General features: G+C 46.3%; 2 protein-coding genes and 1 pseudogene across 3 annotated transcripts; all 3 read right to left on the reverse strand.

Annotated features, from left to right (window-relative positions):
* Window positions 1–30,784: 30,784 nt before the first annotated feature.
* On the reverse strand, window positions 30,785–32,296 carry LOC146203442 (uncharacterized; annotated as a pseudogene).
* Window positions 32,297–34,377: 2,081 nt separating this feature from the next.
* Window positions 34,378–97,019, reverse strand: LOC146203443 (uncharacterized). 2 transcript variants are annotated; one of them, XM_084585562.1, is made up of 6 exons: window positions 96,708–97,019; window positions 94,709–94,794; window positions 91,047–91,308; window positions 90,470–90,765; window positions 89,854–90,188; window positions 34,378–34,513 (listed from the first exon to the last, which is right to left on the reverse strand). In XM_084585562.1, exons 3-5 carry the CDS (start codon window positions 91,139–91,141, stop codon window positions 90,127–90,129), a joined length of 453 nt encoding a protein of 150 aa, XP_084441688.1. In that variant the 5' UTR covers window positions 91,142–91,308; window positions 94,709–94,794; window positions 96,708–97,019; the 3' UTR covers window positions 34,378–34,513; window positions 89,854–90,126. The 2 variants fall into 2 exon arrangements, 1 of the variants encoding a protein (XP_084441688.1); XR_014702351.1 differs by lacking the exon at window positions 91,047–91,308.
* Window positions 97,020–140,960: 43,941 nt separating this feature from the next.
* LOC146203444 (THAP domain-containing protein 1-like) lies at window positions 140,961–142,660 on the reverse strand. The gene is made up of 3 exons (XM_084585582.1): window positions 142,474–142,660; window positions 142,166–142,364; window positions 140,961–141,718 (listed from the first exon to the last, which is right to left on the reverse strand). The coding sequence occupies exons 1-3, from the start codon at window positions 142,542–142,544 to the stop codon at window positions 141,440–141,442; spliced, it is 549 nt and encodes a 182-aa protein (XP_084441708.1). The 5' UTR covers window positions 142,545–142,660; the 3' UTR covers window positions 140,961–141,439.
* Between the last annotated feature and the right edge of the window lie 1,519 nt (window positions 142,661–144,179).

Consider the following 144,179-nt stretch of genomic DNA (forward strand, 5'->3'; position numbering starts at 1 on the left):
ACGTAAAGAAGCACAAACAATGCGAGAGCCACACGACACAAGGCGAAGAGACAGGGACGAGCCCTGGCCGCCCACTGGGCGTTTATTTCTAGGCTGGAAACACGCGAAACGGAAGACGTCAGGAGAAGCACGCGCAGTTGGAAAAGGCCGAGCAAAAAGCAGGTGGAAGGGTGGGGGGCGTAAAAAACACGGTAAAAATGTAGAAAATGCAGAAAACATTTGTGGCGAACGCCCCTCCTCCCAGGTGTGGTAGAGCTTCACAAAGGCCAGCTCGAACGCCCCAAGCTGGAGTGGTTGAGAAAAAAAAAAAAAAAGAAAGAAAGCTGCGGGGAATCGAGCGGCCGAGAAGGATGGAACGAGTGTGGGAGAAAAATAGGAATAGATGTAGTCGAAAAAGAGAAAAAAGCCTAAAAAGAAGCGAGAAGCCTGAAAACTTGAGAACACGATTGCCGCGGGGCCTGTAAATGCCGCAGTCACATTACGCAGACAGAATTTGAAGAGCTTTAGCTGTTTTCTGGTGAGGCGGTTGCCACTTTTCTCGACGATAAAGGAAAAGATGGCAGATGGCACGCGGTCGCTGATACAGCGACACAGCTATGAGAATGGAAACTCCCTTATAGTACTGCTCAAGCGATCTACACTTTAATACACATGCATGTCTTCTCTCTGTCACATGTCAGAATTGTAACATGCTTAATTTTTTTTGCGCTGAAAGAACGTCCTGCCTCATCCGGACTAGAATGCTAGTTTTCTTTCGTTTTTTTTTTTTTTTAACGATCCTTAATGCCTTTTTAACGGTACTTTCAAGTCCTCTGCCACAAAGTTAAGTTTTGACAGGGGAAGGTAACAGCTAGGTGGCAGCCAGCCGCTCGACAAATTTTTTGGAGCAGGATGGCATGTATTGAATGCAAGATCTGTTCAGAGCGTCCACGAATAAGTAAAAAAAGAAAATAACATTGATTTCTTTTGCTTATTTTTTACTATAGTCTCAATTGAGCAGTATCGCATGAGAAACAGCTTAATTATCATTTGAGGTTCAATAGCTCAGTAGACATCGAAATGTCACTAGCACAACTAAATAAATAAGGCGTATGGAATGGCAGACAGGGGCTTTATGAATCACATCTACAGAGGAGGGCGAAGCGGACAGAGAAGGATGGCGAGGAAAAAAAAATAACGTCAGGCTGGCGGACGGACAAAGGAAGCCGCCCAAGCGGAGAAGGAATGTAGCGGCATAAGCGTGGAAGGAAAGTGTGGAAAGGAAAAAAGGAACGAGCTGAGAGGAAGGAAAAAAAATAATGAAAGCAAGCAAGCAAGCAAAAGAAAAGTTGCCAAGGTAATTTCGCGAAACTAATGCGCAAAACATAGTAAATGCGCCATTAAAACGCTCCATTCCTGTTGATTACTGTCTGCATTGTACTAGTGCTTATGCAAGCTATCGTAGACAGGGAAATATAGACCACAGGACATCATAAATAAAAATTATGCAATGAACAACTGCATCCACGAGCGCGGCCCACTGGGCGCGCACGGCGGTCCTAGGAGCGCTGATGCCAATAAGTTGCCCAATTTCTTTAAATTTCTTTTTTTTTTTTTTTGCGGGTTGAGAAAGGATGCTAATGCAGGTAAAGGTACAGTGTGCCCTCTTTCAAGAAAAATGCTTTGCGGTAGATCTGGACGCGGCAATACCCGGGCATGATTACCAGCTCACTGCTCGGTGGAAGGCGGCGATTCGCACTTAGCGTCGCTTCGCTTCGTAAAGCTTATTCGGTGACGCGAAAAATATTTTATCAGGCCAGTGAAAATGTGTGCAACAGCAGCAATTCAAGGACTGCAACCTAGCAATTAATTTGTGACCATAGAATGCCGCGAATCGAAAGAACGAACGGCGAATGCGCCCCACGCACAGCAGATCCGCCGCGTCTCCGCTGCACGGCCGGGCGCACGTCTCCCTACCAAACTGTTCTTCCCGCCGCGAGGGGCGCGCGCGTCGCACCCCGGGTTACTCCTGCACGGTGCCTATACACGCCAACCTTTCTAGCATTAAAGCTGTCACATGCATGGCAGATATTCATGTTCAGCTTTGGACTTACAAGTTTAAAAGTGTACTATTTGTATTTGTTTAGCATGAAAAACAAAGGAAAATAAGGAAAAACGAAAAAAAAAGAACATATGTTGAAAAAGCACTAGTCATTAACACATAAAGCATATTCGTTCCTTTATTAATGATAAAGTGGCCTTCAACAATAGTACAAAGCCTGAACATTTAGGAAGGTGCTGTTCCAGGCAGCTATTTTACAGAAACCTGAACCATTTCACCTGCAGTAATGCGCATCCCGGCGGTGTGGGCTGGGCACTTATTTTTCGGTCCACTCCAACATGCGAAAACTGCATCATGTGCATTCCAATTTTCCGAGTTTTGAGCTCTGTAGTGCAGGCTAACAAATTGTCGATGACTTATTTTCGTCTGATTGTTGCACAGCGCGTGTAAATAAATTACCACTGCACCTAATAAACACTGACATGCACGTGCAACATCGCCGATCATAAACGGACACACTGATGTCCGTCCGGACATCGGCGCACTCATCACAGCACTCTTCGTAGTCTCACACAGCACTCTAGTAGGACGTAATCCGTACATCACAGCATCTCACGGTAAGCACAAACCACACTTCCAACAAACACGAATGACGCGATGCTTGGGTTAGAGACACGCTGGCGGCACCCAGCTTTTTCAGCGCCGCTACGTAGAACTTGCAGCACCAAACCGCAATGCGAGCAGAAAGCGGTGAGTTACGTGACGCATCTCATCACAGATGGAAGTGAGGAAACTTTGAAGAATCACAACTACATAACGACCGTCGTAGACGTTAATCCACATGATAACGAGAACCAAATGAGCGGGCGTGTGGGCCGCGGGCTGGCCGTCAACACCGCGATTACATGCGCTTGCGCTCTGGTCATGCTTGCCACCCTGCCGCGGTCCAACTCACGTAAACCTATCATCATGCCATCACGTAGTATATCACACATTCTAGGAACTATTCTTGCCACTGTACTATTCTTTGTAATTTCACATTTCACGCATGCAGTATGTAGTACATACTTCTTGCACCTCGCACGTACACCTCATACCAATTTCGATTTGGCTACATATGGCTACCATGTTGTTGCTACAACCACATCTGGGGATCTCGGATCCGTCCGGCTTTCCCGGCGGATCCTATAAAGCCCATATCGGAGAAAAATGCGTTGGGTCCGTCGGAAGAACCCTACCGATCGGGTCCGTCCGCCGTACCTCTGAAAAATATTTCCCAGATCCGTCCGTCGTATCCCGAAGAAAAACGCACCAGGTCCGTCCGACGTACCTTTAGCCACAGCCTAATTAAAATGCAAGCTGAGCTAGCAATACCAAAACTATCTACTTCTTTTCGCATCAGTTGCACCTTTATTTGTTCGCAAACTACAACTGCGCTGCAAGAAGCGCCGTGGATGCTACGTCCCCTGCTTGCGCCGGGTATACACGCATGCGGCGCCGGCAGCTGCCGGCTGCGCTCGCTAACAGGGTCACATATATCGACGCTTCCCGCTCAATGTGTACTCGCTTTGTGATGCAAGCAGTCGTCGATTTGGAATCGCTACTGCCAGAACTACACTCGATAACCGCATGCGACCGTTAAAGCTTGCGAATACGCGCTCCGTAATCGCCGAAACTTTAGACCCGAACGCGCATACTCGAGCTAGGCCTACTCGTCGCTGAACGAGCCGGCAGTTCGGCGCCGACGAACATTTCTGGCCAAGGTCATTGCTGATGACAAGGGAGAACATTTAACTTGTAGCTTCTTGTTTTCCTTTTTCTAACTCGCCTACAGACAAGCGCAGCTGTTCAGGCCATTCACTCGAGTATCGGGTGTCAAGTTCTCGCTCGGCCTCCGATCCGACCAAAACAGATCGGACGACCGTCCGTAGATCAGTTCCGTCGGATTCGCGGGGCCGAAAACCTCACACTACGGTGATAGGCGACCGTTGGCCATGCTGGTGTCATTGCCGGGTAAGAGGTCAGTGCACCGATAAGCTAAAGGAACCTAACCACGACTGTGAGCGTGCCTTATGCTGAAGAAAACATGCCTTAATTATTCTATATATCGCTTTCGTGCAGTAACATCTTCATCTAACACGTCTGCATGAGGGACGACCACTGTGTCAATTGTCACAAGAAAAAAAAATTCTTGTCCTTTGATATTGCAGCCTGCATTGCAGACGACACTCCACCGTGTGTACTTTGTGACGTCACACCACATTTCAAAATGGCGGTCGCTCTCTGTGGGAGGAGCTTCCGAATCCCTATTTCGATCGCGTTTTTTTTTTTTTTTTTGTAATATGCGCCGCGAGCTAGGCACTACAACTTTGCGAGTAGAATCCCAGATCTGTATATTATTCACAGAAGTATAAAACCTTAATTTGGCCCTCAGTGTTCATACCATGTCTTTTCTCCCTTCTGGAAGAAGAATCTCCTTCTTCCAGTAATGCATCCATTACTTAGGCATCACCTTTGTTGTGATATGATAAGGAAAGGGGCCCAGGACTTCGTCGCATGACGATGAGGTACGCAGATGAAGGGCGGGTTTTAGGAGAAGCACCAAGCTTGAAGGATTATGTTACACATTTACAAAGGCATAGGGAATATGCTCGTGCGTGTAAGAGAACAAGAAGACTAAAATTAAAAAAAAAATACGAAGCGCGCTCAAGCCTGTCAGTTTGCGGTTAGCAGTTGATGGTTCCCGATACCTATAGCTAGGGAGCTAAACTGCTTGACTAGTGCACAGTTAGCCTCAAGCCTCTTTATTGTCTCCTCCCACCACACGTGACCCAATAAACACACATGAAAACACACAAGAAAAAGTATTGGCGCTTTACATTCGCGACAGCCCCATCGCTGTTGTTTTTGTACAGGTGCTATCTGGGCCTATAAGGGCTCTCGTTGAGGCGAATTCCATGCGGCGAACGTCTCACCAGTCAATTCTTCAGTTTGAAAAGAAGATATATTTTTGCCTACCCTTGCCTTGTCCAGCCGATCAAAGGCAAATAGCCGATGTTTTCCCCGTTGCCGCCGCCGCTCGGGTGACCTAGCCGCTTACTGTCTGGAGAGCATAGGTTAGCGTAATAAATGAATAGTGGCTAGATGGTTGTAAAGGCTCGTCTTCTGCTGTCCATCTTGTTTCAGAACGGCTTGGAGCTGAGTGAACGTGTGGAATGCGCGCCATGCTCCTGCGTCGATCGGGTTGAACGGACTGAGCCTCGTAATTAACAGTCCCGTGTTACTGATGGGCGCGCATGTGCGTTTGTGTAGTTAATTCATTTGTGCCATTTCCACGGCTTTTTGCTGCTCAGGGAAAAATTAATAAGTGCAGGTGTCGCATCCTTGGTTCGCGTGCAGTGACCAACACGTTGACATTATGCTGTCCCAGAAAAAATAATAATACAGCGCATTTCTATAGGGTATGCTGTTTACCCATTGAATTACGAGATGGCGTACCTTGAAACGTGGTTAACAAAGATTTATTAAGATTTATTAATGCGGGTATAGTTGTAAATGGTGAAACAAGATAAAGCGAGCACTTATACCCTTCAATAAATTTAGCGCTTTGTAAAGCTATGCATTTCAGCACAAACTCAAAAATATTTAGATACTATGACTCTCAACAAGCACTGCATACACAGACAGCACCGAACATTAAAAAAAGCGTTATGCAATTTGCCTCAGTGTTGCCTAATATTGATGTGACATAAAAAATATAGTACAACACTAAAAAGAAACAATAATATAATGTTGACTTTTGGGTGTGTTATATAATGTTTATGTTGTATATTAAATATTATTTTAATGTTACAAAGAAATGTTTTAATATAATCGTTTATATGTTGAAATAACGTTCCAGTCATAACTATAAAACAACATAGCAAATTTATATTTTAATGTTTATGTTGTATACTGAATATTATTTTAATGTCACAAAGAAATGTTTTAATATAAACTTTTATATGTTGAAATAACGTTCCAGTCATAACTATAAAACAACATAGCAAATTTATATTTCAAGCACTGAGGCCCAGCCGTTTCAACTTTTTCTTCTGTAAATAAATTTTTTTTAATAATGCTACTTTGCTACTAAATCTTTAAGATCATGCCTGCCATAAAGTGCATGCATAGCCTTTGTTAGGGAGCTTTGCTTATTACTCACCCCTGTTACAACCAAGCATCCGCAATTGCGCGCTCTATTGTTCGCCTGTGGGCATGGATAAGTTTTGTGAATATGTGGTGATGGTCCAATGGCTCTAAGTGAGCCTGTTTCCAGGAATCCTGTTTTGTAAGCATGTTTTGCTTTGTGGACAACCTGCAAATGCCAAATTGACCCTGTCAAGAGAACGTCTGGAAAAACACAAAGAAACGTCCCCCTGAGGGAAATAGCAGGAAGTGCTTTCTTTCTTTTGTTCACCCTTCCAGTCGAGAAGTGCTATCCTCCAGTGATGAATGCCTCCTATCCAAAGGAGACGACAGAGTGACTTGTCCGCTGACGTGCAGGACAAGAAAGGAGCATGACTCATACGGCCATTAAGTGATTTCCCGGGAATGCAGGAAAGATTTGCAATTGTCGAAAAGGGACCATGTTGGGAGCCCTATGCGGCGCCACGTGCACTCGGGTTTCTGAGAAGTAAAACCCCTTGTCAGAACCAGCCTGTGGTTTCTTTGCTGAAGAATAGAAATGTACCTCCTCTCCTCGCCGTTCCCAAGCTTTTCCCGCCAACAAGTGATCACGCCCAACGAATGAATGCCGGACCAGTCAGTGCTTCAGACCATCAGTGCAGTGATGTGTTCGATTGGATGCCGATACCTGAGGGGCGTGCCCTGGATTTGGTTGGTCAGCATCTTCAGAGAGGGGCTGGACATAGGGGGTTTTTAAGGACGCTGCAGAGCACGAAATGTCGCTCTGGGCCCTGGGTAAACGGCTCATCCAGTCGCTTCTCGCTATGAACTCTTAACGCTTGCCATTTTGCTGATGTACCCTTCTTTTTCGTGTAAATATTGTAAATAAGTTTTCTCAAAGTGCCAGTAAACCTGCTTGTACATATTTCGCCAACTTCGAAGATTCAATCCTACTTCAACCCCGAGTCTCTGCACGCTACCAAGTGAAGGCCGGGTCGACATAGCCCCAGCGTCACGACAACTGGTGATCAGCGGTGGGATCTGAATCTACAAGCACGACAACTGGTGACCAGCGTTGGGATCTGAATCTACAAGCCACAACACCTTGTGATCGGAGGTGGCATCTCAAGCAACAAGCAGGCGCAGCAATCGGCCAACAAGAAAGCAGCTCGGAACATCGATCGCATGTGTGGGTGAGTGCTTGGCTTTTCTTCTGATGTGGACCAGGTTCTAGAACAGGGTTAGATTTTAGAACTGGTAAAAAGTGTTGAAACGCCTTTAGGTTTGGTAGTTTGCACTGTTGTTTTGGAAGTAGCCGACACTCGGAGCGATCATGGACCTACAAAAGCTGCAGAAACCGGAACTGTTGCAATTGTGTGAGGAATTGGGAATTGATACAAGTGGTTTGGCACGAAAACCCTTGATTATAAAGGCAATCACTGATCTGGGAACCGATGATGAGGAGCTCAGTGAAGCATGGAACCTCATCGGTCAAAAAAAGGAGCAGCTCAGACAGCAGAAAGAGCGGGAAAAAGAGGAAAAGAGGCGTGAGCGTGAACTTGAGAGGGAAAAAGAGGAAAGGGAGCGCGAACGTGAGTGGGAAAAAGAGGAAAAGAAGCGTGAAAGAGAAGAAAAAAAGCTGGACCAAGAAATTGAGCTCCGGAAATTAGAACTAGAGTTGAGCAAGAGGTCGGGCAATTGTCCCCAGCTAGCGGTACCTCTTCTCAACAAGGAGGCAGATTTCAAGATGTCAAAGTACATGCAGCCATATGTGATATCAGGGGATATCGGTCTGTATCTGGCTAACTTTGAGCGAACCTGCGAAAAACTGTCCTTCCAGCGAGACACTTGGTCTCAGAGATTATTGACGGTTCTGCCCTGCGAGGCAGCGGAGGTTGTCGCGCGGCTGAGCAAGGAGGACGCGGACAACTACGAGAAGGTCAAAACTTGCCTTCTGAGAAAGTATAGGCTTAGCGCCGAGGCGTTCAGACAACGTTTTCGGAACGCTACTAAGTCCAGGGACGAGAGTTACCCTGAATTCCTGTACAATTTAAGAGTTAATTTGGGCGAGTGGCTAAAGAGCACTGATTCCTACAGTGATAGGGACGCTGTAGTCGAGCGAATTCTTTTGGAGCAGTTTTATAACTGCCTCCCAGAAAAAGAAAGAAATTGGTTACAGGACCGAGGCGAAATTAAGTCGGCAACTGAAGCTGCCGAACTTATTGAGGAGTATGCTTCGCGCCGACAATTCAGCAACCCAGCAGTGGATAGGCCCCGCAATCCCAAGTTCAGTATGAAAAACCGTCAGGAAAGGCACTTTGCTAGAGTTGGAAACGAAGAAATGAAGGTTTCTTCAGGCAGAGTCCCTAGAAAGGACGGCAGTGAGAAAAGTGGGGAAGTGACCAACGCGCAGAACACAAAGAACAAGCTTGAGGCTAGGAAGCCGCTCACATGCTTTAGGTGTAATGAGCAGGGTCACATTGCCGTCAACTGCCGGAAAGAAAAGATTGCTTTCTCGTATGTCAGGGACTGCGATGAAAATATGCAGCTTTTAGAACCCTACCTGCATGACCTAGTAGTCAACGGGAAGCCTTGCAAGGTACTGCGCGATTCGGCCGCAACGATGGATGTTGTCCATCCGGCGTATGTATCGCCTTCCGACTATACAGGACAGTGTGCATGGATCCGACAGGTAGTTGAGGAACAGAGTGTGTGCTTGCCGATCGCGAACGTGGTCATCGAGGGCCCTTTCGGCGAATTAACAACCGAGGCTGCCGTTTCAGGAAAGCTTCCTAAGTGCTATCCGTATTTGTTCTCCAACAAATCGGACATGCTGCTGCGAAAGAGGGGCATCCTTTTCGGAGACAGAGTTGTGCAAGCCTTAACACGTTCAAAGGCGCGAGAACTAGCTACACTGCTCATTCCAGAAAAATCCACAGCGGAGGAAACGGCAGTTAAAACAGTGGTAAATGCGGAAGATAGCAGGTCAGAAAACTTTGAGAGCGAGGCATCTCAGATATGTCAACTTGAAAGTGAGCTTGATGAGACGCGGAATGAGGACGTTCTTGAGAGTAACCTCTTGCCGCCAGTGTCTAGTAATCTCACGAGACTTTTAATTGGAACTCGAGAGGACTTAGCTATGGAGCAAGCCAATGATCCCAAGATACAGGAGATAAGAGAGCGCCACCGCGCCACTAAGACAGCAAAGAACATTTCTTTTGAGATGAGAAAGGGAGTGCTGTATCGCTTATTCAAGGATAAGCGCGGAGTAGAGCGGGACCAATTAGTCGTTCCCCAAAAGTACCGCGGAGACTTACTGCGACTTTCCCATGGCAGCTCGTGGTCATGTCACCTTGGAATAAGGAAAACAAAGCAGAGGCTGTTGCAAGAATACTATTGGCCTGGATGTTTTAAGGACACGGAAAATTTTGTACGATCAGGCGACACGTGCCAGCGGGTTGGAAAGGCGCAAGATAAGTGGAAAGCTCCGATGGTGTTAGTACCAATCATTACCGAGCCGTTTCACCGGTTAGTAATAGATGTAGTTGGGCCACTTCCTGTGACAGAGTCAGGGTACCGTTATATCCTCACTATGTTATGCCCAGCCACAAAGTTTCCAGAGGCTGTTCCGCTGCGCGAGGTGACGTCCGAGAGTGTAGTGGATTCGCTGCTGTCAGTGTTTGCACGAGTTGGATTCCCTTCCGAGGTCCAAAGTGATCAGGGTAGCGTTTTCACGAGTGTCCTCACCACCTCATTTCTCGAGCGATGCGGCATTAAGGTAGTGCATAGCTCGATCCATCATCCGCAGAGCAACAGCGTAGAAAGATGGCACTCTGTTCTCAAACGAGTCCTGAGGGGACTGTGCTATGAAAACAAGCGCGAATGGGATACCTGCCTGCCTGCAGCGCTTTTCGCTTTGCGGTCAGTGCCGCACGAATCCACTGGATTTAGCCCAGCCGAGTTGGTGTACGGAAGGTCACTGCGCTCACCTTTGCGAATGGTGCGCGAAGCCTGGGAGGGGCGCGGAGAAGACCCAACAGTAGTGGAATTCATTCTGAACCTCTTGAATCGCTTACATAACACTAAGGAACTCGTTGAGGCCAGCATGAAGTCAGCCCAGGCTCGTTCCAAGGTGTACTATGATAAGACAGCCCGTCAAAGGACGTTTTGTATCGGGGACCAGGTGATGTTGCTGAGAAGTTCAAGGCAGAATAAGCTCGAAGTACAGTGGGAAGGACCGGCTGAAGTCGTTGCAAAGCTTTCTAACACTAACTACGCAGTGAAAATTCCCGGTAGGCGTAAAGAAGTGCGCATTTATCATTGCAATCTTATGAAGCCTTATGTGCAGAGGGAAGCCGTGGTAAATCTAACTTTAAACCTTCCCGAGGAGATGGGGGACAACTTGATTTGCCTCAGCGGAAAAGGAAGCAACGCTCAGGAGCTTCTCAAAAAGACGGAGCAGAGAGGAGAACTAAAGGAATCCCAGCTGTCCGATCTGGGCGAGATAATAACAGAGTTTGAGGCCTGCTTCGTGGACAGGCCAGGCAGAACTGATTTGACTGAGCACGATATTGAGCTGACTTCAGACGTGCCAGTGCGATCAAGGTGCTACCGATTTTCTCCAAGGCAAAGAGAAATTCTGGATAGGGAAGTAACTCGCATGCTGGAATTAGGAGTAATAAAACCCTCGGAAAGCGATTATGCTTCGCCTATGATCTTAGTAGAAGCTCCAGGTAAAGACCCTAGGCCTGTGGTAGACTACCGAAAGCTAAATTCTCTCACCAGGGATCAAGTGTATCCTATTCCGAATATTGAGGAGAGAGTAGAACAGGTCAGTAGAGCGGCATATGTGACTACGCTGGACCTTACTCGAGGATACTGGCAAGTACCGCTCACTGAACGCGCCAGCAGATACGCGGCTTTCGTCACTCCGACGGGCAGCTACCAGCCAACAATGATGAGTTTCGGGCTCAAAAATGCTCCATTTTGTTTTTCCCGACTCATGGATAGGGTTTTAAATGGGTGTGAAACATTCGCGGTGCCTTATTTAGATGACATTGCGGTTTTTTCCGACTCATGGGCGGACCATATGGTACATCTAAGAGCTGTACTGAGCCTTTTGCGTCAAGCTGGACTAACCGTAAAGGCCGAGAAATGTTGCCTGGCAAGGGCGACCGTGGACTACTTGGGTCACAATGTAGGTCAAGGTTTCAGGAAACCCAGCGAGATTAAGATTTCTGCGGTAGCAGACTACCCGCGGCCGAGCACGAAGACGGAAATTCGAGCATTCCTGGGTCTGACTGGGTACTACAATCACTACATCCCTAACTATTCAGCTTTGGCCAGCCCTCTGACCGACGCTCTCCGCAAGACAGAACCGACAAATGTAGTCTGGGACGAACAAAAGGAAGCCTCCTTCGTAAACCTGAAGGCTGTGCTGATTAGCCGTCCGGTATTGCGAGCTCCAGACTATGACCGAGAATTCACGGTCCAGTGTGATGCCAGTGATCGAGGGCTAGGTGCTGTTCTCTGCCAGAGAGATGACGACGGTAATGAGCACCCCGTGCTCTACTTGAGCAGAAAACTGAGTTCTAGAGAGAGGGCTTATTGCGCGTCAGAGAAAGAATGCGCTTGCATTGTATGGGCCATTCAAAAATTGCAGTGCTATCTTGGAGGGGCCAAATTCACCGTAGAGACGGACCATTGTCCCCTGGCTTGGCTGCAAACTGCGACATCGAAGAACAGTCGCCTTCTTAGGTGGAGCTTGATTTTACAGCAGTACAATTTTGAAATAAGATACAAAAAGGGGAAGTTAAATGGGAATGCGGACGCGCTTAGCCGCTCTTTCTAAGCGGTCCGAGATGTTCCTCACCATGTATCCAAATTGATAATCAGGTTTTTTTTTTTTCGTGCGCTTGTATATGTGTGACTATGTAAAGCAGCACGTTTGGTTTTCTAGGAATACGTGGGTCCTGAACGTCTTGAGAGTGGGCTTTTCTCGAACAACAATGGCAGTTTTCTTTTGACCTGGTCTCTTCAGACGGGAGCCGAGTGCTTGCTTCGACATGTGGTTGAGTTTCAGACAGCTCGAGCAATTTGGCCTACAACAATCAAGACAACGCGACAAGCAACAGCGAGCTTCAAGCGTTCACGTGCAGGCCATTAAGTCGTCTCTTCATGCAGCAGCTGGGACTGCTGCCCTCCGAGACTCTTCTGGCGGGGGAGGAGGCTGTTACGACCAAGCATCCGCAATTGCGCGCTCTATTGTTCGCCTGTGGGCATGGATAAGTTTTGTGAATATGTGGTGATGGTCCAATGGCTCTAAGTGAGCATGTTTCCAGGAATCCTGTTTTGTAAGCATGTTTTGCTTTGTGGACAACCTGCAAATGCCAAATTGACCCTGTCAAGAGAACGTCTGGAAAAACACAAAGAAACGTCCCCCTGAGGGAAATAGCAGGAAGTGCTTTCTTTCTTTTGTTCACCCTTCCAGTCGAGAAGTGCTATCCTCCAGTGATGAATGCCTCCTATCCAAAGGAGACGACAGAGTGACATGTCCGCTGACGTGCAGGACAAGAAAGGAGCATGACTCATACGGCCATTAAGTGATTTCCCGGGAATGCAGGAAAGATTTGCAATTGTCGAAAAGGGACCATGTTGGGAGCCCTATGCGGCGCCACGTGCACTCGGGTTTCTGAGAAGTAAAACCCCTTGTCAGAACCAGCCTGTGGTTTCTTTGCTGAAGAATAGAAATGTACCTCCTCTCCTCGCCGTTCCCAAGCTTTTCCCGCCAACAAGTGATCACGCCCAACGAATGAATGCCGGACCAGTCAGTGCTTCAGACCATCAGTGCAGTGATGTGTTCGATTGGATGCCGATACCTGAGGGGCGTGCCCTGGATTTGGTTGGTCAGCATCTTCAGAGAGGGGCTGGACATAGGGGGTTTTTAAGGACGCTGCAGAGCACGAAATGTCGCTCTGGGCCCTGGGTAAACGGCTCATCCAGTCGCTTCTCGCTATGAACTCTTAACGCTTGCCATTTTGCTGATGTACCCTTCTTTTTCGTGTAAATATTGTAAATAAGTTTTCTCAAAGTGCCAGTAAACCTGCTTGTACATATTTCGCCAACTTCGAAGATTCAATCCTACTTCAACCCCGAGTCTCTGCACGCTACCAAGTGAAGGCCGGGTCGACATAGCCCCAGCGTCACGACAACTGGTGATCAGCGGTGGGATCTGAATCTACAAGCACGACACCCCTATCACTCATGGGACACCCCTTGGCTATTGATATAAAAGCTTGTCTATTGCTATTTGTTCAGAGGTGAGTGTAGGAGTTGTGCTGCACCTTAGAGGTGTGCCATATTACGTGGTCTGTGAAAAGCGTGGTGCAAGTTGTGTACCATCATGAATGGTGGGCCTATATGCTCATGCAAGGTTGCTTTATTATTTTCAAGAATGTTAATTTAGGCTGCTTAAGCATTTACAGAAACATTATATTAACCTCTATTTGTAACACTGCTAAAACATTAGAAAAAAAAGGACATTAACAACATCAAAAAACAAAACTAACATTGCTGAAATTATTTGGTGCTACCTGGGTATAAGCTAATAAATGTGTGTATACTGTCACGTAGTGCTGACAAGGCCGTTGACACCAAAAGAAGACACAGGCTTAATGGTACTGAAATAACTCTTTTTTGGGCTGACTTGCGCCCGCAAAAGAACTAAGCAACTCGGCGGCGATAGCAACAAATGTACTCGTCGATCGTCGAACAAAGAATGCCCGTCACACTCGTCAACGCTCAATTTAAAGGCTGCTAAGAACAATCTAGATAACGTCGTAAACAGCTACCAGGACAAGCTGGAGCATTATAGAAAGACACACGAGTGGCTGGAATCTTCGAGGCAGATCTCGGTGCATCTTACGCTACAACGAAACCGATACAGGTGCGACTCGCGACATCGAGCATTAACAAAGAATGCAGAACTGATACGCGATCCAGAATCAAAGTGATAAGGCCGTACGCCGGCGGCTGTTAAAAAACAACAAATACAGTTTTGGACGTTTCGCGGCAATACCATGCCCTTGGACCACTGTGTTTCCATCATTAAATCTTGCATTCATGCACTCATCATATCCACCATAGCACTCAAGGCCCATGAAATGACTTGAAAAATTAAGCAGCACAAAAAAATCCAGCATTGCACTAAACAGCTACGTGAAATATTACAGGAAAAGGCAGTAATCAAAATATCTTCTTGCCTTTACCTAAACACAAATTGTAGAGAACATAAAAAGTTCATGATGACGTGCCAATATTTCAAATATTTTCATATCGAAATTTCATGAGCTCAAACAGACTGCTCTTGGTCGTGTTGCTCGCCAAGCTAGGATGAATAAATACAATATCTAGCGTGTTTCTTTTTACCGTTCAAACATTTAGGCACAAAAAGAACTATTAGATGCCCTTAAGTTTATGTTAGAGTGCATTGGAGCAGATGCTATTTATGTAACAGTGGAAACCCCATAAGAAAACGAATTCATGACGACGACTGTACATGAGCACACAGTGAGCCGATGATTTGTCTGGCTACGCCCCCAGATGTACTTATCAACTCAGTCACCAACGGCATGGCCGTTGTTTTGCACGCCGCCTGAAACATCGCTTCGCTACATGTCAAAGGACTGCAGAAGGAAAAGAGTTCACAATGAAGTTGGTGCAATATACAGATCATACACCTGCCCTTCATACCAAAAAATTGGCAGCAAGCCAGAAATTCAGCTTTTTTTCTTGCGTGACTGCCACTTTGAGCAGGTACAGGCAGTGCATATATACCATGCAATGCTTGCAAATGTAAGCTCGGCGGTTGATTTTATGTGAAAGTTGAATGAGTGCTATATACTTAGTGGTAAAAAATTTGGGTCCAGACCAACAAAAAAACAATAAAAGCATGCTTAATTCCTTTTCTCAATTTCTGTTCTAATCAAAAAAGTATATATTAATTTTGGCATGCTCTGTGGTAACGTTGAATTAAATCCCAAAAAAGTTACAGGAACTGGTTTCCAGCCAGCAAGCACAATTGGCTCTATTGAGGACTGTGGTCAATCCGTGGAATTCCAATTTAGAACCTGTTTAACAAATTATGGAATGTAAAAGACAAGACTGATCAGCTTGTAACCAAGCTATAAAGCTACAGGAGTACAAATATGTACGACCGGCAACAATCCTGCATATATAGAAGCCATTACATGTTATTTAAAAAAGCTTAATGACCAAGATGACCAAAACAATTCACAATTATTTTTATCTAGTGAAAAGAAAAAAGACCACGTTCTACAGTATTTCCCGCTCAATTTAATCCAAACGCCAGACTATTTATTCATAGCGCCATGGAATTTAATCCAGGCGCCACAGAAAATAATCCAAGCGCCAAAACATTTAATCCTGCCGCCACTGATTTTAATCTGGTCGCACTTAAACAGTTCCTGGACAGCCAAGACCATTAAATCTATTTCATCAACCCTATAATCATGCGCATCAAAAAATTGGGCTTTCTGAGCGTATTAATATGAATAATGTTGTCAAGCGATTTTGGTGGGTCATGTGACAGTGTAATGTGATTTGGTGTGACATGTGCGATAATGCGCCCATTTTTCAACTGTATCATCATGGGTGTCAAATGAAAGGGCTTTTCGAGCTTAATAAGGCGAATATAGCAGTAAAACGATTTTGCTGAGTTACATGACAGTGTAACATGATTTCTCTTGACATGCGCGATAATTTGCTTTTTCTTTAACCTTCCAATCATGGGTATCAAATGATCGGGCTTTCCTAGCGTATTAAGATTAATAAGGTTGTAAAGCACTTTCGATGAGTCATGTGACGGTGTAACGTGATTTGGTGTGACATGCGCGATAATGTGCCCATTTTTCAACAATATCATCACGGGTATCAAATGAAAGGGCTTTTCGAGCTTAATAACGCTATTATTGCAGTAAAACGATTTTGCTGAGTTACATGAGAGTGTAACATGATTTCTTTGGACATGCGCCATAATGTGCTTTTTCTTTAACCTTATAATCATGGGTATCAAATGATCGGGCTTTCTCAGCATATTAATATGAATAAGGTTGTAAAGCGATTTTGATGAGTCATGTGACAGTGTAACGTGATTTGGTGTGACATGCGCGATAATCCGTCCCTTTTTCAACAGTATCATCACGGGTATCAAATGAAAGGGCTTTTCGAGCTTAATAACGCTATTATTGCAGTAAAACGATTTTGCTGAGTTACATGACAGTGTAACATGATTTCTCTGGACATGCGCGATAATTTCTTTTTTTCCAACCCTATAATCATGGGTACCAAATGATCGGGCTTTCTGAGCGTATTAAGATGAATAAGGTTGTAAGGCGATTTTGATGAGTCACGTGACAGTGTAACGTGATTTGGTTTGACATGCGCGATAATGCGTCCCTATTTTCAACAGTATCATCACGGGTATTAAATGAAAGCGATTTTCGAGCTTAATAACTTGAAGATTGCAGTAAAACCATTTTGCTGAGTTACATGACACTGTAACACGATTTCTTTGGACATGCGTGATAATTTGCTTTTTCTTTAACCTTATAACCATGGGTATCAAATGATCGAGCTCTCTGAGCATATTAAGATGAATAAGGTTGTAAAGCGATTTCGATGAGTCATGTGACAGTGTAACGTGATTTGGTGTGACATGCGCGATAATCCGTCCCTTTTTCAACAGTATCATCACGGGTATCAATTGAAAGCGATTTTCGAGCTTAATAACGCGAATATTGCAGTAAAACCATTTTGCTGAGTTACATGACAGTGTAACATGATTTCTCTTGACATGCGCGATAATTTGCTTCTTCTTTAACCTTATAATCATGGTTATCAAATGATCGGGCTTTCTCAGCGTATTAATATGAATAAGGTTGTAAAGCGATTTTGATGAGTCATGTGACAGTGTAACGTGATTTGGTGTGACATGCGCGATAATGTGCCAATTTTTCAACAATATCATCACGGGTATCAAATGAAAGGGCTTTTCAAGCTTAATAACGCTATTATTGCAGTAAAACGATTTTGCTGAGTTACATGACAGTGTAAAATTATTTCTCTGGACACGCGCGATAATTTCTTTTTTTCCAACCCTATAATCATGGGTATCAAATGATCGGGCTTTCTGAGCGTATTAAGATGAATAAGGTTGTAAGGCGATTTTGATGAGTCATGTGACAGTGTAACGTGATTTGGTTTGACATGCGCGGTAATGCGTCCCTTTTTCAACAGTATCATCACGGGTATCAAATGAAAGCGCTTTTCGAGCTTTATAAGGCGATTATTGCAGTAACAGGATTTTGCTGAGTTACATGACAGTGTAACATGATTTCTCCGGACATGTGCGATAATTTGCTTTTTCTGTAACCTTATAATCATGGGTATCAAATGATCGGGCTTTCTGAGCGTATTAAGATGAATAAGGTAGTAAAGCAATTTTGATGAATCACATGACAGTGTAACGTGATACGTGATATTTTTAGCTTTTGGCACCCTATAGTCATGTGTTCCTAACGATTCAGATTTTTGAGAGTAATGGAGCGAATGTTTCAGTAATATAGATTTGCTGAATTACGAGGTCATGTAGCGTGATATGGTGTGACATCCGCGATTGTTTCCCTCATTTTGAACCGTACAATCACAGGTATCAAGTGAGTCGGTGCTTTGAGAGCAGAAAAATGAGTACTGGGGCCATATTACGCACCGCTCTCAAACGGATCGCTCTCAAAGGCCTATGTCCTATTGGTCAGTTCTGACCGGTCAGTTCTGCGTCACCGGTGGACGTCATCAGACGTCATGAACACGAAAGAAATGATGACGTTGAGCACCTAAATATGGCCGCCAATTAAGAGCGTTTTTTTGAGACCGACAGAAGCAGTTTCAAACGCTTGAGAGTGAAAATGGCGGCGGCGTAAATTGCGATGCGCCGCTTTGAGGCACTGTATCGGCGATCCACAGCGAAGAATGAAGCACGAGGACGCGTTTGACTTGCCGGACAAGTTGCTCCGGCTCTGTTCAACTCGGGAACAAGCAGAAAGTGTAGTGACTGCGCGACGATTGCCGACGAACATCGATGAACGGCGGCTTGCGGGCGAGTGCGTCGTCACCGCGGCGGCAAGCGCACCGCATTTTTTTTTGCTACCGGAGGCTTCCAACCACGATTATACCGTGCTTCCAACGTACGTAGGGAATGCAAGTCTTGTGCTTGTCTGCCAGCGCTGCGACACCATAATGTTTGATAGCGGTACTCCTGTGCACCGAAAGGTGATTGAAGGTCTGCTGAACACCTGCGTCTTTTTCCTGATTAAGCTCTAAAAACCCGTGTTGGTCATCGAACGATCTTGATTATATGCATTGATGTGTGCAATACCACTTGTAAGTCGGCTTCTCTGCAAGGCTTTTTTCCCAACCAAAAGGTCTCGTTCCCACTCGTGCGTTGTTTTTTAACAGTTGTCTTCAAAATGACCTAGCGAGAGATGTCGAAAGGGTTCTGTATACCTGCCCTTTATATGTAAAGCACAGGATGAAGGGACTATTGATTGTCCAGCGCGCCTTGCTCCTCGATGACTGGTTACGGGCCATTTGTCACGCTCCCTGCCTGCGACACATTCGCGGCTTGAAAGTAAATACGCCGTAAAAAACGCCTGCTTCTTTTCATTTCTGCAAAGACCGGGAGTCTTTTCTGAGGACAAGACTGTTTTTTTTTAAACAAGCCTTGCAGGGAGAGACTGACTTAGATTTCGGCTTCGGCAAGAGATACATTTCCTGAATATGCTGAGACGGGCTATATGCCAAAGAATGCATGTTGCAGTGAAATTTTGTTCATGGCAAAAGCAATAGGAGACAAATATCTTCTGTTATGCAGGTAATCATCACTACCAAGTTACAAGGCTGTCCTTACAATGATGCTTGCCTAAACAGCATTGGCACACGTTGTAAGCATTCCTGCGAATGTTTACGATTCTGGCTGTGGGCTACTTAGTATGGATCTTCAGTTGAGTGCTAAAGCATGGTCAAAAGCTGTTGAGATTAGCAAAAGATGGGCCTAAGTGGATGTCATATTTTGGTTACCCATGAGACGGCAACTACCCACTGAAGTCATGGCTGATTACACCAGCGCCAAGCCATCCCAGTCCCAGCTCGCTGTCTCTTCTCTGCTACCGTCTTGCAGCCTGGTACAGTTGGCTGTGGTCACTGTGGTGTAAACATGCTTAAACTGAAAAGTGCAGTATTACAGCAAGGCAGTAAATGTTCACGATGCTGATTGTAATCAGAAGATACTACCAACAAAGATCTTTTTTTTTTTACTGCCACTTATATTCAGTAGAAACACTTATTTCTTGGCAGCAGCATTTCATTTGAGTGTTTTTACTGCAAACGAGGCAGCATATAGAGAAGCTTATGTACCTTGATATACATTGACCATACCACATTGACATGTACATTCGAGAATAAATTACTAGGCGCAAAGAAGCCATTCCATTGCATATTGAAGCTACCTATACAAATAGGTACTGTATGCATGGTGCAGTATACAAAATGCTTATATATCAGATATAACAAAGCTGTAGCTGCTGCTCTGCTGTAGCATCTGCTAGGAGAATAGTGCATTTTACTTGGCTTCAGTGCCCAGAATGACTGCTGAATGACAAAAATCTTAGTGACAATAAAATAACTGCAATCATAACAAATGCATTGCTGGGGCTATGTGTGAATAAAGGTTATTTTACACTAATAAAACGTGCAACACTGTCAAGAAGAATGCTAAACAGCTTGAAGACAGTAGAGGAAGCTGAACTATAAGCATCCAATAAATGACTACGCCATAAATGTGTGATATACACATTTTGCACAGCTACTTTTGTCATTGGCATTTATTTTCTGTCTTTTCAACAAATAACAAAAAAAAATTCATCTTCTGTTCAAACTGATATTTTAATAGAAAAGGCTTGTACATAATTCACACAATATTGAAAGAGAATGCGTAATGTGTGTAAAATGAACATATTTTGAAACACTAAAGACTCTTTGATGGATATAAAGGCACTTGAAAGCTAGTTGTCATAGTGCGATCGCAGAAATTGAGACGATTTCGAGCTCGCTCGCGGCATCACATGCATGATACGCTTGCTTTTCCTGCTGACAGAGTGGACACCGTCTCGCACGAACAGAAACTATGACACCGTCAGAGAGGCCTTGCAACAATGTGCGACCAACACCATCACTCTTACCGCTGCGCGAAATGCAACATACTAGACATCCCTACTCAGGCCTACCTTTATCGCCTCTAGACTGAGGTCTGGTAGAACAAACTCGTTCTCGCCTCGGCGACAATTAAAAAAAAAAGAGTGCTTTCTTTCTCTTGAACAAACCAAAACGGAGCGTAAACGTCGGTTTCTGTGCCTCACACAGAACATCAGCTACTGAACATGAACGGAATGGAGCAGCAGTAGCCTCAATCGCAATATGAAGAACCGATTTTTGCCTTGCTTGTCTTTCTCTCCTTTTCCAGCTCTCGTTGCTAGGTTCAAGCTGGAATGTCATCAGATATTATACTAATAACGGCTGCAGAACCATTGACATCATTTATAAATAACAATAACCGATTAATTTGGCAATATCGTCGAAGTCCTAAAACGCATTCCATTGGTAGCATTCTTACGCCGATAAAGTCGATCTACTTTAACATCATGAGAAGGCAATAACAGGGTCATTTACCGCATGTCAAGCAAAAGTAGGCAAATTGAGAAAAATCTGAAATTATTTCACTGCATTCGGCTAAACGCTCAAGAAGCCGAGTAAACTTATGCCGCTAACAAATATATGAAAAATTAGCATATTATCGGCTATGTCCAAGCGAATGACGTAGCTTCGTACAATAATTTAGCAAAATTATTTTGCTGCAGTTTTAGCCTTTTACACCGATTTATTCACATCGTCTCATGACTCAGCAGAAAAGCTTTACTGCAAAATAGTTTGTCTGCACTCAGTGGATGATTCTGGCAAATATCATGATAACATTGAGAATGTGATGTATTACCGCGTATCTAAAAACAAACCGCGTAACTGTGCCAAATCACTCAGAAAAAAAGGTATTACTGCAGTATTTGCCTTGGCGTGCTATAAAAGACTATTCATCACTTGATACCGGTGCTGATAGGGTTGAAAAAAGTGTTTATTTAATGAAATATTAACTGTGTCAAGTCAAAATGTCTCATATTTCACCAATATTTATTCATTCCAGTACTCATCTTTCTGCTCTCAAAGCACCGACTCATTTGATACCTGTGATTGTACGGTTCAAAATGAGGGAAACAATCGCGGATGTCACACCATATCACGCTACATGACCTCGTAATTCAGCAAATCTATATTACTGAAACATTCGCTCCATTACTCTCAAAAATCTGAATCATTAGGAACACATGACTATAGGGTGCCAAAAGCTAAAAATATCACGTATCACGTTACACTGTCATGTGATTCATCAAAATTGCTTTACTACCTTATTCATCTTAATACGCTCAGAAAGCCCGATCATTTGATACCCATGATTATAAGGTTACAGAAAAAGCAAATTATCGCGCATGTCCGGAGAAATCATGTTACACTGTCATGTAACTCAGCAAAATCCTGTTACTGCAATCATCGCCTTATAAAACTCGAAAAGCGCTTTCATTTGATACCCGTGATGATACTGTTGAAAAAGGGACGCATTATCGTGCATGTCAAACCAAATCACGTTACACTGTCACATGACTCATCAAAATCGCCTTACAACCTTATTCATCTTAATACGCTCAGAAAGCCCGATCATTTGATACCCATGATTATAGGGTTGGAAAAAAACAAATTATCGCGCATGTCCAGATAAATCATGTTACACTGTCATGTAACTCAGCAAAATCGTTTTACTGCAATAATAGCGTTATTAAGCTCGAAAAGCCCTTTCATTTGATACCCGTGATGATATTGTTGAAAAATGGGCACATTATCGCGCATGTCACACCAAATCACGTTACACTGTCACATGACTCATCAAAATTGCTTTACAACCTTATTCATATTAATACGCTGAGAAAGCCCGATCATTTGATACCCATGATTATAAGGTTAAAGAAAAAGCACATTATCGCGCATGTCCAAAGAAATCATGTTACACTGTCATGTAACTCAGCAAAATGGTTTTACTGCAATAATAGCGTTATTAAGCTCGAAAAGCCCTTTCATTTGATACCCGTGATGATACTGTTGAAAAAGGGACGGATTATCGCGCATGTCACACCAAATCACGTTACACTGTCACATGACTCATCGAAATCGCTTTACAACCTTATTCATCTTAATATGCTCAGAGAGCTCGATCATTTGATGCCCATGGTTATAAGGTTAAAGAAAAAGCAAATTATCGCGCATGTCCAAAGAAATCATGTTACACTGTCATGTAACTCAGCAAAATGGTTTTACTGCAATATTCGCGTTATTAAGCTCGAAAATCGCTTTCATTTGATACCCGTGATGATACTGTTGAAAAAGGGACGGATTATCGCGCATGTCACACCAAATCACGTTACACTGTCACATGACTCATCGAAAGTGCTTTACAACGTTATTAATCTTAATACGCTAGGAAAGCCCGATCATTTGATACCCATGATTGGAAGGTTAAAGAAAAAGCAAATTATCGCCCATGTCAAGAGAAATCATGTTACACTGTCATGTAACTCAGCAAAATCGTTTTGCTGCTATGTTCACCTTATTAAGCTCGAAAAGCCCTTTCATTTGACACCCATGATGATACAGTTGAAAAATGGGCGCATTATCACACATGTCACACCAATCACATTACACTGTCACATGACCCACCAAAATCGCTTGACAACATTATTCATATTAATACGCTCAGAAAGCCCAATTATTTGATGCGCATGATTATAGGGTTGATGAAATAGATTTAATGGACTTGGCTGTCCAGGAACTGTTGAAGTGCGACCAGATTAAAACCAGTGGCGGCAGGATTAAATGTTTTGGCGCTTGGATTATTTTCTGTGGCGCCCAGATTAAATTCTATGGCGCTATGATTAAATAGTCTGGCGTTTGGATTAAATTGAGCGGGAAATACTGTAGTACTACCCCATTTACCTCATCATTCCTGCCTCAATTGGCTCTGGACTGGAACAGCCTTCCACATGACATTGCCGCAATCACTTACCCATCCACATATTTCGACTGTGTAGCTGCCGTCCATAACGCTGATAATTTTTACCATTTTCTACTTATGTAAATATTTTTGTTGATGTTTTATATGTTCCCCACTCCTTATGTAATAGTACCCCTAATCTTGGGGGGCTTTTAAACTAATAAAATGAAAGTGAAAGGAACCAGCTGATGACAATGAAAAAGTTCATCTGTGTTGTGCCGAGCTTGGAATTTAAAATGTGAATAGCGTAAGGATAAAGACGTTTGACAAGCCTTCAGCTGAACGTGATCATCTAGTAATCTCAAATTTTCTCATCACCAAATATAAGATGGCGGTGTTGTCTAATCATCTAATGCTGGGAAATTTAGACTAAAATGTGTGCATCTCTAAACACTTTCCAGTATGTGTTCACCATAAATACAGATTTAAAGCTAATGTGACTCTGAATGAGCTTGAGACGTATTTTATTATTATATAGCTTACGCGTGCCTCTGTCAATTAACTCTTAGCCAGATATTATTTCTGAATCTATTTTCTCCTTCTCGTTTGTTATTCTTGTAATTAAATGTATCATAATTGTTTGGATTCGTAACTATAGTATACTCCCAACATCTTTTGATATTTTGATCATGCTGTTTTTTTTTGTACTCTTCATTTAATCTAGTTCACGTGTATGCTGTAGCTGATTACCAGTTCAGAGATTATTGGGTCCCTGTTAAGCTGTTTGCAGCAGCTTTTAGCCCTAGAATCTCTTCAGATGTAGATTTCTGTCCGGGAAGTACGTAAAGTTAAAATATAATTCCTGATATACTGCAGGAACTAACATGACCTGGGATGAAAACAGAGCACAAGTTATTAAGGATTTACTGCCTAAGGCACACAACATTCTTTAATATTTATGTTTACAAACTGCAGGAGTATAAAAACAAGGCTGACAATTTTCACCTGATGGCAGGCTGCACGTGGTAGTTGAAACAGAACCACGCCTTTATGCAGACATTTTGGATTATGAAGTATTTCGATGGCAGGCTGCACGTGGTAGTTGAAACAGAACCACGCCTTTATGCAGACATTTTGGATTATGAAGTATTTCCTGTAGACTTACTCGAACATGTTGCAGGAAAGACAAACTTCCCATGCTTACAAACTGCAGTGACTTTACTCTCATTCATTCTAGTATCATTTCTCCAAGAATTCTGGTCTAAACAGGCAATTTCAAAAGTGCCAGGTATGAATTCTTGGAAATGATAAATAATTCAGTCAGTGTTTTTTACAGGCTGCTGGAAGCGCTTTCAAACGTGCATGCTGCCCTCACTTAGAAATACTAGTCTGAAAGCACTAATCCAGCCATTCCACCCCCAAATATTGTGTGATTCTTGCACAGAAGATTGTGCTATTTTTCTACTACTTTTGCGTCAGACCTATGTATAGTACACCCATCAAAAGCCATGCTTTTGATCGACTTGGTCATGCCTTCCAGCATATTCAACTTGGTTAATCAAAGCATTTTTGAACATATCGGCATCTTTAACGAAACAGTGGCTGTACTTTGGCAGAAAAGGGACACTTACGGAACGGGTGTGGTCGATCACAGTTATTTTTAACTTCGTGGTCGATGATCACTATCCTCACCATTGTCAACGACGTATAAATTAGCTATAACCATATAAAAAATGGTTAAATGTGCACCGCATATTAATTCTTGAAAATTCTAGTTGCAGGGAGGGCAAAGGAAAAAATGATTTTTAAGCTTTACATACGCATGGTGGAATGGTTTCACAACTCAAAATTTTTCTGTTTTGCTAACTGCCAAGCTTGAAATTGGGGCACCTTGTGCTTCACCTCCATAGAAACAAAGTCGATGCGCCTGGGACTGAACCTGGGTCACTCAGCTAGCTTAGCAACTTAGGCAAAAAACAAACAAACAATTGATTTCAAATGCTGTTACCAATAGAAATTACATGAAATCAATTGGAACCAGTTGAAAAACTCAATTCGATTTGGTTATGAATGAATGAGAGGAGAACTAATAGAGTTCAATTGTAGTTGCCAGCGGGAATGAACTGAGAGTTGGGAGCAGTCAGGAAATCATTTGACTTCAGTTGGTTATGACTGAGTCATGATTGAATCAAATTGAGTTCAACTGGACTTGCAAATTAAAATAAATTTGGAAAAACAGTTGGTTTTACCAATAGGTCCAACTGGTCTGAGCCCAAAATATTCATGCAAACATTTGCATATTTGAACAACATGGCAAAATTATTATCGTTTCTATATTAAGCGATTTCAAGATCATAATCTGCTAAATTGTATATATCATTTGTGCTTTTTCTACAGTTGACATTAAATGAAATAACTGCACTGAACTGACCAGCATAACTACACCCAGCATGAGTCAAATATGTAGGATATATAAGTGGGAGCAAATGTGTTCTATTAATATGTGCTCAGATTATGTTAGGAGTGCCTTACTAATGCCCTTGAGTGTAAGTCTCGATTGTTTGCTTGGCTTCATTGCTATGAAAGTATGCAGCTGTCATAATTTGCACTTTGTGAAAATGTTGGCACATTAAGGTAGAGCGCCGTCCACATATGTATGCCAATCAAGCTTTTTTTGTACCTTAATATTGCTCGTATTGAGCGTTTTGTACACCTTAATGTAGAAGTACATTTTGTGAACGCCTGCTGGGTGTTTTGCCTTAAGAATCTTGTGGCCGGAATTAAGCACGTTTAAACTGCGTACTGATTTATGGCTGAAAATTTTATAATTTGAGTCAATTTCTTTGTTTACTGTGAATCAAGCACCTCAACCCCTGTGCCACACCTGGCGAGGTACATCATTTAAAAAGTTGGCTTGTCCCTCAATGTTATACAAGTTTCACAAAGCATGGACAAGATCCCATGTTGCATTGTATTTCTTCAGTTATCAAGTACTCAAAAACAGAGATCTGGCCTAACCAAAGCATTACTGCCATTTGCAGTGCAAGACCCTTGATTCTAGGCTAAATAATGCCTGAGTGGCTCCATCAGTGGCCACGATAAAGCAGAAAGTTTACTGATCGTTTTTGTTCTGCTCTCGTTTCCATAACGTAAAGAATACTAAGCATCCTATAGTTATGGCGTCTGCATGTCATACGTGCAAGCACTGATAAGATCTGCAGCAGATGCCTGCGCACAAGCCTGGCAGCTTACTGCTGCCGCGTTTCTAAAAATGCCTGGCATTGCACAAGACGCTCTGACATGTGGCAGGCGCTGGAGTGAATCCTGGTTAGAAGAGCACTTTACTGTGGCCATCTAGGTTGTGCTTGCACAACTTTACTGGTAGCTCGCAATTCAGTGACAGATTTTAGATAACTACACACTGACTACTGATGGACGATTCGATTTTTGTGCAAATTTTCAGCTTGCACGATGAGCAACTGAAGCATGGAGGCGGAAGTGATGAACCTATGTCGGTGGAATGATTTTCCGAATAGCATCGCATCGCTCCACAATCACGAAGCGTTTCGCGAAGATATGCTGAAGCACTTCATTGATAACGCTTAGCATATCATGAATATTCCCGTCATTTATGTCACTATTCCTTGAAGGGGCTTTGGTGATGCGCAGTAGTTCTGTGGTATATAGTTCAATCTACATTTTTTTTTATCTGTATAATACCTTGCAATCTTGCTTGCCTTATATGATTTGTGCTTAGTACTTCTTATAACTCCCTCTGCGTTGCAATATATTGTTTATTATGTTTATAGATTTGTATAATTACATAATTACCACTGTTTTCCTGTACTTGTGATTGTGATTGTTTTTTACCCACTTTGCAGATATCTTTGTATTTGTCCCCCCTTACACAATGCCTCTCTGGAGGCCTGTAAGGTATATTCGAATAGGGAGATGAAAGCAAGTGATGAAGGTCACTTGGCGCATAGGGGACCGCAGCATTGCAGGGGGGCGCTGCAGGTGCCACTGAAAAGCGCCCTCTCCGGCCGCCTGGACAGAATTGTTAGGGGAGGCCAATCCCCCCTCCCATTCAAAAGCTGCGCGAGAAGCGCGGTTGCTCGTGGAAAATACCAGTTTGGTCTGCACGTGTTGGCCTGCTCGCAAATATATTTTGCTCAGTCGCAAGCTTCTTCCTTCGCAGTTGTGTGCTGATGGTCTTCAGGCAAGAAAAATGTACAGGCTAAGATGTGCATTCAAGGAAATAGCAGACACTGAAAACTTCTTTCGGAGCGCCAACTTGAAGAAAGGAGAATATCTAATAGATCATGTTCACACGGTGGAACAGATTATCAATGAAAATGCCTTAGAGCGATGGCGAATTGTGTGTCGCAAGTAAATGACAAGACCATTTACGACGTGGAATTTGAGGTAAGTACCTTTTTTTTTGGCTTTGGCATGGTTGTGTTGGCAAAATGTTTTTTAATATATGGCTGAGAAGTTTGCTGCCCGTAACTTTGTTGACCAAGTAGTCAGTTTTGTTATGTATTTCCTTTATTAAAAGTAAAAAAAGTTTTTCTGAATAAAGGTGCCCTTAATGTGATATACGAGGCTGAAGAGATATATGGAAACACACTTGAAAAGTACCTATGAGCTGATTGTTTACTGTTAGCAGAAAAACATGTTCTAGTTTGGTTAATCAATACTGAATAGGTGACTGGTACATATATTTTAATGCCGATAACCGCCTACGCGCGTCACAAAATTTATTTTCAGAGTCATGGCTCATATGCGAAAACTCTCGTATGCGAGCAAATATTGCCAATTTTTTAATACTTTCTTTCTGAAATTGCATTCAGCCATGATTCTGTGTATATTTTAGAAACTAGATGTGTCTCTATAAAGTACGAGATATTTTTTTTTCAGCTTTCATGGTCATGCCCACAAAAGAAAAAGCTCACAATAACAAGTGGCAAATGCTCTTGTAAGGCCGGCATTCAAGGTCAATGCAAGCATGCTGCTGCTGTATGCTTCTTTATAAACAATTATGAGGAGCAGTCCTGCACAAATCAGCCTCAGGAATGGGGAAAGCCAAAAAGCAAGAAGCGGAAGCTCTCGGCAGACCTTGCGAAAGTGCTTCCAAGTAAGTGTGCAGAGGCAGTTGCTTTCAACTGTTTTTCTTTTTTTTGTTGTTGTTATGACCACATTTATGTCAAATCTGATATAGAAAAGCATTACTCTGATAGTATCTTTATTATCTTGCTTCTAATCTGTAAGCACCTTGGGTAATGTCATTTTGTATTTCTCGCTTCGTAAGGCAAGTCAAAAGCCCATCTGCTGGGATGTCAAACCTGCGTGTCACACCATCCTGCTGCAATACCCAGATGTATGCCCATTGAAAGAAATAGTGGAGCTGTCGACACTTCACAAAGACGAAATAATTTGCAAAGGTCCTCAACGATGTTGTGAACAGAGCTTCAAAATCTATTGAAAAAGAACATTTGGATATACTGCTGTCACCAATGTCGTCGAGACCTATTTATCACCATCTCGAAGTCCTTGAAGATGAGACTACGCAGGCAAAGGACTTCGTGTCAGAACTGAGTGCCGATGAGGCACGAAAATATCTATCCACTATATCTGCCTATGAAAACGTTGCAGACCTGGCTATTCTTATGCAAGGAGAGGCCAACTGTGCACGGTATTGCGGATTTAACAGATCATTCTTATCTCCAGTCCGGCTAGGTGCGGTCAGCATGGCTAATATTTTTTGCATTTTGCAGATGGCATGAGGAGAGGAAGCTCCAGGTGAGCAGTTCTAAGGCTCACACAGTCGCCACAAAAAAAAAGTGACGAAGGACTCCAAAAGGCCGCAAAGCAGTTATCCAAATCTTCATCATATTCGAGTGCAGCAATGCGCTACGGTTCGTTTTCTGACACAAGTAGTTGCTAAAAAAGAAATGAAATTACAACACTGCATCAAATGTGGAGATGAGTTTTAATTCGTAGCGAATTATCATTTACAGGCACGAAGACAGAAGCAGAAGCTCGGCAGAGCTTAGAAGGAAAACTTGAGACACGTATTTTCCAGGTAAATATTTTCCTTCTTTTGCTGTTAGATAGTAAGTGTGCTTTTGGCAGATATTTTTTCTTTGTTTTAGATTTGATGTCTATTGCCATCTTTGATTTTCCAGACCGGGCTAGTGGTGCTGCCCCAGCAACCCTGGCTCTGCTGCAGTCCTGACGGTCAAATCAGAGTGGGGGAAGAGACCGTTCTCATTGAAATTAAATGCACATTTAAATTTAAGGATGTACCATTTATAAATTATGAAGACCGTATTTGCTATATCCCCTATCTCATATTTATCAACATCATCACACTCAAGAAAAAACACCAATATTACACACAGATACAAGTGTCTATGTATGTGCTAAATGTGCAAAAAGCCATACTGTATGTTTATTCACCAAATCAATCAGTGATTGTGAGAGTAGTAAGAGATGCATTGTTTCTTTGGGAGGTTATCTCAAAGATGGAGCGCTTTTACTTCAAGTTCTTTATTCCAGCGCGGTTTTGAACATAGTTTTTATTTGTTAAGAAAGGAAATCTATAAATTCGTTTTTTCAGGATGTATTGTTTAGTTTTGAATACAAGTGGTAAATCATAGTGTGAATATTTGAATATTTTGTGTACATATGTATATTTTGAGTATAATGTGTGCATAGTTTTACTTATTAGTATTATATTCTTGAGTATGCATTTTAAAATAAATAAAAATGTGTTATAGTCATTTGCAAAAAATGGGTCATGACTGAATAAAAATATACGAGCATTTGCATTTTGTTCTATGAGGAAATGGTCTGTTCTTAAATGTCATCTCCTCCTCCCTCCTCTCGCGCCGAAATTACAGGAAAGATGGCAGAGACAAACTGTTCCCACCAGGAAAAAAAAAAAATTAAAAGCGGCTTAGAAGTGTGTGCCGTGTTCGCGCTACTTCGCTGCTGTAGAGTGATCGGCCCGTCATTTAAATATGCTGCCGATTGTTTTATTTCATTTCGATGCTGGCTCCAACCTAGGAAGCAGACGTCTAGTTTTTGGCTAGCGCGCCCGGATGTGCCAGCCTTTGGGCATGTGCGCATCTGGCGAGTCGGCGCCGTACGCATGCCGTTTTTGTTTGCGATACTTTTGAGAGTTGAAATTGAACTGCTTTTAGGACTGGGTGGGTCATGAAGTGTGGGGTGCTCTAAGTGAGGTGCGCGCTAAGCGCAAGTTTCAGAGAAATACTCCAGCAATCTTTATACTTTTATTTTCTGAATGTTGCCATCTTTTGAACAGGATACTGTTGAACATTGTCAGGCCGAACCGGTTATTTTTTTATTATAGGTGGCTGCATGTTAACCAGAGCAGCACACACAAAAAGTACTTTGCTCATCTGGGGGACCAAGCTGAGAGGCACTCTGTTGGACAGGATTTTGTAAATTTTTAGCCGCTGGATTTCTCGTTCGACATGAATGCGCACTGACGCAATCTTTTAAGTTTTGTCCATGTCCTCCGCAGACAGCTGACCTCCGGTCCAATTAAATGGTGGGATGAGAACTGCACCTTTGACTTCTACACCTGCCCTGATGCAAGGGAATCCTTTGTCACTTAGCACCAGATCTCCGGGCTCAATTAGCTCCAAAAACTCAGAGTCCTGCGTGATGAAGGAGTCTGTCTCCCTGCATATACTTCAGACGCAAATGAAATCATTCCATTGGGAATAATTCCTACAAGAAATTTGACAGTGTAGCCTCCCTCGTAGTTAGAGTATAGGACATGCTGACAGTTTGTGTTTGATGGCATCTCTGTCTGGATTTCAGAGCAGTCTATGATAAAAGTGCAATTAGGGTAATTTACTTTAAATTCAGGCAGCATGGACATCCGAATGACCTCTCTTGAAGGGACATAGACCCATTCTCGTAGCACCACACTTAAAATATCAAGCGTTTTCTTGAAAACAGCTGATGCAGTCCTTTCACCAACTCCGAATATAACTGTCAAGGCACACTGTATGTTAGCCCAAGCCGAAGTTTAGCCAGGAACAGGCACAACTTGTCCTTGCGTGTTACATCTGTGCTTTTGTATCTTGAAGCAGGCAGTAAGTTCAACAACAGGCTGAACACTGGCAATGTCACCCCGCAAAGGTCTTTCAGCACTTCCTGGTCATTCTGCAGTGATGTGAAGCCTTGAAAACCACATCTCTGCCAACTTCTATCTGTGCTAGTGACCTTCAATAGTTCGAATGAAAATACGCATTAGAGGCTTCAAAACCAGATAATTCGTAGGAATAAAATATATCAGCAATTTCTAACATTATTTAAAAATTCGTTTCTGTAGAACTGCTGACGAAACATGCAAATAAAAAGATAAGCTCAATACTAGTTATACCTTATCAGTCTGCTCGATATGAGTGACTTGAGTGGATGCTTCTGTACAATTTGTCATTGACAAAAAGATATTCAGGTTTACACTCCTTGAAGATTCTGTTTGGCATGCCTGAAAAAAAAAAGTATTTTCAACAAGTGCTCCTTGGTATTCAAAATACTTTGAAACTAAATCTAAGTAAAACATAGATCGCAGTGACAACTCGAATGCATTTAGTGTGTTTACATCTCTTCATTTCAAAAGAAGAGCAGGTGCTTACAGCGTCAGTTTTTGTTATTGGCAAAAGATCTGTAGAATGAGGTTGCTGCTCATCAGTTTCACTTCTTGTCACCCCACAATCCGCTAGCAAATCACTGCAGTCCATTTTATGCTGATATTCCTCTTGAGGGCTCTCTGCATTACTGAATGTTCCTTGGGTCACTGATGTTGGCATTTCCTCTGACATACTTGCAGGTGACTGCTGCTTTGTTGCACTTCGTAGTTTAGAATTGGCCTGATTTAGTTGTCTCTGCCACCTGCATTGGAGAAGAAATACAATAAATAACAACAAAATATTATTGCCAGGCGTATATGCCCACGCATTTACATTGTAGGCAGCATGCATTTGTCATGCACAGCTTTCTGGCATTATAATGAATCCCAACTTCTGCCATAATGCATGCACCACAGCCACATAAAATATTTCAGTCCCTGCTCATACCTTTGTGTCCCTTCTTAGCTCGGGGCTTTCTTCCTGTGCTTAAATGGAAAAATATGTGGAATGTATGATGGGTGATCCTGCATGTCGTTTTTGCAATTGTCCTCAAAGTGAGTGCTGCAAACTCTAGCCGCCGCTGTTGGAACCCACGGTGTTCCATTGGGGCTACATCAAGACAGGAAAAAATTATATTAAACTAGCATACAACATTCAGTACTTAATAACTTGTTTTCACACTAAATGCTTTAACGTTTATAAGTAAATAAAATTAGTAAGCGTTAACACCATGCCAATTACTACTAAGTTTACATGCAGTAAAACAAGCTTAGATACTGAGCTGGTCGCAAGTCGGAACACTGTGGCGGTCACTAACCTTGCCTGGTATGCGTCTGCATAAGAAATATGTTGATATCAGTCCCCCCAAAATAATTATTGCATTACCAGACACGCGGAGGACTTACTGCAAAAAAATTAATAAATGACAATCATTAGCGCGAGCTCGACTACTAAAGGTATGGAATTACAAGTATTGTAAAAGAAATAAATAAACACTGGTCAGAAATAACATTACATTTCCAACATACCAAGCTTGCTTAGCAAGAAATAAAAAAGACTCACTTGACTGCGCACAGCATTTATCCAGGCTTGCTGTCTTTCTTTTTCATACCATTTTCCTGGAAATCGGTAAATTTTACCTTCAGCTCTCGGCCCTTGGTGTTCAGGGAACTATTGTGACATCCCACGACACAACAATAAGTTTCTCCTCTCTTGGAGCGCCACGAAATTCTAGCCATGGCTGAAAAGTCAAATACAATGCACTCCTGTGCAGCCGCAAGCACGACCGCACGTGCGCACTATAAAAGGACAGGTGCCAGTGTCGTGAGCAGCGCACATACCAGTCGAGACTGGGAGGTTCAATGTGTTCCTCCGGCGACGTCCCCGACCAGTAGTTCAGAAATGACCGCCAGGGGAAAGGCGGTGCTGGTGTAGTGGGAGCAAACTTAAGGTGCGCTCTCCTATAGCGAAAATGAAAAGTGAAAACTTTTACTTTGGCGTTTTGGACACAGTTGCGCAACCGAGTTATTGACTGAATTCCCGCCACGGTTGAACTCTTTTTTTCTATGTTGATCAAGGTCGCGCACAGCGTGACACTGTGACAAAGCTAGTGATGGAGCCATAAGTGCAACACATTATCGACATTTGCTCCTGATTTCCTGGCAGGCAGTCATAACGTAGTCTGAACAAACTGCAACAAAAGAATCTGCTCTAAAGCTGCGCCCTATGTAGAGGGAGCCACAGGCAAAAATCAAGCAAAGTGAAAACGACAATGATCTTGGCTAGTACTTTTATAGCTGTTGGCAGATTCTAAATACTAGTATGCTACGATGGATAAACACCGGGTTGGTGTCCCAGCACTAAAGAACAATAGAGTGAAAGACAGAACATAAGCTCAAGGAAGTTATCCATCCATGTACGAAAATGAATGGAGAAATGGAATATAGCAGCACCCTCTTTGAAACAGCATGGAAGCAGCTGCCCCCATTTTTAGCATTTTTTCCTTGCACATCTCAAATGTTGTTATATATCTCATCTATTTCATCATTTCAGTTACAAAATTTTTATTTCTACACTGACACTGCCACCTTCTGCCCCTAGCAAGATATCCAATAAAAAAAGCAATACCTTATGGAGTTATTGCTGCCCATAGGCATACTGGCCCCATAGGGATGTTGGTACCACTAGGGTACTAGTCCATGGGTGGAATGGTGCTATAGGAATTAATGCCTGCCGTGGACCGCACAACCAAAACAAAGACGAAGGCAGAGGTTTCAAAACACAAATCATATTTTATTTTCTTTTGCTTGCACAAGTTCTGCAAATGGCATGGTCACAAGTTTGTCTTTGAGCCTCTGGTACTGCTGCAGACATGCTTCAGCTCCAGATCAAATGATGCCATGAAGTTAGCTGCATAGAAAAAAAAGAATTGCTCAGGAAAACATGTGGCATCATGCTACTGTGCTTTAAAGATGGACAATTTTGAAAGCAACAACTCAAGAATCGCACATTTGGTTGGAAACCTTACAGGAACAGGTCAAGTGTGTACAACTATGTGGCCTTCTAAAGCTAAATGGTGCTTCCAAACGGAATACATGAAAGATTAGTTATTTATATGAGATTTTATGGCACATAAGCAACTGTGAAGGTTAGATTGTCCGTTAAGTGCCTATCATGATACTTGTATTTGAACATTGGCTTTTTTCAGAAATGTAAAAACATGACATGAAAAAATCAACCAGTACTTGTTCACCCAAAAGCAATACTGCATGAAATGGGACGTATTCATTGTAAAAACAGTAAAACATTTTATCTTAAATACTTAATGTTGTGAGCATGAAATTAAAACGTGATTAACTGTAAGTTCACCACCGCAAATTTCCCACAGAACTTTGTCTTATTTCTTTAGCAAGAAACTATGGGTATTATGTGTTTGACCTATGTGTAGACAAAAATAATCCGATAAAACCTTCCTGATGGCAGCATGATTTCCATTGTCCTAAAATGGGCTTAACAGAATGCAGTCTGCTTGCTTCATTTTTCCAAGTAGCCTGCCACTTAGCTCTTAGTTTGCTACGTAATAACTTCATGCAATCCCTAGGTGGCATGTTCACGTGTTATTTCCATGGCTCTGGCTTGTGCAGCGCGCATGTCTGCTCGCTCATTGTCCCTAATGCCAACGTGACTGAGAATCCAGCAGAATTTTATAATACATTTTTGTGTCGTGAACTTCACTATATGGTGTATGATATTTCCTATCAGTGGTTCAATGGCACTTTTGGAGTTTAAAGCAGTAAGGTCGCTTAGTGAATCTATATAACTGATGCTGTTTTTGGTGTTTTCATTTGTTGTTCTTTTTTCTGTACAGCAACACAAAAGGCATAACACTCGGTGGTCAAAACTGTTGCAAACAGAGGCAGTTGTATTGCATTTTCATCTTTTCCTTGTATTAATACACTTCAAACATATCAGTTTCTGACCTATCATTATAAAATGCAGTGCAATTTCTGTATTTTTCTTGCAGAGCAAGATATTCTTGTAATATATGCTCATGTGGAGTACATGTTTTCTGAAAGCATGTTAATGTGAGGTCACACACTGTACAGAGAGTGTTGATGTCTGATAGTTGAGGGTTCATGTCTTGGGGCAACACATTTAATTTCATTCAGTATGTCTAGATCTTAGCATTTTCGTTCGAAGTGAAAGAGCAATGGCTTAATCGCCTGAGGCTTGCAGAAGAGAATTCACGATGGACATTTTGTAACAACAAAGTAACAGACATGCTTAGGATGAGAATGGGTTTTGAGGATGTATGAGCAAGTTAGGGCTGCTTTTCAATCTTCTAAGGCAGGTCCATTTGTTTCCACATGAAAGCTGGCTATTGGGGATGTTTTGTAAGCGCCGGATGATAACTACAGTAAAACCTCGTTAATTTGGATTTCGTGGGACTGGAGAAAATGTCCGAATTAACCGCATGTCAAATTATCGAGAGGGGAAAAAAATAACACAGCAAAGTGTCTCACATCAACATACCTTTATTTTTTTGAAGAAATCGGTGATTGTTGACTGCTTTGTGCAGGTAAGTTGCATCGTAACTACAACCTTGCGCACTTCTGCCAAATGATGCAGTGCGCGCACACTGTCCGCAAAACCTGCACATACATCTTCAAGAACACTCAGGACCTCAACAGCCTCCTTCACAGTATGACGCGGCAGTTCATCACAAGCATCGTCGTCATCTTCAGAACTTGGCTGTTCCCTCCCTAGAGCTTCCTGAACGATTTCCCTGTCGGTGAGATGGCCGGCAACGGCGTCACTGCCGATTGAGACATAATCGCACAGCAGAACATTCGATGGCAGAATGCTTGTAAAGTCTCTCTCCTCTTCCTCCGAGTTGGAATCCACGTCATCCGCATCAGCTGTGTGAATGCTCTCAGTGAAACCACTGTGCTTGAAGCAGTTTGAAATAACTGCAGGCGATGTGTTACGCCACGCATTCACTAGAATGTTCATTGCACTAAGAAGAGTGATGTCGTACTTGCGTCCTGCTTCCAAACCTAACAACATACATTCGAGAACATACTTGCGGTACCGAGTTTTCAGGTTCTGTATTATTCCCTGATCCATGGGTTGGAGGGAGGCAGTGTGTTAGGCAGAAAAAGCAGCTCGATGTTCTCCAGCCCTGACATGTTGTGGTGTGCACTGCAATTGTCCAGGACAAGCAGTATCTTGCATCTTTTTACTGAAAAGCTGCGGTCCAGTTGGCGTAGCCAAGCTTGAAATATCTCTGCCGCCATCCAAGCATTTTTGCTGGCTCGGTAGTCTACCGGCAGCTGCTTGATATTCTTGAAACACCGCGGTTTTTGCGATTTTTCAATAACCAGCAGTGGCAGGCGTTCCGTGCCAGTCATATTAGCACCAACCAAAACCGTCACCCTCTCTTTACTTCGTTTGCCACCGACGCAAGGGTCTCCTTTAAATGCGAGCGTCTTGTCTGGCAGGGCCTTGTAGAAAAGTGCAGTCTCATCTGCATTAAATATATTGCAGGGCTCATAGGCAGCAAGGCGCCCCGGAAGCTCAGTCCTCCAACTGTTCTCGACACTTCCATCCACAGCCCCTTTTTCGACACAGACGCTGCGAAAAACCAAACCATGCCTCTTCTTAAAGCGGTCGAACCACCCTTCCGATGCCCTGAAGCCTTCAAGGCACATCATTAGGGCGTACTTTTCTGCTTGTGCACAGATGAGGGGTCCGCTCAAGGGGAGTTGCGAATTTCGCACGTCCGCAATCCATCGAAGCAGTGCTTCCTCTAGCTTCGGGAATGCTGCCGTTCGCAGTCTCTTCCGCTTGCCTGAGAACTGCTGACCATCATATGCCTCCAAAATCTGAGCTTCATTTTTTATGTATGAGCTCAGCGTGCTCCTTTTGACGTTGAACCTTGACATGATGGTCTGTCGCGGCATTCCTTCTTTCACTGCCTTCAGTATTTCGACTTTCTCGGCCAAGTCCTTTGCCACGTACTTCGCGCGCTTCACTGGTGCCACGGTAGCCATCGCAGGAGCCGATGAATGCAGCGCTGTTGGGATTCTTGCAGAGAATAACGCTGTCCACACCCCACCCCCAGCACGTGCACAACTCGCAAAAAAAGAATTACCAACGCATTTGGCAACTCAACACTCCCCGACACATGCGCAAGCACAAAGAAAAAAGTGGCGAGGCATAGCCAGGCAACAAAAAATGAGGAAGCATCCCATCGTTCCTTCTTGGCTTATGTTTAGAGCGATGAGTATGGCACCTTTACATTTCGGTTGAACACCAGCGCCGCTTCCGCTATCCCCCCCACCATCATCATCCTCTCCTCTTTGCTGCCCTCATGCCATTCCTCCATGCCCTCATGGCCGCTCTGCACAAATGTGAGCTCCGTCGCTTGTCCGAATTAACCGAAGGGTGGACAAATTTGTCCAAATTAACGAGTTTCACGCCACAGAATAGTATATGTGGTTGATGGGACCAGATGGGTTGTCCGATTTATCCGATTTTCCCAATTAACGTGGGTCATATTAACGAGGTTTTACTGTATAAACCAAGATCGTGAATCGGATCTAGTCATTTTAAGTAGAATGTTCTTACTGAGCTATATACTATGTACCCATAGCCTAACTCAGAGGGAACCACAGAACGATATATATGTAACAAGCATGCCCTATCGGACCCCCAGCATTTTCATGACAGTAGTTTTAGCACACCAAGTGTCTGGGAAGCTTTCTTTAAGCTGTTTACATGTGGTAAAAAAGTGAGTCTTACCGAAAGTTCTACCAAAATTTATGCTCTTGTTTGACTGGTACTGAAGTTTTGTTAAGATTTAAAGTGGGATAGACCTGTAAGCACAGTCTCAAAGCGAACAGGACTGCTAATGTTTTTTAAGGAGAAAACCTAAATCTGTTTTTATCTGCCTAGACAGTGAGATTATTTAAGGTAATTTGTATCTGTCTCTCACATGTAGATATGCTGGAAGAAGTGCATGCTATTTGCAAGTAGTCCACATAAACTGAGTACATTATAGATTGTGGGATTACTTTTGCTACGGAGTTCATTTTAACTATGAAGAGGGTCATGCTAATGATGCACCCCTAGGGTACACCATTCTCTTAAATAAAAGTGTTGAAGAAAGTTGCGCCTAGACAGACTCTGAATGCATGGGTGGTCAGAAAGTTGCTCAAGCAGTTCAGGATCCTCCCGCGGATACCTAGTTCTGCTAGGTCACGGAGGATACCAAACCTCCACATGGTATCGTAGGCCTTCTCCAGGTCGAAGAGTCTATACAGTGTTGCCTGTGGATAAACGCTTCCTAGATTGTGTTCTCAAGGCAGACAAGGTGATCGGTTATGGAACATCTCTTTGAACCCACATTGATATATGTCAATGTCACCGGAACCGAAGTATGAAGGTAAGTCTGTCTACACTGCTTTCAAATGATTTCACTACACAGCTAGTGAGTGCTATTGGCCTATAACTGACAGGACTAGTTGGTGGTTTGCCAAGTTTAAGGGAGAGCACTATAGAAGCTTTTTTCCATGCCTCAGGTATCTTCCCGGTTACGATATTTTATTGAAAAATTTCAACAGTCTCAATGGCAGTATCAGAGAGATGGGCAAACATGGTGCAACGTACATTGTCTGGGCCTGGCGCTATCTTTTTACGACATTATAATACCGTATTGGTCGAATATTTAGGGGAATCCCCCAAGGAGTAGATACAAATCTATTCCACTTTGAGGGATTCCCCTAAATATTTGACCAACACCATTCCCACTTAGAGTTATTGATCAATTCACCCTTGTCCTACTATCTGATTTGCCAGCCGTCATGGCTAGTTCAGTTGGTAGAGTGACTGCCCCAGAAAGGCGGTGGTCCCAGGTTCGATCTTCGGACCAGGACGAATTTTTCTTTAACTATGAAGCTCTTGGAAAGCTGTATAGCTTTCCTTTGTAGCCATATGGCTGCGCTTAGGAGGATGTGAGTATTTACCCCGTTATTATAATAGCCTATTTAATTTATGCAGTGCAACAAGCTGATTGTAGTCTTCATGCATACCTGCTCCAAAAGGAAGTTTTTTTTTTAAGGACGAGCTTGATACTTTGGAAAAATGCTTTCCCAATATGTTGGCCTAATCTAATTTTGTTTGAGTACCGGGTGTTGTTAGAATTGCAAATGTGAAAGCAGTGTGATTCCCGGTAAATTTGCACACTTTTCCCCACATTTCATTGGATGCTATGGATCTGTTTATTAAAGACACGTACTGGTACCATGAGGTTTTCTCTGCATTTCATCGGATATATAGTGTTCTGGCTCTAGCCCCTTTAAAGGACTAAAGATACCAAAATTTGGTGGCATTTTTCTTTTTAATGATGTGTAAGCCATTCCTGTATATCGATCCGCACGCAGTTTTCGCCTACGACCGCTAATTAATTTATAATTCAATTTCCTTTTCTCATCAGTATCTGTTTCAGCAGCCAAGAGATGGCTGTGACATCACATTCAAGTCTCAATGCACGGCTTAAACAAACAGCGATATAATCGCTGATTCTTCACTTGTAGTGATTGCTGTTCTTGAAGAGGCTGTCTTTATTATTGCAGTGAATTGAAATGATACGGGAATGATTACATCACTGTATTTTCACCCATCACATGACCCAGACTTGACTTTGACGTCACAGCTATCGCTCGGCTGTTGAAACTGAAACAGGTGAGAAAAAAAATTAGAACAAATTATATAGCTGTCATAGATGAATATGACGTGGTGATCTGTGCACAGTAATGTGCTAGGCATCATCACAAAAAATAAAACATGAACTCAAAAATTAGGTGTCTATAGTCCTTTAAAAGTGAACAAGTTTTCTGCAATGGGGTACCTGCGGAGGATGCCTCAAGCTTTGTTTTGCTGTCTGTTAGCCAATTTGCACTTTTGACCACCAGACCTAATGTGTTTGTTGTGTGAGTTTGGACGTTTGTGGGATGACTACTATTACTGCTGATATGCATGTAACAAATTTTTCCTTTCTTTCACCTACTGTCAGGTCTTCCAAATATTCTCTTTCCAGTGCAGCCTTTGTTCTATAAAGTAACCAGTTGGAAAGGTAAATTTTCCAGTGCCGCACCCTCATGGGGATGACGCATGCAGATGATGTTAACGTTAAAAATGTAGGTAAGTAATCACTTCCCAGGGGTTAATAAAACATCCCAATCAAAATTATTAAAGAGAAATGGAGGTGCGAAGCCTAAATCAATGTAGCTCACTTTTACAGAGCTGGGGCAGCAATACACAGGCTTTCCAGTGTTCATAAGGCATATGTTGTTTGAAACAATAAAATCCCCTATGATCTGTCCCCTGGTATCAGTATGTTCACTTCTTCAAAAGAGGGAGTGCCCATTAAGATTCCTAACCACCACATATGACTCCAGTAATTGTTCAATAAGTCTTCTAAGTCATGGACTGTAACTATGAGATGTGGTGGCGTGTACATGGACCGTATTGTTTTTGCTTTGTGCCTTATGGTTACAGCTACTGCTTCGGTTTGTTTTCAGTATTATTTCTTTAGAAGGGGCATTGGATTGTGTTATTATTGTGCCACATCCTGGCAGTCAACAAGCCTACACTTGGTCTTTTTGGAAAATGTTATACTTTTTCAAGATATTTGTGTGCTGTGGCGAAAGGTTCATTCCTTGAAAGCACAGGGCTATGGGTGTCATTGTTGCGGGTATATCTGTAATGTCTGTGTCAGTTCTCAGTAAACATCTAGTTTCACTGTATTCTATAAGCCATTTTGATATGTTGAGGGATTGGGAAAAGATACTGCATTTCAGGTGTTATTTGTGGTTTTCCTTTTTCTACTGAGTGTCTCCTCCCCTGCAACCAAGGAGTAGTTGGGAAGAAGTCCATCACCTCGACAGACGTGCTGGAGGTCCATGGTAAAGGCACAGACAGACAATCCTTAGGCCTCCCCTTGGTACGGGAAATCGTGCGGGCTCCCAACTCTGTGGTCAGCAAGCACTCTTTTGAAACTGGCAGGGCAGCCTTCGCTGCTTCTGCCTGGGGCGAGCTGTATGGCCCTGTCATAGGTTCCGAAGACACCTTGGCAGATACCCAATAGCAGTTAGTGCCTTGCCCTTGCGCGCTACAACCGCGTAGTCTGGCTTTGCAGTGGATACGAAAAGGTCTGTCTCTGCTAGCCACTTTCTGGCCACTGTAAAAGATATGCTCTCCTTGGGTTTGATAGTGACGATCTCTCTCTTTCTTCCAACTTTGGCATGACCTAGAATAGGATGTTCACGCAGTGTGGCCCTGGGGATCACAGTTTTCAGATTAATGGTCTCTGGAAGCATATTTTGCCCATGTTTTGCGGCCTCGGCAACTTTGTGATTCGTGGCCGTATCATTGGCAGTTAAAACATCTTTGTGGGTTCAAGATATGTCAGACTACTTGTATCTTTTCTGGCAGTATGCTTCAGCTGAATGTGAGAATGAGGTGTTTATAGTTAGGATCATTTTGTTGCTGTTGTGTTGGGTCTAATGGCGCATAAGCAGCTCAGGCTATCATGTGCTAAGCACAAGTTTGTAAGTGGTGTATACTATTTAGTCTACAGTTTCTTCAAAACATTTGCTTCCTTTAGAAAGCTAAAAGCACAAAATAAATCAATAAGCCTACTTTCACCTAAAATCAATGCTGGATGGAACGGAATGGTAAAATCGAGTAAATTACTTTTTTCTTTGCGTTTAAAGTCTTGCGCATGAAAATCAAATGTGGTTTACGGCGAGTTCCTCTCTGCATTCTTCACCCAGGGGTTTTCTTTTCTCAACAAGAAGTTGAGTGTCGTGTGTGTCGCCAATGCAGAGACGGCATAATATCACTTCCATGAAGGCTCCCTGATGATGTGATTTCCATTCCTCCAACTACCAACTGCAGCTTATTATTTACCAGCTTATTACCCATGAGGACTGCCATTCTTCCTTTAGTTTGTTGTGCACTAGTGCCATGCAGTCTCTGTACAGAATATTTATGTTCTTGATTTGTTTTCATGGGCTTGAGAGCGCAAATGTCTGCTCTCTCGTTGCCTTCAATGCCGATATGACCCGGGACCCAACAAAATGTTATGTCTTTGAGCAGAGGCTGCTGATATATTGTGTATGATGTTCCCAAGTAGTGGTGCAACTGCGTTTTTGTGATGAAGTGCTGTGAGAACACTTAAGGAGTCTGCGTAAAGAATGCTGCTCGTGATGTTTGTTTATTATTTTTCTCACAGCAAGTGCGTGACATTCAACAGTGAAAACACTTGCACACTGAGGTACTCTCGCCATTCCTTCCCATTTTCCTTGTACTACTGCACTACCGTGTTTTGTTGTCTTGGAGTTGTGTGCAATTCTCATATTTTTCCTTTAAGAGCTAGAAATTTTTGCAGAATGTGTTCATGTGGTGTTTTTTGTTTACAAAACTGAGTTAATGTGAAATCACAAACAATAGGGAGGCTGTACCTTGGTGGGAGTAGGATCTCTTTGTCGTCTCTTCAGATTGTTATTCGATGGCCATTTATAAGATCTTGCTCAGCAAGGCCTTGTGGTATTTCGGTCTCTGTTATGTGAGATTACACCATGTACGATGTTCAAAGATCTATGGGTGGCAATGGTCACAACTATGTCCCCAACAGAATGGAGGTTTGTAAGCTTTGCATACTGTGTTTCATCTTTTAGTTCGCGCAGTAGGTCTCCATTTGCTATTTTTGTGATTTTATTTTGGACCAAGGACGCATGAGAAACATTTAGACACCAGGAATGGGGACAATGTTTGGGCCGGTTTTTCTTCAACTTCAGAGTGCACAACATTAAATTTAGGGAATTTTTTCTTTGGTGTTTGAAGGAGTTCTGCCATGCCTTCGGTGCGCCATTTTTGTTTCAGCGATCAGATTTTTTAGGAGGAAGAAGCCATGTAATGTGTACGTTGTTCAGCCAAGGTACCAGCCACCCACCATGGGGATGGGACAGGAACTTGCGAACAAGTCCTGCCCATGCCAGCTGTACACCTAAGTTATGACCAAATATTATGAAACTACGGGTGATTTGCTGCACAAGGTTAACCCTAGCTGCCTGGAAAAATGAAAAACCAAGAGAGGACAGGGGAGCTGTAGGAAAGGAGATAGACAAGTGACAGATCGAGGGGAGGACAAAAAAAGACAACTACCGATTTCCCCCGGTCGGGTCAGGCTGGAGGTGCCGTCTATGAGAAGCGTGGGCCAAAGTGGTGTGTTGCCTCTGCCGAGGAGCCTTAAAGGCCCACTGTCCACCCTCCGGTCGAAAATATTTTCTTCCCCGGTGACTGTTAGACTTCGCCCCTAGAACGCAAGTCCGCAAAATGTTTTTGAAAAGAGCAACTAATAACGCAGTTACAGCCAACGCAATCACCCGATTCTGTCATGCCTCTCTCCTTCCGTTCCCTCGCAAAGGTTTTTCACTCTCCTGCCCGAGGTCGTCTAGCCTCCGCAATACAAATTCCCCTTCCTACTCCGCGTTTGGCGGGAGGTGGGGCGTGGGTCTCCGCGAGCGCGAAAAAAAAAAAAAACGGTCGAGGGAGCGTGCGCCGCTGGATTCAGTCTGGCCGTGGCGAGGGAAAAGCGCGCTGCGAGCGGTAGACACCCATCCTTCTCCCGTCAGTCAGCGAGACGGACCAATGGACATCGTTCGCGGTACGTACGTCATTGCTGTGGCCCGTCGGGCCAGCGCAGGAAACGGGGAAGCTGGCTTCCCGGAGGAGAGCATGAGAGAGCTTTGAATTGTATTTTCGATGCTTTGCGGCGCGCGTGTCACTAGCATCTAGCATTTTGCAGACTATCTCCGGTACCTGATCGAAACACTGGGCTCGTTTGCTTAAAAGGGCCTTCCCTGGACAGTGGCCCTTTAAAGGTCCAAGCACTTGGCATCGGCTCAACCACCAAGATCCCCTTTTTCCCAAACATGGCGATGCCATGCATGGCTAAACGTGAGTGCTCGGGGTCTGTGGTGTTGCACAGTACACGCAAACATCTGCTTCAACAGATGTCCCCTGCTGGAGAATGAGTTAAAGGGTCTAGGCACTTAACATGCTGTGAGCTCATGCACATTGCACCAAGAGCCACATACACCCACTATGTTTCATTCATTCAAAAATGGGAAAGGCATTCCTAGGAACAGTGTAAGTGCATGACCTTACAGTTATGTCTTGTAACTACGACGCCTGGCTACTTCGTGGCATGCACTTCTGTTTTTGCTGGGATGCCACTGAAAACACAGCTGCAGTAGTTATTGTAACAGAACCTACAAAAATGAATGAGCACAGAAAGGGTCTATTCAGGCTATGGTTGGCGTTGCAAAAGGCAATGCAGTCAGTAGCCATGTGAAAAAGCAGGCATCTTGATCCCACTGCACCAGTGGACACAAGGATTACATTAATTGATTCTGAGAAAAGTCCCCCATAATGGAAGTGTGCGCAATGAAGCACCCAAATGCCACTGCTGCACAATGCATGCCATAAAAATTATGGCGCAGATTACTGGAAGACCTGCATGAGTGCATGGTCACAGTAGTCCACAAGCAAGTCTGTAGTGGTCTCTTGCTGCACAAGTTTTATGAGACTTATCACAGGAGTCATGAGTCCAAGACATCGCTTACACAGAGCAGATCGAATATGGCAGCAATAAGCCAATTAAAATCACGTTCTTATAGCTTGAACGACTGCTTCCACATTCTGTCCTCAAATCTTTCATAACACCACAAACCAAAACATTTCTTAAGATTGAACAGTTTTCAGAAAGTGAGAGTGCATGCAGTTTAAGGTGACGACACAACAAAAACAGCAAAGCTCTCATCATCACAAGCTGCCCTAATGCTACACATTAACAATTGCAAAGCGTGAAAAAATTAGCAAGAATTTCTGGATTTTTTCAAATGTGCTAAGAGCACTAACACAGAAGTATTCACAAAATTCATTTTGCCATCCAGCATCAGGCCAAGCTAAGTGATGAGAAAAAGTGATGGAAATATTTAGCATTAATGGTCAGATATCAATACTCCACAATCTACCACCAGTGAAACTGTCAGTGAAAGTAACTTTCCTCTCAGCTCATATTTTTTCTCCAAAGGCTCCACTGCTAAGTAGCCTCTCGAGCTATAATCATCATTTGTAAAGGCGAGCTTGTCACATGTAAGAGACAAAAAAGAAGGAATAAAGAGATTTGAGAGAGAAAAGAAGATAACGACAGTGATAAGTATAATGTGCACCAATTGAAGGAAAAAGAAGTATTCGCCAACGTGGAAAAAGGTGATTGATGGAGAAGAAAAAATGATGACAAGGATGACATGTATCAACGATCAATGCAGAGGTTATAAATGTGAGCGGGATGACATGGCAGAGGGGCGGGGGGGGGGGGGGGGGGAGGAAGGACAAGAGAAACAGCAGCTCCGGGATGTCAGCGATGCCTCGGCTGGGAAGAGAGCTATGCTGGCTGCCACCGGTGGTGTCATGTTCTATGGCCCTGCACCACAGATCCCTGCTGTTCCTGAGCATGTCCCGGTGATCCAGTGACCAACACGGTTACCACCTACCCCCTACTTGCCCAGGTGGTCCCCTTCAACGCCACTGTCAACTCAACATCGCGTCTGCCAGCGCTTACTGGGAAATTGTCCGACGCCACCTGCAAGCCGGCCTTTCAATCATCGAATGTCCCCTCGACGTCGATGCTATGGCCTGGATACACATAACAAGTCATCTGCGCCAAACTGAGTGTGAACTCCGAACACTTGTAACATATTATTACTGCAGCGTCACGTACACGATCAGACTGTATTTTGAGTTAGTCAACGTTATTAGATTTTTTTTGTGGAGTAATGTCTATGTGGTGTAGGGTGTATTAAATGTGCGTCCATGTGGGTACAGCTGACGTCTGGTTTATTCTTTCAGCCCGAGTGTTCTCCTGAGATCCGTGACAAGAAACAAGTGACGAGCTTGCCTGGATTCCTTTTTTTGTTTACTTTTTTGTCACGGATCTTTCGGATTTCTCTACAGTAGAAAGTATGGACTTGGCAAAAATGTTAGAGATGGCTCTCAAGTTAGGTCTAAGCAAGGAAGAGGCAATGAGTCTCTACGAGCAAGAAATGAAAAGGCTAAAGGATGAAAAAGCACAGGTATGCGAGGATGCACGTGAGGCAGAGGAACGCCGGGTAGCACGCGCAATAGAAGACTAGGAATGGGCACGCGAAGCCAAAGAACGGGCGCATGAAGCAGAGGCTGGAAGAGTAGCACGCAAGAAGGAGGAAGCGAAGAAGGCAGAGGAACATGAAATAAAAATTAAACAATAGAAGAAGTCAATACAGCGAAGCGCTCAAAATCACAAAGGACGAGGAGGGAACAGGACAATTGTGATTTTTGTGATTTTGAGCACTTCGCTGTATTGACGATGAACCAACACGCCCAAACATTTTCCCTTCTGAAATAGAAGAAGTTTCTGTTGTGGACACAGTAAGTGATCAGAGAACACGACGGGAGCATGGATGACGATCGGGTCTCCGTGGTAGGAGTAGAATCTAGATCGACGAGAGTTTTTCCAAGAAAGCTGATGACTTCTTTTGATGACAAGAGATGACCTGGATGCATATCAGCAACAATTTGAGCAGACAGCTTTAGGGAAAAGTTGGGAGCACGATGAATGGGCAACTGCATAGAGCATGTAAAGAATGGGCAACTGCGTAGAGTTGAAGAAGCACTGAATGTATTTAGCAGGATGCCTGCTTCTTATTCCATGGATTACAACAAAGTAAAAAAAAAAACACTCCTCCAAAGATTCAGGCAAATGGCAGAGGGTTTTCACGAGAGATTTCGTGCCGCAAACCTCAGGACTCTGAAACCGCTAAGCAATTTTCCTGTTGGCTGGACAACTATTTCCACAGATGGCTTGAGACGTCGAAACCAGAGGAGTTTTGAATGCATGCGTGGCAAAATGGTGACAAAACAGTTTGTAGCAAGTTGCAGTCCAAATTTAGCAGTATTCCCGAAAAAGAAATTTGAGTTCCTTAGAAGAGATTGCCAAGAATGCAGACATATTCCTCGAAAGGTCCCTGAAGTAAATTCCGAGGAGCGAAGAACCTATGGCGGGGTGTCTAAGGTGCTAATGAGGTGTTTCTTCTGTGACCGGGTGGAGCACCATGCAGCTGACTATCGATCTAGCAGTACAGCCCGAAAGACGTAGGTCATATGTCAAGATTGCAAGGGCAAAGGGCACCAATATAGAACGCAGGACTGAGCTGCATGTGTGGTTGACTTACAGGAAGAACTTGTCACACCATCCAAAGTTCTGCAGCTCAAACAGGAGCAAATGCCGCTGAAGAAAGATGTAGCAGTGAGTGGAGCACCCAGCTGAAAGAAGCAATGTTGGGTGTGGTTGGACAAATAGAGGACCATCATATACTGATGCTTAGAGACAGCGGAGCCAGTACAGTTCTGGTTCGGAAAAGCCTGGTAAAAGATGAGGCCATGATAGGGGAAGCATCTGCTGCCCCCTTTGTAGACAGACCGTTCAGATAATTTCCTGATGCCAGGATTGCTGTGTCCATGCCCCTGATCCTGAGTAGAGGGCGCTCGATGTTGAGAAGCACCAAAACAAGGAAAGATGCACGACAGATCAGCAGGGTAATGATGCAGTGAGTTTGTCATCAGCAGTAGAGACAAGAGCTTAAGTGACAGCCAGAGTGACACAGCGTCCACTCTCTACACCCGTAATGAAGTGTCCAAGGATAACACCGGGCGAAACTGAAATTAAGCAAAGCTAAGATCCGAGCTTGCAAGCTTGCTTTGAGACAGTAGAGGTAATGCAGAAAAAGAGCCGGATTTGTACATCATTTCAGTTTCAATTACTATATGATCTTCACAGGAAAAGCACATTTAGCTCAGGAAAGGCAGGTCCAACAGTTGATGTTGCCAAAAGATCAGCGAAAAACGGTTTTATGTTTATGACACGACACCATCATGGCTGGACACCAGGGTGTTCAGAAAACAGTGTGTAGAATCCCAAAGGAGTTCTTCTGGCCTGGCATCCAGAGCGATGCCAAATGCATTGTTAGGTCGTGCGACATTTGCCAGCAAAGGACAAAGTTAGCCCGTCCCATACCACTGGGCAAGATGTCAACTATCAACCTACCATTTCAAAGAAAAACCGTGAGATGGAGTTTGGCCTTGCAACAGTATAGGTTTTATGAGGGGTATATTAAAGGCAGAGACAACGTTAAAGCAGACTTCATGAGCAGAGCCAAATAAAAAGCTTTAGCTTGGTTTGAGTTACGGTTACTTGTTGGTTGCTGCGTGCTTATACAATGAAATGTGTTGTGCACGCTAGTATGTTTATTAAGGGCACCACATGGACAACGGCAGTGTTGTGACAGTATTATGTATAGACAATTATACAGCTGCGGTGTGTTGTGTCAGTGGTGTGCCTCAGGTTCGTTCACAACAACCGCAATGTTGTAAGTGCTAGGTCCACACTGCCTGGAGAAAATATTCAACGTGTTGGATGTCATAATGGCATCGAAGCGGTCAGCTGTTTTCAGAAGAATACTCTGGAGAGAGGGGGCCTTTGTCACATTAAGAGGCAAGAAATGAAGACAGAGGCTTGAGGGAGAAGATAACTATGGCAATAAGGATGACGTGTACCAATTGAAGGAAAGAGTATTTGCAGAGGTGGCAAGAGATGACTGACTGACAAGAGAAGACAATGGCAGCAAGAATGACATGCATCAACAACGAGGTTATAAAAGTGTTCGGGAAGATGCGATAGAGAGGGGAACCAGAGAAGCAGAGGCTTCAGGAGGTCAGCGACGCTTCGGCTGGGAGAGAGCTATGCTGACTGCCTATCTGGTGGTCTCATGTTCTATGGCACTGCACCGTAGACTCCCTGCTGTTCCTGAGCCTGTTATCCAGCAACCAACACAGTTACCAGCCACCTTCATCACCCAAGTTATCCCCTTCAACGCCACCGTCACCTCAACACTGCATTTGCCAGCGCTCTAGCGGGAGGTCGTCGTCCGAAGCCACTAACGAGGCCAGCCTTTCAATTGTAAAATGCCACCTTAATGCTGATTACCTATTACCGATTCTACGTCTTCATAGAAGCTTTCTACTGCCTGGTCATCATGACTACATGTGCGTGCATATGCTTGTCCAACCTTCAGCTTATACCGTTTATTTAGCTTAATTACGATACTGGCTACTCTCTCATTAATGCTACAGAATTCCATTATATTACCAGCTATTACCTTATTGATAAGGAAACCTACTCCTAGATCTCGTCTCTCACCCTGCCGGGGTGGCGCAGTGGTTACGGCGCTCGACTACTGTTCGCAAGGACGTGGGATCGAATCCCGGCCTTGGTGGCTGCATTTCGATGGAGGCAAAAAGCAAGGCGCCCGTGTGCTGTGAGATGTAAGTGCACGTCAAAGAACCTCAGGTTCTTGACGTGCACGGTTTCAGGTGCACGGTTGACGGTTTCAGGTGGTCGAAATTTCCGGAGTCCTCTACTACGGCGTCTCTCATAGCCTGAGTCATTTTGGGACGTTAAACCCTGCAAACTAACTAGATCTCGTCTCTCCAGTAAGCCTAGATAACACAGTACATGCCGCCCTTCAGTACATTATATGCCTCATTTGGTCTTCTCATCTCACTATATCCGATTGCATACCCTCTTAGTTTCTGTAACAGCACTGCTAAACTAGCCTCACTAGCTAGAGTTCTAGCATTAAGGTGGCGGTTCTACGGTCGCCATCTTGGAAGTAGTTCAGATTCTGCCACCAGGCTACGCCACTAATACATGAATGAGGAATTGAGTACCCAGCCACCCAGCCCTCTGGACTTGAGCTGCCTGAACGCTTTTCTTGTGTTGCTGCGCAGACTTTCAGAGGTTTTTGCGGCTCCACAGCAGTGTCAAGGCAGAGAAGGGGAGGGATTTTATCCCAGTCCTGCGCATCATGGGCTGCCCCATTGAACTCCCCTCTTCACCCCACCGCACCACTACTTCGAACAACACAACAACACGCGCCCCGACAATTCGACAAGAGCCTTCCCTGTCTTGCCTATACTTCGTCTCACAAGATGTTTGCAGAACAGCGAAAGGCAGAGGCACCCCAGCCGGTCCTACCAGGATCACGCGTACAATAGGCAATTGTGCTTCTAAGCGCCTCTCGCCCCCCCCCTCCCCAAATTGGCGGGGGAGGGACAGTAGGAGCACAATTCTCTATTATAGTGCGCACAGGCAAGAGGCACTTAGGAGCACAATTGAAAGGGCTCCTCTGCCTTTCGCAGTGCTGCAGATATCTCGTGAGAGCATAGTTTCCGCCGTAGAGCCACGAACCCGATTGCCCCTACCTGCCGAGCGTGAGGGGGTTGGACTGGACTGCAGTAGGCTAGCTTGACTGAACACAAATAAAACAGGGTGTCAACATGATTGCACAGTGCAATCTTAGTACCAGTGAAAAGGAAAAGCGAATGGCATTATTTCTGCACACTTCGTCAATGAACCTTAATTAGTTGAAATCGGTGCCTGTCTTGTGTTCTTTTGATCCTCGTCTTTTGGGCTGCGCAATCAAGTGGTCATTAGGGGGCTTTAGAATACGGCGACCATATGTGTAAGGGGGATAGAGTAATTGCGAGGCGCAAGTGCGCATGCCCAGTGTAATTACCGCACCCTTCGCCTGTTCATCACAGCACTCTGTGTATGCTCTTTGTTGCCGCGCTATTACCCTATGCCCCTGAGCGGTAGGATCCCCATATTCTAAACCTCACTATTGTTGATGCCATAGATATATACTCCGTTTCATACATCAGGTGCAACGCAGCGAAAGCTACGCAAGTAGTCCGCAAGAAAAAAAAAAACAGGAGGCGTATCACTACGCGCTCGTTCTGTAGGCGAGCGGTTCCTGCCGAAACGGGCTCTATTCCGAACATACACGTTTGCAATAACATGCTTCGCATGCTTAGACATCTTCACAAAGCGGATCTTATAGAAAAATGCGCACCAAAGAACCATTTTCTCAAAAAGAGATGCGCAGCGCGGAGGGCACAGCCAGCGCCATCTGGTGGCACAGCTGGCAAGGTTGCGGGGCAGCAAAACGCGGCACGAACAAAAACGACATAAAAAAACATACAAATTAGCCGAATCCGACCTTTTCTCCCCAAAAAAGGTGCTTTGTATGAAGTTAATGGCAAATGTAAAATGTATTAAGTTTGCAGACAAAGCAACTATTATTTTCTCTCGTCAAGAGCTGGCACTATTTTTTATCGCGGATGCGGAGAGCGCCAACAAGAGCTGTAGCTTTGGTAGTGTTGCACTTGATGTATGAAACGGAGTATAGTAGGGACCGGATCACTCCTTGACTGGAGTGGAAGCTGCCAGCTCTTGCGGTCAACAGAAATTTGCTTTATCAAACGTGATTACAAATATGATAATGTAGCTATAATTAGCTGAACTTCAGTCAACAGTCGCCCTTGTTTATTTTTTGTTCGTGCTTGTCCAATCTTGGAAACTAGAGCTGGTAAGTTACAATGTGCAAATAAGTGAATGATTGCCCATTTTTTCTTTTTGAGATGAATCGATATTTCGAAATCGATGTGAAATCCACCAAGAGTCTATGTATCGCGCAGGAAGCCGGCATGTATTCATGTTCTCTTCGGCACTGAGGAGGCGCATTCACATAAACTATGTGGGAAATGGGGGAAGTGAAGAAGGGGTTGTAAAGGAAGGTTGCCAGAAGGAAGGACCTAACGGGGACAGTTTTGTAGGTGCTTATGGCGGCCACTTCCCCACTCCCAATTGGATGCTCAACAGTCTTCATTTTATTTATTCGCTCGCGCGTACGATCGCGCGCGCGCGTGTGTTTGTGTGTGTGTGTGTAATTAAAGGAACAGTATTTTCAGGCAATTAGAATAAAATTTTAATAATTAATCTCCTAGAAACATTGTTCTCCTGCAGAATTTCACTCGACACTGATATCTGCTGCAGCTTCCCGTGATGATGCATGCGCTTTCTGAACCAATGTATTGGATGGACTACTGTTCATTATTAGCTTGGAGCCTGACTTTATTGTACTCATTTCACAGGGCACACACACGTATGCAACAAGTACACTTTAGTGTTGAGCCCGCCTTTCGGCTTCATGTGTTGGTAGTAAATAATTTCGTGATGTGGCACTTACTTGTACCTTCACACATTTGCAACATAATAATCAGAGCCCAATATTTACTCCATGCAAGAGCGCCCATGCTTACCAAATGTTTTCCTGCAAATGCCAAACGATTAGACGCATCGATCAGATCGCGTTCGGTCAGATTTGGCATGTGCTATAATTTGTGAATTTTTTCCATACCAATGTAGTACAGGGGTTTTGCTTCATGTGGTCAAACGGAAGCCCGTTCTTTGTATGCTTCGAAATTCTCACATGCTTCTATGTCACTTTTGCTAACATGATCGGATACCTTTCAGAGCACAGGAAGTCGAGTTGCTTCAAAACAAGGTTCAAATGTAAAGTCAACAAATTGGGCGTTGAGACGGCGGGTGAGTGGACGCCTGGGTGACACGGTATCTACCTTACTCGAGATAAGGGCCCCATTCGTTTGGAAACGCTCTGCCTGCCGACGGGCTTTTAGAGTGTTAGCTCTGTTGCTCACTTGCGAGAGTGGCGCGTTTTTCCAAGAATCGTAAACAGTGGCATCACCATAGCAACATCGCCGTCTTCGTTGTGCCCGGGCAAACTAGACCGAACGCTCCACGCCCCCGGCCACAGCGGCAAAGCGCGGTAGCGAGCGATACTAGGCAGGTATAGCATCATAGCAAAAATGAACGCCGAACAAGCTTCCCTGCCGAATGCATCAACGGTTTACCGTAGACGCCGTAATGCTTCGGACAATCCGCGGTATATCTCCCTTCACGAAGCGGAATTAGCTAGGAAGAGGATGGGACATCATGCATGTATAAAAAAATAAAATAAGCGCAAATAAAAGCATCAAACGGGAAACCAATTCTGTGTTTTCTCTCATAATATATATATATATATATATATATATATATATATATATATATATAGGGCCACTGATCAAGTCAAAGTATTTGAAGAAGATATAAACGAATGACTTTTGTCTGGTTTCTCCATTTTGAACAACGAAGCTATAGGGTTTCCGAAAAGTTAGTACGTTTTCATGAAACTTTGACTTGGTCAGTGAGCCTGTATATTTTTTTATGCCACCACCTGATCAGACTGCATTTCGTCGAACTCTTGGTTACAGTGGTTTCTCTCATTTCAGCTAGAGCTCGACATTCGGTTCAGCAGCGTTGAGCCTCATCATTTTTTTTTTTAATTTTTAGTGAGGAGAATGACGGAAATGCAGTGGCAAAACCCGATTCAACATCACATTTTTGTATTGGAGAAGCTTCACATGGCTGTTTCCTACTTACCCATTCACCGAAAACATCCCCGGCAGCTACTGCGGCACGTTACCTTTACTATCATCACCCGAACACAACATTCGGAAAAAAAAAAACATGACTGAAACGCTGGTGATTAGCTTCGGCTGCCCACTATATAATTTTTTCTCCTTTTCTTTGGAGCCTGCACTGCTTGCGCTATATAGGAACTTCAGTGGGAAGGTTGAAGAGGCATGCTTGTGCATGTTCAGGTTTTCAAGTTGTACTTGGCAGACTGTCGAAGCATTTTATCTGTACCAGTAAAGTGGCAGAGGGTACAAGTACTCGTGCAATTTCTCCTAGGGAGACGCTCTTTGAAATTATATTATATTAATTTATGCAGCCTTATAGTTCCGTGCCCTACTATTAATTTTATCGTAGATAGGGGAAGATATTTTTTTCTTCTTGCCATTGAAAAAAAAAAGTGTAAATTCCACACCCTCAAAATATATGCTAACACCGCGAACATCTGAAAATAGCTTTGTGGCGGAGCTAAGACGAGTAATAACCAGCCCGACAGCGTTCGGGTTCGAACGGTTTTTTTTTTTCGCTGCTTGCACTGAGACGCTTAGTGCCAAATTCTTCTTTGTCCAGCGCCGTGCCGTTGTTTGTGATAAAAGCGCGGCGCGAGGGGCACTACAAGACTACAAAACAAAACCAGAAAAAAAAATTTCAATGTCTCCGGCACGATTATATCTTGCTGAGTAAGTAGAGTAAGTAAGTAGCGCGAGAGCCTTAGCTGGCAACGTTTCGGCACACAAACAGTATGGCACACTTAATTCGAGGCGATAAATAAATCCCAAAGCAAGCAAGTGTACACATGTCAAGGGACCATTTTCAAGTAGCGCGACTGCGCATGCGTGAAGCACCTGAGTGCGCGAAGTACCTGCACCTCAGTTCGACCCGACCACACGACCCGACTCGCCAGTGTTTACCTCTCTCGCCCGATGGAAAGGAAAGGGCAGAGGGAAAACGTTGTAGAAGCACTATACCCTCTCGTAAACACCCCTCGATTCAGGGTGTTTGTGGCGCCATCCTCGTAATTTTTCTGAACTGCGACATCTTAGTGCACATAAAATTCCATAGATGGCGCTACCTACTACATTTAACACACGTAGCTTTGTTGTTCCACTATTAGTTGCTTTTTGTACAAATTGTAGTTGATAATTGTTACCGGTTGAATAAAGGAACGAAAGCTCGAACCTTTAAGTTATATTCGAAAGAAACAAACAAGCCATGGAGCATTTCAATCATGCTTAAAATATTTCATGAAGAGCTCGCGCGCTTCAAGTGAACCACGAAAAAATTAGCTGAAATCATCCTGACAGTGCACATTCCTCGAGAGTCGTAGAACAAAACCGATGCTTATCCTCTGACAGCGAGGTGTAAAGTTTTTCCACGCGAAATTTCAGCACAGATAAAAGCTTATTACTTGAACAGTTTAGCATTTACTTTTAGCCATTTTTCAAAAAACGCAAAGTTTGATCACAAATAACTTTTACACTAAATGAAGCAGACAGATGATATTTTCAGGAAAAAGCGAACTATGTACGACCTCCAACTGCGCAAAAAATCTCCGCAGCAGAATGCGTATCTTGAAAGTTATTGTATGTATAATTACCTGTTTTATACACTTTTCACAGGCGCGTGGCTAATAAACTATGCGATACACAGCAATAAAAATGCTTAACTTTGTTCATTAGCATCTAATCTCAAAACATCTCGAGCAGTTTTTTTCTAGGTGCAAAACATTTTGCACAATTTTGCTTTTCTCAAGACAAGTAGAGCTGAAAAGCCGTTTCTTACCTTTGTGTTTTCCTTTACAGCTTAAACATCGCTGCAGCTATTTATAAACCAAATGCACCATTAGAAAGGAGAGGAAATAAACTTTACAAATATATTAAAGTCACATTTATAAACTAAACTAGTGAGGCGCAGTAGGCGTATGAATATCGCCAAAAATGCCGTCTCTTCACCGCTGGAGTGGGACCGCCACCTTAAATGTTACCAGGGTCACGTTTCCTATGGCGGCCTGTCCTTGGAGCCAGAAAAATGCCGCTGGGCAACTACTCTCAAGGCGACGAGGCACACACAATCGAAGTTTATAACTGCTTTATAACTGAAGGTTGGACGTTTCGGTTGAAACCGTAGGGACAGTAACATTAAGCCGAATTCAGTTTTATATTTAACTTTAGCCAAGAAAGCTCAGTATTCCTGGCATGCAAAGCATAGCTACTTGAATGTTTAGGGCGAGTTAATACTCAGTGAAAGTTGACAATTAACAAAGGAAGCTAGAGCTCTCAACTGGTCAAGTAGGTTTATCAGCTGCATGCAGGCCCCATACATGCAGGCGCCCCCTCTAATGCTCTCTGGGGGACGCCAAGTCTGCCCCATCGGACCGTCGGTAGTAAACGTGTTTGTTTCCATGCAGTTTTTTTTTTTTTACTATACTGGCAGCTAAGGACCCGTGATGTTGCATTACAAGAACTGCTCACCTGCCATCTTTACCTGTGGAAATCCGATCGAGTACTCAAGGAACCGTTGTGAGAGCGCGTAGTTTTAACCGCACACTATAGTTTCAATAACATGATGTCAAAATAAATCTTTGTGCTGCATTTTGGCCGTAGGGACTTTGGCAGAAAGAGGGCGGGGGGCACTGCGGCGAGACAGCTCCCCCTAATGCAGAACCTTGCGCACACCTATGCACTGCATGTTTATAGTGATGCGCCTTGCATTAAACATAACTGGAAAACATTTACAGCTGCTATTTTAGCGACTTTTTTTAAATTCACCATTGTTCATTTGGGCCACTAACAGGAAGGATAAATTATGCAAAACAAACAAATTATTTTCATGTCATGCTACAAGTTTATTGACACATATGCTCCCAAACCCATCACGGTTTGAACACCTTCCATGAGAGGAGTTTGTGCTGGCTTACAAATGCATCACAGTTTGAGCACCTTCCAAGACAGGGGTTTGCGCTCGAAATTCCTCGGAACACAGTTCCTGTTTGTAACCCCAATAGCATAATTTGAAAATATGGGCTTCATGAACTTTTTTGCGATCAGTTCGAACAGCTGCTGCCGGTGGCTTCTATCTACACTGCCACAGGTGAGGATGGGTGCGTGCCTTAGGATGCTGACACTCCTTTCCACAGTGACTTCTAAAGGCTTTGGGATGGACTGTCTGTGGAAAGTAGAGTAGAACACCTTTATAGTAAAGTCACTGGGACCAGCAAAAATCTTTACTATCAGTTGTTGGTGATGACATGGTCCTGAAGATGCTGTCTGGTAGTTAAATGGCCACTTACCGAACACGTCTCGTTGCTTAATGAAAAAAAAAAAACTCTGAAATAACTTCCATCTCTCTCTTATCTCTTCATGAAATTTCATGAAAATTCATAAATAAGGATATGAATGCTTTCTGCCGGTTTTGCGGAGAGGAAGACAACTTTGAGCATATGATCTGGGCATGCAAAGCCCATAAGCCTCCCTCAGAACTCTTGCCTGATCCCTCTAAAGCAGCTTGGGACAAGCTAAGGTCAAGCAATGACCCTGGCATTCAGTTCAAGGCCGTCAAAAGGGCCGGCGTTGCCAAAAGTTTTATCAGCCTCAGCCTTCACCTTGTAAAAAAAATTAACTTTTCTACTGCGCAGATGACAACCGAACTTGGTGAGAAGTTTCTTTAATATACGCACAATCCAAAACAACAAAAAATTTAAAAAAACACATTTTTCTTTGTTGAGAAAATTGTGATTTTAGCCCTGAATGCCCCCTTAAGTTCTAACAAATCACCTGAATTCCAATGCAACCTTGGATCACTTTACACAGGGCGGTATGACCACAATAAAATAGAAAAATTGTACATGTCAAGCAGAAGTCACTTCACAGCATCGCACTTTTGAGTCTTGACAGAAGTGATACGGCCGAGTCCCCGCGCATGTAATGCCGCAAAATCATTCATACTAACGACGGCATTTAAATCATGTTAAAAGCTAATTAGCGCAGGAATCTAGCAGCATAGAACGTCAGAATGTTGCCAAACACGAGTTCGCACGAATCGCTTATTTTATTAAAAAAAAAACCACTTACACAAGTCTTTCCTTCCTCCATGATACTCCATGTCTAGAATCGACACCTTGTCGACACGGCTACCTTTGTATTCTGGAGGCTTAAGACACTGCAACTACCACTAAAGCCGTAAGCACGAATAAGTGACGTAGTGAAAATTGCTGGTATTATTTTTTTTATAAACTTCTTGCAAATAATTGTTTTCACTCCGCCTTGCTTCGAGTGATGTAGCCGATCGTCAGAGCGCCCGTCATCTGCTGCGCTAGCAGACAGCAGATGAAAAAAATACTGCCGATTTGCACAGTTAATCAAACGAGAAGTAGGTGCGTGGCACTTCTTATCCCTGCTATACTTTTCATGCATATTACACTTTGTTATGAGGTTCTTGCGCCGTTTAGCTGCAATATCAGAATTAATACAGTGACGTTCCCACTCATTGTACTTCTGCTCGTCGAGCACGGCCACGGAGCACGGCGAACCTGCCGTGAGGACATACCGTGGCGCCACCCCTCGGAAGCTCCCGCATGACTAAGTAAGTGGGATAACGCACATTGAACTGTTGATGTAGGATGCTTTCCTAGGCAGTTCTGTTGCGCATTAGCATTACGTTCATTTATTTATTTAATATAGTCTGGGACTGTATAAGCTTATTTTCAGGTGTGAGACCCACTCATTCGGCCAAAAAGCACTTCACCGAATCAAAGTTGTCGAAGTTGCTGTTATGAAAAAAAACAAAAAACAAAACAAGCTATCACACAACCAGTCAGATGCAAGCAGTCATAGGTAATGGGATTACTCTGAAAGAGCAGAGGACTGTCAGGAGCCTGACAGATATGCTGAGCACCTTCGCTTCGCATAGCGCTGGCGGAAGCAACACCTCTCACCTGCTACCTTGAACGACTGTGGGGATGACATAAATTATTGTTTTAGCAAATGTGAAGATGTATGTTCTATGCAGCGAATTTTTGCGCACTTACTACCGTCATTGGCACCCTTGGTTAGAGCGGATATTTCTTTTCCCCACGCATAGTATGTTTCCTTTGCAATGCTCTATCTTTCATTTATTCACAGACTCTGTCATCTGAAATTACTACAGTACTGGAGACGCTGCCTGAGACAACTCACCATGCATACCGCTGCCCGAGGCGCCAGAATCTTCTAGTTCATTTCAGTGAAACTTCCGCGTCAACGCGTTCATTTAGAATAATTTGAGACCTTCTGGCCTTCACACGATCCCCCCTTTCTTTGGGAAGGTACTGCTCCATGAAGAGGGCAGCATCTTTTTCCATCCTTCCAGCAATAGTATCGTTGGCTTCAGAAGTGATAAGTGCACATTAAAATGTGTGCGCTACTTTTTCTGCTGCATACCGAACCTTTAGCGCCAACTCTATGGAAGAAATCTTGCTCGCTGAAATGCCTGCTGCGCACATCATAACAATGACCACTTGCTGATTTGGCCATTCAAATTTTGATTAAGGAAGGCTCTGTGAGCTTATGAATGTTTCAGGTAGCGATGGGAGCGTGCGCCGGGTTCCCTCGCTTACGTACGGGTACAGAGCAGTAACGGACCGTAGCAACTGCTTAAATAAACTTCAGCAGCCTCAGTAATGATGCAAGATCAAAAAGTGCAAGGCAGGCACTCTATATCAACCAAAACTACCGAAATAAATGCGACTATTAGCTTTCAAAATGCACAAATTCAATCGAGCTTCTGCTTCAGCAGCAGTAAGAGAAGTCACGTGATCCCACTTACTCCCTTAGGGTATAGTGCTTCTAGAGCACTATACCTAGGTCGACACTAGCGCCGTTCGCTCCAGCGATGGCGCTCGCGCCCATGCTCTAGACGCAGTGCGAGAGGACAAGGCGTCATCCATTGCGACGTGAAGCAAACTTTCCTAAGCTTTTCTTGCATCATATTGAATGGTTCTAATTACAAATGAACAAAAATAGGCACAATGTGTTGCATCCCTCTTTGAATGCACTGCATTGCGCCCGAAAAGTCTGAGGTGGCATCATAAGAGGGAGAAAATAAGATTTGGGGAGAATGTAGAGCATGAGCAAAACAGATGCTCAAAGAGTTCCGGCGGTTCCGGCATCAACACATTCCAAGCGCTGAAAGAAGGTCTCCAGGACCAAGAGAGGTAATCCAAGAGTAGGAAATTCATGGAGGAAGGAAAGAGCTTAGAAGAGGCCCTGCCGTCACTTTTTGGAAGCCGGCGCGGTTGCGCCGCGACCGGATGCTGCAATGTCTCTTCTCCCCCTTTACCCTCCGCATTTTCTATCTATGCGACGCTCATGTACCACGGGCCCTTAGCAACGCTGTTGCTAATGGCCAGAGTTTTCATAGCAACAGCGATGCCGTTGCTAATGACCCGACTTGGCTAACCCTAAATTTTGATGTCATTTCCACCACACTAGGTCTGTTCGATTCAGAACTGGTTCTCGGCACCAGTTCTAAAAAAGTTCTGCAGGTGCCAGTCAGGCGCAGCGCGTCAGCAACGCCACACATTACTGGTGCGGCATTTTAAATGTAGCCTTGTCGTCTAGCTGCTCGCTTGTTCCCGTTGGCCGCGAACTGTACGTTCTTACGGTGAGGCTATTTTCGTGCCTCACGAGGCCACCGAAGACAACATCGTCGAAGTGATTTTTAAGGAATTTCTTCCGAGGAACCCGACGCCGTGCTTTCCTTTGCGGAAGCGCAGTTATTACATCGTGGTTTAAACCAAGGCCGATCGATAGCTGGTTCGGGAGAGCGCAATTAACCAAGTTCCCGTACAATTAACTGAAGCCCTGTTGCTAGATATTTCAGCTTTGAACTCAGGGGGCTATTCAGACTGCCACAAGAAACCTTAAAGGAACTCGCCATTTTCACAGAGAATGACGCCGGATGGATCGACGATGGGAAAAAAATGTCCCTAATAGGACCATCCATGTTTAAAAGAATCTCATCGGCAGCGCGCGTCGTCTGCTAGTGCTGACAACACGTGCACCACTTTTCTGCGCCTCCTCCTCGGAGGGTGCCACGATTCTTTGCACCAGAGCGGCACCACGACTGCACCAAAATCAATCATGGACGGTGGTGCAGGGAACACTGTGAATCAAGCGTTTTGGTACAGCGCACCGTGACCCGGTTCCGGCGGTGCAGAGAACCACGGCTGAATCAAACGCAGCTGCTATCTTCGATGCATTGGGAATGGCAAGGGCCTCTCCTAAGTTGTTTCTTTCCTCCATGAGGAAATGCGCTTGAAGGCGAGCGCCAGTTAAGGCGCAGAAGTAAGCGCAATGTCCTCCACGAAGCGGCCGGCAAGTGGCTTGGAGCCGAGGTCCAGGGAGCATCGCTCGTACACATCTGCTGTACGTGAAGGCTAAGGAGTGACTGAGGCGAGGGGAAAGATGCCGCCCGGAATAAATAACCTTTGTACAACGCTTCCTGGTGACTTCTGCGATGTCCGCAACTGTGACAGCCCCACTCTCTCACTGGGTGCTTCTGTGCGACCGCTCCACCTTAGCTCTGCCCCCTTATTGTATGCAGGCATTGCCACCTTCTTTCTCCTCTTCAAGTTCACGGAGAGACAGACAGACAAAGAGGGAGAGAGAGCGGCATCTGCTGCGGCTGTGTGGCCGCTCTGCCTCCTCAATGCTGAGCCGTGTGACGCGCGTTTCGCCAACTTCTCTTTCTCCGCTTCAAGTTCACGGAGAGAGAGAGAGAGAGTGAATGGCTTCAGGCAGACATCGGCGAACTCCGTGATTGCGGCTAGTAGTACTACGCACTAAAAGTCTCGTACACTATGCATATGGTAAAAGATTACCATCACAAAATATAAGATTTCTCTCATCAGTGACTGATGAGAGAAATCTTATATTTTGCACCAGCAGCTTCAACTGTTGGTGCCGCTTTAAAAAAAAAAGAAGATTGCATAGCTTGTTTGATAAACTGCCAGTTTTTTTGTCTACATAGACCTTATGCAAAATTGCTGCCATCTATCGAACCTTCAGCGAGCCCCGCCACGCGACGCCATGTGGAAGGGTTGAGTGAGTCGGCCGCGCGGCTGCTGTTGTCGCATTAGCAGTGTTTGTTTGCTCACATTCAGAGCAAAAAATGACGAAACAATAAACTTGTATACGCTGATTACACCCACATTCCCATTTTACTTCGTAAAGCGCTACTGCGCTGGGAAAACTTGCGAACGACATCAGCGTAGCTACAGAAGGCGAAACCCACCTTTCCGCTTATAATTTCCCCCTTGCTCTGGCGGATACCTCAGCACGCTACTTAAATACGTGTCCATGAATAGCGTGATATAGCTTCCGGGTGTAAAACACGTCGATCTGCGATGTGATTACACCGTATCAGCCCCCGCGGGAGGCTTACGAGATTAGCGCAGGCCAGGTTCAACATATGTTACTGCGCCCGGTGCTTGGCCTCATCGTTTGCGTTCCATATTACGTCGTGCGAACATGCTTAAACGCCGAAGCTTGATATTGCTTTTTTAAATATAGGATTCGTAAATAATAAAATCTGCATGTGCTGTAATGGACCTGAAAGCATTCACAATACAGCGCGCGAACTCCTGTTCCCATGCCCTCTCTGGACCTTTAGTGGCAGCTGTATCTGTGTAAACCAAACTCCCACAACATAAATTTGATGACAAAACACAACAGATTAACGACATAATACCTAGCTCACTGATCCTCCTCAGATGGGTCCTGTCGCCGTTGCACTGTGGTTCCATTTCGTGAAAATGGATACATTAGTAGATACATTATCGATACAAAATGCATACCTTAACCTGAGTAGTCGTATCGCAGAGGTCTGCCATTATACCAGACGCAATGTGAAGCGTGGACGCATATTCGAGTAATCTATTGAGGAATTAAAATTTCTCATTCTAATTAAAGAAAGAAGTTTAGCTGGCGCCTTTGAAGTGCGGCAACATTTTCTATCTGGATATCTGGGCGTATACATAAGTAGGATATCTCTGGAGAGCTTGCATGCAAGAAACAGTAAATTCTGGGATGAGTTGGCGCAAAATCAAAAGCAATTAACACTTTTGCAGAGACTTTACATGAAAAGGTTATGCGAAATCTACAGGAAAACGCAACACACTGCGGGCGATATACTGTCTGCCTTGGCACCGAGTACGAATTTGAAATCTTTCACAGCAGGCTAAATAAGATACCATTTTGCAATTTAGGTGCGCCACTGAACGAAAATGTGCCTACAGTGCGAGAATCATGGGACAACGCCACACACACGCACGCGCCATGCATTTGTGTTTGCAGATAAAAGTGCATGCAAGATGAAACGCACAGTGCTCTGTGAGACGGGATGAAATAGGCGGGTACAGTTCAGAAGTGACCCAGAAGTTGAAGCTTGCTCTCTCAGCATGGCAAAAGCGAGCGAAGTCACACCACTTCCTGATTTATGGAGTGCCAGAGGGGCCAGGTGAACAGGACATCAAATGGAGTACTTGAAGGGCCTGGAATGAGGATGTACGACAAGCCTGCTCAGACCTGCACCTAAGAGTGAGTTTATCAACCCCACAAGGTTGCGATATGGCCGACTCCGTGGCCTTAGCTATGGTGCCAAGGGGCAACATTTAGGGCGATGATTGTGCGCTTTTTTAGGACTGCACTCCCGCAAAAGACGGATGAAATTAAACCCAGCTGCACCAATCATGGCAGCTCTGGGTCAGGCAATCCTGCAGGTGGTGGGCATTCAGCAGCGAGCAGAACGTTCCATAGGCAAGGGCGCCACAGGGGTCGTCGCAGCAACACTGCGGTTCACAAGACCCAAGCAGGACCTGGGTCAGGCGGGACCCATCCCCAGTGACATTTTGCTTCCTTAACATACAGGGAGATCACAAGGAGCAGAAGTGGGAAGAGCTCCAAGAACAAATGCCACAACTGGATATAACAGCGTTTGCAGTGGTGGAGACGCACCTTGGGGAAGAAGAAATCCCCCCACTTCACCCCCATTTGTGTGGGAGGGCTGAAACCGTGCCAAGTATGAAAGACGGTGGATAAATTGGGTGTTTATGGGGCGCGGCCCAGCAATGGGTACGGGTGCACCTTGAATGTAGTGAACATATGTAGCTGACAGGGCATATATTGGGTCAACCTGGGACGCTGGCGATTATGTACCTGTGGACTGGTTGCCAAACAAAAAAGAACACTGAAGTGTGTAGTTGCTTGGCAGCAGATGTGAATTTCTTCTCTAAAAACCATGCTTATGATGGGCGACTTTAATGCCCACCTGGAGGATCTGGATGGCCGCACAGACATAAGTGGGCAGCTCTTGCAGTAGCTGGCACGGCAGGGTTGCCAATAGTGAGTCACTCACAGAAGTGTGAGAGGATGGTGACATGGAAGGTACGGGACCGATAGTCCTGTATAGACTACTGTCTCACTACAGAGGGACTGTTCGCCAATTTAGAAATGATGATAACTGAGGAAGATGGCACAGGGAACCTTGGCAGTGATCACAATCGGTTGCGGTTGGTCTTTGGACGGGGCAAGAAGCAAAGTGTTATGCAACAGAGCAGCACAAGATGGCCCAGTGATCACGAACTGCAGGAGCTGGTGGGCAAACAAGAGAATAGGGTGCGCCTCATAGGCTCTTACGCTGAATTGGTAGAAGAGTGCATGGGGATGCTCAGGAGGTACCCAGGTAGAAGAAGAAAGCCCAGTGCCAAGCCATGGTGCAATGCAGAAGTGGCAGCAGCTATTGACGCAGACGGGAGGTGTGCAGGCTCCACAAGGGGACCTTCAAGAATAGGGATATGAAAGCTGTGGCACAGGCTTGGGAGTCATATCGGGACTTGAAGCAAGAAGCTGCAAAACTTGTCCAAAAGAAGATGCGTAACATTAATGCACAGTCCATGCACTTGTATAAGGAGGCTGGTTGGCAGGCTCCTCGTTTTTGGCAGCATGTCCAAAGGAAGCACAAGAACACTACTCAGCTGACACTTTGAAGAGCCCCAGATGTAAAGGAACTGCATGGTGAAGACTGCTTTCCTTTGTTCGAGGATCGGCTACAGATCCCCCTACCGGCACAAGGCGTGACAGCTCGCTCTGAACACAATAAGTGTCCTCTGTTCAAGGGCGCATTGGCAGGCCCAGAAGAGAATGTGCTTCATTAGGTTCCAACGGACAAGGAGAAGGAGCGAGCCATGAAAAGGGTAGATGCGGGGACAGCCGCAGGATGTGGCAGGATGCCCATGAGCATAGTGAGGGCTTTGGGACCCCTTGTTCAGGCTTGCCTGTGGGAGCTGCTGACACTGGTGCTGACAGAAGCAGGCATTCCAGATGACTGGAAGATTGTGAAAATGAAACCGCTGTACAAGGGTGCTGGGGACAGGAGGGTGGCTAACCACACACCCATTGCTGTCACCCCAGTACTGTACAGGGTGGCAATGCAGGTCATAAGGCCAGGATCCACATGTGGGTGGAGAAACAAGGAGTCCTGGAGGAGCTGCAGATGGGCTACCGCATCAGTCGCCGGATAGAGGACAATCTATTCGTCCTTACACAGTGTATCGAAATTGCTATGAGGTCCAGTTCACCCCTTTATATGGCATTCCTGGATATAGCAACATAGCAAAGGTGTATGACTGTAAAACGGGGCCTCCTGTGGATCATGCTGCAGGAAATGGGGCTGGCAGCATAAGATATCGAACTCCTCCAGGCTATTCATGCAGCTCCATGAGCAGTGGTGGAGTGGAACAATGTGGTGACGGCACCTGTGGTGATGCATCAAGGCCTGCGGCAAGGATGCCCACTCTCCCCACTGCTGTTCATGCTGTATGTGGGTGGGGTGACACTGAAGCTGGTAGAGTCGAGATGTGGCTACACCTTGGAGCACAACGAGGAGGTAGCAGAGGTAGTTCACCAGATCCCAGCTTCAGTCTACGCCGACTATTTCGCATTGTTGGTAGGACCCTCAGAGGAGTTGCAGCGGTTCTGGACATTTACGATGTGGAAATGAAACAGCTTGGTCTGCGCTTTATCTCAACCAAGTGTGTGGCAATGATGTGGGGGCACCCCGCAACCATCAGCCTGATTGAGTGATGTGGAATCTCCAGGGCACTACAGTGTCACAAACCAACGTGACTAAGTGCCTTGGCGTCCAACTGAGTGCGAGAGCAGATTGCTTGACAGCACATGTCAGATCCCAGAGAGCGAAGGCCGCTCGCACAAAAGGCATGTTAGGCCAATGAGCTCTGTGGGCCTATAACCGTTACGAGGTAACAAGGGCCCTCTGGAAGATTGTGGTGGTCCCGTGCCTGACCTGCGCCAATGCCATGCTCTATCCCTCGATGGGTACGAGATAATTTTTGGAGAGGCGCCAGAGGGAGGCAGACCAAATGGCACTCGGGCTACCCAGACACATCTCTGTCGAGACCATTTAGGGTGACATGGGTTGGTCGTCATTCACATCCCAAGAAGCAGTGGTGAAGGCGGGACTCGAGAACTGCTTCTTCTGTCTCCCAGAGTTGAATGTGGTCCGTCAGGCACCTGTTCACACTATTTTCGCCAGCCTAAGAGATGGACGCATCGAACACGGACCGTTTGTCACAGAGGTACCTACCCACGCTCCAACTGCCAGTGTTGCCAAACTAGGCACAGTACGATCCGCTGCTGATCAGTGTAGCCAGACAGCTTCTCTTTCTTTCCTCCTCTTTAACTTTTTTTCATCACTCCTTATTATCAGCCCCGTGCACGGCCCCTTTCGCCCGCGCAGATACGCGTTGCTCGGAGCGGCGTCGGTTCTTTCTCATTCTCTTACTTTTTATAGCGCAGCTCTTTGGCGCCTGTTCCTACGTTTCATGTCGTCGTAGTCCCTCGTAACCAGTTCCGCTGCCGGGGCAGCGCGCGCTTTCGCCACTGCGTGTATTCCCCCCCCCGCTCCCCCCTTCTCAGTTCTCAGGTTGCCGAAGCGCCGGCTCAGCATCAGCGGATCACGGTGGGTTCATCCCAAGATGAAACACAGAGCACCACTGACTAGACTCGCTAGCGGCATCAACGACATCAGTCAGCCACTGATATCTCTTTGCCGCGCAACATTCCTTAATCGCCCTCTTCGCTCCTCCTCCAATGCCAACCCTGTGCGGCGGTAATTAGAGCGCAGGATCAGTGGCGGCAGACCTCGATATGTGCACCGCCTGAGCCGAAACGGATAGCCGCAGCTGTTCGCCACTGCGAACCACCTGCCTAAAAGTTGCCTAATTACATACATGTCTTGCTAGAATTCTTTGTCTCAATCTATCGAAAAGCTGAAACCGCTGATGAGCTGCACTCATATTTCTCATTAAGAAGTAGCGTAATCGTCAGCAATTTTTGTTAATCTCTCCTTCCTGCACGCAATGTGCCGCGCCGCTCTTGCCAGCAGAGATACTCGCTGCTTGGAGCGATCATCGCCTTTTACGGGGTGCATGTCGCCAGTGTACGTGTGTGCAGTGTTCAAATGATCTAGCAGTGAGCACTCGCATGTTTTGTCCAAGCGTCCCCTTGCAAATACATGAGTAATATTTTGAACCGACAGTTTCTTGCTCATTTATGTCGAATGCAGTACTAGTGCGCTCGACTATGCAGTTTACGTGAATAAAAACGGCGATAGAGTGCTTTTTTCAAGCTAACGTCTCCTCCTGTCCCCAGACAGACAGCTGCGACTAGCTCGACTGCGAAATAAACGTATTCCTTCGTCTTCCCATCGCCCTCCACCTCCAAAAAATCTAAATGAACAGCCCAGTGTAGTGTATATTAAGCCTCACAGGCGTGGATACGTCTGCCGTAATATGAAGCGAACGGCGCAACATTGGCGGCCCACTACAGCAAATACACGAGTGCTGTATTTCGACCCGACACTTTTCTTAGTCACTTTTGTCGTATGCAGTGCTTACGCGCTCAACCTTGCAGTTTTTGTGAAAAAAAAAACAAAAACTGCGACAGCATGCTTGTTGCAAGCCAGCGTGGCCTCCTGTCCCCAGATAGACAGCTGTAACTATTCCGACCACGAATTAAACGTATTCCTTCGTCTTATCATCGTCCTCCACCTAAAACCAAAAATAAAAACGAAATGAACAGCGCAGTGTAGTGCATATTAAGCCCCGAAACATCTGGGCATGCCTGCCGCAATATGAGGTGAACGGCGACATTGGGGGCCTACTACAGCAAATACAGGAGTGCAGTTGCACCACCGTTGGTCCTGCTGCTGTGCCACATCTGCTACTTCCCAAGGAGACCGAGGCCATGTATAGCCATGTCGCCCCTGACCCTCAGGTTTACTTCGCTGGTCAAGATTGCTGCCGGGAGCAGTGCCGAAGATTAAGCATACGATTCTGATCTGACAGCGGAGGAGGTAAGCCATCCGACTCACTTCGACTACCATGCATCGGTAATTCTGGTTGGCAATATTCCCTGTTGGTCACCCTGCGGGTGCTCAGCTACTGACAGCAAGGTTCGGAATCAGTTGTGCATATTGCTTTGTCTACTAAGCGCAGTTGCTGCATACGAACGAAATGTTGTAGCTACTTGAAAGTCGAGGAGAGTGGCTTTCACTGCTGATAAAGGGCAGGTGACTAACACTCAAGTGTCCTGTTTACCCAGGTTTTACAACGTTCGGCCTAATAAAAAGAACAACATAATGTGTGTCCGCCATGGATAGGTAAGGAGGGAGCCATACAAGTGTATCCAGCCGACGGAGGCACACACATATATCTCTGTACTATGCACTCACTCTCCGAAGTGTAACCATTTATGCTGATGCAACCCACTCGCATGGCTATGATGGCTAGCATGGCTGCTCATGTTCTGGATTCTATATTGTCTAATGGCTAAATGTGCAAGTGTTAAATGGCAAAAAGCCAGCCAAGGTTTTTCAATAAAAGTGTAACCATGAAACTTTTGACAAGCTATCTTTATGTTCCATAGGTTTATCATGGCCTTTATTTGTCTAACCTTCACGGATTCAAGCACCCCGCCGTTGCCTCTTTGCTTCCACTACATGCATTCCACGGTGTTGTCCTGTTTTCCGTTTCCCCGCCTCGAGCGGCTGAAAGGTGGGGCTTGCCACTTCCATTCGACCATAGCTCTTCCCCTGCGTCCCAATGCCCTTTTCTCAAAGGAGAGACGCGTTTTGTCGGAAACACGGACGCCCGAGCAGGACTCAGGGTGGCACTCCTGCGAGACAGCGCAAGCTACTGTTCTTGTTGGCCGGCCCTGCTGTTCCTTCAATGCTTACTCGAAACTTAGCCACTCAAATCGGGTCCAGCGGTACCCGACAGGCGTACCCGCATTACCCGCAAAGCAGCCCTATCACCGCGAAAGAGATCACAGCACTGCCGAGTTGTGGGCTAGCACATATAGCGTCGCGCATTTCTCTGTCGCTTCGTGCATGCAGACCTAGCTAGTGACTTGCTCTTCTCGCGTCGCTGGGAAGGGATATGACTGGGATCCCACTGGAGGTCGGCACTAATAAAGTACTCCTTTGTGAACCTGGAAGATGGTTGTCTTGCGGCGAATCGCTCTCATAGCTATGGACATTGAGTGTGGCACAAGAAAACCTTATGTGTCCGTGTGGTGAAGACTGGTCTGCTCCCGCAAAGCTCGAATCGAACCCGCTTTAGCTGATGACCTGCACACCTTAAAAATCGCAAACTGAGTAATTATCGGCAGCATCCAGAGCAAATAAATAATCTCACTTTGTGTTCTGCAAGCTTATTCTACAATCCGTTTTTTTTTTTAGCTCAGGTACTTTGTAGCTGTGCATTCGTGTACTTCTACTTTTTCCTCATTCTGTGAAAACAGAGACTGTATTGTAGGAAATAATTGCAAGATGCTTGTGATGATTGTTGTTTTATACCAGCTGGAACTACTAGCTCAATATGTGACAGTACCAATCAGTACTGTATGTTTCTCGAATAGCCACGCAATGCCAAAACAGGCTCTTTGGGTAGGACATAAAATATGCTTTGACATGCGCATAGAGTCACAGATATTCCACCATATACATGCAGGAAATAGGAAATAAAAAGTGGTGCCAATTTATGATAACCCTGTGGGAAGCTCATCATAAAGCTCTGAAATGTCTCCTTGCGCCTGTACGAGTATGAGGAAGGTGTCAATGCTAGTCATGGGAGGACGCAGCTCTCAAGGCCAGTAATGGGAAGACGTAGCTCTAAAAATGTTTTTGAAGGCTATGTAAGCAATTTCGTTCAAAGGCAATATAGCCAAGAGGTGTCAGGTATGCATGTACTCACTTTACTGAGAGGGAAAACAAAATTTTGGGCTGAATATTTGTAGTGGTATGCGTATGTGCTGCCTCAATTTGTATGACTCACAGATAGCAGGGCTTTTAACTTTGTGGGTGCCTGTAAAGCGTAAATAATAAGTACCCTCCCCGCATCCAGTTGGCACGTTATTTTATTAGTGGAACAACTGATTTCTAAATCCCATTTTACAAGCATGGTGCATGCTATGCAGCGAATATCATGCCGATCAATGTGGGAAAAACAGGCGGTGCCCTTGAGCGCCATAAGATGCGACAAAACAGCCACCTTCCAGAACAACTTGCGGCATGTGCATGTACTGCATGGGACACGAGAGTTCCTTTCTTAACTCCCGAACGAAAGTTTGAGTCTTAAGGACAAGAGGGACAAACCCGTTTCCTTCTTACAGAAGCGGTACATTTCGGACCAGAGAAGGCGGCTGCAGAGCATGCTGCCGGACGGGGAAGAACAGATGCTGGCCCTGTAAACTCAATTTCCACCTTCCAAGCCCACTCATGGCTCACCAGTTCTATAAACACTTATTAAGGCGAATGCCTTACTTGGCTATGTTGGCGAAAACGTGTCCGCAAAACGTGGGCGCAAAAAGTGGAAGCAAAATATGGAAGCAAAATGTAACATGTGATATGACGTCACTTAAGATGAGACTGGTAGTTATGAATTTGTATGTAATCACAAGTGGTATATAAATGCCATGTCATGCCTAGTCATGTCATGTGTTTCATACAGTTTCATCGTGAGTCAGTCACTTGTCATGAGTCATTTAGATCAGAGATGCAATGTGCATGACTATGGAGTCCATGACTTGTGTATAGCCAAAGTTATGACCATGACTAAGGTCCAGTCATGCATCTCAAAAGTGCTGAGTCATGGCCCTCAAAATTGCTGAGTCGTGGCACTCTAGGAGCTACTAAAGAGCAGCCGACGTACAAGCTTTCACATTTCTCCAATGAAGATCTCTGCATGCTCCCAAAGTTTTAAGGCGAAAGGGCATGGGAGGGGGCGGTTTAGGCTCCGTTTGTGTAATGGCGAAATGGATTCCTCAGATCTCGTTCGGCTAGGGAAACGAGGGGGCTCTTCACGATACAGGATCAATCACAGTGTGAATGCGCGCCTCCACGTGGATGCGTCCAATCCGGTTGTAGACAACTCTCATGCGTCACTCTACATTGACTCGTGAACGGGTTAGATGCACAGCGCAGGTCGTACCTGGCTACATGCTCCCGCTAGGTGTGGTTCGCCCTGTACACAAGAAGCATAAAATAGCCTTTCTGTTATTTCGTTTTCATGACTACATTGAGAAAATAGAGTCCACAATTATAGCTAGAACGCCGTCTTAGGGAGGAATGCACGTCGTGTGCTATTTTGTTTAGGTTTCTCCTTTTTGGGAGATCTTCCTATGCAATAAACAAAAAAGGGGCTATTCGTGGCCCAATAGGGTGTCTAGTTCGTGACCAGAAAGCTTTCCATTAACTATTTAAGCGAAATAAATGTCTTATGAAGCTAAACCATTTAAGACATGCGGCAACTTTTAATTCATATTACATGTAGCGTTTCACTTTCGTTCCACGCATGACGTCACGTTTCACGTGAGCGTTGTGGGGTGTTTGAAATTCCTGCGCGATTTCATGTGGCTGTTATGTCATGACCCTGTCGACTAATCAGAATTTTCCCAACAACATGCTGGACGCTGATAAAAGAAGGGTGCATTATCGGGAATGTAGATGATAGCATAAGATTATTTGCTGTAGCCGCGTAGCACATTCTGTGGTAGGTCATAGAGGCTGCTGCTGGGTGGTTTCTTTGAATCGGTCTCAACTCTGTCTTCTTTGTCGTTAGCAGGGATGGCAGTAGGACATTAGTGGCAGGGTTTACACTTCACTTTTTTTCGTGCTTTTTGCTCTGTACAAGTGATATGCCTTTTTTTTTTCATTGTCGTCATTCGTAAGACGGAATGTACTATGTATTCTCGTGAATTGTATTCTTCTGTACCCCCCACTCCTGCCTAAAGCCTGACATTCAGGCTGGCAGTATGCAATAAATAAATAAATAAATAAATAAATAAATAAATAAATAAATAAATAAATAAATAAATAAATAAATAAACACAGCTAGTAGCAGTATGCGGTAGTATGAAGTTAAAACTAATAGAATCAAACGCAGCAGAAAGAGCTTGGACTCCATTCTCAGGAAACGTGCTGTTGCTCTCATTGCTCGGTACATTTCTTCAGCGGCTTAGTGATGCATGCAGCTTATGCTGCTGAGCATGAACTTTTGGATCTTGTAGGGAGCATCGTGAAAAAAAAAACGACCAGCAGCACTGCTGCATACGTTTTATATGTTAGCCAGATAGAAAAGAGAGGTATCATTGCACTTTTGTCTCACTACCAACCTCCGGGAAAAAAAAGAAATTCCGCCTTTGGTGCAGAAACTCTGTATTGCAAAGCCAGCCACAGTATCGTTGGCCGTGTTTGCGGCATTTCTATAGGGAGATGCCCCCTTTTTAAGTTAAGGATTCGGTGCTATTTCTTTCCTGTTAAGTGATTGATAATCATAGTTGTGGAAATCAGGCCGGGATGCAAACGTGGCGCTTGATGAATTGTACCTCTGTTTAAACCGAAGTGGAATTAACATGCTGACAGTTTTTTTTTTAATGCAGAAATGCATTTATCGGATACATTTCCAGCTCCCATTGGTCGTCATGGTTCCGCCCACCAATTCAGAGCGTCCTCGCAATATCCACCAGTTATCAGAGGGTGTTTAGAAACTCTCGTGTGTTATTGTAGAAAGTGTAGTATTGTAGCAGTATTATAGAAAGTGAATAAGTGTTAAACTGTGAATAGTATTTTTAATTCACTGCCTCCAATAATTATTGGATGGTACAAGATAAATATGTCAGTCTTGGAAACCTTCTAGCTAAGGATGAACTAGTGACACCACCTAGCACCGTTATTCCACACTGTCATTTTTTTGTTTGCATCACGTTAATGCCACCAGACGGCGCACTTATCCAACAGTACCTGTATAGCCGTGCATGAATGATTATTTTGCCTATTGCTTGTCACTAAAACCGCTCTATCTTGGAAACTAGCGACACTCTCCTTCCCTTCGGCTGCTTTCCTCCTCAACTCTCCTCTGATTTCAGACGGCACGCTGAACCTGCCTGCGCTCGAGGGCACCGCGGAAAGGTCAATGGTAGTGAATGATGGGGGCTTGTTCTGCTGGCTTTGAAAGCGTTCTTTTAAAAACTGCTTTGCACAGGTATATTGTCACATTAGGCGGTGCAACGCATAAGGAAAGAAGAACGCATACGCATAAGGAATGAAGAAGAAGACTCTCGTGAGTTTTGGAGAGAAGACGACGTTCAACAGCGTCGGCTGGTGCCTACAGAGAACGTCCGTTGGAAAGCCTTGTCTTCGGTGTCCGCCCTCTGCTACAAGCTGAACTACCCCGTAAGTGGTCATGGAATTGGTGCCGTTCTCGCACAACGTCAGCTCGGGTTACCCCGCGTCATCGCCTATGCCAGCCGACTCCTCTCTGCGGCCGAACAAAATTATTCCATCACTGAACGTGAGTGCTTAGCCCTAGTTTGGGCCATTACAAAGTTCCGCCCTTACTTGTATGGGCGGCCATTCACAGTAGTCACTGACCACCACGCACTGTGTTGGCTTTCTACACTCAAAGACCCTACTGGCCGCCTTGGACGTTGGGCCTTGCGCCTTCAGGAGTACAATTTTTCAGTAATTTATAAGTCTGGCCAGTTGCATCGAGACGCCGATTGCCTGTCCCGTCATCCAGTCGACCCGCCAAGCCAACCTGAATGTGACAATGACGCTTGCGTGCTCTCTATTTCTGATTTCTCCAACATTCGCCATGAGCAACGCCAGGACCCTCAGCTTCGCGAAATTATCAATCGCCTCAGCGCCGATCGCGATGACCCTTCTCTTCGTTTGTTTGTGCTCCACGACGGCACCTTATACCGGCACAATATGCGACCTGATGGCCCCGACCTTCTACTAGTAGTCCCTCAGCACCTACGCTCAGCCGTCCTTCAACAGCTTCACGACGTTCCTACAGCGGGTCATTTAGGCGTCTCTCGCACATACGACAGTGTGCGTCGTCGGTTCTTTTGGCCAGGCCTATATCGCGCAGTCCGCCGTTACGTAGCTGCTTGTGACCGCTGTCAACGCCGGAAAAAGCCATCACTTTTACCAGCTGGACTTCTGCAGCCAATCGACATCCCCATAGACCCATTTTCTCGAGTGGGTCTGGATCTTCTAGGGCCTTTTCCACTGTCCGCATCGGGGAACAAATGGATCGCGGTGGCCACTGATTACACAACACGCTACGCGGTCACACGAGCAATACCAACCAGTTGTGCAACTGATGTCGCTGCTTTCCTCCTCAACGACGTTATACTCGTCCATGGAGCTCCCCGCCAACTGCTCACCGACCGTGGCCGTTGCTTTCTGGCTCGTATAGTCGACGAGATCCTACGGCTGTGCAACGTTCGTCATTCTTTCACGACCGCCTACCATCCACAGACGAACGGGCTTACCGAACGCCTTAACCGGACACTGACTGACATGTTGTCTATGTACGTTTCTGATGACCACCGCGACTGGGACATAACACTGCCATTTGTGACATTCGCTTACAATTCGTCGCGTCACGACACTACCTGCTACTCCCCCTTCTATCTTTTATACGGCCGTGAACCTCTGCTTCCTTTTGACAGCCTGCTCCCGTCTGTCACCACTGCCAGCTCATATGCTCGTGACGCCATAGCCCGAGCTGATGCTGCTCGCGTTTTGGCTCGCAACCGAATCGTAGCCTCTCAGCACTCCCAGAAACGTCGCTATGATTCCTGTCATCGCAACACCGAGTATTCTTGCGGCTCTCTCGTGCTGCTCTGGACTCCAGCTCGCCGCGTTGGCCTCTCGGAAAAACTTTTGCCCCGGTATACAGGACCCTACCGTATTTTACGACAAGTGACACCAGTGACATATGAAATTGTGCCCTTGCATCCCGTCCGCCATGCCTCTACACCACGCACCGAGACGGTCCATGTTGCACGCCTAAAACCGTACTACATGGACCCTGGTTTGGACGCTAGTACGCACCGAGACGGTGCTTTTCAGCCGCCGGGGTAGTGTCACATTAGGCGGTGCAACGCATAAGGAAAGAAGAACGCATACGCATAAGGAATGAAGAAGAAGACTCTCGTGAGTTTTGGAGAGAAGACGACGTTCAACAGCGTCGGCTGGTGCCTACAGAGAACGTCCGTTGGAAAGCCTTGTCTTCGGTGTCCGCCCTCTGCTACAAGCTGAACTACCCCGTAACAATCATATAACCGATTTGAAAATGTTATTTTTGGTTTTAGCGGCACATATTGCTCGCAACAACAAATAAGGAACGACAAGACACGCTCAAAACGGCAAGAAATATTTGCACTCAGCCTCACGCTCGGGTACTCTGAAGCATCAAGAGCGAGATATAAACTGAGCAGGCAATTATGGTGCCATCTGTCTTCAGTGACAGATAGATGAAATTAAATGAGGGCCGATGGCCCCTTCAGAAATCTTCCGCATCTTTGTGCGTGAACGGCAAACTGGCTAATTCTGGCATCTATCGCTTCTGGCTGACCTATATATAAGCGAAAGCGTCGATTGTTGTATGCTTTCATTCCCAAATCGCAGTCTGTAAGAAAACAGTGAAGCAATGTTCCTACGGCTGCGGTGTACGTACAAAAAGTGGCTTTTATTTCTTCACAAAATCAATTGATCAGCAGACTCTGGCAAAATATTGTTTTACTTATTGGCACAATACTGGTTTTCTTTAAAGGTCGTAAGATGTGACGCATACAAAATACACAGTTCCAAATACAGAAGAAATGTAACAATAAAAACTGTTGCACATTTGAACACAATTCCAAGTAGTGTCTTGAGATACTACTAAAAAAAAAAAAAAAAGACATCTGACAAGCGTAAGACGCATCTGTATGTCCATAGAAACAATAGGCAAATGCACAAACACCAAAACATATACACGTTGTTCAAAATGTTTCAAATGTATGATTTTTAGCAACCAGAACATGTCTAGTGATTAACAACAATATTTAATGCCATGTACGAATATTTTCGGCGGAAAGGCCACTTTCTTAAACAAAGACACACAAGAAAGAAAAAAAGATTGCCCTCTGATTAAAGTTAATTTAGATCTGCATTAGAGGTACGAACGACAAAACTCTGTAGCTTTGCTAATGCCACTTCCAGGTTAACCTTAGTTCACTGTTTCAACCTACCGCCTAATTTCACCGTGGACATCAAATTTTCTGAAAATCTCATATGGTTAAATGCGTCATAAGAAGCAAAAGCAAGTGCGAGAAGAGAAAAATATCTCGGTCCTTTAAATTTGGCAAACGCACCGCGAGCCATGCAGAAATATCGCGAGACACAGTACCTCGCACAAAACAGCCCTTTTCGTTGGGACGAAGTCTCCTTCCTATATTGTGCAGCCATTTTTTTGTGCAGCTTGTCACATTTCCCTCGTGAAATAAAAACAAAGTAATCCTTTTTCTGCTCTACTTGAACACTGAAACGCGCAAGCAGCACGGCATCGTGTGCACAAAACTATGTGCGCAAGCCACAGGAAACGGCACCATGAGGCATTCTGATGGCGGCAGAGAGAAAATAAAAAACAAGAAAAACAAAATTTTGCGCACTCTAATGACATATGGTGACGGGTTGACCTCGTGAGGGGGCATTCTGGCAACCAGCAGCCAACGACAAAGCAGAAAAACCAACCCCACTCTTTCTTTGAAGAGGGCAGCGTAGGAGAGCAAGGAGGAAAGCGCCGGGCGAGGGAAACGACGGCAAAGATCTTACAATTTTGCTACTTTCCAAAATAGAGGGGTTTTATTTGTCACACTCGTAAACTGCCATCTATTTTGCTAAGACGCTATGAGCTCACATAATGGCGTCATCATCAGCGGAACCTCCCACGAGTGCTGCTGCTGACTGCCGAGAAATCTTTCGATGAGAACGCGACCACCTATGGAAGCGATAGGCGAGAACGCTAACCACAGAAAAAGACCGGACGCTTCTCTCATCATCTGTGGCGATTTTGACGTCGACGCTAATAAATTGAAGTGGTTGCCAGTCTCCATGCGCGGACAACCTGGGGTCACAATGATTAATAATCCGCTTCAAGACACTATGAGAAGTGTATCTTGTATTGATTATATTATTGCACGGCAAGTCGATGTAACCAGTACGAATTGTGTGTTACTTCAGTTATCACATGCCGCCACTCGCCATCCTGCGCGATAGCACAGCAACACACAAGTGTTGTGTTGCATTGAGGTTTTTCGAACATAAGCAACTAAGGCTATCATGCGCCAAGAACAGAGGGTGGTTTGTTTATACTTTCTGAAAAGGACTAATCTATTTTTTTTTTCAAGTTTTTATAGCTTGTTGGGGAGCATTGCTTCTTTTAAGAATCAAAAAATGTGAGAAATATCAAGTGCACAGTCTTCTAAAAGCAGGCTGGGATAGAAAGGAATCTGTTCATTGTAAAACATTACAGAATATTTTTTTCACAACTTCTTCAGTTTAGTGCATGACAGCAAAATGTGATATATTGTTAGTTCCCCTCTACACCTTTCACATAGAGGTTTGTGTTCTTTCTTTAGGATGAAGCCATGTGTTAGGTGCATGCGTCCGATACAAAGCGTTTCAGATTGCTGCATGATGTCCATTCTTCGACGACTGGTTTGACATAGTGTAATTTATTGTTTGTTTCATTGTTCCAAGAAGCCTGCCATTTTTCTCTCAGTTTTTCCTTAATAAGTTTCATAACAGCTCTATGTGGTATGTTTACGAACTTTATTTCAGCATTACGGGCTGCTGCAGCACGTCTCAGCTCTCTCGTTGCCGCAGATTCCAACATGGCTTGGCACCCAGCAGAATTTTATCGACTGCCCCTTTGTTTTTGCATTTACTACATTGTGTATAATATCTCCAATTAAAGGTTCCGTAGCATTTCTGCGATGCAGCGCTGTGATTACGCTCAAGGAATCTGTATAAATGGTGCTTTTTCCAATGCTTTTCTTTAATGCTTCTTCTACAGCCATGAAAATGGCATGGAATTCAGCTGTGAAAACCAATGAACACTTGGGTAACCGTACTATCCTCTCCCATTTCTCTTGTATTACAGCACATCCAGTGTAAAGTGCTGTCTTTTGAACCATCTATATAGAATGCTGTACAATCTTTGTATTTTTTCCCTTAATGTCAAGAATTCTTGTACTATGTGTTCATGCGGTGTTTGTTTCTTATGAAAGTGAGTTAGTGTGAAGTCACACACAGAGGGAAAATGATACCAGGGTGGCAGTGGGCCTGGCTTCCGGGCAATATTTGGAAGTGTATCTAATATATTTAATTCCTGGCATGCCTGTTCAAAACAGAGGGAGAGTTTTAGATGAGCAGTTTGTGACTATTGAGTAACATAAATGTTTCGGTAGGGACCTTATTTTCAGTACATACGCACATGTCAGCATTGTTCTCCTGTCTGCGAGGGGTGGCTCATTTGTTTCAATATAGAGGCTATTTATCGGAGATGTTCTATATGCATCAGTATAGAGGCACAATCCCATGTTGTGTACTGGATCTAAGCGCTTCAGATACGAGGTTCTCGCTGAACCGTAGACTATGCTTCCGTAATCTAAGGTAGAGCGTATTATGGATCGACAGATATGTAAAAGGCATGTCCTGTCGGATCCCGTGTTTTCTTCAGAGTACTTTCCTGTCCTGTCCCCTCCTCGTCCTTTGTGATTTTGAGCGCTTCGCTGGGTTTACTTTCAGTATGTTTAAAGACTGAGATGCTGTCTTTTTGAGTGTGTTTATGTGGGGTAAAAAACGTTAACTTTTTATCAAAGATAATGCCCAGAAATGTATGTTCACTTTTTACAGGAAGTGCGGTTTTCTTTAAGTGTAGGTTTGGGGCGGTAGGTAAGCTTCGTTTGAGCGAGAACAGGACAGCCGCTGATTTTTGTGGAGAGAACTGGAAACCATTTTTGGAAATCAACATGATGTTAGTCTATTTATGGTTAACTGTATTTGCCGCTCACATGTCGATATGTTAGTGGACGTGCATGCAATCTGGAGATCATCAACATAGATTGAGTACATAATAGATTTGGGGATTTCTCTGGCTATTGAATTAATTTTCACAATGAACAGAGTAGCACTTAAAATACACCCTTGGGGAACTCCATTCTCTTGAATAAAGCTCCTGGACACGGCTGATCCCAAACATACCTTAAATGAACGGTTTAATAGGAAGTCTTTCAGGCAGTTTAACATCCTGCCCCGGATACCTATATCTGCTAGGTCACGCAGAATGCCGAACCTCCAGGCTGTGTCATAGGCTTTCTCTATGTCGAAGAAGACAGCAAGACAATGTTGCTTGTGGATAAATGCCTCTCGGACAACATTTTCAAGTCTAAAAAGATGGTCTGTTGTTGAGCATCCTTTTTTAAAACCGCACTGATGGATGTCTACAAGTTTGTGTGATTCTAAAATAAAGGTTAATCTAATGTTTAAAACGCTTTAAAAAGATTTGGCAAGGCAACTTGTGAGGGCTATCGGCCTGTAGCGACTAGGGGAACTTGGTGGTTTTCCAGGCTTAAGGAGTGAGACTATAATAGCTGTTTTCCAGGCTTTTGGTAGCTTTTCCGACATGAATATTTTGTTAAAGAATTTCAAAAGTGCATGTACAGCAGAATCGGAAAGATGGGACAGCATTTCATAATGTATTCTGTCGGGTCCTGGGGCAGACAGTACTGTACCGATTTCATATATGGTAATTTGTCTGTTTTAAGGTTCACATGTGCTGCCAGTTGTTGGAAGTCTGCGTTTTTCAGAGATGTTTTTGTATTTTAAAAATGACTGTGTAGTGCGAACAGCTAGAAACTGCCTCAAAATATTCACCCAATATGTTTGCCTGCTCCTCCAGAGTTGTTTGGATACCAGGGGCTGTTAATAGAGGAATTGTAAATGGCGAGAACCTGCCATTTAGCTTCTGTGCCTGCGCCCACATTTTTTTGACGAAGTTCAGCTATTTATATAGGACACGTAACTTTTCCACAAGATTTTTTTGGCATTTCGCCGGATGTACCGTGCTTTTGCCTTTGCTTTTAAAGTTCACCTCCTGAATGTTCCCCAAGCTTTATTTTGCATCTTTTTTGCTTCCCTGCATTCTTTATTATACCAAACTTTGTGATTGCCCCTTACTATACCGGAAGACTGTGGGATGGCAATTTGTGCTGCAGCGAGAATACACTTTGTGAATTTCTTGTTCAATTCATCAACACCAAGAGCCTCTGAATATATTTCATGCAAATTAGCTTTTTCTTTAAAAGTTTCCCAATCTGCCAAATGCAGTTTCCAACATTGCGGTTTCGTTGGTATGACAGCAGGTGATGATGATAGATTTATAAAAACTGGCAAGTGATCACTCTCGTATGGGTTCTCTAAAACCTTCCATGTAAAATCAGTAAAAACAGATGGTGAACTGAATGACAGGTCTAAAACGCTCATTTTCCCAGATGATGCAGAGCAGTATGTGGGTTTACCAGAATTCAGCAAACAAACGTCACAGGAAAGTATGAATTCCTCTAAAATTTCCCCTCTGCTGTCCGTCCTTTCCCTACCCCAAAAATGAGAATGTGCGTTAAAATCACCAACTACCAAATATGGCTCTGGTAGTTGGCTTAAGAGGTCTTCTAATTCTTGCAAAGTTATTTTGAGATGTGGTGGTAAATATATAGTGCATACTGTAATGGTCTTGTATGTACGGAGGGTGGCTGCTACAGCTTCAAACTTCGTTTTTAGTTTAACTTTACGCGCTGCAATGCTTCTTTGCACAACGATAACTACTCCTCCTGAGAGCCTGTTTGTCTGCTCTCGGTCGTGGCGGAAGACATTGTATATTTTCAACACACTAATATACTGCGGGCCTAAGTTCGTTTCCTGCAAGCACAGGGCTACAGGAGAAAATGTTGCTAAAATGTCTTTAATGTCGGGTAAATTATTTAACATTCTTCTGCAATTCCAATGAATTAGGAATGCCATTTTTGAATGAAAGGATAAATCAGGTTACTTCAGGCCCTGTGATTCGGGCCTTGTCTTTTTTTGCGCCATCCAAGGAGTTTCGCCGTCTCTGCGACGGCAAACAGCTGCCTTGGGTTATGTCCATTGCGTCGTCAGAGACGCTGGACGTGGGTGCATGCTGGACGTGGACATTTTCATTTGACCTCACACTGTGGGTAGAGGTCTTGGGGCCCGCATACCCGAAGACTGCATGGACTGCTTTGAATGTAGTGGCACAGCAGAAGCTGCTTCCACTTTGGGGCGAGGATGGCTCTGCTACAGCTTCATTGTCTGTGCAGGTGCCGAAGGCTGGTGTGATGCATCACCCCGTATCAGCACACCAGCAAAGTCTATTTTCGGGGTTAGAGAGAATTTCTATGCAGTTTAAACCCGTTTTCTAGCTTCTTGGAAAGATATGTTTTCTGTTGTCTTTATTGTAATTATTTCTTTTTCTTTCTTCCATGATGGACAGGACCTTGAGTAAGCAGGGTGTTCCCCTTCACAGTTCGTGCAGCATGGTGCTGCTCAGAAGTGTGATCTTTTACAGGGCATTTCGCACAAGTTTGCTGGAAGCGGCAACTTTGGGATCCATGGCCAAATCTCTGGCACTTGAAGCAAAGGCGAGGGTTGGGGATATATGGACATACTGCTATCTTTGTATATCCTACTGAAATAGACTCAGGGAGCGTGGAACAGACAAATGTCAGTACAAGATGCTTGGTTGGTATTTCTTTGTTTTCTTTTCTTCTTCTGATCCTCTGGACTTTTATCCCGTTTTGGTCGGCAAGTCCGTCTTGCATTTCTTCTTCGATGAGTTCAATGAGATCAATATCGGAGATCACTCCACGGACTGTGTTTAGTGACCTATGGGGTGTTATGGATACTTGTATGTCCCCAAATGACTTGATGTTTGGAAGTTTCGATACTTGGTTTTTGTCATTTAACTCTAGGAGCAAGTCACCGCTAGCAAGTTTCGTGGCCTTGTAACAGGGGCCGATGACATCTTTGAGGCACTTTACGACAATGAACGTGGAAATTTTTCTTGCTTGTTTTTCTAGCACTTCACTGTGAACAATGTGGTATTTCGAGAATACCTCTTTTGCTCTGGGGTAAAACTGAGCAGTCACATCAGTCCACCCTTGTTTCGAAGGGCGATCATGTTTTAAAAACAAAGGAGCCATAAAAAATAATATTCTGTTCGGCCACGGTGGCAGCCACCCACCACAGAGCCCAACTAGGGGACGAGACAAGAACTTCGATATGAGCCATGCCTACGACAGCCGTGCACCGCGACTATAACCATATATGGCAGAACTCAGGGTAGTTTTGTCACACGAGGTTAACCCTCGCCGCCAGGAACAAGGAAAAAACCAAGAAGAAAGGAGAAGACAGGACAGTTTTAAGAAAGGAGATAGGAAAGTAAAAGATGGAGGGGAGGACAGGAAAAGGCGACTGCCGATTTCCCCCGGGTGGGTCAGCCTGGAGGTGCTGTCTATGGGAAGCGTGGGCCAAAGTGGTGTGCTGCCTCCGCCGAGGGGCCTTAAAGGTACAAACACTCGGCATCGGCTCAACCACCAGGATCCCCATTTCCCCAGACACGACGGTGCCATGCACGGCTAAGCTTGGGTGCTCGGGGTCCGTGGTGTCGCACAAAACACACAAACACCTGCTTTACCAGGTGCCCCCTGCGGGGGCCACACACAAGTGATTAAAACTAAGTTTCCTCACAATCTTTACTCTATGTGAACAGAAAATGGGCCAGCATACATGCATTCCTGCAGTGGAGTAATCTATACACAACACGGACTAGACCGTTAATATTTTTTGTTTTCTTAGTTTGAGAAGGCTTGGGCCATGCCACCGAGGGATCTGCGTGTAGCTTCCCGTGATGCTTTTGGCAGAGAACAATTCCAAACAATTGTCTGTCCGAAACGAAGTACGTCCGGCTGATTGGACTCCACTTGAGGGTGGATGTCCCTGATCAAGGGAACTGGAGTCCACCGAGTAAAAAAGACGATCCGGACAGAAATTTGCGGATACTGAAATTTTTCCGTCATGCTTATGCTTTAGGCTTTCGCATCGGACGTTTATAAAATGCGAAAGCACTAATAATTTGGAGGGTACTACCCTGAGCAAATGTAGATACGCCCAATAAAAATTCGGCACAGACCCTTAAAGGGGCTCAAAACAGCTATAGCAATACAGTTTCCCTATGCCTAGTGTGTGATAGAATGTTGATGTATGATAATCTTCCAGCAAAAATTTTTAAAATGCGGCATTTGGAAGCAGAGTTATTTGTAATCAAAATTTGAATATCTGCGTCTTCGCGGCTTTCCTCCTCCTTTCAACTTTTTATCACGCGCAAAGGATGGCCCTCATCCATGGGCCTCACCCACTGATATGTCACCACTGGTGTGTTTGCGCTTTCACTTTTTTACCTAGCGCCGCACGCCACAACTTCCGTTTTGGCACGCTTGCTTGCCGATGCACCTCATAGTCTGCTATGGCACACATCGCTCTTCGGTGCAACTCAGAAGTTTTGTTTGCACGCTAAACATCCCTGGTGTTCACCTCACCCGCAAGTTTGTGACATCGTGTGCGCGAGGTGTTCAGGGCAGCTCTGGGCTTGACTGTCCACTGTCTGAGTTCGTGAAGGCAGTTGTAGAAGCGTGGAATTGTCGCTTTGATGGGACATGAGCAGGAGGTTGCGATATTGTGCAGTCCCTGGCTGCGAAGGTATTGCAAATGACGGTAGCAAAAGCATTCTCCACAAAGTGCCTCAAGACATCAATCTCCACAAAGAGTGGCTAAAGCTAATTTGACAGCCAGCATCAGTGAAAAAAATCGTCCATCTACGTTTGTGGACGGCATTTCTCTGCAGATGCCTATAATTTTAACCTGGACATGGTTCGCGATTTGAGGATCCAAGCAAGACTGTCTGTGTGAAGGAGCGGTACCAACACTGTTTCTTCCAACACTGCCGGTAAGTGCAGAATGAAAAAATTATGATAATATAGCTTTAGACGCAGTGTCACCTTATGTAGCACCGAATATAATAATGTTATAAAATTGTTATCTAAGTTGCCTGAATATTGCTTAAAGTTTTGTCACATAAAAACATAATAGAACATTAAAAAGAGAGACATCATATTACTGCAGACTTTTTAATGTTATTATAATGCTGTGTTATGCTTTATGTTGCATTATAAACATTACTTTAATGTTGATGTATGTTGCACACAAATGTTTCAATATTATGTTTTAAACGTTAAAGTAATTTTTCTATCATTAAATATAAGCAACATAGCATATATATATTTAACACTAAGTCCGAGCACTTTTGTCGTTCCCTTTCCAGTAACCATGTTTCTTCAATTACACTTCTCACCTAGAGCATCCAGATGGTTCCCACCGTAGAATGAAAGCACAGCCCTAATATTTTGTTAGAAATTTTTCCTTATTTTCCATTCACCACTATCACTCATGGAACACCCATCGGAAATGGATATAAAACCTTGACTCTATGATATTTGTTGAGAGGCGAGTGTTGGAGTTGTAATGTATTGTGGTCTTTGCAGAGTTCGCAAGCTGTGTACCATCACGAGCGGTGGCCCTACGTGCTCGTGCAATTGGTAGCTCTACATTTTCATGAAAGCTATACATACGTTGCATACATGTTAGATTCATATTGTTTAAATGTTTTGAAAACATTATACCAACTTTTATGCGTAACATTGCTAAAGCAATCGAAAAAAAAAAAGGAAATTAACAACATTCAAATAACGTTCGACTGAAACAAACAGGTAACATTGCTCTGCTACCTGGGACAGTACAGTGTAATTTTTTTTTTCAACTCAGCCGGTCTTGTTCAGCGTTGTGGCGTGCATAAGCGTGATTTGTCATGGTCACTGTGAATTACAGTGCTCAAAATAAACAAGTGCCGAGCTTCTGATGGGATTTTGCTATTTTTTACAGTCGCGCTATAACTAGTTGACCCCACACAGCAATGCACCCATATAAACGTAATATCGCTTTCGACGAGAGAGTTTAGAGACCTCCTAAATTCCATCCTCAAAAGACGTCAGGCAAACTCCTCTCCGACACTTACCAGTCACACCAGCTGTCAAGGCAAAGTTTATTTCTTTCTAGCTAAACTTCCTGCCGCCTCCCAGAGAAGATAACCATGAACGCCAAAGAATTCCAGCCTTCCCCACATGTGCAGGGAAAGTCACGCATCTCCTTCTTGCAGTGTGCTGCCTTCTAAGTTCCGTCTCCCTCTTCACTCACCGCCTCATTTTTCTATCGCTTTTTCACCGATTGTAGTCGAGGCCACATGTTATTTGTTCACATTTTCATTGTACTTCACTGCTGCTCATCCTATTTCCTCCTCCATCCCCCTCCCATTTGTCTAATTTCTTTTCCACCCTTCGTACCATCGGCGTGCGCACAGGTGAACGGAGGGGAGGGGAAGGGAGCAGGGGGCCGCCTCCCCCTAATTTTCTCAAGGGGGCGCCAAGTTAACCCCATACCTTTATTCTGCCGGACTTGCCCTGTCAGTTGTAAACTGGAAGCTCATGGCCATGCATGTTTTTTTTTTTTTTTTTTTTTTTTTTTTTTTTTTTTTATACTTGCGTCTGAGGACGCGTGATGTTGCATTACAAGAACTGTGCACTTGCCACCCTGCAAGGAACCGTTGTGAGAGTGTGTCATCGTGTACTTTTTATTCTGTGTCTGTGGCGAAGCTTGTTTCAATTTGAAGCGCTTTTTTTTTCAGTTACATCATGTGAAAATAAATGTTTGATAACAAATCCTCATGTCTGCACTGTGTTTTAGCCGTAGGTACTTTAGTGAAAGGAAGGGGGGGGGGGGGGGGGGGTTGCTCTTAATGCAGAGCCAATCCTGGGCACGCATGCTTTGTATATAATCCTTTCAGTCGTAATGAAGGTCAGCCTAAGCTGGGTTGGGATGTTGATTTAATAAATGCTTCTTTTCAAAGCAGCACCCCGATTTTCATTTACATTACCAGCAGCCCATTAGGTATACCAATCGCAAGCTATCTAAATGAATACAGGCAGTTGGAGTGAAACGCAAGGAACACTAGTGCAAAGCCTGCTCCACAGGTTTGTTTTTACTCTCGTTATTTCATGCATGTTTTGATACAAAGAGAGACATTCTCCCAGGAAGCAAAAAGCCCTGACATGATACTCTGCTTTGAAAAGAAAAAGACACATAACAGAACGGTGCAGAAGAAAGTCAAATGAAAAACTGAAAAAAAAAAAGAAGAAATGAAAATGCAGTCTGCAAGAGGAATATTAGATTCTGAAATTAGTGCATAGGACCGAAATGGTACAGCATATGTATAGCAATTGAAAAGTTAAACATAAATAGTACAGTATACCATGAAAGCTTTTGAGGCAAGTCTTATAATCTAGTGCACACAACTTTGAAACAAGTACATCACACTAGAGATGAATACATAGCTGATATTATTGCAGCCATGCTACGTGCCATAGACCAGGCACCAAACAGCCAACAAATGTCTGTGGCTTGTAGTGGCAACTTTTCTATTTTACCTGAGAATTATGCACATTGTTGCTGGTTTTGTGTTTGAAAAAACACAGTTGTGCAATGTACTTTGATTACTGACATTCAGTAAACAGACCAGTGCATTTCATGACTTTAACTGCAGGTCCATACGCCACAGGCGTCGCACAGCTAAGCAACTTCAGCAACTGCACCTAGTCGCGAGTCACCTGGAGTCTCGTCTTTCGTAAGTTGTGCTTGCCTGGGTCATTACACAAGCATTATAAGCAAGGCTGTAACTGTAGACTTAGATGCATGGCACTGAGCTGCTAGTGTGAGAGGTATATGCCACCTATTCTTCTTATCCAGAACGCAGCGTGGTGTAGCATACAATATTCTTTTCAGTTCATGGACACGCAGTCGAAGCACAAACTTTGAATAATCGAGCTGTATGGTTAGTGACAGTAGTCAAGACCCCTCTCTCTCAAAGCCTTCCTTCAGGTGAATTTCCCCTGGTCTGCAACAGAATTGAGAAAATAGTTCTCATTGAAGTACCCAAAGAGACTGCACTAAGTACTCCAGCAACAGGTGCCGTTACTTGAGAGCGTTGTGGAAAGCCTGCCCATCTGTCATCATTTTTTGACAGTAAAATCATATATTTTGCAAATCATGGAAAAATATCGCATATATCCCAATGCTGTATGCTTTGCAGGCTCAGAAATGCCAGTGCAACTGTCATCCTGTAACAAGTGCTGCAGCTACGCAAACTGTTCGAGAGTTGCTCACAGTTGGGACACAAGCCTCAACCCAGCGCTTACATTTCCGATCGTTTAGGGATTAAGAGGTGAAAGTTGGAGCGACTAAGCGAGTTCACGCGAGTGATAACTTTTCTCTCCTCCCCCCCCCCCTTCCCTCTCCCGATACAGGGTACCCCTTGGCACTTTTTTCATTTTTCCATCTGTTCCTGAGAGTGCCCCTCCTTTCTTCCCCTTCTTCCTTTTTTATCAACCGCCTATATCTGTTCTCACGTGGTTCTTTCCTGTCATGCTGTGCTTTCCGGCCATGGCGTGATCATAATCGGGCACCGAACGAGTCTGTTTACTTCCTGTCGGCGCGCGCGTTCTGTGCTTTCCTTCTGTCAGCAAACGCAGAACCCCAGCCTGACAAACTACACCACTGTGCACAACTATAGGCAGTCCCCTTCTCACATCACGCATTCGAAAGCATATGCTGTCTCCGAGAAGTGCTGAGAGTTGTCTACTGGGAAATGCGTGAGAACGGGGTCGACGTTGTGCGGGACGATGAGGTGCACAGGTAATCCAGAAATATCTCCTTGCGACTTGCTGTTATGCTTCACTTAATTCACTTTTTCTTTTTTTTTTTTTTTTAAAGAGCGTACCGATACACTGCGTACAGTATGTTCACTCGCTAGATTTGCCGAATGCTCGGAAGCGGGAGCAGGGTCGTACTGCCAGCTTGCGTCGTCTCCCGGGTGTGAATTTCCCTCAGACAGCTACGCCGGATTTTGTTACCCTGCCCTATAAACATCAACGCCGATACACTGGCATGCTGACAAAAGATATGATGTGTACATTTCCCGTCACTGTAAATAAAAGCCAACTTATTACCTATAGCATTGTCTTCTCATGAATTCAGCTTTGTGATGCAGTTGGCCTCATGGAGACATGAACCAGCATTGATTTCAATGGTAAAAACAGCTGTAAGATATGACACTGGCCCTGAGAATATATGCACTTTGTGCATTACATATTATTAGATGATCAAGCTGTGAAGCCATTATTTTTAATTGTTAAGCCCACAGCCAATATTTTTCCTCTTTTGGAAACTCTCTCCCTTCCCTGGGTGTCTTCAGTGAGTGTTTCTGCTGGGTCTGTACTGTACTAGTGCTACTTTCTTCTTGCCTCACACAGCTTTTATTTTATAAATATGCTGCACTGACTATAACTGCAGTTTGCCTCTGGGCCATGGTTTGTGCGTCCAACCACGCCTGGATAGGCTTGCAGAACTCAAATCAAATTTGGGAACCTGACCTTCTCTCCTTAACTCAACGTTTACTAACTGCTGCAGCATTAACTGGCAAAGGTTTGTCCAAAAGTTTACTGGTTGACCGTTCCACTTTCGTGCTTGACAAATATATGCATTGCATCTTGCAACAGAAGCATTACCCAGTTTCTGTCACCTTCATGCTTCTGGTTATCCTTCCTTTAAATCCTGTACAACGATCAATATATTGCCAATATGCCTTTCTTCTCATATACTGTCACCTTGAATGCTCACCGCTAGTTCAGATGTGCCATCACCCATTGCATATTGGTGATTTCTGTCTCATTGTTTGTCTCTGCCATGCAATTCTTGAAGGCATTCCACATTTAGATCAACATGCTGGCCAGTTTAGGCTGCATTGTGTGAAGATATATGCATTCATATAAAGCTGACATATTAATTTAAATGTATATGCACATAAACTGGCAGTTCTAAAAAGGCATTTAAGGCTCTTGTCAAGGCATGAAAAACTAAACTTGATAACTGCACGCCTCAGACTAAATGATGAAATACCATGCACTGCTAGAAAAAGCATGAGATCATATATATGTGTCAATCTAATTTGCTCTGCTTACACTGGCCGCTGCTTTCAACCCAAATGTGATAAGAAAACAAAAGGGGCATTTACCTTTCTCACAGCAGGCAGCAGGTAGCCTCTCTGGTAGTTGTAGAAAGTCGTTTCACTGACCCCCTGAACATTGATGGACTTGAGGGCACGTAGAATGGAGCCACTGTGCAACCAGAGAGCAGAATGGCTGCTGCCAGCAGCACACTCCCAGCTGGCTTGTCACCAAGTGATGGCTGACTTTGTCACGTCATGAGGTGATCGGGACAGCCGCTTGTGACCTGGATCCGCTGTTGCAACGGCGTTTGCATGTGCAGCAAGAGGCAAGTAGCTCTCTCAAGTTGCTCTCAAACACCAACAACTTTCGTTGCTTGTATGGAGGCTCCTCTGTGTAATCACTGCAAAAATATATTGTTCATAAGTTTATGCCTGCCTTTAGCTTGATGATCATGCTTGTGTTCGCTTTTTTTATATTCTTACTAGTGATTTCCACATGCAAACCATACATATGCATTTTTTGCCGGTCAGGTTTTCCATAGTGAGCTTATCGCAGCCTTGTAGCCTTGAGATTTTTGTTTTTGCAAAAAATAAATTGAGAAATTTGATGTGCCTCAGCTCTGGTGCACAAACTGCCAAAAATAAATTCTAGAAGACATATAATACTCTGCAATGCATGTACCTCGGAATGCTGAGATCAAAGGATTCAGGGTAGGTGGAGCCACTGTGCAGCCAGAGAGCAGAATGGCTGCTGCCAGCAGCACATTCCCAGCTGGCTTGTCACCAAGTGACGGCTGACTTTGCCACGTCATGGGGTGATCGGGACAGCCGCTTGTGACTTGGAGCATTGATCCCGCCACACTGGATCCGCTGTTGCAACGGCGTTTGCATGTGCGGCAGGAGGCAAGCAGCTCTCTCAAGTTGCTCTCAAATACCAACAACTTTCGTTGCTTGTATGGAGGCTCCTCTGTGTAATCACTGCAAAAATATATTGTTCATGAGTGTACACACTGCCTTAGCTTGGTTATCATGCTTGTGTTCGCTTTTTTTATATTCTTACTAGAGATTTCCACATGCAAACCATACATATGCATTCTTTGCCGGTCAGGTCTTCCATAGTGAGCTTATCGCAGCCTTGTAGCCTTGAGATTTTTGTTTTTGCAAAAATAAATTGAGAAATTTGATGTGCCTCAGCTCTGGTGTACAAACCTGCTAAAAGTAATTTCTAGAAGAAATATAATACTCTGCAATTCATGTACCTTGGAATGTTGAGATCAAAGGTTTCATGGTAGGTGATATCACGCTCAGTTGTTGACGCCTTCATTTCTTCTGTCTCCATGTCTTCCACCTCCATTTCTTCATCAGACAGCACAGGGGTTGGCCTACCAGGTGATTTGAAGCTGCTAGGTAGTAGTATAGAGTCAAGTACCCAGCATCCTGTGCTGTTGGCTGTACAGCAAGACTGGCCTCAGTCTGTTGCCACTAAAACCTGTATCTTGGCACCAAAGTGTACCTGCACGCCTGCAAGTGTTTACAGGTTACTACTGTAAGAGAGTAATGTTTGTTCCGTAACTTTCTACTGGTACCTGCATAATTGCTGGTTTTTCTCAAAAAGCATTTTTTTTATTTGACAAAGAGCAAGTAGCCACAGTGTGAATTTTTAAATGTGAATGAAGGCATTAATCTTATTTTTAGACTTAACTTTATGACAGGCACAAAGGAAAGACAAGCTTACCAACACTCTTTCCCATCATTGACAGGAGCTATAAGATTTTTCCTGCCAAGAGAGGGAGGGGGAGGAGAGGAGATAAGCCGAAAAACCAGTGCGCGCTGATGCAGTAGTACAACCAGTGATACAGTTCTGCTCTATGTTACAAGTGGCTCACAAATGCACATTTATTTTTGTCCCAGCTTTTCCAGGAACAGCAGACATAGACCATCAGCCAGCTGGATGGAATGAAAGTGGACCTTGCAGGAGACGGGTGTTGTGACTACCCCGGCTACAGCGCGAAATACTGCACGTACAGCGTTGTTGCCATTCAGACAGGCCGCATCCTTCAATGCCAACAGATAAGAATAGGAGAGGTAAGGCAATGCTGTAATATGGAAATTGGCAAACTGTAATTCATATTAATTTTGTGCAGTCAGCTGCACTGCCCAATAGCGCGAGCATGGAGAAGGAAAGCCTGGCCAGGTGCTTGCAGAAACTTGAAACTCAAGGAGTCTCAGTGCAGTCTTTAACTACAGGTAACAATGTGTGCATATTATTAAGAAAAATTATTTTCAACCTCCCCAAGAGTGTCCTTGGCAAGTGCTGCTTGCCTGTGTATAGTCATTATACAATAAAAACAATTAAATTACAAAATGTTTCATCTTCGCAAACCATTGGGGTTGAGGTACATTTGCCGCCATATATTATTATGCAATGAGATTTTAGTTTATTCTACTATCTACAGATCGCCACCCAGCTATCCGGACATATTGCAGAAACAGAAAACCGCATATACAGCACTACTTTGATGCCTGGCATATTAGTAAAGGTGTGCGCAGTTTCTCTATTTAATAATTAGTGCAAACACATTGTCATAACACCACTCTGCACAGGACTTAAGAAGAGGCTGAAAGCTGCTACCAGGTCAAAAGGCTGTGAAGCAATAGAACGATGGATCCAGAAAATAACAAACCATGTCTACTATGTTACTGGCCTGGGCCAGGGTGATGGCGACTTGATCATCAGCATGTGGTGCAGCCTAGTGAACCACATATGCGATAAGCATAATGGCCATGATGGACCATACAGCAAATGCCTGCACGAACCTCTTGCAAACAGGCAATGGATGAGCAGAGGTAATATTTTTTATCTAGATTCTTTTGCAAAGTTTTCACTTTGATGCTGTTAGGCAGGTGCATGGCCCACACTTGTGGCATTTGTAAACCGATGATAAATTTAAGGGATAGCTAATGCAAATAGAACTTCACGCAAAAAGCTTTTTACACATTCGCACATAACAGCAAGACATAGCCAAGAAAGTAACCCATAATGAAGTGAAGAAACAGCATAATGTAAATGTGACTGCTGAGACTGCGAGATTATTTAATACTAAGGCAGCTTGGTTATAACGCCAGTAAGAAACACAAAAACAATGGGATGTTCCATACTTTCCTATACTGACAATTGTTTGGTCAACAGCACCTCTTAGATTTCTTGTCACAGTAAAATAGCAGTACAAGACCAGGTGTCTGAACGAATATGATGCTAAAACTGTTTTCAACTGCGATGTAGCAGCCGTAAGCAGGTTCAACATCTATGATTGACTAGAATACACACCAACACTACCAACTCATCAGTTAAATATATATATATATATATATATATATATATATATATATATATATATATATATATATATGTATATGTACATTTTTTACAGATTCATGTGCTTTCAAGAAGCTAAACTGCATTCTCAAGAACTCCCAGTTCCTGAAGGACATTCAACAACTCTCCCCAAAGCCCAAGCATCCTCCCTTGAATCATTTCATAATTTGGTCATCAGATTTGCTCCCAAATTAATTGCATACTCGGATGATGGGATGCAAGCAAGGTAAGTTGAATGAAAGAGAAGGATACGACATTATTTTTCACTCCTGTGCCAGTACGCATTCCAAATTTTCTGCATGGCATATGCAAAGAATCAATCCTTGCATGAAGCATTTAATGTATGTACATAATATTGTCATTGTAAAAGGAAGAGAGGTCATTGGAAATAGGACACAGTAAAAAAAAGAATCAGAAGTTCATCTATGAAAGCTTGTGCTTCATTTGCACCATTTCCTTTTCCTCCTTTCGATTCTTCAACTTGCTAAGAAGCCCAACTAAGCAGATCACTTTTAGTTAATGCTACAAATAGCCACTACGACCAGCACTCTCCTTAGTACAGTGCTTGATCTGGGGCTGTCATGTTATCAGGCCAGGTAATACGAGACTCTACAAATGCGACTCACAGGAGTTAACTCTGACATCTGCCAAAAAAGGGCACCCACCATGTTAAGTCAATCCCAATTCCTGCTCAAACTATGCACCCAATGAGAAATTTTCCACAATCCTTCCATCCTGACATTAAATACTCTGCTGCAAAATTAGCTGAACTTATCTTGTGTCTTTCTCTTCGAATCTCAGACTGCTGCCATGTCAGAGATAGTTTTCATACATTTTGAGGAGACTGTGGTGCACATTCTGACATTCTAAGAATGCTTCATATATATCGTAAAAACATATTTGCTAGGATGGTAGTACTAGCCATTCTATAATCCCCTTCCATAGAAAAAGTGAGACAGGAGGCTACAGACTGCATAAGCCATCTAAGGGTCCTCAATGGAAGTCACTGCTCTTATGTTAGAATAGGCAGATGGGATGACATAAAGAACAAAGTGGAGGACAAGCATGGAGGGCTGGCTGGAAAAACAACTCGTCTCTCTTTTGTGCTCCTCATCTTAGTGCAGTCCCAAGACAAAGGTAGTTTTTAAAGAACTGGAAGTTATCGGCGCAAATTTCCGACCCCTCTAGAACCGTCTCGAATGTCCCGAAGCTACTGTATTGAAACTTCAAGAATGCTCAAGGTTCACTTGACAACTTGGACTGATGATGATCGCTAGAATACAACAGCAGGGAGAACACAGGTGATTGATGATATGATGTTGTATAGCCCATGTCATACATTATTTTGCTGCTTGGAGATCATTGCATCACATTCTTAATTCTAAAGGCACTGAACATAGTAGCTAAAACAGAAGCAATTTCTGCTGCAGTGTTGTGAATATAATGCATAATGGTTCCTTGTGGTAGCCTCTACTCTGTATACTTTTGCTGGTAGGCAACAAGAAACATTTTTTTCCGAAGTATGAAAAATTAATTCATATTTACCTTCTTTTTAGGTAACATCTGGCTGTAATTCACTTTAATGAAAATTCCTCAAGGCTCCAGGCAGAGACAAAAAAAGGAGAGGACCGCTGGAAAGTGAAGATGGCAAAAGCAAGAAAAGGACATTTCAGTGTCGCTCCAGTGAAAATGCAGCCTACTTTTTGCAAGTTCAAGCTTTGTTCTACTTATAATATTACACAAAAAACTAAGTGAACTGTTGTAATCTCGATGACTATTTCATGCAGCATACGTCCACAGGCTCCTCCAAGATGTGAAGAAACGGTCTGAGGGCTCTTCGCACAGAGAGACAGCTGCAAGCACAGCTTCAGAGCGTCACTTTATAATGGATGCCTAAGAAAGACCATCAAAAGAATTGCTGCACACAGGCACAGATTTGCTCTTCATAATGACTAGTCAATTGCACAGTACAACTGTCAATGTACTCAACCCAAATGCTAAACAGACTGGCATCACCGCCACAAAACATTGGCCGCTGGAGCCGAAACAATTGTTTCAATATGTTTGCTGCGGCTGACAATAGCTGGAGCGCAGTTTCATATGACTTTTGTTGTCTGAGTGAGTGCAATCTTGTACCCATATCTCTGCGTTTTGCTTCTGGCTGCGGCCAAGCAAAAGTGCACAAAACCAGTTTGCTGTTTGCTTATCGCGGCAACTACACATGGTGTGCGACAACTCACAGGCCTTTCAAGTATTGTATTAAAGCTGCCGCTTGAAATAAAAAGTAAAAAAGGCAGAGAAACTGTGGGTTCAAGGTGTGTGAGGCTAGAATGCGAATAATTATGCCGGTGAGAGTTTTTCAGCTTCTTGAGGCCAAACTGGAAGTAAATGGAAGTTTCAAGTGAGCCGACTTTACAAGTGACCATGTCACATCTCTCTTTTCACAGGCTTGCTGTTCCCCATCCGTTAAGCTACACAGTTTACAAGACAACAGTGTAATTGTGTTGATTATTATTATGTGCGCGAAATAATACAGTGTTCTTAGTGGCAATTTATACCGCTGAGAAACTCAATCAACTTTATTCAGCATTTTTTTCCTCCTGTCGACATAAAAACAAATGCTAAGGTAGGAACAAAAGACTACTAACACGGTAGCTGGATGGGGTTCCTACCCCTGTTTGACATGGACAGTCATATTTTTACAGTGATCTGCTAGCAAAAAAAAAAAAAAAAAAAAAAAAAATCAGCAAGTAAAAGAAATGTGCAATATGGACAGGTGCTGTGTCTGAAATAAAATGTGAGAAATGTACATGCATTTACATTCACTTGCCACAGACTCTTGTACATACTTTGAGTATCTTCAACGCGCAGAACATAAAAGAAAGACACGGTGACAAAAAAAATAGTGTCACATACATTCAAATGTACATACACCGGCTCACGCATAAGAAACAAGGTGGTCAATTGCAAAACTAAGAAAGCACAGCTTTTCGCCGAGGAGAGTAATGCTGTAGGACTTATCTCGAAATAAAGTCTTTTTCTTTGTTTCTTCGGTGCGTCCTCATCACTGCACGTCATGTGAAACCTTGCAAGGGGCAGATACAGCATACGCATCCTAATACATGTTTACCACGGCGGCTTGTATCTCTCCGGCTCTACCGCTCAGTCGTTTGTGGTGAAACTGCGCACGAAGCTTTGATATTGCAGTAAATTTTATTTGCTCGTAGGAAGTCCGGGATCGGGGCCGAAAGCCGCCTACGCCGGCACACGATTCAGCGGGTTCGCGCATCGCGAACAGCCGAGCCAGGCAGGTACGGTTGTCTTAGGTAATTTACTATAAGACAAAAGTTTATAGCCTACAAACTTACTACGAGACAAAATGCAACCTCCGTGAGTAGTTTCACGCAATCAAGTCAACGGTTAAGACGGTAGGGTTTTAAAAGCCGCCACAGTAATGATGCATCACAACAATGACTAACTCATTGCACCTGTGAAACCGTCGTTTATCTGTGCGCTATACTCAGCTAGTAAACACATTACTTACCAGCATATGTTGTCGCCTTGACTCGATCCGAGGTGCGTATTTTGGTTTGGTGGACACAGGAACGGAACAGCGGTTGCCTCCGAAATTTTGCTGCACTATACGTACGGCGCAGTGCATTGGAGCACGACATTTAAAGCACCGACTTCATGCTGGAAACCTGTAAGCCGACTTCGAAGTTCAGTTCAATTCGCATGGACGACACAAGAAACGATGCATACACAGGCGGAAAGTGCCCCGCAACGAATTCAAACGAGATCGCCGCGTGCTAAAGTCTAAAGTTGCTAAAGCCACTAAAGCACTAAAGTCACTGGAACTAGGGGTATAGGGAGTTTCGGTTTCGGTACCTTCGGTTTCACACCCCTGCGAGGGCCGCGCGCGAGACCGGAAGTGCAAGGTAAAAAGCTTTGAAAAAATGTTTCTGTCTAGAAAACATCCTAATTTTATTTCCTGAAAACTAAAAGTTAAGCGTATTTCAATTATCTTGGCATAAGCGATAGTTTAACGGCTGCGTGACGTCGCAAAAAAAGCAGACCAATAGTCATTCGAAAACGCATGTACGTAGCAGCGTAGCAGCGTTGCACAGAGGAGGAGGAGGACTGGCAAAAGTCGAAGGAAAGAGAGCGCCAACTTTCGAATAGGATTGTGGGACCTGCACTGCGCGTAGACGTGTGTTATTGCGTTCAAATGTGTATCGCAGCATAATCTAGCGACTGAGTTTGTGAAGAAGGCTCAGGAGGTGTTTGTGGGCCCCTTTAAGACTGCTTACATCTGTGATTAACAATGCATTGTATGTTGATGTCACATTTGCTAGAGTATTGCTTTTAGTCGTGGGTCATGACTAGGACTATGAGTCATGCCTATGCGTGATGCTGTGCACTTGTACGTGCCGAGGGATGCTGCTTTTTTATACGAATACGAATCATGAAACAGATTATGACTAGAGTCATGTCACTGCGTAATGTACAAAGTGCGCCTTGTAGTATGTTACTTGTACGTGCTAAGTCATGCCACGTTTTATTATGACTGAGTTGTGACTCGTGAGGCACGCACGACTTATCGGGTCTTGTTTATCAGGGCACGTTGTGTTTTATCATATTCGCAAGTCATGACTATCCATGTTCTGACATGTGCTATGTGATCGTGTGCCAGCGTTATGCCGAAATCCGAATTTCGTACGTATCATAGATAGATGGTCGCAGGCGAAATACGCCGGCTTCTAGTCTAATGACACATAAAATGTTTTCGCTTTAGAATCTGTACAGTTGCCTTTACTACCGACCCCGACAGCAAACCCATAGGCCCCATCCCCCTTTCTTCCCTAACAATGCTCTTCGCATGCTTCAGCCGTGCTCAGAAAACACGGCAACAGTGGCTCGAGTGAATATTACACAAGAACAATTCATGCTGAAAATCCATGAACAGCGGCTCTTACTCAGTTTCCCTGGATGCACTGGCCGAGCATTAATAGTATGGAGCTATATTATATGTAGTTACAAGCAAGATTACTTGAACATGATGCAAGCATTGCTTTTCCACCTGATGTCCACTTAGAAATCAACCCAAATGCACCATTATGTGCGCTCGAGATAACTGCGACTTTCGAAGCGAATCAAGTCACGCAACGGCAATCAGCTGTGCACTTCGGACTGTCATGATTATTAAAATTATAGACACAAGACAAAAACAAACAGCTTCGAAAAGCGGGGTGCCCCGCAGACCTAACAGAGAGGAACAAGTTATGAGGAGGGGTGCTTTTTTTTAGGGGGAAGGGGGAGGGGAAAGGCGGTAGCGAAATGGTACATGGTGGTTGCGGAAATATAAACAGCGTTTCAGAATCACAGCCACAAGGAATATTTAGGCTCGGCGATATATTAGAAAAGAGCAGCGCTTGGTAACCATGCAGAAGCCATTATTCATATTTCGCACACGTCTGTTTAGGCTCCGTTACTTGGCCTACACGGCGTTTCTTCTTCCTTTTTATTCTTTCGTGAACGGCTTCGTACCACGTGCCACTAGCCATAGCTCGTGTTGTTCACGTGCTCCTCACCGCTACCTGTGTCATTCACGCGCCGCTGTTCTACCTTCCCATCAATCACGGTGGCTGATCGAATGAGGTAGTCTAGATTTACACCTCGTATTGTGAGACCGCAGCATGAACCCGATGAGTACCGCGGCCCAAGCAAGCGTCTTGGATACTACTTGGGCAAATGTCTGCCGCAGGGAGGGTGACGGCGGCTTTCATTCACGCTTGTCCCCTGAAGAGGTGAGTCTTGACTCTGCCGAAAACCATCAGAAATTCTAGAGGTGATGGTCCCATTTTGTCGCTCGACGTTTATAAGCTTGGTAAGACAATATTCGAAAGCAACCCTACATCTTCATTTCAGCGGCGCAAATTTTGTACACGAAGCGAAGCTCGTAGTCGCTTGAGCACCAGCTCTCAAGAAAGGGTAACTAGACGCAGTGTTTACCCATTCATGTGCGCTCTGAACTCTCTTTCGTGGCATGTGTATCAAATTCAGTATATATGACAAGGAGAAATGAAAGAAATGAAACGAGATTTTATGCGTGTGTACTTATCAGCAACGTGGCACAAATGCATTGACTGCTGCTGAAATTTGAAGTGCACTGGTTTGGCCCGAAGCTCGAGCTTGCAGCACGCGCATAGAACGAGGTGATCGTTCAAGACTATACTGTTCAGAGAAGATCCGCGCTTGTTGCCCAGCAGCATTTTGTAGTTACCAATACAAGCTGTTTTGTTTTATGGCCTTGAGTCACTAATCACACTACGATCAGGGGAAGCGGAGACGCGCCCTGTATGGAACGTCTTTTCTCGCACTGCATTCGTGCTGCAGACTCGAGATTCGAGCCGAGCTAGAGCGCCGCAACGTCGTCTTCCAAACGTGGTCCGATGGTGTTGCCAATGTGTCTGATACTTATGTTGACTTTTGAAGCGAAAAGCTTCACTAGGCTAGTCCAAAGTAACGTTGGGCTAGTCAACATCGGGTCTGGCGTGCGTGTGATCACTTTTAGCCACAGCTGCAAATGCGCGAACTCGCCGAGTGACGTCACTAAGAGAGGCACAGATAGATGAGAGAAAAAATGATAAATGTGAAGCCTGCGAAGCGAGGGGGACTCTCGACCATATACTTTGGGAATGCCTCAAGTCTTCGGGCGCTAGGGACAACATTAAAAGTAGAGAAGCCTGGGTAACCTTGCTGCGAAGCGCCGTCCCCGCTGACCAGCAAAAAGCCGTCCGCCTGGCGGCTGAGGCCGCGAATAACCAATGTATATTCTCCAGTACTCAGGCCTGCGTGCCAGGTGCGGGGAGTAGGGGACCTCCTAAATCGGTGGAAATTAAAGTTTTAATCAATCGCAGGTGTTTGAAGCGAAAAGCTTCATTACGAGGGTCAGAGCCGCGCTTCGCGTATGCCGTAACGTCACACCCAAGGCCAAATGCGCAATCCCCTCACCAAGCTCTGTCGGCGTTGCCTAGCAACGCTTAAGAGGTGTGCGACTCCTCCTCATTAAAAAAAAATATAGTGTGCACCCGGGAATCGAACCTCCATGCCTCGGAACCGCAGTCGAGCGCTTTACCGCTGTGCCACGCCGCGCTTCATTGCCGACTTTGACATTTGAAAGTGAAATCAGAAATACAGTGCATAAAACGCGTAAGCCAGGCTTCGGCAAACACGGATTAAAATTCTCTCAGCGACACCAAAACATCAAGCAAGGTAATCCATTCTGGTGGATCAGGGAGAGCTCGGTAACACTCTCTTAGTGAAACGACACTTTCAACAAAATGCTCGCGAACAGGACGCCACGCACCATGCAGCATTGTTCATAATTTAGCTTGTGTACCGTGATGATGATAGCGGGATTCCGCGCGTGACAGATACTGCGATTGGCGCGCAATTTGAGAGTACCAAATACTGAAATAGTTACGTCACTCAATTAGGGTGACGTCAAGGATGTGACGTCACCCATTTGCCGTCAGCTATGAGGACCAAGCGGCAACGAGTGCGCTCCAACGCCACCGGGCGACGCTTCTTGCTTTCCGCGAGTAACAGATGGTGCGCCTTTCCTTCCTTGTAAACGAATTATAGAACGTCGGTGAACTTACATGCGCTCGACAGGGAAGTCAAGGAGAGTTTAGCTGCTGACGAACGGCGCAGGAGACTGGAGAAATTAACTTCTGATCCCGAGGTAATCACTGCCCTTCGCTATGTATATACAGGCATAGCAGAGCTAAGCCATGTTTAATTCATTTTTCCATTATCGATATTTGAGGGTCCTCTGTTATACCAGTATATTCCGATGTAGCCTGAGACTGATCAATGCCATTCTGCGCACTCGGCAAGATTGCTGCGGAGTTTACTGTGGTGACTGAGCCGATTTGACGTTGAATTAAAAACATTTCTCAATCTGAATCATGCATTTGGAATTTTTGTAGCCTATCCTTGTGCTGCGCTCGTTTCTTCTGGTGAGACCTGGTTGACTTCTCAGGTGAAAAACGACGGACTGCACCGAATAGATTATAGATTCGCATTTTGTTTCGTCCGTTTTATTCCAATTTGCGTTGAAGCTGCTGTATGAGCTGCGTCTCGTTTTTTTTTTTTTTTTTTTTTTTTTGCTGTGCTGAGGTTCTTTAACATGCACTAGCGTCGCCGCACAATGCACGGGCGTCTTGTTATTCTCTTCCACTGGAAAGCAGCCGCTTACGTCTGGGATTTAACCCGTCTTCAAAGAGAGTAGTGATGTCTGTGTACATCCCGAGAGGTAGAACTTTTAATAAAGAACAAGTCCTCTATATCAGTGTGTCATGGCGCGGAACATTGCATATTTGATTGTCATGGAACCGAACACGAAAAAAGGTACATTTAAATACATGACTGGGACCAAACAGCTAGCGGCTTGGCGAAACGGTGAAAAATGGCGTTGTGCGGCCACTATTGAAAGTATCCCGCTACAGTACAAGTGAACAGCCATTTTCCTTTTCTTTTCAGGAACGTCTAATTGAGCAGGAATGGATACGGCTTGTGAGCATGAGTCCGGATGGGTCTGCTCACAAGTGCCCAGAGTGCAAGGACACCTTTCAGAGTAGAAGTAAGCTCCTAGCACATGCAGTATTCAAGCATGGCTTTGAGGACATCCTCTGGAGTGGAGCTTTATTGTGCTGGATGTGCAATAAGCGTTGCAAGAGGCAGCGCACTATGGCTCTTCACATGAGCATGCACTTTGGGGAACGTTTCTGCAGAAAGTGTGGCGCGCAGTTCGCCAGCTCAGCCGCTGAGGAAACCCACAAGGTCTTGGAGTGTACAGGTGGAAACTTCCAATGTGGCTTCTGCGGAAGTCTATTTGCGAGGAAGAATGACAGGGATGAACATCTCCACTTGGAGCACTCCAGAAAGCTCCGAATGAGGCGTCCGCGCTTTCCTACAGGCATGTAGACAAAATATATTTTGTGATCTCAATCTCGCTGGCTGGCGTCGCATACAATATTGGCGCTGTTGTGTATTGAAGTCTCCACTGCTATTACCGGGTGTTTAGGAATGTAAAATAAATGAGCGGGACGTTTTCTGCGTGTGTGTCAAATAAATTTATAGACACATTTATCGACACACACACACACACACACACACACACACACACACACACACACACACACACACACACACACACACACACACACACACACACACACACACACACACACACACACACACACACACACACACACACACACACACACACACACACACACACACACACACACACACACACACACACACACACACACACACACACACACACACACACACACACACACACACACACACACACACACACACACACACACACACACACACACACACACACACACACACACACACACACACACACACACACACACACACACACACACACACACACACACACACACACACACACACACACACACACACACACACACACACACACACACACACACACACACACACACACAAAAACTTGAAATTTGGGTAACGTTGGAATGCCTGGAAGTTTCAAATGGTTATAAAAGACTGAACTGATGAATCATTTGTAATAGGTCATTTCGGGGAAGCAATATAACAGACATATTTTGCTAGAAAAAATTTCGCTATCAAGTTATTGAGTGCGATGTAAAGTTTCCGACACGTGAGCAAATCGACTTAGTGTCGTCTCAGGCGTTTTAACATGATAGCCTCGCGGGCTCCTAGTTAAAAAAATCCAGCGCCGCTTCGGCACCGGCGTTGCCGGAGTCGGCGATGTGAGTGAAGAATCAGAAGCATCATAGCCTCCGAGATCACCTCCGCGCGCACGTTTCTCTGCCGCCGTTCCAATCGACCAGAGAGCGTAAGTTGGAAAAGGGGCGTGGCAGCGTCTTTCGCCGCACCGCGGCGCTCGCCACCTATGCATCAAGTGTTCCGCCGCAGCTTGGCGTAAACTATAAAACACGAGCTTCCTCAGCTTGCGCTCGTACCACAGTCGAGCTGCCAGCTTTAAAATGCCACAGGCAAGACGGCAGCCAACAATTTCGCGATCGTTAAAGGGACAGAACACTGGCTAAAATGTCATGAGATTATGGTGGAGATGAAAAGATCTTGCCTCATATAGTACAGATCGAGCACTACAATATCAAAGAAAAGGAGCCTTTATAATTTTAATTTGCCATTGAAAATCGCATAAAAACAACCGAGGCGCTATCTAGCGGAGAAACTTTAGTACTTTCAGTGTAGCCCACCACGTGACTACATGTCATCAAAATATCGCTGATTTTCGTAACTGCACATTGTTCTTTTTTCTTCTAGGAGCGCTTGCCATAATTTATTATATTTTGCGCTCTCTCCAGTGCGTCCTTAAATAAAAACCACCCCTGCTTTCACGCCACGAGCTTTCGGGTTTCGCCACTAGATGGCGCCACAGTGTTTGCAATTTCGTGAATGGAGCAATGACAGTGCCCACTAAAACTTTCATCGACGAGGGCGTGCGTTATTGTTCCGTAAACAGCATTGAGTGTGAAGCTGAAAATGACGTTACTCTATGCAAAAAATGTCTGATTACTGTCTGGCGAGTGAAAGTTATATTTGTTTTCGGTGCGTCTTTTTTGTCGACCAACAGTCGTCATCGCGGTCGCTGGTCATGGTTTCCAGCATCGGACTACATAAAAATGGGCGCACGCATTGATCGAAAAATTCCTGGTGAAAATTTTCTACGGCGTTTCTAACAAAACCGTTATGGAATCGAACGTTTTAGACATCAATCTTTCCACTGTGGCGAAGAAAAATCGAGACCTAAATTCCAGTGTTCTGTCCCTTTAAAGTACTAATAATATGAGGCCCACATGCGCACACTTTGGCAGCGACTACCCGAAGCTGCATGCCTGCTCGAAGCATGCATGCCTGCTCTGGCGCTCTCTGCTGCGGTTCCGAGACTTTTTTTTTTGTCAGTGTGTATATACACGCCGTACATTTGCGAGTTCATTAACTCGCTAAATACGGCATTTACGAGTGTGGCGACTTACATAAACATCCATCGCATGAATGCAATTCTCTAAATGGTTCCGCCACAGCCACAAGATTATTGCTTAGATACTTGGATGCATGTCACGATAGCTATTTTTTTTCTCGCGCGGTTTTAAAGCAGCCTTGGAAGATCGGAAGCACGCAAGTTCGATAGAGTCCTTACAGAAAACAATTTACATGGGTTTTTATAATATGCATTATGGCAAGCTTGCGTAATAAAAAAAAAGTTCGATTTAGCTGTAGGGTAATCGGGGCACGTTCAGGCACCTATGCCGTCATATGAGTATATGCGAGGTTTTCGGCAGTGATCCCGTTAAAAACGGATTAGCTTATACAATCGAAAGTGAGGAGAAGCTATTACCTCGTTTGTAAACTACGCGGCCCGCCATAGCATAAATGTGCGCAATTATCACGCGAGTTGCAGCTTATTTCTTGTTTTCACTTGTTTGCATATATGCTATCAGTCTGGGTACAGTGCTTTTATTTTTAATTTTCCCTCCTATGTCTATACACGCAGAGAGCCAAGCCGAGCAAGTGGGTTAATTCAAACGAATTATATATGATTAGACTATAGAATAATGCCGCTATCATACACGCCTGCCACACTAGTTAGCAATTTTTCATTAACTTTCAGTGATACGCGAAACTTATCAGAACATTTTTGGCACTAAACCTAGCCACTTTCTGAACAAAATTACGAGGCAAACACTGTGAGAAATTTAAAAAAGACATGTTTCTTTATTTACAAAACTCATGAGGTGGACAAAGAGAAAAACAATATGGGCAAGCACAATCAAGAAGTACACACAAACATTTCGTTATTTACAAAGTTCAATTACCACATAATGGCTACTTGCGAAGTTTTCTATTCGCAGAGATAAAACTTGCCAGACTAAACACGCAGCTCCTATCTTGCTCAGCAGTTTTTTTTCTTTCCGGTAAGCTGCTTGATCTATTACTATTTTTCCTGCGTTGATAAACTGTGGCCTAAGCAACTTTTCTATTGTAGTGTGGTAATCTTCATCGATATAACCACTGACATGCGTCGCGTGCTGCCGCTCTCAAGGACGAAGAAGTTGTTCGCTGCCTTGCTCTTTCGCCACGCCTGACGCTTCGCTGCGAGTCTCCCCTGAGCGGCTGGAATCACCTGGGTTCACCGAATAAACACACCCCTACAATTGGTGCAGGTGCTGCTGGGTACGTTCCCATCCACCCTGGAACTTAGAAGCCGCACGTTGACCACTGCTTCCACCATGCCAGACGAGACCACCTCGACATCGGCGCCCCTACCAACCACGGTACTGTGTTCTGGCGTTCTACGGCAGCGTGATCCATGCCTCTTCAGTGGCACGGCTGACCAAGACGTCGACGACTGGTTGTCGGCGTATGAACGTGTCAGCAGTTATAACAGATGGGACGACACTATTAAGCTAGGTAACGTAATCTTTTACCTGACCGACGTGGCGAACCTCTGGTTTCGCAACCATGAGGCAGACCTGCCATCTTGGTCTGCATTTAAGAAGAATTTTTCGGAAGTGTTTGGCCGTCCTGCAGTTCGCAAACTCCGAGCAGAACAACGCTTGCGTGAGCGCACACAGCATGCCGACGAGTCATTCACAAGTTATATAGAGGACATCGTTGACCTGTGCAAACGTGTCGACCCAGTAATGTCCGAAGCGGCTAAGATCGGACACATCTTGAAAGGTATCTCCGAGGACGCGTGTCAGATGCTCTGGCTGAAAAATCCTGCCTCCGTCAGTGAAGTGATTAAACTTTGCCAGAGCTACGACGAGCTTCGAAAGCAGCGCGCTTCTACCCGGCGGTCCGGTTTTAGAGACGACACCATTTCTACACTAGCACTGGGGGGTTCTACTTCATCTGAGGACAGCCCTTTGATTCAACAGATAAAAGCCTTCGTTCGCGAAGAGGTCGCCCGCCAGCTATCCCTGGTCCCTCAATTACAAGACACTGGTCGCCTTGTTCCTGACATGGCTCCGTCTTTGGCCCCTACCATACGGCGTGCCGTGCAAGACCATATCGCTGATGTCCTTTCGCCCAGTTCCGTGCTCTCGCCCAGCCCAGTGCTTCCGACCAGCCCCGTGCCACCGCAAGTAACGGCACCACTAACGTACGCCCAAGTTGCGGCCAGGCCGCTAATGCCAACCGCACCTGTTTCCTACCAGGCCGCCCCTTCCAACCATCCTTCACCATCGCCTGGGTCGGCGTTCCATGTCCGTATTCCAAGGGTACGCCAACGCCCTACGAACCCTTGGCGCACCGCAGACAACCGGCCAATTTGCTACTCTTGTGGGCTGCCGGGCCATGTAGCCCGTCTTTGCCGCCAACGCCTTCCACCTTCTTGCCCTGACCCCTGGAACTACACGTACGACGCCGACCAGCCCTCGCCGAGAACTCAACCCGGTTCCGAGTTCGTTCCTCGGGACAATCAAACGTATACCTCTCGCCGATCATCTTCCCCTCGTCGCCGTTCACCATCACCGCTTCCCCGACGTTCTACCGGCGCTGTTGAGGGAAACTAACAGTCGCAGTTCCCGAGGCAAGAACTGCGCTTGGTTCGAACTCTTCAAGTCCTCCGTCTTCTCCCGCAAACGTAATACAAGTGTTCGTCGACGGTGTCGCAATACTCGCTCTTGTTGACACGGGCGCTGCCGTATCCGTCATCAGTGAATCTCTTTGCCGTCGTCTTCGCAAGGTGACCACCGCACTACCCGACTTTTCGCTTCGCACCGCTTCATCCCAGCGCATTCATCCCTCAGCAGCGTGCACGGCCCGTGTTCTCATCGAAGACGTCTTATACACCATCGAGTTTATTGTACTGGCTCACTGCTCACACGACATCATCCTGGGCTACGATTTCCTTTCCGCTCATCATGCCGTTATTGATTGCGCCCGCGCGGAAGTTTCCTTTTTACCTCTTTGTGATACCGTCTTGTGTGACGTCCCTACCCGGCCTGCAAAACTCCTCGTCGCCTGTGACACAGACATTCCTCCATTTTCTGCTGCCCTCGTTCCACTCTCCTGTGAAAGCGTTATTAGTTCGACTGTCTTCTTCACACCTTCCGACGCCGCTTCACGCCATCCCTGCCTCCTGCTTCCATTTGCTGTCCTCAAGTTCGAAGACGGCCTTAGTGCAATGTACGTCTCAAATCCATTTTCGTGCCCGTCCGTCCTGCTACGCGGCGAGTGTCTCGGTCGTATTGAAGAACTTGATCCCGAGCTTGTAAATACTCTTCCTGCAACGCCTACTTCATTAGACGTTAATGTGCTCAGCTCTTGCGATACAGTGACCGCTTCGACACCACCCGATGTTCTTCAACAAGCTATTGACGCAGATCTCCCACCCGCACAACGCGATCAACTCGCTGCTCTTCTACAGAACTTCACTTCTGCCTTCGACCTTCCTCACACTGCTCTGGGTCGCACGTCTGTCGTTACGCACGCAATCGACACTGGTACAAACGCACCTTTACGACAGCGTCCTTATCGCGTGTCGGCCTCTGAGCGCCAAGTCATTGCTGACAACGTGGACGACATGCTTCGCCGGGGCGTCATACAGCCATCTAACAGTCCATGGGCTTCTCCGGTTGTTTTGGTCACCAAGAAAGATGGTTCCATCCGGTTTTGCGTCGATTACCGTAGGCTTAACAAAATCACGCGCAAAGATGTCTATCCTTTGCCGCGAATCGACGACGCCTTGGACTGTTTACAGGGAGCCGAGTATTTCTCCTCTTTGGATTTGCGCTCCGGCTACTGGCAAGTACCGATGGCTGATAATGACCGCTCGAAAACTGCCTTTATAACACCGGATGGATTATACGAGTTCAACGTTATGCCCTTTGGCCTCTGCAATGCCCCGGCTACTTTCGAGCGCCTGATGGACACTGTTCTTCGTGGACTCAAGTGGCAGACCTGTCTTTGTTATCTGGACGACATCGTAGTTTTTTCTGCCGACTTTTCTTCTCACCTTCTCCGCCTAAAGGATGTCCTCACGTGTCTCGCCGGCGCTGGGCTTCAGTTGAATTTGAAGAAGTGCCACTTTGCCGCCCGAAAACTCACAATTTTAGGCCACGTAGTTTCTAAGGACGGCATTCTTCCCGACCCCACCAAACTTCGCGCAGTTGCAGAGTTCCCGAAGCCAACCTCCCTGAAGCAGCTTCGGAGCTTTATCGGCCTCTGCTCCTACTTTCGACGTTTCATCTTGAACTTCGCCTCTATCATCGCTCCTCTGACCCAGCTCCTTGCCGGCAGCTCCGACCTTTCCGCCTGGACTCCAGCCTGCGATAAAGCCTTCGACACTTTACGCCGCCTTTTGGTTTCGCCGCCCATTCTACGCCACTTTGATCCGGCTGCGCCTACGGAGATCCACACTGATGCCAGCGGTATTGGGCTTGGTGCCGTCCTTACCCAACGTAAGCCTGGTTACAGCGAGTATGTTGTGGCATACGCCAGCCGAACATTGACAAAGGCAGAATCTAATTATTCAGTCACAGAAAGGGAATGTTTGGCCATTATTTGGGCTATCGGAAAATTTCGTCCTTATGTGTATGGTCGACCGTTTTACGTTGTGACCGATCACCACGCTTTGTGCTGGCTTGCCTCTCTGAAAGACCCATCTGGTCGCCTTGCTCGCTGGGCTCTTCGTCTCCAGGAGTTTGACATTCATGTCATTTATCGATCAGGCCTAAAGCATACGGACGCGGATGCTCTTTCCCGCTCGCCATTGCCTAGAGATAATTCGTCTGACCACGTCTGTGCCTACGATTTGTCGACTCTTACAACTATCGACATGGCTACCGAGCAGCGGAATGACCCCTGGATCAATGCACTTTTGGATTTTCTCTCAACTCCTACTCCCGGTCATTCATCCAAAGCGCTCGTCCGCCAAGCCCACCACTTCTCCATTCGTGACGGTCTTCTCTATCGCCGCAATTATTTGCTTGATGGACGGAAGTGGCTTCTAGTCATCCCGCGTCATCTCCGTGCCGACATTTGTGCTGCGTACCATGGTGACCCACAATGTGCTCACGGTGGCGTATTGAAAACCTACACGCGCCTACGTCTGCGATTTTACTGGCGTGGAATGTACCGCTTCGTAAGACATTTCGTGCGCGCTTGCGAATCTTGTCAACGCCGAAAAACGCCTCAGAAGTCCTCTGTTTCGTTGCAGCCGTTACCCTGCCCTGCTCGTCCGTTTGACCGCGTTGGCATAGATCTCTATGGCCCTCTTCCGAGTACTCCTGCTGGAAACCGGTGGATTATTGTGGCAGTAGACCATCTGACTCGCTACGCTGAAACATCACCGTTACCCTCTGCCTCTGCAAGAGACGTTGCTTTGTTCATTCTCAACAACTTGATTCTTCGCCACGGGACTCCGAAGGAACTGCTCAGTGACCGCGGACGCGTTTTCTTGTGCGACGCTCTCGAGGCCCTACTGAAAGAATGTCGCATCATTCATCGCACCGCTACTTCTTACCACCCTCAGACGAATGGCCTGACAGAACGCTTCAACCGTACTCTGAGTGACATGCTGGCCATGTACGTCAACGACGCTCATTCCAACTGGGACCACGTTCTTCCCTTCGTAACCTACGCGTACAACACTGCGATACAGACCACCACCGGATTTTCTCCCTTTTTTCTTCTTTACGGGCGCGAGCCAACCTGCACAATGGACGCGCTTTTTCCCTACCGCCCTGATGTTTCTGAATCGACGCCACTCTCGGACGCCGCCCAGTACGCAGAAGAATGCCGTCAGCTCGCTCGTTCGCTTACAAAGGAAAATCAGTGGCAACAAAAACACCATCGTGACACTGGTGAGGCGCCTTCATATGCGCCCAACTCCCTGGTGTGGCTCTGGGTTCCTGCCACAACCGCCGGCCTGTCAAAGAAGCTTCTTGCTCGGTATCACGGTCCATACCGAGTCCTTCAAAAAACATCTCCTGTGAACTACGTAGTTGAGCCGGTTACGCCATCTGCGGACTTGCGTCGCCGTGGACGCGAAATAGTTCATGTGGACCGAATCAAGCCCTACTACGATCCGTCTGTCCTTTCGGCACCATGAGTCGCCAGGATGGCTCCTTCTCTGCCCGGGGGGAAACTGTAGTGTGGTAATCTTCATCGATATAACCACTGACATGCGTCGCGTGCTGCCGCTCTCAAGGACGAAGAAGTTGTTCGCTGCCTTGCTCTTTCGCCCCGCCTGACGCTTCGCTGCGAGTCTCCCCTGAGCGGCTGGAATCACCTGGGTTCACCGAATAAACACACCCCTACACTATGATTATCTTCGTTGTTTCAGTGGAGTGGTCCTTCCTTGCTACACAAAGCTAGAAGAGAGCACCTCTCGAAGTAAGCAACATAAGCTAGCGACATGTACGCTACACATGGAATGTAGCGATGTACGCTCCACTGGAATTTGTTAAATTTGCAAGCAAGCGCAGAAGTCTTAGGATTAAAAATGGGGAGGAAAACGAATGTCTCATCAGTTCACCAAACTGAAACAAAACCTTGCAGCTGAGAAACATGCATGCCTTTGATCACTCGAGCATACGCTCGTAACGTTGATTGACTGCCGGCTTCACGAGTGACCGTTAGGCACTCAAAGACTACCACCTACACGAGGTAGTCTTGACGAGTGTTTCACAAGCAAGGAAAACTATCTACACGAGCACAATGCGTAAATTCTAAATAGAACAGAACGCATTTTGTGAACGCAGCAAGAACATCAACACTCCGCTTCGGTAGTAAACACAACACTTAGAAGTGAACTATAACTGTTAATAACCAGCCAACGCAGGAGGGGTGGGAGGCAGCTCTGACCAGCTCGGACGCTAGGTGTCGAAAAGAACTCGTCGAAAGAGCGCGGGGGGTTCCGGACTGAGGATTTCGACCACCGCTACAAGCTCCTGAACGTTTTCATTAAATATTTTTACCACCGCCACGACCTTGAAGTGGATGACGCTACCCTCCTTTTACCAAGAAAGGAACACCTCCGGCGCCGCACAAATGCATTTATTCCTCCGTGTGCGGTATCCTTCCCCATGGTCTCACCCGTGCAGAGGAGGTTGCGCTTAGGAGGATCCGGGTCGGTGTTGCCCTCACACCAGCTGTCACTAGGACGTGGTCTCACTTCCGACACATATCCCCGCCTAGTGTGCCCCGTCTTTCAACACGAAAATGTTGAAGCCGACTTCACCACTTGTTGTGGGACTGCCCAGCTCTAAAACTGACACGAATCCGGCACCTGACAATAGCTGAAATTGTGAAACATTTCGGACACACCTTGCGGTCAGTCTTTGCTGGAAAACCAGCTATAAATGCAAGACTACGTGACACGCTCGTAACAAATTTTTCGTCAATGTACACGCGCAAAAAAAAAACAACAGCAACAACGAGTGAACCGCCAGCGGAGATACAGTGTACTACACTGCAGCGGAGTATGCCGCGAGCGGGCTGGTGGCTGGACGATGCATCGATGGATGGATGGAATATAGGAGCTTCCCCTTTGAAACGGGGTGGTAGCAGTAGCTATCATGCTAATTTTTCTTCTTATATCTTAATTATTGATTTAGATTGGTTAACTAAACCATCTTTCTATTTATTAAATTTTTGTTTCTACATTACTAACATTATGTCACTTCTCTGCTTTTAAGCCACCAATCTTCCAGTCGTTTTTTGCTAGTTTCCACCGCCGGTTTATTCACCCGGCCACTGGTATCTCTAAACCCCAGAGCTTCAGGAACAGTGAATGCGCCTGCATCAACTTCCGGATGGATACCATTACATTCGAGTATAATATGGTCAATTGCTTCACTGGAGTTACCACATACGACGCATTAAGGCTTACGATGATGATGATGATGATGATGATGATAGTGTTAGCTAGTCGCTTTGTAGCGGGTGGGCAACAAATTGGTGTCCCAGCTAATAGAAAAAAAACACAAACCTACACACACACACACACACACACACACACACACACACACACACACACACACACACACACACACACACACACACACACACACACACACACACACACACACACACACACACACACACACACACACACACACACACACACACACACACACACACACACACACACACACACACACACACACACACACACAATTGTCGAAAGAGACATCAACTAAGAAGGTCACACGCAGCACTTCACCTGGACACACCCCACGACCGCGCCTACCCTCACCACACACACACACCCATACCCGGCCCAAACTTTATCACAGTTGGCGAACTGCACTCCACTATTCGGCGAGCCTTCTCGTCGTCGCCGCGGTTGCTTTAAGCAATGCTTTTTCAGCGGCCGCGCTGTCTCCGGCGGCGCCGTTCACTGTTTCGAGTGGAGTTGAGGGGAAACCGAGCGCCTGTGGGAGTGTAGCGCCCTCTATGGCCGGCATGAAGAAACGAGGGCAGAGCAAGGCTAAATGCTCCACCGATTAGTCCTCAGTGCCGCACACCCTGCATAGAGTACACGACACTGCCGGATCGAAACGGTGCCGGTAGAGAAAAGTCCGCAAGGCACCAGCCCGTGCCTCAAAAAGGAGGCCGCTGCCTATGCTGTTGTCGTAGAACCACACCGGGCCGATGCTCTGTTTGTGCTCCCGGTATAGCGCCGAAGTGGACTTGGCTTCCATATCCCTGGCCAACCTGACACCCTCAGCCTCCCCGACTCGCAGCCGCACTTCAGCAGCCCATTTGGATGGAGAGTCAGCCGCCATAGGGTGGGTGAAAAAGACAAACTTCTCAAGTTGATAAACTCGCCTGGCCCAGTCCGTCCGGATGCAAGTGGCAGCCAAATACTCGAACACGCGCCTCGCCCAACGCTCCCGTGGCAAGAAGAGCAGTCGACCGCGATAGGCCAAATTGCTGGCCGCCTCCCGTGCCTCGAAGGTGGACCAGCCTATGTCGCCCTGGATGGCCTCAATGGCAACCTAGCCGTGGCAGCCGAGGGCAATGCACCCAACCTCATGTTGTCGCCTCTCAGGCCATCCGCGCGTAACAGCCGACAGGCAAACCACAAAGTTGGCGAACGACAGCGCCGGCACGTGAACCAACTTACAAAGGTCGCGCACCATCCAAAAACGGCTGCAGCCCCACGGCACCGGCGGCGGAGGATGCACTGAGCCCGGAGAGCACTCTGGCGTAGCGCCGCTTCGTGCACAGAGTACATGTCCGCCCCATTGGAGAGGTGTATTCCGAGGTATTTATAGGCTGTGCAGGTGGTCAGATGGTGCCCGCTCAGCGCACGTTCTCGTCCTCGCCCGCGCGCTGACCAGCCAGCCGGACAACCGCCGTTTTCTTAGTGGTGAACCGCAGCCCCAGCACGGAGATTTCAGCGTGGCAGATATCAACGAGCCGCTGAAGGTCCCTCGCCGATTCTGCCATCACGACCAGGTCGTCGGCGAAAGCAAGTCCTGACAGTCGGCAGCCCTCGTCGACTCCGCTTGTGCTCAGCCGCAAGCGAAATCCCAGGCTTGATGCAATCAGGGCCCGCTTCACGCTTGACACATATACCAGGTACAAGAGCGGCGACAGTGGGCAGCCCTGCCGAAGGCCTTTCGTCACCACTATGCGCTCTGAATGCACATCACCAAAGCACACAGTGATGTAGTTCCACCTGTAGAGGCGCCGGATGGTCAACACGAGTGTCCTTGGGAGACCGCGCGATAACAGGCACGCAAACAAGGCCTCATGCGGCACGTTGTCGTATGCTTTCTCGACGTCCATGAAGCAGCACAACAACGAGCGCCCCTCCTTCTGCGCGATGCCTGCACACTGCGTGATGACAAATAAGTTGTCATCTAACTGGCGGCCTGGCCGGAAGCCATTCTGTAGCTCGGTGAGCACACCGCGAGCCTCCACCCAGCCACTGAGCCACTCCTTTAGTACCCTGGCAAAGAGCGGGTACATGACACTGGGGACTGTAATCGGGCGGAAGTCAGGCAAGTTTCCCGTCACTTCTCTATTCTTTGGAATGAGAACGACTCGCCCCCGCCGCCATTCATCCGGGATTGGTGCTCCCTTGATAACAGCTGTCAAGAGGCCAGCGAGCTGTTCTCTTGACTCCGGGCCGAGGCTCTTCACCAAACGAGCCGGCACATCATCAGGTCCCGGGGCTGTACGAGCACTTATGTGAGTGAGGGCGCGCTCCATGGTCTTGCTGGAGATCTCCCACCGCGGTTCCATCTCTTCCGGAGTCCCCTCATCCATCGGCGAGGTTACGGTCTGCTCTTCGGGCTCCTCACATGATACCGTCTGTCCATACAAGGTGGCATAGTATGCCGTCAGGTACTCTTGCTGATTTTCAGCTGGCTGCCCTGTCGTCGCATCGATGATTGGGGGCAGCGGGGGATCCCGCCGGTCCATTGAACGCACATACCCCCAAAATTTCTGCGCTGCCGTCTTGCCCTCCTCGCGCAGGGACCTCATGAGCCGAAGGTTGTGCTCCGCGAGTTTCGCCTGCACCAGTGTTTGCACCTTGTGCTTTAGGTGCAAGTAGTCTGCCCAAGCGGCCGCTATCACGTCCGGAACACCTTCCTTAATGGTCATCGGGTGGTTGCGATTTGCCGCATGCCGCTCCCGTCACGCCACTTCCACCTCTCGGTCCCACCACAGATTCCTCTTCCTACGAGGACGTGAGCTTTCACGAACCATGTGGTCCAGAATTTTTGCATGTAGCACAGACATGTACTGGTTGTAGGTCCGCGCCTCCATTCTCCCCGGGGATGCCTCGAACTCGTCGACCACTCGCTCAGTCACCTGGCATGGAAGGTACGCGCCAGCCCGATGGGGGGTACGCCAGCTGGTTCCATATTTCTTGCGATAGCTGCCAAAGACGAGTCGTAACCGGTTGTGGTCGCTTCCGAGGCTGAAAAGACCACCCTCGTCGACTGCTATCTCCTGCAGTGCAAGCGTAACGCTGGACGAAACCAACGCGTAATCAATAGTTGTTGAACTACCACGCGCGCACCATGTTGCCTGCCCCTCACACCTTGGCTCAAGGTTGGCGACCGTCAGGTCGAACTCCTCAGCCAGCTGCAGGAGAAGTTGCCCATTAGTGTCTGTGCGGCCGTCCAGCTCGCTAAGGTGACCATTAAAGTCCCCGAGGATTATTACTTGCCTGCTGGCGGCTAGGCGACGCACATCCCGGCGCACACAGTCCATCAACTGTAAATTCTCGGCCTGATGTTGTGGAGACAAGTAGAGCATGCACACTACAGTGGGATGCCCCATCACTTTACCATCCACCCACAAGTGTTCCCTGTAGCCTTCTTCCACGCGTTTCCATTGGAGATCCTGTCGCCACAATACTCCGACCCCGCCTCCTTTACGACTGGGGGCATCCCTGTTGCACCCCGACCAGCACCACTCGGCATCGATGGGTGGTTCTTCCAGGTCTCTTAGGTGCGTTTCCACCACCCCATACACCGAAAACCGCTCCATGTCTAAAGCGCGGCACAGCTCGGCCCATTTCTGCTCCCGCCGAGTGCCCTGTAGGTTCAGGAAGCCCACCGAAAAACACAGCTGCTCCTTTCTGCGCCGGTGGACGCGAGCCCGCCTGCGGCCGGCTACTGTACTGGTCGGGGCATCTGTAGCGCCATGTGGCGACTGACCATCTCGGCCACTATGTGGTAGAGGTCGCGGCCTATTCCGGCGTCCATTTGGTGGGCTTGGGACCCGAACTGCTGGGCGAGCGTCGGATAATACTGGTTCTGCAGCACACTCTGTGTCGGCCCAGTTCCATAAAACCGAGGATCGGGCCACACTGGGATTGGCGGAAAAGGTAGCTGGGGTGCAGGTGGTGTCAGATATGCTGGTCCGTCCCGATTGGTGGGCTGGACCCAGGGCACCCGTCTCTGAGCGCACAACTGCGGTGGTGAGGTCACCTTTCCGAGGGCCAGGGGAGTGCTCCCCTCTCCGAGGGCCCCCGTTGTCATCTGCCCGCGCGCGCACAGGCTTTCGGTGTTCATGGCAGCATGTTCTGTCGGACCAGAAACGGGTATGTGCTTGCTCTGCGCCGTGGTCTGGTGCACCTGTAGGCGATGCTTCGTGCGGGTTTTCCGTGTCCCGCTCTCTACGCCTAAAAGACGCTGCGCCAGCTCCACCAATTCGTTCGCCACTTGTCGAGCTGCTTCAGCACGGTAAAGCAGACCATCCCTCGCCAATCCTCGGTTTCCTTGCAATCCTGCGGCCTCCACGAATGTGGCGCCTATAGATGTACACAACGTTTTCAGCTCGCGACATTGAGCCGGACAACGCGCGGCCTTGGGTCGACATCCCCAGCACACACCACTGGAAGGGCTCAGATGACCAAATTCGGCGCATACGGGAACACATCGTCACGAATAGAACTGCACACCACCTCCGGCTCCACACCCTGTAGTATGTCGAACACTCCAACGTGAAGCACCACCAGGGAATCGCGCAGCCGCCCGTGGCTCTGATAACGACGCAGCAAACACTGCGCATCGTGCACCGTCGCCCGTCGGACGTAGCGCCATTTCACGCAGTCTCGAGTGGCCAGCTGGCAGCGAAGGGCTCGCGCCAGGCGTGGGACGTTTGTGTCCCCGATGACACAGATTTCCCGCGAAATTGGGGCCAGGGCGTCCCCCGCACCCGTACGGGGGATGCTTCTGACCAGCACACCTGCCTTCGCTCAAGGTGTTGTCCCTCCGTTTACTTCGGGGCCTGGGCTGCTGGCCGGCAGATGATCTCGTGGTGTCTGGTAGGCCACCACTGCTCGCCGCTGGCGTGATGCCACGCGGAGCAACGATATTCTGCCCGCTTTCTCCAGCCTTCATCTTTCTGCCGTTTGACCCAGTGCCAGCCGCGTGCAATTTCGAGCGCGGGGTGGTCTGCTGCGACGTCGGGTATGCATCAGTTTGGGTGCTCAGTGTCCTTGCCTGGGCGTTGTTCTCCGGACTTCCCGCTGTGCACAAAAGGCTATTATTTAGCATGTCAACAGCTGTCGACTGGTGGTCGCTCGCCGCTTTCTCCTGCTGGATGTGATCATCACCACCCCCTGTCAAAGGGGCATGGACCACGATGGGGCCGTCCGTGGCCACTGCAGGTAGCTCCCCGAAGGACTCTGTCGAGAGTTTAGGCAGGGCACTCACCTGGGGTCCCTGGTCGGGCGCCAAGTCGGCAGCTTCATCCCCGTGTGTGATCGGTAACCCCCTTGCCTGCTGCGATGCCCGAGCGGCATCTCGCCGAACTGTCCTCACCTCCTCCTCCGCCGCGCATAGCCTGGCACTGAGCGCCTCCAACCGCACACACAGCTTGCAAGTAAACGAGGCCGCGGCATTGGCTGTCTGAAGATCCTCGAAGTCGGTCTCGTCGAGGTAGACCCATCTCTGACAGCCGTCGCACTGCACCATCAGCTCGTCCGTGCGCTCTCGCCTCTTTGAGCTTCGTGCCATCACTTCGCGGCACAACAGGAGAGTCGGTGGGATGAGAGAGAGGAACTGGTCCGGGACGAGGGAGCACTGTTGCTGCGCCAAGCCTGAGCTAGCCTAGGCCTACATCACTTTTCCCTGCATAGCCGTGCATCCTCCACGATATCACAATTCAGCATTTAACGCCGTCTCGCACAAACGTAGCAGGGAGCATGCACAGCTCGGTCACCCCGTCACACACATTCCAAACTCCCGCACAGGCTATCGTAGCAGACGATCGCAGCTCAGTTGCATAAGGACATGTATAGGTGCGCACTGCCGCCTGGTGGCGCCTAGAGGAACTGACAAACTTACAGCATTTGGCTGGGGCGCGTGCCGATTGGAACGGCCGGAGAGAAACACGCGCGAGGGGTGATCTCGGAGGCCATGGAAGCATATGTTAACTGGTAGGTGGCATTGCCAGGCACTGATTGGTCAGTGAGTTGCTTAGCGTCATGAGAACGATCGAATGCCTCCTGAAGAAAATGCCTGCGGCCTCGGGGTTTTTTCTGTTCGCCGTAGACCGCGCGTACGCCGTGTGGCGACGCTGTAAGATGACCCCCTAGCAGACGGCACGCAGGTGCCACAAAATACTCTTGTGATTGCCGTTTTAATGAAAAGTAAGCCTTGTGGAGCGATGTTTTCAAGTTTGTTTGGTTGGTGAGTTAAGCGTCATCATTGAACTATTGGCGCGTCGATGACTGCACTTGCCGCAGCAAGTACCGAGCGAATTAAAGGCGTGGCTGTTGCCTTCCGTTTCGGTAGTCTAGTGAGTGAAACGCGGCGTTTCATTTTATGATGTTCTTGTCGGCATTAGACTTCCGGAAATGATGGCTGAAAATAATCCGAAGATACTGGCATCCAAGCGCTACATGTCAATTTATGCTGTAGTCTGCAGCCTACATTTCTAGCGAAGCGACTTTATTGAAGGCCGATGCTGTAAAAGTATCTCGTGATAATTAATTTTAACCAGTGCCCCTCGTACCTAAGGCCAGTACCATCATAATCTCTTTACTACAGCAGCGTGTAAAGAAGAAACGTGAAGATGATTGATTCACCTGTAGGTACCGTCCATATATTCCTCAACCTGGGCCATCGGGAGCGAGAGAGAGGCCCTAGACCTATCTGCGGGTGGCTTGAATCAACTACACGAGGCAGCCGACCAAGAAAATCCTGTTCCCGTCCATCAAGCCACGTCTTTCTTAAATATCGTGCGGAAAACAGACAAAATTAATATCACCAGCGGCTTTCCTTGACCAGAAATGCGGTGTGATGAGGAATTACGAGCTTCGAATCCCCGAATATGAATCAAGGCTGAAGCGCACCATGGTAGAAAGCCTACTGGTAGCGTAACTCCCACAGAAGCCTGCGTGTCGACTCTGAGCGATGCAATAGTTTCCCGGCACTCCCTGCGAACTGTGAGGCAAAGCAAACACGTGACGCTGTGACGTCACAGTGACGCACTTTTGGCGGGGAATTTGATAGCTTTTTACTTATGGACGAAAAACAAGGGCAACGACGACGGAGGAAGAACGATGCTCGGATAAGGCAGAAAAATGGACACTGTAACTGTTCAGCCAACTTTAGTTGACATGGATTTCTACTGTCAAGTTTTACGTTAACTGAAATGTTACGGCATCTTTAACCACCTTATCATAGCATCGTTCTGCCTCCGTCGTCGTTAGTCTAGTCTTTCGTCGCGCGTCATGTAAACGCATTCTGGGGTTTATTTCTTTAGACACGCTTGTGAACATAAAGGGCCTTCAAGTGAATTTGGCAAGCACATGGATAGAATCACCATGGCCTGAGGGATTTCACTGAGGGCATAAATGAGTGAAGCTGTGCTGCATAGAAAGCCAGGCTTTGTTAATTCACGATTACTTACATAGACGCTTCACGACAAAGCAAATCTTGAAGTGTAGGAAAGCGACCACCGCTCATTCGTCATGGTCTTCATGAAATCCTCGTGATAACAAAATGACTGGAGCGTAGGTCTCCAAACGAGACGCTGTGAGATTATAAACGGGTAAAAGATTTTGTTAACAAGCAAAGTACATATCAGTGTCAAAGAAAGAAAAACGAACGGAATACTATCGCTTGCGCTAGAACACCAACCTGTAAGAGCTTAGGTAAGCAATTCAAATTGGGATTGCCAGAATTTAGAAGTTAATGCGTCTGAGGAGTGAAAATATCTGCGATATAGCTTCGCTCCAATAAATCTCGCCCTGTTCATGATTCCATTATTTTACTCGCGCTTCATTTGCCACAGAGATGAGTTAACGTGAATCTACAAATTTACAACTTAAGCATTTAACATGTTCATGAGAAAGATCCCATTGACAATAGGAACATCGCTGTGATAACAGCTCAAGCACATCCAGCGAACGTTAGTGCGTTATTACGACGCAATAAGCAAAACACGCAGCAAAGGGAGCGGAACGGAAGGCTTTGCGCAATGCGACACGCGTCTTGGGGGCAATAAAATCTCACCTTCACCGTCCAATTAAAACAGAGGCAGCGATACGCCGCTCATGCAGACGTGTATCCGTAAAACAAGCCACCACTTTTGCGACGTGCCTGGGAGGCTGAGCTGGCCGAGCCGAGCCGTTGAGCTGTGACGGAGCATTGTCCTATCGTGAGGAAATGCGCACATGCAGCGGCAAACAGTTTCTCATCGAGCAGAGGTCGCCTCCCTGCAGCGGTAGCGAGCGGACGCGTGGAACATCGGCACCGGCGATTTTCGACCGTAGCGGTAGAACAACGCGTCGAATCCCAAAGCTATTGGACCTTGAAGGGCCATCAAGTCATCCGGAACCCAGGGAGAACACTCTCAACCCGGTGGACTGAGTTTTTGACTTTTTGGAGCACTGTTGCTCCCATCCGTTGTGGAGCCGTGGCTCAGCCTATCGGCTGAACGCCGGCGTCCCACGGCGGGAAGGCCGCTCCCGGCGAACATGGCAAACGCCAACTAGCAACGCGGCTACGACCCGGAAGGCATGACATGGACAACCTTGCCGGAGACCAGCCGAGAGTAAGCCTGCAGTGAAAATGTGATCCGGGCTTTTGAAAAGCGAGCCCAGAAACTCCAAGCCAGCGCGCAAAGGAAGGCCACGTCAGCACACGGAGGCCGCCACGCGCAACCCGACTCAGAACTCGGTGAGCGCGCAACCGGAGGCCCAACGCGAGTCAGAGCTGCATGGAAGCCTAAGTTTCTGTGCAGATTCAGACCAAACGACGTGGTGCTAATCATCAAACCACTAACGGCCACAAACTTGAAGAACTTGCAACACGGCGAGTTGGGCCTAGCCCTACGAAAGCGAGTCGGGGAGGCCGAAGCAGAGAATTTTTACTTCACAGTGCCCCCGGACCAAAACCTGATCTTCGTGGGCACGTCGAGCATCCATGCGGCAGACAGACTGGTCGGCGACTTTGTAATCCGAACGCAAGGGCAAGACCTCTATCTGCGTGGACACGTAAAGCAAAGTGAGGACAACGTGGTACACGGAGTCATCACTGTGGCCAATCCGGAGACCACCGAATCCCTGCGAGGGAAGGTGAGAAGCTTTCGCGAAGAGAGCAAAATCCTGGAGATCCGAAAGTTAGGCACTTCGAACAAAGCAAGGGTCACCTTCGAAGGGAAGTACAAGCCCAGAGCTGTGCTGTACAACGCGCAAGGTATACCGGTAGCCACTTACCGTCGCACCATACCAGCATGTAACCTGTGTGGCACGGTGGGATATAGGGCAGACGTCTGCCCGACACCCAGGCAAGAAAACTGCGGACTCTGCGGAACACAAGTTCCGTTTGTGGAGGGGGTGCGGGCCCCTCACGAGTGCAATCCAAAATGTGCGGTATGTGGCGGCGAACACGCCACGAACTCTAAAGACTGCACTGCGAAATTCCGAAGGAACGAGCAGCAACAATCCAGTAACAAGAACAAGAGAAAGAAGAAAAACAAGAAAAAGAAAAGAAGGAGCGAGAATCTCCCGCCCCCTTCGATTAACATGAAGCCAAATTCTAAACAAAACAATCAAGAGAGGAACTGGGCCAGCATGGTCAAGAACGGGAAGCAGCCGGTGAGTGGGGTTGCCCCTCCTCCTCCCAATACTACCTCTCCACCTATACCAAATTTGGTAGAAATTGAATTAAGAAAACAGATAGCAGCCCTGAAAGCTCTAGTAGAGCTACTAACCAGCAAACTAGAAACTGCACTAGCTAAATCTCAGCCGCCTCAGCAAGAGGAGGCGATGGAAAGCGATGCAGAGCCTAGCATGGAAAACAAACTATGATGAGGAAGCTATGATGAGGAAGATACAGGAATCCATTCCCTCCATAGTATCACGACTGATAGCGAAAGCGGTGATGATTCGCAAGTATGCTAACACAAGGAGACCCACGAATCCCATAACTCACAAGATGCGTAGGGTGATCAGTGGGGGTGAGAAGCTGCAGCCGCTCCCCCTCTAGAATAACAATCTCCAGGCACAATATGGCGGGACGAATTAAGGAGAGTCCTTTAATTTTAACACAGTGGAATAGTCGAGGCTTTAAATCAATGACTAAGAGAGCGGACCTTAGGATGCACCTTTCCACGTACGAGCATACTCCGGCAGTGGTGGCCGTGCAGGAGCCAGGCGGGAACACGAGCCTCACAAACTACAAAACGTTCCAACTCGACCCCCTAGCATGCATTTTCGTGCACAAAAATTTCACAGCAAATTTGATAGATCTGGAATTACAAGCCAGCTTTTCACACATGATGGTGACTCTCCTGCCCATAAAAAAGGATAATCCGTCGCTCCTCATCCTGAACGTGTACTGCCTACCTAAAGCAAAAAATGTAACCTTCTCCACACTCCTGAGTAGGGCTATCAGGGAAGCGGGACGAGATCCGTTACTAGTGCTAGGAAATTTCAATGCGCAGAGCCTCTCATGGGGCTACAACCGAGAGGACATACGAGGACGGAAGCTAGTGGAGGCAGCGTCCACACATCGACCCGGCGCACCCCACGCGAATTGGGAACTCGGCGCAGAGGGACAATTGTCCGGACTTAACTTTTTCAAAAAACGCGAGGCGAGTTGAGTGGACGAATACGGAGGAAACAATCGGTAGCGACCACTGTCTGATCAACATAACGATCCACACTAAACCCCTTACAAGACCGACGGGGCAGAGTAGGATGCCGGACTGAGTAAACTTCAGAAAATAATATAATGTTAGTTCTATCCAGGAGCAGGGATACCAAGCCTGGACCAAACAGCTGCTGACCAGTCTCCGTTCGACGGAAACGCGGGTAAAGCTCTCTGAGGCGGTGACGGATGTGGACACCCACCTCCTCCACCTCTGGGAAGCCAGACGCAGCATGGTTAAAAGATGACGCAGGCAGAAACATAACCGCAAGGTAAAAACCCGGATCGCGGCGATAACAAAAAAGGCGGCAGAATACGCGGCGCAACTCGCGGACGCTAACTGGGTAGAGAGGTGCAACGCGGCAGCTAGGTAGATGTCTGGCAAAAACACATGGCGTCTCTTCAGAGCTCTCATAGATTCAAACCAGACGCACACCGAGTCGCAGAAACACCTGCAGAGAGCAATACACGCATTTCAAGGAAATACGGCCCAGCTAGCGCTGAAGCTCCGAGACCAGTACCAATCGCGCGTACCAATCCCTTCTAGAACTCTTCAATTCGATCTGGACGGGCGAAGTTCCTCTTCCCCACGAATGGAAGACGGCACTCATAACTTTCATCCCAAAGGCAGGCAAAGCCATAGATACGGACAACTTCAGGCCCATTTCTCTCACGTCGTGCGTGGGAAAATTGATGGAAACAATGGTCACAGACAGACTTTAAGAGTATCTTGAAAATAAGCGAGTCTTCGCCGACTCGATGTATGGCTTCAGGCCAAATAAATCGGCTCAGGACGTCCTGCTACAGCTTAGCAGAGAAATATTAAATCCGATAGAACATCCGAACGGGGATAAGATAGCGCTGGCCCTAGATCTGAAGGGAGCCTTCGATAATGTGACGCACGAGGCCATCCTGACACACCTTTCGGAGACGGGGTGTGGAAAGAACGCGTTCGAGTATATAAAACGCTTCCTCTCAGACAGACAGGCCTACGTGACGCTCCAGAACGCAGACCACGGTCCCTTTCTATTAGGCACGAGAGGTACACCACAGGGAGCGGTGCTATCCCCGCTGCTTTTCAACATGGCAATGAAAAATCTCCCGGTCCACCTGGAGAAAGTCTCGGGTGTGCAGTACGCGCCGTACGCGGACGACATCTCCATATGGGCCATGCGGGCCTCTCTCGGAGAAATGGAGGCCAGCTTGCAGGAGGCAGCCACTGCTGTGAATGAGTACGCGAAAAAATGCGGCCTTCAGTGCTCACCAAAAAAATACGAATTCGTCCATATTTGTCCCTCCAAAAAATGCACAGACAAGATAGAATTGCGACTTGGATCAGAACCAATACCTGAGAGAGAGGATATTAGAGTACTGGGCCTTTTCATTCACCAGCATAAGCTAGCGACGAGCACGCTCGACAAGCTAAAAAAGGTGGGAGACCAGGCGGGCCGAATGGTCCGCAGAGTCTCAAACAAGAAAGGGGGACTGAGAAGCAAAGATGCTCTACGACTGGCCAATGCCTTTGTAACAAGCAGAATCCTGTACTCGACCCCCTATCTCCATCTCAAGAAACACGACGAGAGCACCATCGAGGTGATCATGCGCAAAATAGCGAAGAAGGCCCTTGACCTCACTATAACCACGTCGAACCTGAGACTCCAAGGTCTGGGTATGACGAACTCGTTCGAGGAGCTGAGAGAAGCCCACCTCACGAGTCAATACACGCGACTATTGCAGACACCGTCGGGGCGTCGCCTATTAACCCGTCTACACATACAACACATGACTGTAACCGAGGAAAGAGTAAGGCTTCCCCAAGAGTGGCGATACGCCCTGCACGTAAAACCACTCCCCACTAATATGTCCAAGGACGACCACGAGGTAGGCTAATGGCCAGGGCAGAGGCCTTAGCTCATCACTACGAAGGGAAACCCGGAGTGTACTACGTGGACGCGTCCGGCCCGCATCAAGGCGGGTGGTACACGGCGGCAGTGATCCACGAGTCCAAAACGGTAAACGGGCTCACATTTAAAGCCCGAAGCGTAACACAGGCAGAGAAGGTCGCCATCGCGTTAGCAGCAACACACTATCACTCCAAAACAATCATAACGAACTCGCGAGGGGCGTGTAAGAACTTTCAACAGGGCTGGGCCCCGTACCTGGCCTACCGGCTACTAAAAAACAGCTCGGACCTGGCCTACCTACTACTGCAAAACAGCTCGTACGTGGAAAGTCCATCCCGCCGCTTCATAGTCTAGGCTCCGGCCCATTCTGGGCTAGAAGGAAACGAGGCAGCAGATGCCGCCGCCCGCGCGCTTTCTAACCGGGAAACATCGTCTCCTTCCTCCTCAGAAGAATTCACACCAGCCTACACTTTCAGAGAAATTACGCAGCTGTACCAAAACAGACACAATGTTTACCCCCACCCGTGTAAAGGGTTAACAAGGGCGGAGGAACGCGTGTTTCTTCGCCTCCTTACGAATACCATGATGTGCCCGGCGCACTTTGACAGGGCCTTCTCTGCAGAGTGCCCGCACTGCGGGGAAATGTCCTCGGACCCTTTCCACATGGTGTGGGCGTGCCCCTCCACCCTGCCTTTGCACCTAACCAAAACACCACCCGGGAGGACTGGGAGGCGACTCTATTCGCCTGCTCTGATCTGAAGGCCCAAAAGGCCTCGGTCAAACGAGCAATGGCGACAGCTAAAGCCACTGGGGTCCCGTACAAGGGACTCCACCTAGTGTTTGTGAGGGGAAGGGCACTAAGCTTGACTCCAGAGCACCCTTCATGTAACTCTATATTTTATTAAACGTTTTCCCCGCCACCACCACCACCACCATCGTGCACACACAGTCTTCGCTTGCTATAAAGCTCTACCACAACCGGCAGAACGAAATACTGACTGTTTGGTACAGACAACCCACTCTGTATGTAGCATGCAACGATGAACTTTGAGCCGGGGCCGATGACTCACCGATCCCGCGGATGAAGAAACTTTGGTCTGAACCATATCTGAGCTGTCCAACTGGTCCAACTACGCAGCAGACACTAAATGGCCGAGAGAGGCCGTCAGAAACAAATTAAAATATTATTATAAATATGACACGTTTTTTCTTAGGCAAGAAACGAAAACTTCATTCATTCCTGAGCGTGAATATTATATTTACTTTCTAGTTCTTTGGAGTTCTGGCAGATCTTATTTTCCGTGCTTTAGTAACTGGCCACACAATTCGCAGGGGCCCTCATAATCGAGTTGATGCCGCTGGCAATAGGCAGCTGCACGCGTTTTCTTCCAAGTAACGCGGCCATACGTTGACGTTGCTGCAACCATATCAGTTCAGTTCAGTCATTCAGTCGTGTCCAACTCTTCGTGCCCCTATGGACCATGTCACGCCACGATTCCTGGTCTCTCACTACCTTTCTGTCATCGCATAACTTCATCTGCGGCGCCTCGAGAATGCCACCTAACCATCGCGTTCGCTGCTTACCCCTTCTCGGTGACCCTCAACCTTTCCCAACATCAAATCTTTCTCCAGCGACTCCTCTCTTCTCATCAGATGACCAAAGTAGCTGAGCTTGAACTTTAGAATTTGACCCTCCAATGAGCAGTCAGGGTTTATGGTCGACAATATCGACTGAATTGATCTACTGGCAGTCCAAGGAACTCTCAGCACCACAATACAAACACGTCAATTCTTCGGCGGTCAGCCTTCTTCACAGTGCAACTCTCGCATCCATACATCACAACTGGAAAGACCATAGCACGAGTTATACGGATCTTGGTTGGCAGACTAATGTCTCTGCTCTTTACTAGGTGGTCAAGGCTAACCATGGCTCTCTTTCCCAGAAGCTGGCATCTCTTAATTTCGTGGCTGCAGTCTCCTTCCGGGGTAATCTTGGAGCCCAAGAAGAGAAAATCTGTCACAGCTTCCACTTCTTATCCCTTGATGCTCCAGGACTTGATAGGGCAAGACGCCATGATCTTTGTCTTTCTAATGTTCAGTTTAAGCCCAAACTTCTCACTCTCTTCTTGTACGCGCATCAGAAGTCTCTTGAGTTCCACATCACCTTCTGCCATTAAAGTGGTATCATCCGCATATCTAAGGTTGTTGATACGTTTCTCAGCAATCTTCATTCCAGCTGAAGACTCGTCCAGACCGGCCTTCCCCATGATGCACTCTGCATATAGTTAAAATTGGCAGGGCGACAGTATGCAGCCTTACCTCACTCCTTTCTCAATCGGAAACTAATCAGCAAGACCATGCCCAGTTATGACTGAGGCCTCTTGCCCTTCATACAGGTTCCTGAGGAGACAGATGAGGTGAATTGGAACTCCCATCTCTTGGAGAGGTTGCCACAATCTGCTGTGATCTACGCAGTCAAACGCTTTCGCATAATCAATGGGTTTCTGGAACTATCTTGCTTTTTCCATGATACAGCTAAGATTGGCAATTTGGTCTCTAGTTCCTCTGCCCTTGCGATATCCAGCTTGCACGTCCGGAAGCTCCCGATGCACATACTGCTGCAGCCTACCTTGGAGGATTTTCAACATCACCTTGCTATCATACGAAATAAGCGCGATCGTGCGGTAGTTGGAACAATCTTTGGCACTGCCTTTCTTTGGAATAGGGATGTAAACTGACCTCCTCCAATCCTGTGGCCACTGCAGGGTTGTCTAAATATTCTGAAATTATGTATGCAGAATGTTAACAGCGTCATGGTTGAGGTTTTGAAGCAACTCAGCTGGAATGCCATCAATTCCGCTAGCTTTTTTCTTAGCAAGGCTGGCTAAGGCCCATTCAACTTCACTCTTCAGGATGCCCGGCTCGAGATCAGTAATCAAAACCGTCTTATGTTGGGTTTGCACATCCGTGTCCTTCTTGTACAGTTCTTCTGTGTATTCCTGCCACCTCTCCTTTATCTCTGAGGCTTCAGTGAGGTCCTTGCCTCGTTTTTTCTTTATCATGCCCAGCTTAGCACAGAAGCTTCCTTTGATATCTTTGATTGTCTTATACAGAGCTCTTGTGTTCCTTAATTGGCTGTTGTCGTCGACTGCTTGGCACTGTATGTTCAAGAAGGCATTCTTATCTCTCCTGGCTATTTTCTGAAAATCCGCATTGAGAACCTTGTATCTTTCTCTTTCATCCATAACTTTTGCCATCCTCCTTTCCTCCGGTATTTGCAAAGCTTCTTCAGTTAACCAGTTTGCTTTCTAGCATTTCTTTTGCTTTGGAACTACCTTAGTAGCAACTTCTTGTATTTTATTACGAACATCAGTCCACATCTCTTCAGGCTCTGTGTCGTCTAGATCTAATTCTTGAAATCGATTCCTTACTTCCACAGCATATTCTGATGGAATTTGATCAAGATCATACCTGAAAGGGCTTGTTTTTAGTGCTTGTATAGCGCTTCTCCATCTCTGCCGGCAAAGAATATAATCGATCTGATTCCTGTAAAGACCATCCGGTGAAGTCCATGTGTACAGTGTTGTGCCGGTGGGGTTATCACACAGTAGCCCATCGTCAACAGGGTTGTGCCAAGGAGTTGGTAACGCAGCGCTCGTCACCCGTTTCGTGAACGAGGGCTGTCAGCTCCCTGGGCGGTAGCGATGAATCCGAGTCGGCGTTGGTGAGATGAAGAAAAGGCTTTATACACTATTTACATGCATTTACACAACAAGATCGGCTCTGTGGCCGAAAGCTAACATAGCCATACGCGACTGTTCTCGCGCAGCGACGGCCGGGGAGATTCCGCCGCGTCCGCACTGTCAGGGGGCGAACTGCTCCCGATGGACGCTCGTGACGAACTCACACTCGGAGTCTCGAATGGAAGCACTTGAGACTCCGTCGCTGAGAACCGTTGACGCTCAAAATGGTCCAATCCGACGGCAGCAGTTTCGCAGGGCCAATGGAAGAGCTTGCTGCGCTCTCGCTTCAAATATGCCGCGGGGCGAGAAAGGGTTCACCGTCAGGGCCACGGCGCGCCGTGCTGTCTGGACGTTCAGCTCATGTTGAAACACGTCGCTTCTCTCCCTTTGGTACGGCTCGCCTCCAGTGCACTGGTGCTTTGCAGAGAAGTATTCAGAGTTTTTGAAGGAGGCGTTCGCCGAAGAAGTTTGGCGTCCGGCTGAATTTCTGGGCGGCTTTGGCCAGGCACAACAGCACCCCCGCCATCAGACAATGCGCCGGGAAGACGAGCTGCTCGCATGTGGCTCGGATGCCGGGCGCGCTCGTTCGCCAGATTCCTCCAAGCTCACGTCCATTGTCCGGGCGCCAGGTAGCCTCACGTGCCTCGGGTTCCACTCGCCAGGTCAGGATCTCTGCCGACTGCCTTCTTGCCGGGGCACGCCGGTCAACTTCGCTTGGGTCGCTCTGATGCCCTTGCCACTCGCCACTGGTAACGGTAGACTTTTCTGCGGCTTGCAAAACCGACCGACAACAGGCAACACCCAACACAAGCAAGTACCCTCGGTCACCCGTCAAACACCAGACAGAGGCAAAATTTCAAATTCAATTAGCTAAATTGTTGTCCCCTTTTTGCTTCCCACTACAATAACAGACAAGTGTATAGGATGCAGTACACAAGGTTCAAACAACAATTTTGCACATTAAAGATACATTAAATATCAAGGAAAATTAATTATCAGTAATGGAAAAGAGTCTCCTTGAAATCGCTTGGACAGTAAACCACAGCTGAGGAAGCAAGGAGGTCATTCAATTTGGCCCCGATCTGCCTACAACATTACCCTTAGCGACGAAATGGTCGTCGAAGGCAGCTATGTCTCGAATGCACGACTCAAAGCATCCGAGTTCGCATTGTGCTGCTCTTTTCCGCAAGCGGCAGAATGCGTAGCAGTATTCGGGTGGTTTGGCTTTCCTCCCTCCGCTACAGCATCGGCTGTCCATTTCTCTACGAGACCTTTCTTTCCACTTTGTGCGCGAAAGAATAGACGAGCCCAAGTTGCTCGCTTTGCTGAACGATCTGTCTCGTTCCTTACGCTTGCCGCACCAATCGCACATTTTCAGAGCACGGGTGCATTTGTGCCACTGGGATCGCCGCTTCTTTTCCTTTCGCGATCGTTTGCGTTTTCTCACCTTCCGATGACAGCATTCTTTCATGCACCTGCCTTTCCGCTCTTTTCGGTGGCTGCACTTGAATGTTTGCTTTCTTTCTTTTTGTGCCAGCTCTTTCAAGCTGCCGGTAACCGGAGCTAGTATGGCGCCGACATCGTCGGAGTGCGACGCCGCACCTGCATCGCTGCCAGCAGCGCGTGACTCACTGCCAGTCACGTCCGAGCAAGGCTCGCTCGCGCCAACCTCCGAGCTAGGCATATCCTCTGCAGGCTCGCCACTCAAGTTACTCTGATCCGCCGGTGTGCCGCATCGCTCAGCGCTAACCGGCGCACGATCAAGGTCGTCCGACAGCAGGGGCGCTTCGGATCGCGGGAGGTCCATGTTCGCATTAGGGTTGTTGTTTTCGCCAATACAGCTGAGTGCGTCAGGACACGAAAATTTATGGCTCCTGTCATGCTCGCTGTGGACTTCACAAGTGTGATTCTCGACAACGTCCGCGTCATGGGCCTGCCTTAGCTGTTCAACACTTGTGAGCTGCGCAATTTTCATGAGCGCAACTTCGTTTTCCTGTGTGTCATGATCTACGTCGACTCTGACTTCGGAAATCGCCAATTTGTCGTCTCCTAGCCTGACTACATCTCCGCCATGCTTTACAACTGCTGCTTCTGAGTTGTCAGGCGGTTGATTTACTGCCAATTCCCCACTCTCGATTGGTGGAATCGGATTGCTTACAGCTACGTGAGGCGGCGTGCAGGACGGTGTCACTTCGGATTTCTCGCCGATGGAGGCGGCTCCAACCGTCTCAGCTGCCAGTTGCTCGACCAAGGTAACCCTAGACACTTCTGTTCGAGACTCGATCAGCTCGCTGCTGCTATCGCGTTGCTCGACCGCTTCCCCAAGCTGTGTCTCATTCTCCGGTGCAAGCACAATTTGCTCCGAGACTTCCTGACTGGCTAGCCATTCGGTTACATCGGCTTTCAACTGATACGCCAAATCAAAGTACGCCGTGTTACAATGTTTCTCGCTCTCATATCTTTTCCGAAGATCCTGAGGCGTTATCCGATATCGTATCAGCAATGAGTCTTTTAGTGCATCGTAATTTTTCAAGCGGTCGCCAACCAATCGGTTGATTTCTTCCGACGCTTCAGCGGAGAGAATAGCTACCAACTTCTGCGCACAACTATCTCGCTCGAAACGTTTACTTCTTCAGACATTCTCAAAGTCTGTCAAATACTCAGCCACATCCTCGGCAATGAGGAACGGTGGTGGACAGTCTCGCGGTATTGAACCGTTACAATGAATGGCATTAAAAGCTTTAATCTTTTCTACGCTCATTCTATGCGCTGAAATCTCCAGCTGCATCAGTTGCCTTACGCGGGCGTCCTCTTTCTCGTGACGTTCATCGCGCTTTTGGCGTTCTAGCTTTTCACGCTCCTCGCGCTTTTGGAGTTCTAGCCTTTTGGCTTCCTCCTTCCCTTTTCTCTCTTGAATATCATCCCAGGCCTCTGCGGCTTCCTCAACCGTCACTTCTTCTGCCTGCATGATCTCAAGAATTTCCTTTTTTCTTTTTGTTGAGCCCAAATCGATGCCCAACTCCTCACAAATTTGGAGAAGTTCTTTGACCTTGTAACTCTCCATCTTTTACCGGCCTCTTGTTGTTTGCCTTTTTAGAATAGTGTACTATACGTTCGCTATCTCGCTCCTAGCAAGAGATGCGCAAGCCTTTCTCACACCTCAGCATCCCCTGGTTTTCAAAACACTTCCTGTAGGCTTGAAACACGCAAGGTTAACACAATGCTACGCTCCGCCTTTCTCTAAGCTACCCTGTGTGTTAGAGAAGTCTGGCGTTTGAGGGAAACTTCAGGTACTCACCGCGCCGAGGTGCCTGACGCCGGTCGATCCCGCAGCTGCCATCCAATGTTGTGCCAGCGGATCCCGCAGCTGCCACCAATGTTGTGCCAGCGGAGTTATCACACAGTAGCCCACCGTCAACAGGGTTGTGCCAAGGAGTTGGTAACGCAGCGCTCGTCACCCGTTTCGTGAACGAGGGCTGTCAGCTCCCTGGGCGGTAGCGATGAATCCGAGTCGGCGTTGGTGAGATGAAGAAAAGGCTTTATACACTATTTACATGCATTTACACAACAAGATCGGCTCTGTGGCCGAAAGCTAACATAGCCATACGCGACTGTTCTCGCGCAGCGACGGCCGGGGAGATTCCGCCGCGTCCGCACTGTCAGGGGGCGAACTGCTCCCGATGGACGCTCGTGACGAACTCACACTCGGAGTCTCGAATGGAAGCACTTGAGACTCCGTCGCTGAGAACCGTTGACGCTCAAAATGGTCCAATCCGACGGCAGCAGTTTCGCAGGGCCAATGGAAGAGCTTGCTGCGCTCTCGCTTCAAATGTGCCGCGGGGCGAGAAGGGGTTCACCGTCAGGGCCACGGCGCGCCGTGCTGTCTGGACGTTCAGCTCATGTTGAAACACGTCGCTTCTCTCCCTTTGGTACGGCTCGCCTCCAGTGCACTGGTGCTTTGCAGAGAAGTATTCAGAGTTTGTGAAGGAGGCGTTCGCCGAAGAAGTTTGGCGTCCGGCTGAATTTCTGGGCGGCTTTGGCCAGGCACAACAACAGGCGCCTCTTGTGCTGTTGAAAATGAGTATTCGCTATGGTCAGGTTGTTTTCTTGACAAAACTCTACTAGCCTCTGCCCAGCTTCATTTGGCTCACCAAGACCGAACTTGCCTGCAATTCCGGATATTTCTTCACTCCCGACCTTAGCATTCCAGTCTCCTATTAGAAAAACGACGTCTGGTGATGGAGTGCGGTCTAAAAGGCATTGCAGGTCCGCATAAGATCTCTCAACGTCAGCTTCTTCAGCAGTAGTGGTTGGTGCAGAGACTTGGATAACTGTTATGTTGAAAGGGTGACCTTGGATCCCAAGTGAAATCATTCGGTCGTTTTTGGGGTTGTACCCTAGCACTGCTTTGCCCATTCTTCTCTTTACTATGAGAGTGACCCCATTCCTTCTCTTGGATTTGTGCTCAGTGCCCTAAATAAAAGAGATAATGGTCGCCGGAGTTAAATTCTCCTATTCCGGTCCACTTCAGCTCACTGATACCCAAGATATCAATGTCCAATCTGTCCATTTCTCGCTTGACGACATCCAGTTTACCTTGCGTCATAGATCGTACATTCCATGTTGCTATGTGATATATCTCCTTGCAACATCGGACTTTCCGGTCGCTTCCCGACACATCCACAACTGAGCCCTTTTGGCTTTAGCCCTGCTGCTTCATTCGTCCTGGAGCTACTAGGAATCACCCTTTGTTCATCCGCAGTAACATGTGGGATGCCTTCCAACCTGGGGGCTCATCTTCCGGCGCCATATCATTAATGCTATTGTGACTGGCCATAGGGTTTTCTTAGCAGGAAATACTGAAGTGGGTTGCCATTACCTTCTCCAGTGAATCACATTTTGTCAGAACTCTCTGCCGTAACCTTTCCATCTTGGGTGGCCCTACACAGCAGAGCTCACGACTTCATTGAGTTTCGCAAGCCCCTCCGCCACGACAAGGCAGTGATCTTTGAAGGGGGCAACCATATACTACTACTTACGTAAAGAGCGAACACAAGGTCAATGTAAATGGTCGCGTTACTTGGAAGAAAACGCGTGCAGCTGCCTATTGTCAGTGGCATCAACTCGATGATGAGGGCCTCTGCGAACTGTTTGGCCAATTACTAAAGCACTACTTTATCTCACCAATACTTTTCAACGTGGCTATGATCGGACTCGCTAGACAACTTGAGAAGATCGAAGGCATACAGCACGCCATGTACGCTGACGACTTCACAATCTGGGTTACCTCCGGGTCGCTCGGCCAGAAAGAAGAACGACTGCAAACCTGCGTGGAAGAATATGTCCGTGCACGAGGTCTCACCTGCTCCACAGAAAAATCCGAACTGCTGCGAGTTCACAAAGGGAAACACAAAGAAGGGACCCTCAACGTCTCCCTCGAAGGACAGCTACTTCCCGAACGAGACAAGATACGAGTGTTAGGAATGTGGCTCCAGAACAATCAGCGATTCGGCCATACGTTCAGCCTTCTCAAGCAATCGACCACTCAGGTCGCCAGTATGATCACGCGTGTGTCGGAGAAGCGGAGCGGTATGCGAGAGGGGGATACCCGGCGCCTGGTTCAGAGCCTGGTACTCAGTCGCGTGGGCTACGCTCCAACGCAAAACTACTAGCTCTTGGCATTCACAACACCTTCGAAGAGATCAAAGAAGCCCAACTGCTCACGCAGATAGCCAGGCTCCAGCAGACTCCTACGGGGTGCTCGCTTCTTAGGCGACTGGGGCTAGGTGGAACTGGGGAAATCGAGAATCGTACTGCGAGCATACCGGACGCAATTCGCCAGACGCTAAAGGTTAGCTCCCTTCCCCAGAACATGGACCCCAACTTGCAGGTGGCCCGTAGGGCAGCCCGGGTGAAGTATGTACAAGAAAATTTAGCTACCAAATCCACAGCGGTATACACGTACGCGGCTCCGTATACAGGAAGCTCACATAACAGCGCAATGGCGGTAGCTATTGATTCCAACCTAAAGGAACTAGCTAGCGCCTCAGTCAGGGATTTCACGGTAACCGAAGGGGATGAGCTGGCCGTTGCTCTAGCGGTGGTAGCCGGGTATCGAAGCAACACGTCCCTTACCATTCTTACAGATTCGAGAGAAGCGTGCCGTAACTACATGAACGGCCGCATAGGTCGCGCCGCGCTCAGGCTCCTCCAGAGCGCGACCCCATCAAAAGTCACACACAACATCTACTGGGTGCCAGGACACGCCGACGTAGCGGGGAACGAACGCGCCGATGAGGTAGCTCGAGGGTACACGAGCCGAGCTTCCTCCCAGTGGGACGATCTACCCGAGCGACTCGGCCCTACGTACTCAGACATTCTGAACTACTATAAGGGGTACGGATCCGCTATCCGCCGCCTCATCGGGATCTAAAACAACAAGAGGCAGTGTACTGGCGAAGACTGCAGACAGGAACATTCCCTAACCTGCATATCCTAAGCAAAATTTACCCGTTACAATATCGGGACACCTGCCCATGGTGCTGTAGCAAACCTTCGTTATTTCTACATTTATTATTTCTACATTGCCACATCACGTGGCAATGTAGAAATAACGATAGCTTTCGTAAAGACCCGAGTGCGGAACAGTGGGAGGGCCGGCTCTCCAGCGGCGATCTGGATTGCCAACTGGGTCTGATCCAGCACGCCCAGCGAGCAGCGAAACTCAGCGGAGCCCTGGAATAGGGGCACCGACCCTGCGAGAAGACGGAAGATGGACCTCTTCTGCTACTAGCACAAGACCTTCCTAGAGAAATTAACGGATTTCCTATCCTATATCCTATCCTATCCTATCCTATCCGAAAGCACGGAAAATAAGATCTGCCAGAACTTCAAAGAACTAGAAAGTAAATATAATATTCACGCTCAGGAATGAAAGTTTTCGTTTCTTGCGTGAGGAAAACGTGTCATATTCATAATAATATTTTAACTTGTTTCTAACGGCCTCTCTCGGCCATTTAGTATCCGCTGCGTAGTTGCCCAAAGCTCAGATATGGCTCAGACCACGGTGGAAGTGGCTTAGACCAAAGCTTTTCATCCGCGGTATGGTTGTGTCATTGGCCCCAATTCAACGTTCATATTTGCGTGCTGCGTACAGAGTGGGTTATCTGTACCAAACAGTCAGTATTTTGTTCTGCTGGTTGTGGTAGAGCTTTACAGCAAGGCGAAGACTGTGTGTGCTCGATGAGAAACTGATTGCCGCTGCATGTGCGCATTTCCGGACGATGGGATAATGCTGCGTCACAGCTCGGCGGCTCGGCTCGGCCTCCCAGGCACGTCGCAAAAGTGGTGGGTTGTTTTACTGATGCATGTCTGCATGGGCGGCGCATCGCTGCATCTGTTTTAATTGAACGGTGAAGGTGAGATTTTATTGCCCCCAAGACGCCTTCCGTTCCGCTCCCTTTGCTGCGTATTTTACATACTGCGTCGTATTGCCGCACCAACGTTCGCTGAATGTGCTTTAGCTGTTATCACAGGGATGTTCCTATTGTCAATGGGATCTTTCTCATGAACATGTGAAATGCTTAAGTTGTAAATTTGTAGCCTCACATTGACTCCTCTCAGTGGCAAATGAAGCGCGAGTAAAATAATGGAATCGTGAACAGGGCGAGATTTATTGGAGCGAAGCTGTATCGCAGATATTTTCAGTTCTCAGACGCATTAACTTCTAAATACTAGCAATCCAAATTTGAATTGCTTACCTAAGCTCACATAGGTTAGTGATCTAGCGCAAGCGTTAGCTATTCCGTTCGTTTTTCTTTGTTCTTTGACACTGATATGTACTTACGTTGCTTGTTAGCAAAATGTTTTACCCTTTTATAATCCCACAGCGTCTTGTTTGGAGACCTACGGTCAGGTAAATTTGTCATCACGAGGATTTCATGAAGACCATGACGGATGAGCTGTGGTCGCTTTCCTACACTTCAAGATTTGCTTTGTCCTGAAGCGTCTATGTAAGTATTCGTGAAATAATAAAGCCTGGCTTTCTATGCAGCACAGCTTCACTCATTTATGCCCTTAGTGAAATCCCTCAAGCTATGGTGATTCCATCCATGTGCTTGCCGAATTCACTTGAAGGCCGTTTATGTTCACAAACGTGTCCGAAGAAATAAGCCCCAGAATGCGTTTACAGGAGGCGCGACGAAAGGCTAACGACGACGGAGGCAGAACGATGCTATGATAAGATGGTTAAAGATGCCGTAACATTTCAGTTAACGTAAAACTTGACAGTAGAAATCCGTCAAGTAAAGTTGGCTGAACAGTACGGTGTCCATTTTTCTGCCTTATTCGAGCATCGTTCTGCCTCCGTCGTCGTTGGCCTTGTTTTTCGTCCATAAGTAAAAAGACAAATTCCCCGCCAAAAGTACGTCACTGTGACGTCACAAGCTTTTCCGACGTCACAACATCACATGTTTGTTTTGTCTCAAAGTTCGCAGGGGGCGCCGGGAAACTAAAGCCCATGCTAAAGCCCCGCTCAGAGTCGACACGCAGACATAATGTGAGTTACGCTACCATGTATTCTTTCTACCATGGCGGACACTCGATCCGTTTCGCGGCCGAGGAAGTAAGGGTCTGACAACCCGCGAGGCGGCGTAGCGATGTTCACTTCAACTTCACCTCAAAGGCATATACCTTGTCAAAGGTAGATAGCTTATCATACGTACACCGGCTTGCATCAAAGCGTATGCTTTTTTTGCTCTTTCCATATAAACGTTGAAGCCATAGAGAAAGAGATTGGTAAAGAGCGGTCACTCGGCGAAATCTGGCCCCAGGAAATGACGCGCGACGTTTTGCGCTGCCGCCGATTGATGGATGGCGGCACCAACGTGCGCATGCGCGGACGCGCGCGCGACGGCACTCGCTGCAGCGGTAGCCCGCCGGAGCACTAGCAGACGACAAGAAGTTGTCGAAGGGAGCGGTTGTGTGCTCGTGCCTCGCCGCGCTTGTGCGGCACAGACTTCTTGTGGGCTGCTGCGCGGAACGACGGCAAGGTGAGCAACGTCTTTTGCTTAACTACGCTGCATTTCAAGCAGTTTACGCTGACCGTGCCGGCCGGTGCCAATAAGTTTCGCAGCTCGTGAACAGGCGCGCCGGCTGTTCAGGCGTAGTTCGTTACGCCGTAACTCTGGCGCTTCCCAACCACGGCAAGGTGTAATATGTTGTGTTCCCGGGAAACAGCTTCATTTCGAACAGTTTAGCTCGTCACGCTTGACAAAGTGGCATGTGAAGGCACCAAGGCAGGCCGTTGCGCCAAAATGGCGAGTTCGCCGTCCGGTGCGGCCATGCTGACGCAGTTTGCCGAACGGCTAGTTTTGCTAAGTGTCGCGTTTAGCAGAGCAACGGTAAAGTGAGAAATGTTTCATTCTTGAGTTTCTTGTCAAACTGTGCAGTATTTCAGGCAGTTTAGCTCAGTACGGCGGCAACTGCACTTCACAAAGTCGCACCTGAAAAGCAAGCTAACAGGCATGACAAGGCGTGCTGACCGCCGCGGTGACGTGATATGGCGATTTTGCGAATGGCTAGTTTTGCGTGGTGTCGCGTTGCATGTAACGGGACAACGTTAAAGTGAGAAATCTTTTATTATGCAGCAAGCTTCATTGCTTCAGCTGTTCAGTGCTCTTGAGGAATGTTGTTAGTTTAGTGGCTGTTATTTCACTCACTGTAGCAATGCATTTTCAGATAGGTTCGGTTAGCCTGCATTTCCTGACCTCTACGTTGCAACAGTAGCTTTTGTATCAATTTTACGAATCGCAGCTTTTCTGTTCTGGACCATAACTGCTGCACACAAAGTCTTCAGTACGCACCCACATGCACAGTTGTGTGCGCGGTGCAGTGGCCTTACATTTCATTGCAACCTTCTGCAACATGTTCCTTCCTTTTCCAAGAGCACTGAATGGACCCACGGACTGCAGCCGAAGCGCGGCAGATGCGACGAGTGAACGGAGTGGCCTTCCCCCAAGCGTCAGTACTTCTCTCTGCCCTGAACAATACAAATTACCCTTGCTAAGGTAGCTGCGACTGAGACTGTGTAGTTTATGTGTAATGCCTGTTTTGTTACATATTATTTGCCATAATTTGGAAATCAACGTTATGCTATTTTTTCTCTACCTAAGTGCTGTTTCTCTGCACATCGCCTAATGTGTGCCAAGTTTTGTCAATGCATCCGTCTACATCTGTTGCGTCTCTTGTGTGTTTTATATGCAGCAAAATAAATGTTCATTTCACACAGCATTTGGCGTCTTTTCTGCAATACTGTTTTGCAAAGGCTGTGGCGCAGCTGCGTTGATGGCAAGTTTAGAGAACTGGGAATCTATTTTTCATGTTGTTATGCATGCTGAACATAAATAGAAACACTAGCAGACCGTGTAAAACCAAAATAATGCGCCAAAAAAGGGCAGGGAAGGGCGCAGCGCATGCTAGCATTCAAATAACGCGCCTTTCAGCAAGACCGGAAGTAGTTGCCGCCAGCCGCTTGGTGCACTACAGTCAAATGGGCCGCTGGCCGCTGGGTCCTATGCAAGGAGGATATATAAAACTTGCTGGAGTGGAAGCCGCCTATACGCGCCTATGCGGTAGAGTGAAGCCTTCGCGGCCATCTTGCCAGTGGCAAAAAGCAGCTGTGCGCAACCAAGGCGCAACCGCGCTCGTGCTTCTTCGAGCTGCCTATGCAGTTGCTCGCGTTTACAAAACAATGAAAGCAAGCGGTTGTGGTCGTAAACTTTTATTTTCCATCCATCAGCAGCCAACTGGCATGTAGAAAGCAGTTAACCTGCACAAATATTAACGAAACAAAAAGCTTAATAATCAGACGCACAGTAAAAATAATGGTGAAAGGCACCCTACTGGTGATTGAAGATAATCACCCTTGATAGAACTGGTCTGACTTTATTCTTGATCAGTTCCCGGTTTCGTTCCTTCGTCATGTGGTGTATCCTCACTTTCACGTATTCTTCAGCGATTTTTTTGCACAAATTGTAGATATGGTTGTCAAGCGGATCGAAGTTGAGGATGTGCTCCTCGAGTTCCTGGAACCACTTTTGCTCTGAGGACACACCCAGGACTTCCAAGATAAGATGCTTTGCCCTTGCCTGCACCGTTGTAATGGTATCACATTCAGCCTGCAGCCGTCGCAGCCCCTTCTCAACTGCTTCACACAGGCCAATGACGTCTTGCGACGGCGAAACAAGTCCACCTCGGCTCTTCTGCTTAATTAAAGGTGCAAGCTCATCGGAGTGCAGGGCTGTGATGCACTGATCACATGTTGTCGTTGTAGTAACTTTTCGCACAATGAAGCCTGGTATATATGGCACCACGGCACCGACAAAAGCAGAAAGACTTTCGGGCCAGTCAATGCGATGTGTGTAGTCGTGGTCATCGGGCTGCAGGACCGATGACCTGCGCATGTCAGTGACCGTGCTTTTTGCATCTACCATGGCTACAGTAGTGGTCGAATTCAAGATGGAGACGATGTTTTGGGAGCAGTTTCCAGAATTGGAAGACGTAACTTCCGTCTGAACCAACAGACGCTTGTGTGCAGCCATAAACTGCGCAGTTGTTGGATTGTTGTTATGTCCCCCTCGTCCACATATAGACCCGAAGAAGTTCTCGGCGTGATCTTGACGGAGTTTGTGGGTCAGCAAGTATTTCAGTTGATCCTGGCCGACAAGCTCGTCGAACATTCTTTCGGCGCTTGCCATGCATATCAAAAAGCCAACGAACCCAGTTTTTTTTATTCCTTCTGTAACTGGACGTCCTGCCGGGTCTCTCAGCCCGTTTATGTACGCCCGGGCCTCCGAAAAGAATGGCTTCCAGCAGGCTTCATTCTGCTTACGAAGAGGTGCCTTAGACCTTGCTAATGGGTTCTTGGAGTTCATGATGTCGAACAAGTGATCGAAAATTCTAATAAACTTTGATGTTGCGCTGGCACCCTTGAATTGTGGCAGCTTGAGCACTTGTTCGCAGAAGTCCAAGACATCGGCAACTGAGGCACTCAGTGCTTGTACAGCATATCGGACCTTCATTTTTTTGCTTTTCCCACATAACGTGGACCTTTGTGAGCTTGTTGCCAAGCCGCAAACCCTCTCCACGTTGCAAAGCCTCCAATGCTACTACATAAGCCCACTTCACATGCTTTCCTTCAGCGTCGATGAGGTGGCTTACGGTTGTCAATGGGTTGCGGACGAGCTTAATCATATGGCAGGCATCTAAAATGATGTGAACACTTTTAGTGCAATCAGCTGGGTTGACAAAGCTTGTAATAAACCCATCAGAGTCCGGTCGAAGCTGAGCACCTAAGCACTTAGCCATAGTGAAGCTCGATGAGGCACCGTCAAATGTAAGAGAGACAACTTCAGCCTGAACTGATGCAAGCTTCTCAATACATTGTTTGGTCAGCTTCGCCCTCTCCGCTCTAGTGAGTGTGTCAATTAAAAAGTATGCGACTGGCATCTTGAGTCTGATATTTATACCAACAATCATGAAGACACAAACATTTCTGGCTTCGGGGAGACTATCATCATCTAGTCCCGTTCCAAAGTCTACATACCCGACTACTTTGTCTCCAACAAGTTCTACGTGTTTTCTTATGGCCATGTCATCTACGACCAGAGCGCAGTAGAACGGTTCACTTCGTGCTTGTGCAAACTTTTCGAGGAAACAAAATGCTTCACTCGTGAAGCCAGGTGCTCCGTGGATTGATCGATACCAATCCCGAAGTGTTCGCTGTGACGGAAGGGCATCATTGAATTTGGATCGGACGTACTCGTATGCGGCTGGAGAATAAAAATGTAATGTCAGCGCGAACGCACGGAGCTCAGGTGGGTACTTGCCCTTCTGTTCGTTGCTCGCCCTGCGCAGAAGTTGTTGAATGTCACTTCAGAAGGCAGATGCAAACACGTGCGAGCCTTCCTCGGACAGGAGTTTTCGTTCTCTGATTTCTTTGATGATTTCTTGTGCTGTCTCATTTCTCTTCGCAAGCCTTCGCTTCGTTTGCTGCAACATCTTAATTTTCTTCTTCAACTGTGTTATCTCTTCTTCAGAGGCACTGACTTTGTCCTTGTACCATTGTTTGCTCGGCGAAGACGCAGTTGATGGCTCTCCAACTTCAGGCATTTCGCAGTCTTGATGCTTGCGCTCTGGACGCTTTCTTTTTACCTGAAATGGACACCACATATTTCTGTTGAGTCTACAGTAAGAGAAAAGCGTAGCTGCGAAAGCAAATGGTTTCATTTCCTACCATGAACTTAGTGCTTCATAACTATAACTTTATATCCGGTTTGACTGTTACCACGTAATCACAATAATTTGTTTTCAACAAAACGATGCAGAAAAAATAGCGCTCACGGCACACCTTTTTTTCCACGAGCACAATTCTGCAGCACGATACTAAAAAAAAAATAAAATAAAATAAAAAAAAAACACTAGCGACAAGATGCTCAGCCGTTTCGTTTCCTTCCATTTGCTTCCATCCACTATCCGACAAGAGCCTTCGTCGACTCTCGATTTCGGCAGCCGTACTAATGGCACGAACACTTCTCACGTGAGAAAGGCGAATAATTTTGCCTAGCGTGTCATGGTTTAACATTCTCCAGTAATACTCACGGGCTTCTGTAGGTGCTGCGGAAAAGCAGGAAACACAGAAGGCACACTTCCCGCGCGCAGCCGCGTCGTCTGTCCGGTGCGGTCAAAGCACTCGGGCGCGAAGTGTACGGAGCACAGGCGATCTCCATCTTTTGCATGCCATCTTTCACGGTGAACGGCCCGCTCCCACAGGCTCCGCAGCTCGGGATCTTTTGGAAACCTGTCAGTAATTTCGGGGCTATTATTTGTTGCACACATCTACCACATCAGTTTGCGCCGCTCGGCAACGCCTGTGTAGGGCTCAATTGAACACGTTTTCGTGTACTTACAGGTGGAATGTGAGGCCACAACCCTTCTTTAGCCTGTTTACACATCCGTAGGCAACGCAAGAGGCAACCATTATCAAATCGTTGGTGTTTGCATGCCCGTCGCGTCAGCTTGCACTCCAACAGCGCGCGAAAACAGCAGCGCGAGCCGGCGTCGAGCACGCTTTCTGCCACTGGCAAGATGGCGGCGGCTGGCTTCACTTGACGAGCGCCCCCTCCACTCCAGCAAGTTTTATATATCCTCCTTGGTCCTATGGGAGTGTCCGCTCTTTATCAATCTCTTTCTCTATGTTGAAGCTGCGCCGGTCAAGTGCCGCCGGGTACGCCTACCGCACCGCGCTTTTGAATGAGTCGCATCGTTTGGCCGGTAACTTCTTTCCTTTTGTCTGCAGAAATAATTTGTTGTTTCTTGAGCTAAGACAAGTCGTTTTTCGTGCAACGTGAACATATTTTGCACGTATAGAATAGGAGCCGTGGCCGTGACGCACTTTTAGCGGGCAGTTACTGTACGTTCTTGGGTCATGTTTTTCTGAAGAACATGTGCATTCCTTCGATTGTGTAGTTTTCTATATCACCATTAGCGCCCATGGTTTGTCATTTTTTTTTCGGTGGTTCAGATGTATCCTAACACAAATTTGTATTGGGCAGTACAAGAACTGTGTACTGCGCATTTCGGATCGTTTTGTGAATGGTGTTTACTTCGCTGTATTTGCACAATGCATGCGCTTTTGCCATTCGTAAGCACCATTTTTACATGCCGAATTCCTTGTCATGGCTAAAGCATTCTCGTTGTGGTCTAAAAAGCACTGCTGCCTGTTCGTGGCCTGCATTTTGATCACATCTACTGCTATGAGTCGCCTACAGTAGACTTCCTGCAATACCTATGTCATATGGGCAGAGGGTAATTTTGTCCGCGATCATGAGTATAAGCATAGCATTGGGATACTATTATGTATTCAGTGAGTTGTGTTTAAATTTCTGAACAGCCTTCTGATCAAAGCTGATTTATAGAAATTTCGCGTGGGCTGTGCCTGCATTTTTTCCTCTTTACTTGTGTCTGCCCGTTCACTGTTCCTTTTTTGTTGTTCTCACGGGTGATGTTTTCGAGGAAAATCACACAGTGGGTGTGGGAATGTTTTTCATCGTGACACTGTGCCGCGTGCTTCACCATACCTTCAACCTTTTTGCTCTTCGTGATTTGATGTATTTCGTAAAGTGTGTGATCCAGTATTCTTTCTGTATCATTCATTAAGTAAACAAGAAATAAACTTTTTTGTATGGAACCACTGCCTACTTGTGTGCCACTGAGAAAAGCAGCTTAATAACGGCAAAAAATTACAATAAGAACAGCTCTGATCGTATTATTCTAACCTGCATGAACTAAGTCAGCTACGCCTTGTATTTCTAGTAAAGAGGTTGCGATCGGGGACTTTAACACGTCCGTGTGCATGGCATCGTTAAAGCACTTGCGCGCAACTCCAGACGATGTATTTGAATATGTTAACAGTCAAAGGTAAATCAGAATTGAATGCATTTCTATCGAAACCGAAACAGAGCAAAAGCCCTCTCCTAAAATCTCAGTGGACGAAATTAGCGGTCTGACCAGCCGCTCGGTGCGCCGGCGCAGCTCGGCCGCAGGGTCCTATTTAAGTGTCCGCTCTTTACGTAAGTATGTTTCTCTATGCTGCAACAGGGTTGCAGAAATCATT

The sequence above is a fragment of the Amblyomma maculatum genome, chromosome 1 (genome assembly GCF_055883805.1).
Source record: "Amblyomma maculatum isolate TAMU_Amacu chromosome 1, ASM5588380v1, whole genome shotgun sequence".
Classification (NCBI taxonomy): Eukaryota; Metazoa; Arthropoda; class Arachnida; order Ixodida; family Ixodidae; genus Amblyomma; species Amblyomma maculatum.

Coding starts and splice junctions, on each gene's coding strand:
- LOC146203443 (XM_084585562.1), bottom strand. CDS start 91,141: ATGGAGGTGGAAGACATGGAGACAGAAGAAATGAAGGCGTCAACAACT. Junction 90,766..91,046: donor TTTGATCTCAACATTCCAAG/GTACATGAATTG, acceptor ATATTTTTGCAG/TGATTACACAGAGGAGCCTC. Junction 90,189..90,469: donor TTTGATCTCAGCATTCCGAG/GTACATGCATTG, acceptor ATATTTTTGCAG/TGATTACACAGAGGAGCCTC.
- LOC146203444 (XM_084585582.1), bottom strand. CDS start 142,544: ATGGTTGCCTCTTGCGTTGCCTACGGATGTGTAAACAGGCTAAAGAAG. Junction 142,365..142,473: donor TGTGGCCTCACATTCCACCT/GTAAGTACACGA, acceptor AATTACTGACAG/GTTTCCAAAAGATCCCGAGC. Junction 141,719..142,165: donor CGCAGCACCTACAGAAGCCC/GTGAGTATTACT, acceptor TGTCCATTTCAG/GTAAAAAGAAAGCGTCCAGA.